This window comes from Tubulanus polymorphus, chromosome 2 (genome assembly GCF_964204645.1).
Source record: "Tubulanus polymorphus chromosome 2, tnTubPoly1.2, whole genome shotgun sequence".
NCBI lineage: Eukaryota > Metazoa > Nemertea > Palaeonemertea > Tubulaniformes > Tubulanidae > Tubulanus > Tubulanus polymorphus.
The window spans coordinates 12,052,913-12,197,091 of record NC_134026.1 but is presented as its reverse complement, the minus strand read 5'-3'; the positions used below and the strand labels follow the sequence as shown (position 1 = coordinate 12,197,091).

The window sequence follows — 144,179 nt, the reverse complement described above, 5'->3', positions numbered from 1 at the left end:
ACGAGTTTATCTTTTTGATAAACAGCGCCACCTACTGACATTTTCACGCATTCATGTCATTTTCACGAACACAGGAAGTTTGTCTTTTTGGCGGGGATGGCCGCCCATAGCCGTCCTGCAACCCAATAGATGGGTTAGTGTTGGATGATGTCAACGAATTTTCTGACGAGGAAAAATCTCGTGATCCAGAAGATCCTGATCTAACCAGGGACGGATCGTGCTCTCCGTCACCATCCACAATGGAGGGACGGGGGACATTCCATTCAAGGACTTAGTAAAAGAAGTTTTCTCCAGATATGGAGGTACCAAGGCCAAACCTAAACCCACCCAGCCTAGAGGGTCGGCCGCCAAAATATTCAGTCCATCCGACGACACCGAAGAGTTAGTTTTGGCACCACATTCTGCATATAGAGAAGAATAGCCCGAGACTTTGGACACGACACTGTGGGGTGGTAAGCGTACCGACAACACTTGGATTATCCTCCATTAGAGGCAGGCATGAAGGATTCAAAATTTTTCTCTCCCTTGTACCCGCCCATATCGGGGTACAAGACTTATTATTACGGTTCCTGAACTTCGCTGAAAAAGCTGAAACACTGAAACGCTGAAATAAAAACGCTGAAATATCAGGGAATTTCCGAAAAACGCCGAAATTTCAGGGAATTCCCGAAAAACGCTGAAATCGTGCTAGGTACCGATAATATACGTTTTGAAATATTTTCCGCGCCGGTGTCCGCTGCCGAGTCCTGAACCGTGTTTTAGTCTCTACCTTTGGTAACAGAGACATGCATGGACAGTATGTGGGGAGTATACTTCTAGAGGGCCATTTGTTGGACAAATTAATTTCCTTGAAATCCGGATGTTTAAATGTATACAGGCAGCATAATGAGGAAAACTCATTCACGAACCGTGCAAGCCAACTTAAACACTATGCTCAATATTCCAAGAATATTACTTCTGCAAGACGCAAAAATCTTATCTCACCGTTCATGTATAAAACATGATTACGTCAGAAGCAACTTTTCTTAGTCAACACGTCGGACTATGGTATCCTCTGAAGGAGGTAAATTAAATTTGATAGCTAGTTATATAAATGATGCAGCTTTTGGACAAAAGAGATCTGATTAAATTTCTTTTCAATTCACCGTGGAATGGAATGGATTGACGCCAGTGGCATGCAGTAGGCCCCTACGTATGGGTCATACTAGTTAGCATCAACCGATTAATCTAAATCGGGCAAACCATTCTAAAACTGTGAATAATTTATTTGCTGTGGTGTGATAATAATTAGTTTTTTTTGAAGAAATGACATACCTACTGTTAGAAATATGTACCGATTCTTATTTTTAGACTACTACTGTATCTATAAAAGGAAGAATCATAGACAAAGTTGATTTGCTTAGCTGGACACACTTCTTGTCAAGTACATCATCTCAAGTACTGGGTGTTTGTAAGTTTAATTTCAGTATTTATTGTGCTGTATTTTGCTGTTTTTAGTGCTGTTCCCTCGGACCTCAGTGCTTTCAAACTAGGCCCACCCACCCCATAGGCTATATAGTCCAAGGTGTATTAGCCACTATTCTTTTATTTCCTACTTAAATGCACCTTTTTCGGGGTAAGAATGTGCAAATTTTTTGAGATACTGAGAAATCAGATGGAACCAGTAAACTTCAACTGCGAAATTTGCAGCAGGATAGCTGAACGAGACAATTTCTAAAAATAAAATGGCTATTCGAATGCTATTTCAGTAATAACTTGATTCAACCAGAGAGAAATAAGTCAATTGCGGATGTACAGTACACCCACTTTACTTCCCCGTTTTCCTGGTACCAAATTTTTAGTCTTAACCTAAGCGATATTCGAAGGCATACTAGTGGATTTCATTAGAATATGAAGCAATGGAACCAGAATTCAAGCCCGAGTTAAGCGAACTATTGATTCTGATATAATGTAAGAACTAATTTCCTTTGTGTACTCTTGCACAATGTATTATTGTATTATTACAATGTGTTATGTATTATTTTAAGCTGTTAAATATAGTTTGACAAACGTCCAATTATTGGATCTTTCTAGTTGACACGTTTACTTTTGTGAGTTTAGAGTTCCAGTCAATCCACAATGTGCAGTGCCTAGCCTTCTACACTTCTACACATCATCTACACTAAAACCAAGCCTGTGTATGGGAAAATGTCGTTCGACTCTTATAAGCCAGACATATCAAAACATGCAATACATTGCAGATAGTAGTCTCCAGCAAGTTGAAAGATAAAAGTAAACCAGGATTTACCCCGTACCCTACCCGGGAACGAAAGACACTTCAAGACTCCTTCCTCCTTGTAGAAATATGGCACCCAATCGTAGCAATGCTAAGTACAGAATACTATGACGGTTGAACCTTTATTAACGAATTTCCATGACACCGAAAATAGAATCAAAATAATCATAAGTTCCATGCTAGCACTTAATTTCGGTTATCGGGTTCAGCCTAACTGTACTTTACATTCAGCAACTACTTGTATGATAAGTTGCAAGAAATCACCAAACATAAGAAAAAATATTGAGAAATAATATAACTGTAATTAAGAATTTATTCAAATGAAGTGATAACTTCATTGTTAGATCGTACCGGTATTTGCACATAAAACAAAAAACACATCTAACAATCCACGCAATCCGAGCTCACACCACTATTCCAAAATCTTCTATATCCTATAGTAAAAACAAGAAATTCGAGAGTTTAGTTCACATATAAGCGCGTAAATTCAGGGGAAATCCTGCTTATGGCTCATAGGCCAGCATCTTAAGCTACACACTGAAGTGGTTTTCGCCCCACATACCCAACCTAACTTTTGAAATAATCAAACCTTTAGAAAGGAGGGGTATCCCAGTACAGGTATGCCTGTACATCCGAGCCCAATATCTAAGGGAATCCCCCACCGTGTTTGGTACCCTTACTCCAAGCAAAAAAGTCCAGGGAATCCCTCATTTCATCATCAATCTGTCCCTCAGGTTCGATGGATTTCATACATATTAACGAAATTCGTTACCTATCCCATTTGCAGAAATTATGGCAACGGACCTCTTCTTCACTCTAGGTACTATTTTTGGGGTCTGACCCTACGCATCTTCGAGCTACTAACCTAATTGTGGTCTGATGCCATCCGCAATCGATCAAGTCGAACATGACGACTACCTTAAGGCATGTCTCGGTCACCGGAGGTAAAGACTAAAACACGGTTCAGGACTCGGCAGCGGACACCGGCCCGGAAAAATTTTCAAAACGTGTTTTGTCGGTACCTAGCACGATTTCAGCGTTTTTCGGGAATTCCCTGAAATTTAGGCATTTTTCGGAAATTGCCTGAAATTTCCGCGTTTTTATTTCAGCGTTTCAGCTTTTTCAGCGAAGTTCAGGAACCGTTATTATTACGCCACACCAGGTGCTGATGACCCCGGATTCAAACCACGCTTTGAGTTAGACTCCGATGGGTCAACTACGATAGGACTACCCAAAAAACCACCGCCCACCTACACTTTACCAAAACAAGCAATGGGAGCGTTGAACCGATTAGCTCGAAGCATTTGTCAAATCGCTTCTTTCCAAGATATTTCACTGGTTGCCATGCACGGCGAGTTAGAAAAAGTAAAATCTCAACTGGTCCAGGATAATCCGGACCCAGGGACAATGTCCGAACACGTAACGACCATAGAGAGAATTCTACAGTCTATGGCCAAGGCGTTGTGTCACCAAGTACCTTTGGGTATAAGGATCCAGGCTAACCTAGCCTTGGTCAGGAGATATAGCTTGTTAGCCGACTCCAAACTTCCAGAACCGGTGAAAGTAGCACTATACAGAGCACCGCTGGGCAATTCCTCACGGGTTTTCTCTGGATGCTGTGCATCGGCCGATGCGGAGGGCACCAAGATCAGAGAATCTCAGGCTAAGGCCGACAGGCAGTCATGGAAGACACCAAAAAGCCTAGTAATTACGCCGATAACTCTACTTACAGATACTTACCGGAAAATCAGCCTGGATACAGTCAATCGCAAGACAACAGCAAATTTAGCTACAAAAAGCGGGTTGGACAAGCTCCAAGGGAGCTCAAAGCAACAACAATAACAATTATAACAGTTTTTCTCAAAGTTCTTATAATGACAATCCCCAAAGGGGTAGGGCTAGATTACGTAGGGGCCTCAACCGGCCCTTTCGTGGCCGCACCAACACAGGTACCCGTTGAAGATGTCAGGCCAGTGGGCTCTTGCCTTCAAGACGCCTCTTCCCACTGGCTAGAAAAATTTGGCGACACTTGGGCTACAAAGATAGTTTCCAAAGGATACCGACTGAAATTCGTTCACAAACCGCATCTATCTCATCAGCCGGTGGAAATGAGGCCAAAGTGGGGGCAGGAGTCCCACGTTACGCCAGCGATCAACGAGATGATTTTTAAAAAGATCGCTGGAAGAAATCCCTCTAGGATCTTCGGGATGGTATTCAAGAATTTTCACCGTCCCAAAATCATCCGGGGGCTTAAGAATATCATAGCCCCAAAATTCAAGCTAACAACACCCAAGGAGGTGATTCAGGGGCTGAAACCAGGCCAATGGGCAGCATCCATAGATCTGAAGGATGCATACCTCCAAGTACCAATACACAAGAACTCAAGGAAGTATTTAAGACTTCGTTGGAGGGAAGAACGTACCAATTTCGGTCTCTGCCCTTCGGCCTGAGTTCAGCCCCTTGGGTCTACGGCATTCTCGTCAAAAGGGTCCAGAAACACCTTCAGTCGAAGGGAGTTCGCATATTTTGTTACCTGGACGATTGACGGGCTGGTTGTGGAAAATTCGGAAGCAGAGTGCAAGGAAGCCTTAGACAAGACCCTGGCCTTGATCCGTCAATTAGGTTTCATAGTGAATTTAGAGAAGTCCCAGTTGACCCCCTCTCAAAGGTTCACGTACCTAGGTATGCACTTCGACCTGACGTAGGCCTTAGTCAGACCAGCACCGGCCAGAGTTCAAAAGCTGAGGGAGGCAGTTCTCGGTCTCCTAACGGGGGCGCCCAGATCAGCTCGCTACTGGTCTCAGATTTTGGGCCAGAGGAGTTCAGTTGCACTCGTAGTTCCGGTCGGTCGTTTACAGAGCAGTCCTCTTCAAAGATTCTGGAAGCAAGCTTAGAGATCGGAAGGGGAAGAGTGGGATACCTTATTGCCGGTACCACCGGTGAACCTAATCCCCGACCTCGAGTGGTGGACTCTCGCACAGAACTTGACAAGAGGCACCTCCCTAGCACCATTTAAGGCCCCGATACATCTATTCACAGATGCCAGCCATCAGGGCTGGGGAGCACATGTAGAAGGTCTTCAGAAAGCTGGGAACTGGTCTCGAGCAGAAGCTCATCTCCACATAAATCACCTGGAACTGTTAGCGGTTCAAAAGGCCTTCAAACAAACACAAACAAAAGGAGGTTAGGGGGTCATCGTGTGTGGCTGTCAACGGACAACTCAACAGTGAAGGCTTATCTGCTCAACCAGGGGAAACAAGGTCCCCAGCATTATCCAACTTAGCAGCTCAGATTCTGACTTGGGTCCAGGCTCAAGGGATTATTCTTTCGATATCCCACCTGGCCGGCAGCCTGAATGTGGTGGCCAAGACAAGCCAGTAGCCACCGAGGGGACATTGGCCGTCAGGGTAGCCAATCAAGTCAGGGCCCTAATTGGAAGTCCGAACGCTGACCTGTTTGCCACTCGCTTCAACGCGAGGTGTCCGGTGTTTGTGTCCACATTTCAAGACGACTTGGCGAGAGGGCTTCCTTGGAACAGGTCTGTCGTTCAGCCTTCTGGACGTCTCCATCTACCTTCTCGTCATTTCATTTGAAGGACGTTTCTGGACAGTTAGGCTCACTATCCACGTTGGGTCCAATTGATACTGCACAACGAATAAGCGTACAAAAACCCCCAAAAAACATCAGGCCCAGTTAGACCTTTTTAAACCAGGTCCTGGGGACGAAGGGGTTTCTTCTGTATTCAGCTATAAGAAAGTTGATGTATATAAGTTGTGGGCACCTTTTACAGGGCCTAGGTTACCCTAAGACAGTTAGTGGTAAGGGATCCTTTTGTTATAGGTATTATGTTTAGACATGAATCATGATTTCATTTATATAGCCTGGGCAAGGCTGCGTATAGAGTTTAATTTTTTTTAAATCTTCTGGTTTAGGTTAATATCGAGGTAATGGCAGTGCCTTACTAAGGTATTCGGGAGTCAGTTGACACCGGGTTGTTTGATTTCCTGTTTCGACTCAAGTGTAACGGGGTCATAATAGGCATGTTATAAGTACCAGTACAGTTAGGAACTGAAAAGGGAGCGACACGGTAGCTCCCTGATTTTTGGTTTTCCACGGCTCACCTGGGGTTTGTTGCGGTTTTCTGCTGAGAGTTTTAGGGTGTGTGCAAGTGTAGAGAATTTAAATCGACTTTTGGTCGCCTCCCTCCTCCATTCTTTGAGATTCTGGCTATGGTGTATTTTCCCAGGGTATTCGAAGTAAATATTACAAGTTTGTTCAAAAATTGGTATTTACGAGGAATACTTACCTGGGAAAATACACGGGTATTCCCATACAGCCGTCCCTCAGGCGATTGAGTGATTATTGCCGCAAAAAGATGATGGCGTCTCGCCAGATGGCGCTATGTTACGGCGCCGCTATCAAAAGTCGGTTCGGGCGTTAGCTGCCTAGGGGAAGTACACAATATTCTAACATATTTTCAGGACAAGGAATTGATCTAATTGTTCCAATTTTTGTTCTAAAATTGGAATTATTTATATTTATATTAGAATCGTTACAAATCTTATAAAACTTTGATAAATTAATATTATCATCTAATTCTTCAATATATTTTGATCCCGGTAATGGACATTCTAATTCATTAAGTATTATTCTAATTTGAAAATAAGTATGAAATCTAAATAAACTTTGAATTAATTTTTTTTTGAATTATTTAAATTATCAATCCAACTTATTCCACATCCTGTTGTTGCACAATAAACTGCAAAATTTAATTGATTCTGCCAATATATCATATTAAACTTTAATAACCAATGGTTTTCATCTTTCAATTTTTTAAAATCAATTAAATATACATGAAATATATTTTCCATTTTAACATTAAAATTATTAGTTTCAGTATCATAAATATTTAAATTCATCAATTAATTAAAAACTAAATCTTTATATGAAACATTTTAATTAAAATCTATTGCCGGAATATTATATTTAATTGATTTATCATATTGAAAAGATCTTGGAAAATTATCTCCCATCTATATAATGAAAAAATTAATAATAAATGAATTCTTTTGATAATTTATCTTGTTCTTCAATTGTAATATTTCCATTTAAACTAATTATTTAATCTAATGTATTTTTAATTCATTTATTTCTTTTATATCAGATTTAATTTTTTCTAATGACTTTTTATATTTAATTTTGAACTTATTCCAGTTAGAACACTTGAACCTAAAACACCAATTGATATAGCTAAAGGTGTTAATGGGCTGAACATTGCAAAAAATGTTATTACAGAACTAATTGTAACAGAAACACTAATAATAAAATAATATTTAATTTTTACTTTTTCAATAGTTTTTCTTATTACTTAAATTATTTTAAAATTCTAATATCCGTTTTTTTAGCCCACTTGGGACTTTAGTCCCAGCTGGCTATTATGTTCACTTTTCGTCCGTCGTCCGTCCGTTCGTAGACGGAATCCAGTTATTTTGGGAAGTTTTGAAGACGCTTCAACGTAATGTCTTGATATTTGGTTTATACTTGTATTTACCCTAGACTCATCTTCAGCCCAAAAACTGGCCCTGTCAGAATCAAGATGGCCGACTGGCAGCCATTGTTGCTCGCCAAAATCAGCATTTTTTACCCATTTTTGAAGTTTTTGAGGGAAATTGAGGAAAAGACGCTTTGATCAATTACCTTGATCTTTTGTATCTATACTTGAATCTACCAAGTGCCCATCAGCATGTCAAAAATTAGGTCGATCGGACTAAAGATGGCCGTCCTAGGACCTTTATAGTGCCCAAAAATGTCAATTTTGGCCGGATTCCGGGTCCTGTAGCTGCCTACTGGTTTGCCATTTCTCATTGCAATTTGTGATGGGTATTCTATGGAAAAGGATGTTTTATGCCTGAGACAGGTATTTTTGATTGGCCAATTATGACGCAATTGGCGGCCATCTTGGTGTCAACAGTACTCATTTGTAGGTGGGAAAAATTAAATTGATACCTAAGCATATTGTGTTACTATAATCAATTGGAAAGTTGTAGCTGATAACGTGTTCTATGATCTTCGTGAGTTTCGAGGTCATTGGTTTTTGTAAATGGCCACCAGGGTTAGTATTTCTGTATTATATTAGTACCTATACATATTTTGTTACCACGATCAATTGGAAAGTTGTAGCTCATGTCAACTTCCTATGATTTTGGTGAGTTCTTATGACATTAGTTATGCTATATGGTCACCAGGGGGCGTTGAATAGTAGAATTACTAAGTATTTCCTTATTAGATTGGTACCTAGGAATATTTTGTTACCATGATCTAATGCAAGGTTGTAGTTCATGACATGTGCTATGATTGTGGTGAGGTTCAAGGTCATTGGGTTTGCATATGGTCACCAGAGGGTGTCGAATAGTAGAATAACTTAGTATTTCCATATTAAATTGGTAACGAGGCATATTTTGTTATCACAATCAATTACAAAATCGTAGCTGCTGACAAGTTCTATGATTGTGGTGGGTTTCAAGGTCATTGGTTTTTGTATATGGCCACCAGGCAGCGTTGAATAATACAATAACTTAGTATTTCTATATTATATTAGTACCTATGCATATTTTGTTACCACAATCAATTGCAAAGTTGTAGCTCATGTCATCTTCCTATGATTTTGGTGAGTTTTTAGGGCATTAGTTATTCTATATGGTCACCAGGGGGCGTTGAATAGTAGAATATCTAAGTATTTCCTTATTAGATTGGTACCTAGGAATATTTTGTTACCCCAATCAAATGCAAAGTTGTATTTCATGACATGTGCTATTATTGTGGTGAGGTTCAAGGTCATTGGGTTTGCATATGGTCACCAGGGGGTGTCGAATAGTAGAGTAACTTAGTATTTCCATATTAAATTGGTAACGAGGCATATTTTGTTATAACAATCAATTACAAAATCGTAGCTGCTGACATGTTCTATGATTGTGGTGGGTTTCAAGGTCATTGGTTTTTGTATATGGTCACCATGGGGCGTTATATATTGAAATTGTTAGATTGTTGGACATTTGAAACCACTTCCCAAGTGGGCATGGTGTCCCTGGACCCCAAGTCTTAATATGATTTCAATTTAGTCTTATTTATATGATGAGGAATATTGTTAACGCCATCCATTTTATCTTCCATTTATGTTGTGAAAAAATTACTAATTAGTAAATTTATATGCAACAAATATAACAATAATTGTTCCTCCTAAAATCCAAATTATTTCATATTTTTGTTGTTTTTTACTCGGTGGGTAATGATCTGATAATTTGGTTTATATAGATGTAATTGTTCACGATTTGTTACTGAATTATATAAACTCATAGCTTCATCAACTGATTTAAAATCTCGGTGTGAAATATTTTGATAATGTAATTCTTTATCAATATGTACCATATAATTTTGTCTTTTTTCTCTATATTCTTCTACTGCTTTAATATTTTTCTCTAATGCTTTTTATTCAAACAAATTTTTTTGTCAGAACGAAGAAGTTTTCGTTCGAACAAAAGGCGTATTGTTCGATCAAACAGAATTGTTTTTATTTGAACAAGATTTCCTGCAGAACATTACGTTTTTGTTCGAACAGATATATTGTTCGATCGAAGAGTTTTTCGTTCCAAAGAGCAAAATTTTGGTGAAATAAGATGGTCTTCGTTATGATAAGTATTCTTAATTCAAACAAAATAATCTTCTCATTCGAACACAAAAGCATAATCTGAACCTAGGTTTTCTTGTTATCCAATATCCATATCATGCCTTTCAGGTAGATTAGAAGCCCAACTTTTTGACCATGAACAGAACACAGCTTGTTAAGATCGTTTTGGAAATATACTCTGTACATTTTGAATTATTCTGTATATCATCTATTAGGATATTGAAGAGAAGTCGATTTAGGATACTACTTTGTGTGACTCCACTAGTTAGACCGATTTATTCCAAGATGAGACAGTTCCTTTGATTTCGGCCACCTGCTTTCGTTCAGAGAAATCTGCTAAGCCATTTAAACGACCCATAATTGATACCGTTTCCGAATAGCTTGTTTATTAATCGCTGATGTTGTTTATTATCAATTAAATGCTTTTTCGAAATCCATAAATACTAATAGTCCCAACAGTCGATTTTCCAGAGTCAAATAACTATCTGGTCCAGACATCCATGGTTTCAAAGTAGGCCTAATTGACTGTTTATCGACCGTCCTTTTATAAAACCGTGTTGACGGTTGAACAGGATTCTAAATTCCCTTCATTTTTATGGCATGGTTTGGCTGCATCGGGTACACGCGATCGTGGTCGACACATTATCCAGACAAGATCAAGAATACGAACAAGGATGTGCAGAAACCTGTTATTGCTGATTTGCAACTATATTTATCATGGCAGAAAAAATGGTTCGGATATGTGCTTGATGTTTATGTTGATGTTTGATGTTTGGCAGGAAGTGTGTCCATTTAGTGTGCTTGGCTGGATTTGAGAATCATCAAAATCTCTCCCAATATATCCATCTAACTTTTTTCCCAATGATTCAAAGTTAGTTCAATTTGAATGAGTAATGTGCAGTTGGGTTGCTCATTGAAATTTAACTTTATTTGACTCATGGCAATATCGTATAGAAAGTTGACCTTTTTATCTATTTGTTTGAGCAAAATTTCCGAAAAGCAAAGATATGTGACTGGTTGCACATCGCATTTTTTGCGACTAGAAAGGCTTGGTGGCGTAATACCCCCATTTTTTATGATTTGTAACGTTCAGTTTATACGTTACCATGACAACCATTTGTTGTCTTAGCCTAGTTGCCATCATGGGGTTGCCATGGTAACGAGTAGGTCAACATTAAATTCCTTGTTGATTTAATTAGGTCAAACAGCTGGTGCGTTTGCCCTAATATGCTTATTGTAAATATTACCGGTACGTAAATTGTATTCTGATAATAAACGTCAAGCCTTTCTTTCTTCTGCACCACAACAGGACAGAACGAAAAGTAGTAAAGAATTTTTTTATTCGTTTTAAATCGGTTGTAATCCTTCGGTTTCGCATGCTTCCATCATAATATTATATTTTCAACGTCCGTTGTGGAAATGTCACGTAAAGTTGTTAATGTTGGCCATAGTTATATCCGTCGTTTGGGCGAGTTTGTGTTGGAGAACACAGGTAATCTCCCCTCCCTCACGGCCGATTGGGGTATTTCCGATATAGATATTGCTGCCCCCATTTTAATCGGTATCGGTGGTGCCACAATAGATAAATTTCATGACATGGGTATTACTTCATCCATAACGATAGATATGCCGCATATTGTGATTTTACAGATTGGAGGGAATGATTTGAATGACCGAGATTTAACTCCGGCATTCATTGGTATGAAAATTTTTCAATTTACAACGCACGTCACCGACGTTACAGGTGCTATCGTGTATATTTGTGACCCCATAAGCAGGTTAAAATAGCGAAATTTCAACGAAATTGAGGGGAATAAGAGGGTTCACCAGCCAGGGAATTTCTTAAAAGCGGCTTGTCAAGAATGCAAACAATTATTTTCTTGGAGACACGGGGGTTTATGGAACTCCAGGTTTCATTTGTATTTGACTGACGGTGTCCACTTCAATAATGCCGGTAATCTTAAGTTGTTTAGAAGCATCCGTGGTTCAATTGTAAATGCAGCGAAACGTCTGTAGTTGAAAACTCCTGTTTGACCTATAAAATAATGCCGAACAGCTCATCGTTATATAGGCCTACCTTACAACACATCAATCAATCAATCATAGTAAGGTTGACCCAGAAGATGTTATGCCCGTATAGACGTTTGCTTGACCCTTACTTGAACTGATCTTTGAAGTTCACACATGTAACAAAGAGTAGTATTTTCAGTGATTTTCCTTTTCAACCGGCCGGCTTGAGCAAAAAGATCTTAGCAATTACTACATTATTTTGGTTCAGCCCGCCGTCAATTGTTGGGCCGAACATAACTTGGATGCATAAGTATAATTGATTGCCGTCGTATATCTCGGGTATTAGCTGAATATAATATAAATCATAGTTCATCGTCTCTATCCCGAGCATAACCCGTTGTCTACTTCGGGTAGGCCTACATAGAAAATAATATAATTAATTGTAGGTCGTCGTATATTTAGGGCATAATATTACCCGTCGTCTATTTCGGGTACATAGTGGATGAATAATTAATTGAAGCTCGTCGTCTATTTCGGGCATAATATTACCCGTCGTCTATTTCGGGTACATAGTAGATAAATAATTAATTGTAGCTCGTCGTCTATTTCGGGCATAATATTACCCGTCGTCTATTTCGGGTACATAGTAGATAAATAATCAATTGTAGCTCGTCGTCTATTTCGGGCATAATATAACCCGTCGTCTTTTTCGGGTACATAGTAAATACTATAATTAATTGTAGCTCGTCGTCAATTTCGGGCATTATATTACCCGTCGTCTATTTCGGGTACATAGTAAATAAAAATTAATTGTAGCTCGTCACCTAATTCGGGCATAATATTACCCGTTGTCTATTTCGGGTACATAATAAATAAATAATTAATTGAAAATAAATAACTCATTGTAGCTCGGCGTCTATTTCGAGCATAATATCTACCCGTCGTCTATTTCGGGTACATAGTAAATAAATGATTAATTATAGTTCGGCGTCTATTTCGAGCATAATATTACCCGTCGTCCATTTCGGGTAAAGTGGCATACATGGCGCAAACCCCGTTTTCTCTTCGATTATACGTAAATGAAAAGACGAACGCAGCAGATAACCTCTAAGCCAAAAAGACGCAAATCTTCAGCGAGGGGAAAAGCTCCCAGTCAGCCGCCCAGCACATCGATACCTGACGATGCATTGAGAAATTTAGCAGACAAGCAGACTAGGGTCGACAAGCTCATCGAATCACTGTTAGCGGGCTGCATCCCTCGTACCGGTCACACCGGTTAATCCAACTCAGCCATCAAGAGAAGAACGTGTGCTTCAGGAAGAAGCATCCGGCCAGTCGTCTGATAGTGGAGGAATTAATCCGGAGCGGCAAGGTTTTCACGTACAAGACGACCCCCAAGCAAATGATTTTGATCAGTTCCAATCATCAGCCATGGCCTTAGATGCCCTCGTACCACAAAGGATCAAGCAATCTGTTTGGGCAGGGAAGTTTGTTGATTTCTCTATTTTGCTACGAAAGCCTGAGTGCAGTTATGCTTTCAGTGTTGTCCCAGTTCCGGGGCAACATATCCCCTCCCTTTCAATCGCTCCCAGCAAAGCTTCGGCTATAAAGTCGATCAGCCAATGGCTACAGGCTTTCGAGATTTTCTCCACCGTTTATCTGCGCCGACATATGGACGCGGCGATCTCACTTATCAAGTATGGTCGGAGTGTCCAGAACTTGGCCCTCCAGGGTGGGGACTGGGCGTTCTACGATCAAAACTTTCGTGCTTTGCGGGCAAATAATGATAGTAGTAAATGGGATTCGATAAACTGGGAGATTTGGATGGAGGCTAAGACGCGAGGCGCTCCGATACAAAACGGGAAGAAGCTGTTTCGTACGCAACAAAACCGATGGTCCAGGTACTGCTACGCTTTCAACAGTCCTGACTCGTGCAACAGAAAAACCTGCAGCTTTGCACACAAGTGTCGCATCTGCTACGCAAATCATCCTGCCACAAAGTGCCATCGCCGCCAGTCCAACCCCCAGACCAATCTTCAAGAGACTCCAAGTAAATCATCACTCCCAACAGTTCACTTACCCACACTTGTTCGTCTGAACTACGAGCAATTATCTGAACAGGAGGAAGCTCGTCCTATATCAGTGTATTACACACTGGTTGGATCAGTAACGCCGTCAATCACTCATTTACGGGTGTGCGGGATTCGACCTAGCTGGATAGCAGCGTCGCGCGTTGCGACTAAATGCAATCCATTTAGGTAATTTTTAGATGACGTATACAACTCACGCATGCGCATTTAGCACCACAATGGCTGCACCCACGAGAGCTACTCCTCGGTGAAAAAATTTTTGATATCGGTTGAAGAATAGAGTTTTTACGATATTTTACGCATCTATGAAATTTTAGGTAAGTTCCGCGATGAATATGCCTTATAAATGACATATTTTATATGTTCCTGACGGTTCCTGTATATGAAATATCCTGTTTTTAATACTGTTAATATAAAATTTTTATATGGTTGAGGTTGCATCATTGCCCAACCATATAAATTATTGGCGTCAATATATAATAATTTATATTCATCATTTGATTTAAAATATCTATCTCCCATAACACCACTAATTCCACCTCTAATAGATTTTTCAAACAATAAAACCATATCTATATTTGTTAACAAATCCATTTTTATATCTGTAAATCTTAAACCACATTGCCAGGTTAAACCTGGACTAGAGTAGCAATAGCAGGGATCAACATTAAAATGATTCAAATTGACTTCTCTAAATTTTTCAAATATATCGGCTATTATCATAACATCTGATTTTAAATATGAATCTACTAATTGCCTATGATTTTCTTTTTTGAAATAATTCCAAATATTTAATGTTCTATTAAACACTTCATCTTTCACGTACTCATTTTTTAATTGATCATAAAATTGTTCTTTCATTAATTTTGTTTCTTTGAAATCATCATGCGTTTTATAAAATGAGTAAGGTATTGCGCCTTTATATCTCAATAATTTAAAATCTTGTTCATTTGGATAATAATATCGAGTTATTATAAAATCATTATCAACTAAACTTTTTGATAAATTATCTAATGAACTTGCTAGAAATCTATAAGAATCTAAAAATCTAATGGAACCAAATTGAAATGAAATATAATTTTCAGAGGTTTTAGCTAATATTTTAAAATCATATTTTCTTACATTTACACCATTCACAGCATTATATTCTTCTATTTCTTGATTAATTGCGCCCAATTTTCCCGATAATTGTTTTATAAATAGATGGGTATCATAACCTGATAAATTATGAAATAATATTGGTAGGAAATTAACTCTTTTAGCTTGTAAATTACAATCTTCATGAGCAGCTCCACGATATTTTGAATTTAAATGATCATGATCTCTAACTTTTTTTATCAAATGAATAAAAACGTTTTTCACAATAACAACAATGAGTTGCATAATTAAAATCAATTTCATCTTCTTTTGTCATAACTATTCTTTTATTTTTGTTTAATAATTCTGCAAAATCACTTTCTAATTCAATTATTTTGTTACAAAAATTATTAACTACATCTTCACCTCAAAAAGAAATATATTGACTTTCATATAATTCAGGATAATTTGATTTTATGTAAATTCCATAAGCAGCAGCTCTTTGATGAACTTTTTTAATTGTATTTATAATTGGTGGGTCTTGTATTGTGTCTTCATTTAATTCATTTCCTTTATCCATTGATTTTAATAATTGCTTTTTGTTATATATTTATTTTCTATCTTGATCAGCTAATTCTTTATTCAACGATTCAAAATCCCCATAAATTACAAATGGAACAATATTCTTAAATTTATGATTAGTAAATTTCAATTTATAATCTTTTTCTGTTGGCATTATTAATTTACAAAAACCTTTATTATCACATAATTCTTAATGTTTTAATAATGTATTCTCAGTCATAAATTTAGATAAACATTTTCTACATAGATACATTTTATTATGGTGATCACTTTCTGTTCTAAAGAATAAATCAATTTGTTTTAACCACATATAATGTTCATTTCCATCTTTTTTGTAATATAACAAATCTATAGCATTTTCATCATCATAATATTCTGTTAAATATAAAGCTTCCAATGTATAATCTTTAATATTTTCACCTTTTGTATTTGGTAATTGCATTAATTCAAATACATTTATTTTTGAAGTATTAATTTTTTCTATTTTGGGTATCATTTTTATAGTTACTGGATATTGATCAATTTTATATAATGTTTCATATTTCCGGTAATATGTTATTCTACAAACATTTTCCTGTGTTGGATGTAAGCAACTAATAATTGACCATAGAAAACATTTATTATCTTAATTTTGAATATTTATTACTGCTTTTGTTGTAAATGGTAATTTAATATAAGATGATGCTTTAATATCCTTTTCTGTTGTAAAGTTTGAATCATTTTTAAACATCTTAATACTTTTTGATGTTTTATTTCTTTTTGTATTATAAACATTTAAATCTAAATATACAATTTCATTCAATGTTAAGCCAGAACCCTCAAAATATCTTTCTTCAATATGACGTTTAAATTCATTAAATATTTTTTCTAACTTCTCTTTTATTTGCGTTTTTGAAATTATTTCTTCAGAGAGTGTTTGAATATTATAATTCATTTTTTCTTCTGACTTTATAAAACTTACTTTCCCAGAGATACTAATTTTTGGATATTCAACATCTGTTATCAAATCTAGTATTTTTTCTATTATTTCATTAAATTTACTATAATCTTCTATTGTTGTACATTTAAAAAATCTAAATATAATAGCTGCAGGACCAATTTTACTATGTAATGTTTCTAAAATTTCAATTGTATCTTTTATTTCAAGAGTATCGATATAATTTCTAACATTTTCCATGTAAGGTTTATTTGAAATGGATTTAGTTTTTGAAGTTGGTTTTTTTTACTTTTTGAGGTTTATCATCGAAATAATCTTTTCCTAAAACATTATTACTCAAATTTTGATGGTGTTTTTGTGATTCGAGATGTCTATTATAATTCCTTTTTACTATAAATTCATTACAAACTTCACATTTTATTTCATCCACATTCATATCATCTAATCGTTCTTTTCTTTCATTGGAATTTTCTGGAGTTTCAAAATCTATTCCATTTTTTATATGATTTGCAGATTTTTCATGTCGTGATTTTTGGGATTTATCGATGTATTTTTTACAATATTGGCAATAATATTGATTTTTATTGACATTATTGTTTTCTGGCTGTTGTTCATTCTCCATTTATAAGGGAAAAAAATTATTTGTGGTGATGAGTGGTGTCTCGACCTCTGATCTGAAAGGCTACTTTTCCAATTACTGATATCAATTAATGGAAAGGTGTTGTTAACTAAAGACTTTACTCATTCATAAGCAAGTCTGACAAATCATTTCGTTTGATTGCTGCCCGCCGAATATCACAGCAACATACACCCGGCCGCAGACCCTTCATTGGTCTATTACATTGTCCAAGATTTCTTAGGCCGACAGATAAATACTCAGCGCCCACCAGTCTAGCCAATCAGATGCCTGCTATTCATAGAGCAAACCTGCCAGTAAAATACGACGGACTATTGGCTAGATTTATAGACTGGTGGGCACTGAGCGTTAAACTGTCCGCCCAAGACATCTTGGGGTGTGTAATAAGACCAATGAAAGGTTTGCAGCAAGGGTTCGTGTTGCTTTGATATTTGGCGTGCGCCAATCAAGGTCTGACAAGCGATGATAAGTTAATTTTCGTTTGAGAGTTCTATGTTAATGATTTACTTAAATGTTTGAAACAATAAAGAGTCCCGACTTAATTTTTCATTCAACGTTTTATTTTGAAATAAAAACGATTTTTCAACTAATATTTTGATTATTTTTTCGGAAGGGCCTTGGAAAGAACATAGCTTTCTGTATGTCTCGAGTCACCCCTCACCTAGGGGTGACATGAGACAGTTGTTATTGAATAAAAAAATTGAGAAAATCATTAGACACATTTTTCCATCATGCCTAGACCTGAAGAGGGACCAATTATTTTTCAAATAATCATCATTTGGGTGGATTGTAAGTAGGTCCACGAGCTGTATTTAAATAAATCACAAAAAAGTGTCTCAAGTCACCCCGATTTACGGTATGATGACCCACCTGTTGAGCAGATTGACTTGTTGAATACAGCGGATGTCTTCGCGGATCATGTTTATACAAAATTCTAGGAATTCTAACAGCGAGAATACCATTTCGACTAGATATTTATCGGCACATATTCTATGGGAAAGGTACCGATTCAGCTGGTGGTCATAAGTTGTACTCTCAAGATGATTTTCTATTGCTGCCATTACCAAACTATTGGTATTATTGTCTTGATAAGTTTGGACAGGGGACAAAATTATGTTTTCCAATAAAGGTCCGTCCAGTTTTGACATTCAAGAGGTCGATATATTGTTACTGGTGATAACAATATCACGAAAGAGAGCAGGAAACCAACTGAGTATATTCAACTGAAAGCGGAGTCCATTGCATGTGACTTACAAACTCTGTAAAAATGTCCAATTCTAAAGATGCTATAAACACGGATGATTTAGATTTCATCTATCAAGTATCTATCAGCACCAAAAATAATTCTGACAATGAAGTTTATGGAATAGTTTTGTCGTTACAAATAGGTTTTATTTTAGAGTTGAAAAGTTACAAAAGTACTAAGAGTTTCATGACTTACATCGATATTGTAAATAAGGGATTAAGATTTGTTAAGTTGAAAAACAGTAGTCGTCTTAATAAGCGATTGCAAGAACTCTGTTCCAAAGTTTCGTCTGACTGTAAAAAAGGAAAATCGAATGGTAGAAACTTCCTTACTTTTAAGAGAAAGGAAAGGGATTTGTTTGTCAAAAAAGAAGACATTTTTGAACTTTCTTCTGAAACTTTTTTTGATCTTAGTGCTGAGAAGAAACATTTATTAACTTCAAATGTATCTCTGACAAAACAGAATGCCTCGCTTGATGCGCGCTACCAAACTCTGTATTCCCAGTTAATGGATGAGATTCAGAAGCAGGAATCTCTCTTATGTAAGTTAGACGAAAAAAATTCTAAAATCACAGCATTGACTGAAGTTAACAACGAGCTGAATTCGATAATGCAAACACCAGCAAAAGTTAATTTGGGAAAGTAATACCACGAAGTAGGTAGTCACCAAAAATCTCGTAAATTGAAAACGTTAGCCTCACAAAGTAAAAAAGCATTATGGTTTGCAGAGAATTTTTGGTCTATTACCTGAAAGCTTGCAGTTTATCTCAAGTAATGACAAAGAAAATGTTGTGATCAATGTTTCTCCTCAATCTGATTTTGCTGTTCGGAAGTATTCTTGCTATGAAAAGCTGTGTGAATCCGAAAAAGATAAAGTGAAAGATCTATTGTATATCTTAGACTCATTTTATGTTTCAGATGAAGCATATCATGAGTTGTGTGTGTACTCTGGAAATACTTTACGGCCTAAATCCCAGGTAATTGATTGTCGTCAATATTTTACCATTGATATTCAAAGGTGTGAAAATGGCAAACCTGGTGCATACATTAGTTTCAAAATGCAACTCATAGAGTTGATTAAACTTGGTGGAAAAAACCAACCATGTGTAAAAGTGAAAATTGGCGGCGATGGAGCGAAAATGTCAAAAGTGTCCCAGTGAAATGTCAAAAGTATCTGTCCATGTCCATTTTGAATACTGGCGCAAAACCTGGCATCCCATCTGTTTTTAGTATCATAAAGGGAGGCGAGTCGTATGACCTCATCAAAAGTGGATTCAGAACTTTGATTGATGAAATTAACTGTATTATAGATTCTGGGTTCATCCTTATTGGAGACCAAAAATATTATGTCCACATTGTTTTGGGTTCTGATCTTAAGTTTCTACAAATTCTGTGTGGGCTAAAGGGATCCACCGCCACACAGTGCTGTCCTTGGTGCAGTGTTAGGAATGAAAATCTAAATGATGTTTCTAAGCCCTGGGATAACTATTCTAGAACACCTATGAAAAGAACATACTCGGATATGACACCAGACGCACTGGCCCTAAATAATGGCCTTCAGGAGCTTCCAATTTTCAAAAGTGAACCTAGAAACATTCTCGTTGATGAACTTCATCTTTTGTTAAGAATAGGGGATATTTTGTTAAGGAACATTATAACTGATGTCCGGGATTCTGATGATCATGATACGTTTCATGGAATCAATAGCGAAAGTCAATCACCTATCGGTTCCAGGTTGAAAAAACTGTGCTTTTTGATCAGACAATGTGGTATATGCTTCAATATCTGGGAAAAGAGAGACCCAGTAACTAATAAAGGTCTTGGACAGGTCGAATGGTCATCCCTAACAGGAGGTGATATGAAAAAGCTGTTGACCCAGCTTCCTTTATTACTGCAGAGTGAAAGTGATGTTGTACATGAAGATACAAAATTAGCAATGTTAAAGTTATGGGGCGATTTCATGAAATTACATAATCTCATTAGCTATTTTGATTCCCGGTCTTGTAGTTGTACAGCAGCTTTTGACCGAGCTAAAACTTGGATTGAAGCATTTTTAGATTTAGGAGCCAAAAGAAAAGGTTTTAAGAAAAGCAACATTACTCCTTATATGCATATCATGCTGTATCATGTGCCGTATATGTTATCCAATTTTAGTTCTTTGTGTTCTTATAGTGGCCAGGGCATTGAAAAGGTTAATGATATTCTCAAGAGAATTCATCTCCAGAAGTGTAACAGAGCGGATGGGCCAACTGATGCCCTAATTGTTATAAAATGAGTTGAGTATTTAGCCGGTCAAGGTCATGCCCGTAATAAGAGAGCTTATGTTAAGAGAAATGAAAAGTACTGGTGCACTGAAAAAGCTGAACGGGCGAAACGAAAGAAATCAAAAATTTCGGACGAAATTGAAAGTACAGTGCTTGTCACAGAGGGTGTGACACTGTAGCTGGAATAAAATCTGAACTCGAAAATATGGGTTTCAAGACAAACCTTCGTAGCTATGACCGATTGAAAAAGCTTCTTCTAATGAGGCGAGAGTTGAATGAAAATTAGCCTAAATTTATTGACCTTGACTGCCTAAATACTCAACTACTGCGATTCTAGTTAAATCTTTTCCCAAGGCTTTGTTTAATTGTCATTGTCTCCGTCTGTATTTCACGTCAAATTGTTTAGAGAAATTATCTTTGTTATTAATTGAGTTCTTCGGTGTTTATTTTTCCAGATTTATATATTTGTAATATTTGGTGATTTTATTTTGTTTTTTATTGTTTAATAAAAATTAATATTAATGAATTAATTGTCTTCCCATTCTCTTCCTGAATGATTTAATAATATGAAGAAACTTCGAGCCGGCAATTCGGATCAGGATTTTAATGTTTTTCGGTTTCTTGGTTTTTTTTGGTCTGAATTTAATATCCATTCATTTGTTTGCATTTACAGTATCAAATGATTTAAAGTCAGAGTCAGATTTTAAATCATCTGGCATAGTTTGATTTGACTGAAATTCTAGCTGCTTGCTGACGTAGTGAGTAAGTGGAAACCACGGCTGAATTTTTAAAGCCAGAACATCAAACTGTTCGATCTATTAGCTATGGAATTTAGTTGGAACATATATAAACCTTCCCCGTGGAACTATCGGAGGTGAACAAAATATGTAACTATGCGAGATTCGAACTTCTGATCTATCAAGTGCAAGTCTTGTACCCTACTGAAACTGGGCCATTGTGACTGCATGAATAGTACTCTACTGTAACATTGTTTTGATACAGTGATAGTCTATAATTAGAATTATACATGCATTTAAAATAGCCAGTGTAACACCTATCTATAAAAGAGACGATAAAAGGAGCTTTGAAAACTATCGACCGATATCACTATTGCCAACCATCTCTAAAATTCTTGAAAAGATAATACATAAGCGATTATATGGCTATTTGATTAAGTACTCTATCTTATATAAAAGTCAATATGGTTTTAGAACTGGCCATGCTACCAGCCATGCTAGCATGGAACTAATAGGATATATAATAAAATCATTTGAATCTAACTGTTTTACACTAGCCGCATTTATTGATTTGAGTAAAGCATTCGATTGCCTAAATATTGAATATCTAATTCATAAATTATATGTATATGGTATAAGAGGAAATGTTTTGTCATGGTTTAAAAGTTACCTAGAAAAGCGCTCAATGTATGTTAACTTCTCCAGTATTCAATCTGAAATATCACACATTAACTACGGTATACCTCAAGGTTCCGTATTAGGACCATTACTGTTTTTAGTATACATTAACGATATGCACATGTGTCTGAAAAAATGTAAACCTATCTTATTCGCCGACGACACGACCGTATATATTAGCGGAAGCTCAATTGATTATCTGATACAAACCATTGAAAATGACTTGAATATACTACAAGATTGGTTTACTGCTAATAATTTAACTGTTAACATTTCTAAAACAAAAGTAATTCTTTTTAAACCAAATAGAATTAAAAATATTCAAAAATATTAAGAATCAAGATTATACGATAAAGTAGACAACAAGGAACTTAATTTAGTATCATCAACATGCTTCCTTGGATTACATTTAGACGAGTTTCTTGATTTCAATTTACACATTAGTAAAATCTGCACCAAAATAGCTAGTCAAATTTATTCAATTAACTCTGTTAAACATTTAGTACCTACATATTGTTTAAGACAACTTTATTTCAGTTATATCCATTGCCATTTTACGTACTCACTCATCTCATTGGGCCCTCTTATCTGAAAAAGAAACCTGTCCAGATTCGAAAAAAGCCGTTCGAATTATTTCTAAATCAGCATACAATAGCCCCACAGATCCAATATTTCGCAAATTAAAAATTCTAAAATTCCAAGACATGATCCAGTTAGAAATACTTAGACACGCATATCAGCTTATCAACAATGAACTACCAGCACCGATCATAGACTTATGTCAAAAGAATTCGGTATATCATCAGAGTAATTAGAATATGTGGCTTTCATACCAGAGGACGAGAGGACGAGACACCACTCATCACCACAAGTAATTTTTTTTCCTAATAAATGGGGGAGAATGAACACCAACTAGAAAACAATAATGTCAATAAAAATCAATATTATTGTCAATATTGTAAAAAATACATCGATACATCTAATAAAACACGACATGAAAAAACTGCAAATCATATAAAAAATGTAATAGATTTTGAAACTCCAGAAAATTCCAATGAAAGAAAAGAACGATTAGAAAATATGAATGTGAATGAAATAAAATGTGAAGTTTGTGATGAATTTATAACAAAAAGGAATTATAATAGACATCTCGAAACAGAAAAACACCATCAAAATTTGAGAAATAATGTTTTAGGAATAGATTATTTTGATGATAAACCTCAACAAGTAAAAGAATCAACTTCAAAAACTAAATCCATTTCAAATAAACCTTACATGGAAAATGTTAGAAATTATATTGATTCACTAGAAATAAAAGATACAATTGAAATCTTAGAAACATTACATAGTAAAATTGGTCCTGCAGCTATTATATTTAGATTTTTAAAGGTACAACAATAGAAGATTATAGTAAATTTAATGAAATAATAGAAAAAATACTAGATTTGATAACAGATGTTGAATATCCAAAAATTAGTATCTCTGGGAAAGTAAGTTTTATAAAGTCAGAAGAAAAAATGAATTATAATATTCAAACACTCTCTGAAGAAATAATTTCAAAAACACAAATAAAAGAGAAGTTAGAAAAAATATTAAATGAATTTAAACGTCATATTGAAGAAAGATATTTTGAGGGTTCTGGCTTAACATTGAATGAAATTATATATTTAGATTTAAATGTTTATAATACAAAAAGGAATAAAACATCAAAAAGTAATAAAATGTTTAAAAATGATTCAAACTTTACAACAGAAAAGGATATTAAAGCATCATCTTATATTCAATTACCATTTACAACAAAAGCAGTAATAAATATTCAAAATGAAGATAATAAATGTTTTCTATGGTCAATTATTAGTTGCTTACACCCAACAGAAGATATTACACATAGTTTTAGAATAACAAATTACCGGAAATATGAAACATTATATAAAATTGATCAATATCCAGTAACTATAAAAATGATACCCAAAATAGAAAAAATTAATAATTTAAAAATAAATGTATTCGAATTAATGCAATTACCAAAGACAAAAGGTGAAAATATTAAAGATTATACCTTGGAAGCTTTATATTTAACAGAATATTATGATGATGAAAATGCTATAGATTTGTTATATTACAAAAAAGATGAAAATGAACATTATATGTGGTTAAAACAAATTGATTTATTCTTTAGAACAGAAAGTGATCATCATCGTAAAATTTATCTATGTAGAAAATGTTTATCTAAATTTATGACTGAGAATACATTATTAAAACATAAAGAATTATGTGATAATAAAGATTTTTGTAAATTAATAATGCCAACAGAAAAAGATTATAAATTGAAATTTACTAATCATAAATTTAAAAATATTGTTCCATTTGTAATTTATGGGGATTTTGAATCGTTGAATAAAGAATTAACTGATCAAGATAGAAAAGAAATTTATAACAAAAAGCAATTATTAAAATCAATGGATAAAGGAAATGAATTAAATGAAGACACAATACAAGACCCACCAATTATAAATACAATTAAAAAAGTTCATCAAAGAGCTGCTGCTTATGGAATTTATATAAAATCAAATTATCCTGAATTATATGAAAGTCAATATATTTCTTTTAGAGGTGAAGATGTAGTTAATGATTTTTGTGAGAAAATGATTGAATTAGAAAGTGATTTTACAAAATTATTAAACAAAAATAAAAGAATAGTTATGACAAAAGAAGATGAAATTGATTTTAATTATGCAACTCATTGTTGTTATTGTGAAAAACGTTTTTATTCATTTGATAAAAGAGTTAGAGATCATGATCATTTGAATTCAAAATATCGTGGAGCTGCTCATGAAGATTGCAATTTACAAGCTAAAAAAGTAAATTTCGTACCAATATTATTTCATAATTTATCAGGATATGATACCCATCTATTTATAAAACAATTATCGGGAAAATTGGGCGCAATTAATCAAGAAATAGAAGAATATAATGCTATGAATGGTGTAAATGTAAGAAAATATGATTTTAAACTATTAGCTAAAACATCTGAAAATTATATTTCATTTCAATTTGGTTGTATTAGATTTTTAGATTCTTATAGATTTCTAGCAAGTTCATTAGATAATTTATCAAAAAGTTTAGTTGATAATGATTTTATTATAACTCGATATTATTATCCAAATGAACAAGATTTTAAATTATTGAGATATAAAGGCGCAATTCCTTATTCATTTTATAAAACACATGATGATTTTAATGTAACAGAATTATTAAAAGATCAATTTTATGATAAATTAAAAGAGGAGTATGTGAAAGACGAAGTTTTTGATAGAACATTAAATATTTGGAACCATTTTAAGATGAAAAATCATGGCGAATTAGTTGATTTATATTTAAAATCAGATGTTATGATATTGGCTGACATATTTGAAAAATTTAGAGAAGTTAATTTGAATCATTTTAATGTTGATCCTTGTTATTGCTACTCTAGTCCTGGTTTAACCTGGCAATGTGGTTTAAAATATACAAATGTAGAATTAGATTTATTAAAAGAACCAGATATGGTTTTATTATTTGAAAAATCAATTAGAGGTGGAATTAGTGGTGTTATGGGAGATAGGTATTTTAAAGCAAATGATGAATATAAATTATTATATATTGACACCAATAATTTATATGGTTGGGCAATGATGCAACCTCAACCATATAAAAATTTTATATTAACAGAAGTTGAAAATGGTGATAAAACTGATTGGGAAAGCGCAATTGCGAGTTTAAAAGATGAAGCACCAATTGGTTATTTCTTTGTAGTTGATTTAGAATATCCTGAAAATATAAAGTTTAAAACAAGAAACTTACCTTATTGCCCAGAACATTTAACTGTAGATGATAGTTATTTAAGTGAATACCAGAAGAAAGTAAAACCGAAAGATCATGTTTTTACAGAAAAATTAATACTTACTCAAAATAATAAATACAATTATATTGTTCATTATAGAATGTTAAAATTTTATCTAAAACAAGGAATGAAATTAAAGAAAGTACATAGATATATTGAATTTAATCAATCGAAGTGGTTAGAAAAATATATAGATTTCAATACTCAACAGAGAACAATATCAAAAACAGATTTTGAAAAAGATTTCTTCAAATTAATGAATAATAGTTTTTATGGTAAAACATGTGAAAATATTAGAAATAGAAATGATATTGAATTAGTGAATAATTCTGAAAGATTAAGACATTTACAATCAAGTCCTAGACATTTAGGAAATAAAAGATTTGAAGATTATTTAACAGCAGTAAAATTAAAAAGAACGTCCATGAAATTTAATAAACCAATATTTATAGGTTCAACCCTTGTTATTGTTATTCAAGTCCTGGTTTAACCTGGCAATGTGGTTAAAAATATACAAATGTAAAATTAGATTTATTAAAAGAACCAGATATGGTTTTATAATTTGAAAAATCAATTAGAGGTGGAATTAGTGGTGTTATGGGAGATAGGTATTTTAAAGCAAATGATGAATATAAATTATTATATATTGACGCCAATAATTTATATGGTTGGGCAATGATGCAACCTCAACCATATAAAAATTTTATATTAACAGAAGTTGAAAATGATGATAAAACTGATTGGGAAAGCGCAATTGCGAGTTTAAAAGATGAAGCACCAATTGGTTATTTCTTTGTAGTTGATTTAGAATATCCTAAAAATATAATGTTTAAAACAATAAACTTACCTTATTGCCCAGAACATTTAACCGTAGATGATAGTTATTTAGTGAATACCAGAAGAAAATAAAACCGAAAGATCATGTTTTTACAGAAAAATTAATACTCAAAATAATAAGTACAATTATATTGTTCATTATAGAATGTTAAAATTTTATCTAAAACAAGGAATGAAATTAAAGAAAGTACATAGATATATTGAATTTAATCAATCGAAGTGGTTAGAAAAATATATAGATTTCAATACTCAACAGAGAACCATATCAAAAACAGATTTTGAAAAAGATTTCTTCAAATTAATGTATAATAGTTTTTATGGTGAAACATGTGAAAACATTAGAAATAGAAATGATATTGAATTAGTAAATAATTCTGAAAGATTAAGACATTTACAATCAAGTCCTAGACATTTAGGAAATAAAAGATTTGAAGATTATTTAAAGTTAAATTAAAAAGAACGTCAATGAAATTTAATAAACCTATATTCATTGGTTCAACTGTTTTAGAAGTATCAAAATTATTAATGCATGATTTTTATTATAATGTTTTACAACCACTTTTTGGGGAAAAGCATATTGAAATATTATATTTTGATTCTGTTACAGCTGACACCCCAATATTATTAAAATGTAATAATAAAATATTGATAAGAAGAATTTCAGAAATAATTCCAAAACAAAATGAATGTTATATTTCATATGGTGAAAAAGAATTAATACAAATAAATGGTTTAATGGATGTTTGGACAAGAAATGGATGGAAAAAATTAAAGAATATTATTAGGCATAAAACAAATAAGAAAATCTATAGAGTTAGAACTAAATTAGGGTTTGTAGATGTTACAGAAGATCATAGTTTAATTAAACGAAATGGTGATGAAATAAAACCAACTGATATAAAAATTGGAGATGAATTATTACATAAAAGATTTTTCCAAAGAATGAATCATATGTCATTTGATGAAATAATTGATAATATTTATAATATAGAACCTGAAACCTGAATAAAAAGAATATTTTATCAAAGGATTTTTCATGGGTGATGGTTCAGCAGGCGTGTATAATTATGTTTGGGGTATTAAATATTGTTGGTATTTATGCAATCAAGACTTGAAATTATTAGAAAGAATTAAGAAATTCTGTGAAGAAGTTTATTCACATAAAACATTTAGAATCATGGATGTTATGAAATCATCAGCAGTTTATAGAATACTTGTAAATAATCCTAAAGATTTTGCTATAAAATATAATGATGAATTCTATATTCATGCAATAGTGAAAAGTAATACTTCAACTAAAGAAAAGATAGTTCCAGATTATGTATTAAATGCAAAAAATGATTTAAGAAAATGGTTCTTCATTGGATTCTACGCAGCAGATGGTGCTAAAAAATTTACAAAGGATAAAAAGATAACCTTTGCACAGAAAGGAAAAGTTGCTATATCAGGGTTAGATATATTATGTAATTCATTAGGCTTCAATATGAATATTGGATTGATTAAATCTAAACCAAATTGCTTTAATTTAAGCCACACAGAAAAAGATTTAACTGAAGAAGTTAAAGATTTATTTGAAATATATAACCCATCAGATTATGTTTATGATTTATCAACTGAAGATGGCACATTCAACTGTGGATTTCCATTAATTTGCTTCAATACGGATGCCTACATACTAAAAATCAACACAAATGACATAACAAAAGACTTAAAAACATTAAAACATCATTTTGATTTTAGCAATTATCCCAAAGATCATGAACTATTTAGCAAAGATAATAAAAAGATTCCTGGTAAATTTAAAGATGAATTAGGGGGTGATGAGATGATTGAATTTGTTGGGATAAGAAGTAAAATGTATAGTTACAGAACAAAAGATCATGAAGCTAAAAAGTTAAAAGGAATAACAAAACATGTGGTTGATAAACATATAGAATTTCAAGATTATATAAAGTGTTTATATAACTCAATTGTAATGAAACATAAAATGAATTGTTTAAGATCAGAAGATCACGAGATGTACATTAATGAAGTTGAAAAAACTAGTTTGAATCCATTTGATGATAAAAGGCATATTTTAGATGATGGTATAAAAACATTACCTTATGGCCATTAAAACAGAAAATCAATATCATCATACTCGAAATCACTATTGGCTTCTTCATTTTCATTTAATTGTTCTCGTATAATTTGTTTAGGTTCTTCCATTTCATTTTTCTCATTTAAATAAATTTCTATCTTGTACCACATTTCATATCGCTCTCTTTGTTTCTTTTTGTTTGTTAATTCGTCAAATGGAATTATAATATCGATGTTTAAATAATTTACAATCTTATTTAAAAAGAATTCATAATTAATTGAATCTGTTATTCTATTTTCCAAATGATACATTCATATTTGTTTGAATGTTCTTTTTATATTTTCCATATCTTCTTCTGTTAATTTAGGTTTTTCATAATAATCGTTAAATAATAAATATAAATACATTTTCTTTTGTTTTGTGTTAAATGTTGATGGAATAATTGTTTTTATAATATCTTTTTTAGTTATTTCACCATTTTTATTTTCTATTATTTTCATTTTTTCAAGCCATTGCTTATATTCTGGTGTATGATCTTCTATAGAAAATATTTTAAAAATTTCATCTAGATAATCTGATTTAGGTTCTATGAGAAAATCTCTAGTTTTTTCTTCACCCCATAAATTCTTTTGCCATCCACATTCATTACAAAATAACACAGTACCTTCTTGCCTTAAGGTCGCATAATTACATTGTGGGCATTTGTGTTCATAATCTATTGGTAATAGATCTTCATTAAGCTCCTGGTATTTTCTTACGTTTTCTTTATGTTTTATTGTTCTATTATGTAGATTTGAATTACTTGTTGTAATAATAAATTTACAATATTTACAATAATATGTTTTTCTTGTTAATTCATTATATTGTTTTTCTAACTTTTCAACTGTTTCTTTATTATCTGGTAACGTTTTCTCATATTTTATTTTTTCTAATAAACTATTTTTTCTTTCATTGAATTCTGCTTCAAATTTATTAGAAATTTTATCTATATGTACTTCACGAAATTGATGATTCTCCCAAGCTTCTATATTTTCAGGACTAAATTTCATTTGACAAGGCACAGAAATGATCTTTCATATTATCCTTGTCATAGAATAAGAAAGGTCTTTTCCAAATAATTTCAGGTTCAACTTCAACAGAATTACTATTACTTTCATTACTATCAACATTAGCCGTTGCGCCATTAATTTTACACTTCTCGGAATGTTTTTTAACATAATTTCTTGAGAATAATTTATTACATTTTGGACAGTTTAGTTTAGGGGGTTTATAATTTTCATTATGTTTTTTCATATGTCGAGCCATATTATTTTTTCTTAGAAGTTCACCACAAATTTCACATGGTATCTTCTCATCCATTTATTAGGGAAAAAAATTACCAGTGGTGATGAGAGGTAATTTTTTTGTGTTATAAATAATGGGTGAATTAAAAGAATACAGAATATTTGTTGATTCTAGATAACTTACAAATTATAAATCACATAATTTACTAGTTCAATTAGATAGAGAATTTAAGAATTGTGTTGATTTAAAATTAGTTAATATAAGTTTATGTAACTCTTTTTATAATATATCGGCTAAAACTTTTGAACAAAGAGACTTTTTAATTCATATTGGAAATATAAATAAATGGTTTCATCTATTTTTAAAACCAGGGTTATATAATTTAGAAACATTAGGCCAAGAAATTAATCGGAAAGCACGATTAAAACTTGAAAGTGAAGATAAATTTTCAAATAGATTTATAAAAAGTGATAGTTCTGATAAAATTAAAATAAAGTTAGCCAATGAACAAAATAAATTTATGGTAAACAAACCAATAGCTAAAATGTTAGGAATTAAATCGCGTATTGTTACTGGAAACGCAGAAGGTAGCTCAAATATAATACCTTTTACACACTTTTATATTCATTGCAATTTAATTGACCCAACAAAAACATTTGAAGCAACTAAAGATACAATTTGTAATTCTAGTATATTAAATATTTAACCATTAAAAAATATTAAACAATTTGGAACGCAAATAAATTATAATTTAGCTGAATGTGATTTTAAACCTTGTATTCCTCAATTTAATAATTTTAAATTAGAAATAAGAAATCACAATGGATATTTAATTGATTTGAATAACTTTCCTGTAATTTATGAATTAGTTAAAAGATGTAAAGAGTAATTTTTTCATTATATAAATGAATATAACTGTTGGACCGAGTATATGTTTCGGATTTGATTTGAAACGTGAGAAAGAAATGAAATTCAACATTAATGATGTAATAACTCATATCAAAAATATTACATTTTTTAATGAAACAACATTTGAGTATGAAACAACAATAGATAAAGAAACTTTAAATGTAGAAAAGTTTACTAATTTAATTAGAGAATCTTTAAGATTTTATAAATTAGATGAAGATTTTATCATCGCTGATATTAAAAAAATAATAATTGAAATATATACAAATGAAACTAGTAATGAAATAAATGTTGAAATAATCATAAATAAGTTAACTAAATATTTTGAAGATAGTAATTTTTTTGATAAATAAATGAGTGATAATAAGTGGATAATAACTGGATTATATAATGGAGCATTACTATCAGTTGGAACTGTTGGTTATTCAATGGTATTAAAAAAAGTATTTAAAATGCGAAGTGTTAATGTTGATAGATTTGATATAAATGATATCTTAAAATTAACATTTGCAGTTACTTTATCTAATTTAACTATTGATTATTTAGAAAAACAAAAATATATTCCTCCCATATAAATACGTAATTATTTTACTAAATAAATGGCTTCTGCAATTATAACTATTATAGGATCGGCAATTGTTAACGCTTTAGCATTTACTGGTGGCGGTTATTTATTTAAGCATATTGATAAAAATGGTTCATTATCAGAACAAAAAAGACATAACTTAGCATTAGAAAAAATATAATAAAGCTGCAGAAGAATATAGAGAAAAGAGACAAAACTATATGGATTATATTAACGCGGAATTATATGATCAGAAGATTTCACATAGAGATTTTCAATCAGTCGATGATGCAATGAGTTTATATAACGCGGTAACCAATAAAGAAAAATTACATCTATACAAACCTAAATTATCAGATTATTATACCCCAAGTAAAGAACAACAGAAATATGAAATAATTTGGATTTTAGGTGGAACAGTTATTGTTATATTTGTAGCATATAAATTTACTAATTAGTAATTTTTTTTCTAAATAAATGGAAGATAAAGTTGATAATATTGATATCATTCCTCATGATATAAATAAAATTAAAAACATATTTAGAGAAACAAATATTATAATTTGAAAATGATTTAAAAGTTAAAAAGAAAAAATATTTAAAATCTAAAATTATATATTATTTTATTATTAGTGGTTCGGTTACAATTAGTTCTGTTATAACATTTCTAGCAATATTCAGTCCATTAACACCTTTAGCTTTATCAATTGGCGTATTAGGATTAAGTTCAAGTGTTTTAACTGGTATAAGTTCAAAATTAAATATAAAAAGTAATGAAGAAAAAATTAAAACTAATATAAAAGAAATTAATAAATTAAAGAATACACTAGATTATATAATAAGTTTAAATGGCCATATAACAGTTGAAGAACAAGATAAATTATTAAAAGAATTAATTTTTTATTATATAAATGGTAGATAGTTTTCCAACAGCTTTCCAATACAATAAATCAATTAAATATAATATTCCAGCAATAGATTTTAATAAAGATATTACATATAGAAATGAAGTTTTAAATTCATTAATTGATTTATATATTTATGTTACTGAAAGTAATAATTTTCATGTAAAGATGGAAAATATATTTCATGTGTATACAATTAATTTTAAAAATTTAAATGAGGCAAAACAATGGTTATTAAAATCTAATATGAAGTATTGGCAGAACCAATTAAATTTTGCTGTTTATTGCGCAACAACAGGATGTGGAATAAGTTGGAATGATCATTTGAATAAACCAAGTTTACCATTGATGTTATCACTTTTTAGATTTCATACATATTTTCAAATAAAATTAATATTAGATGAATTAGAATGTCCTTTACCAGGTTCAAAATATTTTAAAGAACTAAATAATAATATTAATTTTTCTAAGTTTTATAAAATATGTAATGAATTTAATATTAATTCAAATAAAGATTTTAGAGCAAAAATTGGAACAATGGGTGGATTAGGAATATTATATACTAAAGAATTTGAAAAATAATGACAAATTCAGATATAAGAACACTAAATTGGAATGAATTACCAAAATATTATAATAATATACAACAACAAAACAATAATGGTTGGGTTAATTTCATTTTAGAAAATAGTGAAGGTTTTACTAAAGCTGGAATACAAAGAATAAATCAATCAATTAGAACTTATTTGATATGTATTTTAGGTGCGCAAGTTGAAACAAGATCACCAATAATTGGAAATGATAACACCTCATTCGATGCGCAGAAACAATTTAAAGTATTATTTGAAGATTCAATTCATAATGATAAAAATAGATCGATTCCAGAAAACATTGTAAGATATCAAAATTATTTAGATAAATCACATATTAGATTAAATTATTGTATAGGCCCTAATCTATTAATTATTTCTAATGATTTAGTATTAAAGATGGGAAACATAATTGGTTACAATAATCTAATTAAAACTGCAACAATAAATAATTCATTTGGATTGAATGATATAAATAAAAAGATTATTACTGCTCCAAAATTAATGGAAGGTGAAAAAAATAAAAAACACATTCAATCAACAGAAACTAAAACTAATAATATTAAATTAAATAATGATTCTAAAATAAAAGATTACAATACATCAGAAGATATAAAAACTGATAATATTCAACATGAAATAATTAAACTAAATGATGATAATAAATCCCATGAAAATACTAAATTAGCTTTAACTTGTATAGGAATTGTTATAGGAGGAATATTATATTTTAAATTTTAATTTTTTTATTATATAAATGGATGTAGAAGGTGGAGAAGATATTGGAATGGATAATTTTGATGAACCTGGCATAACTGATGAACAACCGCCTGATTTTAGTGAAACAAGTTTTAATGACGGTAATGAGCCAGAATATAATAATAATTTGAATATGCCTGATTATATTAAAAATGCAGAATCACAATTAAATCCTGAAAATTTAGACCCAGATTTAGTAAAACAAGATTTAGATAATTTAAACAAAATACCTAAATTAGAACGTATAATTGAAAATTCTAAACTTAACATAAATGATGAAGACGTTGGACCTTTAGCAGATCAATTAAAATTTTTAGATAATGGTAAAATAATGGTATTATCATTTGAAAGGTGATTATTATATTGATATCACTTATAAAAATAATAAAAATAAAATATTAACAAAATCAACTTTGAGTGATTTAGATCCAGATAGAATTAAAAGAATTAGCAATAGTAATGTAATAACTGCTGTTATAAAACAAGAATTAACTGGTAATGATATAGACGTATTTAAACAAAGAATTAATGAATTATTTGAAATAATCAAAAAGAAATCAGAAACAGAAACAACTTCTGAACAGAATATAACTTCCAAAACTAGTAAACTTAAATCAAATAAAGTTCCAATTGAAAAACTTTTACCGAATGGATTAATTGATGCAACAGATCAACAATTAGAAGATTTAAATATAATTTCTGATAAAGCAATTAGAGAAATTATTAGTATAAGAAATGAAGCATAAGAGATTTTAAAATTAGATTTTTAGAAAAAGAATTAACTGATAAAGATAAAGAAATAGAACAATAAAAGTCTGATTTAGATCATCAAGTAATTGATGAAATAGAATATAGGCAAAAAGAATTACGATTAGAAAAAGAAATTAATAATTTAAAAGATAATTTAGAAGTACAGAAAGAAGAAATTTAATTATTATTAAAATCATATGATTATAATATTAATAGATTATTAAGTTATTTTTAAAGATTTGTTGATTAAACCAAATTCTGAAATATCATTAAAAGATAGAATAAAGTTATTATTTAAATTAGAAGGAATAACAATTCTTTCAATTCTAACAGCTGTAACTATGTTATTTACAACAATTGGTTTAGCAATATCAAATTCTTTGAAATCTACTCCTACTCCCAATAAACCGGAAAAACCCCCGAATGATAATAATTCTATAAAATATAAAGTTAAGGATGGTTTAAAGAAATTAGCAAAATATTTATGGGAACTATCTAAAAAATCTGCTGCAGCTTTACCAGGAATTATTGCATCAATTGTTGGTTTTATATTGAAATCTGCAGGTAATATTCTTAACTTTGCTGCTGAACATATTATTTTATTTTTAATTACACTTGTAAGTGCTATTATTTTTGGGTTAGTGAATATGATATCAAAAAGATATCAAGAAAAAATAATAAAAAATAAATAATTAATTTTTTTGTTAAATAAATGAGTGGGAGTTATATAAGTCCTTCTAAGATTTCTAGAATATCTAATGCTATTAAAGCAGAAAGATCACATCATATAATTACTCATAATCCTTCAAATATTAATCCCGATGAAACTTTATATGTTAGAATTCCTAGATTAACACAAAATACTTTTTATGTTCCAAATAGTATTTATTTATCAGCCGATATAAAAGTAACTGGTAATAATAATAATTATGTTGTTGATAATGTTGGAAGATATTTGATTAAAAAATTAACTATAAAGATTGGTCCAGAAACAGTTTTCTCATTAGATGATTATAATTTATTTATGCATTATAAAGATTTATGGTTAACTAAAGAAAATAGAAATAATATGATATTTCAAGGCATTCAATCGGAAAACCAAAATAAATTAAGATCTGAAGCCAATAATGCAGTAGTAGCTAATGGCGTAGATAATTTGATTAAAAAGATTTATGGAAGCAAATATAAAATTCCATTAGACTTTGAATTGATAAATAATAATGCACCTTTATATAAATATGTAATTCAAGAAGATATTATATTTGAGATAATATTTGTAAATGAAATTGTATTATCTAGCGTTGTTAAAGATATGGGTTATAAATTATCGAATATATGTTTAGAATATAACACAGTAACTAATGAAAATATTGCTAACACAATTCAAACTCAATACAATCAAGCATTTTCATTATTATATGATTATATTGATAAATTTCAAACTATAACTATTAATGCAAATGATGAAATAATTAATGAGAATATTAACTTCCCAAGAAGATCTATTAAAAGTTTATTAATATTTTTCACCATTGCAACATATTCTAATGGCGCAATAAAGGTAGATAATTATTATAATCCTGAAATAACAAAAGTAGAAATAACTTTCGAAGGAATACCAAATGAAATATTTTGTCAAGGAATGAGAATGATTGATCAATGGCCAGAAATTAGAAAACATTTTATGAATGAAAAAGTAAAATCATCTGAAAATTGTAATATTAATCAAATTGATTATTATACCGGCAATAAATATGCATTATGATTAGATTTTAGAACAACAGAGGATAATTCATTACATGGTTCTGGGAAAAAACTACAGAACACTAAAGACGGAATACAATTATTCATGAAAAAGAAAAAAGGAAGCTTAAATTTTAAAATGCATATTTATATTATATCTGACGCGCAATTAAATATTGTAAATTCTCAATTAAATAGTATTCAATATTAGAAATATAAAGTTAAAATTAACGATATATAAATGGGTGGTAAAAAAAACTCCTAATACTAAAGAACAATATTTAAGAAATTTATATTACAACCCTGAGAGTTCGGTTGCTTATTCTTCTACCAAAAATATATGGCGTCAAGTAAAACAAGATAAATTAGATAAGATAATCCCACAAGATTTAGTTAAATATAAATATATAAATGAATTTATGTTAGAACAACCAACATACACAACACATAAAAAAATTGTTAGAAAATATAAAACTCGTAAAACTATGGTAAGTTATGTAGATCAACAGTGGCAAGGAGATTTAATTGATACGAAAAATGTTAAGAAAGATAATGATGATTATTGGTGGATATTGAATATAATTGATATTTTTAGTCGTTATGTATGGAGCTTCCCACTTTACAGAAAAGATGCTGCACAAACATCAAATGTTTTAAGAAAATTTCTTTCGGATGATAAAATAAAACCAGAAAAAATAAAATTTGATGATGGAAAAGAATTTGATAATTCACTTGTTCATGAACTCTTAGATAATCATAATATTAAATATTTTTCAACAAAATCGGATAAAAAGCAGCAGTTGTTGAACGATTTAATAGAACATTAAGAACAAGAATGTGGAAATACTTTACAGCAAATAATACTTTTAAATGGATTGATGTTTTACCAAAATTGATAGAAGGATATAATAATTCTTATCATTCTTCTATTGGAATGAAACCTATTGATGCTAGAAAACCTGAAAATGCTGAAATTGTTTGAAATAATTTAAATGGAGCATTTCTTGTAGATGATTTTGGTGAACCTAAATTTAAAGTTGGTCAAAATGTTAGAATTTCTAAGTATAAAAAGATATTTGACAAAGGATACGATCGAAATTTTACTAGGGAAATATATAAAATAAAAAAGGTAATAACAACAAAACCATATGTCTATAAATTAGAAGATTTAGGTGGTGAAGAAGTTGATGGCTACTTTTACGAAGAAGAATTAAGTTTAACTACTGACAATTTAGAACAAGAATATAAAATTGAAAAAGTATTAAAAACAAAAACTATTAAAAGAAAAAAATATTCTTTAGTAAAATGGGTTGGATGGCCAGATAAATTCAATGAATGGATATTATCAAGTAAAATTAAAAATATATAAATGAATAAGGAATTATTTATATTTGAGCCTCATAATATGTTAATTTCTGGCGTAACAAATTGTGGAAAAACTTATTTTATATTAAATTTATTAGAAACTGTTTATAAAAACTATTTTGATAATATAGTATTATTTTGTCCAACATATGAATTTAATCAAACTTATGATAGAAATATTACTAGAAATAATAAATTTATTATATTAGATCCTAAAACAGTAAAAGAAAATTTAGATAATTGTATCAAAATAGCAATAGATATTTATAAAGGATCAAATACATTATTCATTATAGATGATTGTGCAAATTTACATGATTCAAAAATTGAGTCAGTGAGAGAGAGAGTGAGTCATGTTATTTAGCTTTTTCTGGTAGACATTTCGGGATAACATTAGGGACAATATAAGATTTCTAGTTTTATTCTACAATAAAGATAGAAAATCGATGAAAAATGAACTTGGGGAAAATGATATTATTCCACATGATTTACATAATGAATATATGGATAAATTGAAAAATAATAAAAGATCAAAATTACTATTTAGATTACAACACCCATTTAATTATGAATTTATTTAAATTCAACTAACTTGTTAATCTAGTATATTTTTAGTTACATTCTAGTTGAATTCTAGTTATTGGTAGTTGGAACAAAAATCAACTAGATTTAACAAGAAATAAATAAAAACAATAATAATTCAACTAGTTTGTTAATCTAGTTGATTTTTAGTTACATTCTAGTTAAATTCTAGTTGCAACATCACAACTGATTTTTTTGTTATATAAATGGGAGGAGAAAAGAAAATAAAATCTAAAAATGGTGATGTTCCAATTGAAAAAACTTTAGATGATTTAGGAATAACAGAAACAAAATTAACTCCAAACGATGGTGCTTTAAATAATGTTACAACAAATAATAATTATGAATATTATCTTTATTGTAAACATCAATTAGAAATATTAATAGCATCTGGAAAATGTAAAAATTTTATCGGTAAAAATTTAACTTATAATGAATTAGATACAATGAAATCAGATGAAATTATTAGATTATTTAAGATTTATGAAACCGCGAGAACAGCTAGAATTAATGACGCGATATCAGAAAATGTAGTAAAAGGTTATAGTAAATTATGTAATTATATGCTGCCAATTCAAGATGAAAATAGATTATATGCTGATTTAAAAAATGATTATTCAGTTATGACCGAATTAAATAAATGGATTGGATATTTATCATTTCAATTAGGTGGATTTATGACATTATTATCAACTGGAGTTATAACATTTTCAAATATTGAAAGTAAAAATATTTCTATAATAAATGAACAAGGTGGAAGAAGTGAAGAAAAAACCGAGATCACAGAAACAAATTGAATGGTCTCGGCAATTAGGAATTAAATCACAAGAATATAAAAAAGCTGTAAAAGAAAAAATAAGTAATAAAAATGTTAATAAAAATGGTGAAAATATTGTTATTTCTACTCCTTCTAATAATAGAATATTTGATAAATGTCTATATTTCACAGTTGGATTTGTAATTGTATTCATTTTGATTGGGTGTAATTGGTATAAGAAATCAAATAAAATTCATGATATTAATAATTCTGAAACAACTGCTATCAAAAATGAAAATACTTCTGAAATTCCAAAATTGATAATAAAAAAATGGATTAATATTTTAGAAAAAAAGCAAAAAAATAATTTTTTTTTAATTAATTGAATATCTCACTACTTTTGTCTATCTATGCGGAGCAATTAAATTGTCCAGATAAGTCATTTCGGATTCTAGATATTCATTATTTTTATTAATTTATTTTTTTAAATGTAATCAATAATTTCTAAATCATGATGGCCATCTTCATTTTTTCCATGATAGATTATTTTAAATCCTTCTAAATCTTTTAATTCCTCTGTACTCAATGAAACCCATTTATCAGGTAAAAATACTTTAAATTCTCGCGATGTACTAACATTACAGTAGCTCAAATTAGCTGATACTTTCTCTCCATATTTAGTTTTAACCTTTTCTAATTTCAATATTTTATGTTCAATTTCTCTCCATATTTAGTTTTAACCTTTTCTAATTTCAATATTTTATGTTCAATTTCGTTTGTAACATCAACTAACTTTTTTATTTCAAATTGTTTTTTTTGCTGGTTTTATTCTGTTATTTATTGTTGCTAAGAATGCTTTTCTATCTCCCATTTATAAGGAAAAAAAATTACTTGTGGTGATGAGTGGGGATTACTTCCCCTTGTATATAACAAGCACGCTATTAACCGTTCTCACCCAAGCTTCACAGCATCTATTTATCCCAGCACCGCTGACACGCAGTCACTGTACTACAGTAATAGCACACGCGTTAATAACCGTTCTCAGTAGCGACTCACTGTATCGATCTATCCACGCGCAGTTGTTGTTACGAGCACTCACTGTATATGTGTATCACAGAGCAATCGTCCGATCTCACTAGAGCCTAGCTGTGATGAGTGGTGTCTCGACCTCTCGACCTCTGGTATGAAAACGCCATTTCCTAATTACTCAAGTGATGTACATCTTAATACTTTGATTTTGTGGAGAAGTAGCCGGTGTGGGACAGAATCGAATGCATCATGTAGTTCGTCTGACACCCATGTAGATGGCGTTGGTGATGACACAATAGGGGTTACATGCTGAATTCAATACTTATCTCGTGGGCTATAGGAATACTACTTAAACGTAATTTGTAATTGGTAATCTGGTGGACTATCAGGGATATACTACTTCAGGGATATATTACTTGAGCTAGCGCGATTCTCTTGTTTCAATTGATATACATGGTGTATGACGCTTACAATCTAGCAAACAAGACGGAAATCCATGCAATAGAGCTTTATTCTTAAGCAGCCGTGATCAACCCCCACGACCCCTATACAGCATTAGTTCAACTACAAGTCAAACGAGTGACTTGACTCACTCTACACATGGTGTTTAAAGTTTTAGTTGTCCCTGTTTGAATTATATGATAAAATAGTGTAGACTTGTTTACCTTGCCGGTTACTGCACTGAACTGACCGATTAAACCTACACTGACAATGTGTACAGCGCACGTTGTATTCACTGTAGCCCGCATGATGTCACAAGCATAGCAGGATCCAATTAATATGATTCAATATTAGTATTTATTTTCCAGAAAACATTTTAACACCAGGTGAGATATTAAGGCTGAGCTACTGGACCAGCAGCGGTTCAGTACGATACGAAACTATCTGATTTTCGCCGTCTCGTGTCAAAACCCGTCCAGCGCTGGACCATCGCAGATATTACCGTCGATCACATTATGATATCTTTGAAGGTCAATGATATGTTTTGTACTAAGGTAAAATTTATCAACTGTTCTTGCTAAAAATCAATTTTTGTTACAGTAACTGAGAACAAGAGTTAATTTCAAGAGTTAGGAAAAGTTAATTTATAGTAAAATATCTTGAAGATTACTGGAAGAAGCAAGTAGGGACACAAGACCATCCGTACGTCAGCTGGTCCTGTTCATCTGTTCTTTGATGAACAGCTTTGTCGACATTTGAAAGTGCATATCAAAGATATATTAGTACAAACTCAAGGGGTTTCTTATGGGTGCCATGGAGTGGAAATCCGACACCATCGACGCATCTGAACATATATGTAAGTGTACCACCTATCTTTCAAACATTAGGTAGCTCGTTGTGATAGAGGAAAGTTAGTTTTAAGGCTCCTTAAATTGATCACACATATGACGCAAATTCAAATTCTCCATATTTCTCCTTCCTGTCCGCAAGAAGTAACGCCCCCGGCCATATCATACCTATATACGATACGCACAAGATACCGATTCTCAAGAATCCTTTTAAATCAAAAACACAAATAACAAAGAGAATGCTATATCATTTTCTTCGTTGATTCTTGGCACAGATATGACGTCTAATTGAACGCCCACGTGTACAATCAATACATATATAGAGATATATAATGATATTCAGATATATGTTTATATAACATATTCTAAACCTTCTCGTGTTTACTGTGAATCTTCCATGAACCCGACTGTGTTGCCAGCCCGGCCCTACGGGCCCAATTTTCTGATAATCGAGAATCATTTTTTTTCAAGAGGAATAAATATCCTATCTACACGTATATTGTCAACCTTGGCTAACCTGTCTTAACCGTAGTGTTTACTCCGCAAATAGAATTGGTCCCATTTTTCGATAACGTTATCCCCTTTAAATTTCAATTTTAAATGTCTAAGTTGTACATATAATCCGTATTTAAAGTCGTTCCACCTATTCTGTAGCCAACCTGTTGTACCAATTGCAATGTTAAAACGCTGTGTAATCTGTATCAGCTGTTGGGAACGAATTTCTAGTGAAAACTATAATTAAATTGCCCATGGGCAAAGTGTGGTTTACCTTGAAAGCTAGAGGTTGTTTGGAGTAAGGGCATTGCTTGAAAAATCTTTTTAATTCGTGACTTCAAAGTTCTACAAGATTACATTTTATCTTATCTTTCTTAAATAATTATTTTGCAGTCACATAAGACCAAAGATATACATTTGGTTACGGTCCACGTCCAAAATTTTGTAGGGTACAGGGAGGCGCAGCAGGGAAACTATTTTATATTTTCAGAAAAATATGTTTCACAATATGAAAAAAATATTCAAATAAGGCCATCCCAAAATAATTGTCTGTTTGCCGTAACACCGACTCAACTTTTCAGGATGAGTCGGTAGGTAGGTAGAAATTTTTTTGCAAAATTTTTGGGCAAAAAATAAACAAATTTATCACCTTTTTCGCATGGAAGCAATATCGCAAAAAATCATCTACGTTGTGCACGGGCAATTTGTCTAATAGCGGAATGAATGGCAGCTTATTGGAACACTGCCAGTCTCCTGGAAAACTTAAATTAGGCCACATGTCAAGGCATGTTTTCACACGATGCACACTTGGATTCAAACATACGTCGCTCATACATCGGCAGTGATGTTCATCAAAAATAAAATTTATTTCAATGAATCCCAGAAAAAAAGATTTTTCACTCGGTACCGAGTACCTTTGATGTCGGGTCGGTCGGGTTACGGTAAACAGATCATTATTTGGGATGGCCTAAAATTTATATGATGATGTCACATATCAGAGGGTGGCTGAAAATTGGGTCTTGGAAACCTCTTCCAATGTTGGCCGCGGTAGCTAAAATACCGGTACAGAAGAAATCGGCTATTAGATCGTTTTAAATCCTGAAATTAACCACTACAATATTCAGACCTCGACAGACCTTATAGTTTGCTGCTTAGTATTTTCAGGTCACAGGAAATTACAATTTATTACAAATTCTATCGAACAGAAAACACAGCGCTCATCTTCTGCAACGATTATTCAGCCTATTATCATGTCAAACGTGCACGCGTAACGGCATCACCTTTAGTAGTGTACTGTACGAGCTTGTGTTTGTGTGTGTGTCGTGTAGCACTCCGCGCGCACGTGGAAGCCTCGTGTAAGTGAATATTCGCTTAGACTTCAATGTCAATCAAAACAATCACCGGGTATTACGGTAAAATGAAACAATACCTATGGCGGATGTGTGAAATAATTACATCCTCACCAGCAATGAGCATTTGAAATTCGCACGTATACGGCACCTAGTCCAATGAAACGTACGCCATTCTATGGCTTTCCCATAATTATTTTAGGAGCGACGGAATTCCCCGTATATCCCAAAAACAGCCAATCCCATTCGCTCGTAGAGACGACGCCCCCCAATCGAGGTCATTGCCACTTTATACGCGAGAGCTAAAAATTTTCCCGCCAAAAACAGTTTTTCGTAGGATTTTAACTCAGTTGACCATGTCATCGACGGAGGTTCGCCGTGTTTTCAATCGCATCGATTATACGTCGTTTAAGCCGAGAACCAATGAAACAAATGCACACATAAAAAAACGTACCGGGATTTTACTTGAATTGGCTCAATGCCAACATCATATGGCTGACAAAGGTAAACCACGAACTATTGAAACATCTTTATATATTGCTTCATTTTTTAGCCTGCTCAAGAAGTTTATTGAGTACGCCAAGGGGGAAAAGAGTGATCAGCAATTCCCTCATTAGGAAGAGCACAATTTATATCACACTCGTCAATCGCTCAAGATAAATTCTATGTGCTCACGTCTGGTCACATAGAAACGGCTAAGACGGCAAAGAAAGTTTTTTTCTGTAATGAAGGTAAGTAGAACAGTCTAGTAGTTTTAATATTATCCGATGGCAAACGTGAAAATGCTGCATTTTGACTTTCCCACTTGATATAGTTGATAGTTTCAAGATATTTTTCAATTTTATAACTTTTATCTAATAATAATAAGAAATTTTCTAACTCTCTGGTGACATTCTACACTTTTTTCATCAAAAACCGCTTGCAAATCGAATCATAAGTGACAACCATAATTCAATAATTAGACTTTGTAAAAAAATAGGATTTTCTTCATGTCCACTATAAACATAAGTCCAAAAAAGATTTAGGTAAAATGGAAAAAATGAATTCTAGCGTTGATATTACTCCTGGAACACTAATCAATAGAATTTGATGACAGCATATCTCATATTTTCAGTCAACCGTAGAAGATGCGAACAGACAACAGGTTAGAGAATGTGAGGTGAGGGAAATTTAACTTCACAATATTCAGTAATGGTCTCATCCACGATACTTGGACATTTCATATCATTTTCCTGAATAATTTAGGCCCTTCAAAGTTGATACGTTGTTTATCACCCAGACCTCTTTTCTAGACATGAGGAGGGCGGCAATTTTTTTAGTTATGAGCTTTTTTAAAATGAAGAAGTGGAAATGAACTTGTGATAAAAAATTAATCATTGGATTTAGTTTTAGTTTTGGTTGCAGTGTTTGAGATGATGAGTCACATGATGAGTCACACTTTTTAATTACAGTACGGGGACAAAGACTGCACAAAGCTGTCCCATGAATAATTCTTAATGGGCGTCATCTCACAAAGAGCACACACGCGAAAACTTTCGGTTTGTTAGTTTTGGATCTGGCAACAAGATAACTCGGCTGTAAATTTTAGATCCCGAAGATCGTCGTCGAGCTTGTTTTATTTTGAACTTTGAAATAAGGCGGCGAGCATTTGGTGGAGAACCCGGGCAAAAACAAATTTGGAGAAACGGAAGAAATTTTAAAACGAAAAACACAAAAAAACAAGCAAGTAAGTCAACTTAATTGGACAAAGATTAATGTACCAGTATTTTAATGGAAACGGAGAAAGGCCAGGCGAGCAAAGATCAACACCAGCAAATCGATTTTGGACCGAGACTGATGCAAATCTAGTCTCAAATTTCTGAGTTAGAGATATCGCCTGATAGATAAACATTTAGGGCCGAAACCACCTATTCAGGTGATGCAGATGGGGATATCAATAGATTTATTCGAGATTTTGAAGAGCGGGTAGAATTTGGGGGTTGGAAAAAGTCAAAAGCTCTAGCCGCTTTCCCTATGTTTTTAAAAGGGAGAGCGAATCCAAAACGTGATGCAGAAGGGAAGGAAGGATGTTGATTACACTTTTGATGTGGTTTTGGAAGAATTCTTAGTTACTTAGTTACTTTATCTAATACTAACTTATTTAACTTATTGTTTTTTTATTTAAATCGTTTTGATTTCTATTCGCGCTATTGGCAAACAAGAATTGACTAGAATTCAAATAGATTTAACAAGAAATTCAATAACTTTAACTGTTAGTATCACTCTTGTATTATTTCATTGTTTCTCTTATTGAATAAGCCAACTAACTAATATCACTCTTGTATTATCCTAGTCAAATGTAAAGAATTTACAATATCATACTTGAATGAATTAAAACATAAATTACTTCTGTTACTTCATTTTCAGAAATAAAGCATAATATGTATTTAATACCATCAATACGTATTTGATACGTATTTAATACCTGGTATTAGGGTATCTAATAGGGTATCTAATACATTGATACCTCAACCCCCCTTTTTTATTAACTTTTATTTTCATACATTTCAACTAATATATTTTATATTTTCAGCTAATTTAACAGTCGATTTCTTATTTTGATTCATATAATTTTTCATCAAGTTCATGAATATACATGTGATTTCTCAAACTCTTTTATTTTTATATCTTTTATTACATATTTCACAGCATTTAATATTATTTATTCGATCTGAAATATAATTCATATTTTCTATTAATTCAGTGTATCTAATTTTACAGCAATCATAGAATTCTAACAACTGTTTTATAGTATAAACTGAGAATGAAAATAAACCTGAAATCATAATAATTGATTTAATATTCTGTTGATTTTTATATATTAGATGTTATATTTCTAATACCTTATTTTCACTCATTTTTATAGTCAAAATATATAGAATAAATTAAATTAATACATGCTGTTTTAATCCTCCAAATCATTTAAATCATTAACTTTTGTATTGTTATCCTTTCTGTGATTGTTTCCATTTAACTTCTTTAATTTCTTGCTCAATTTTATATTTTCATTAATCAAATCCTTACTGATATTTTCATAATAAAAGAAAAGCGCAGCCAATATTAATCCGCCTGCTACTAAATAATGTTTCAAATCACTTTTCCCAGTTGGGATGAAACCATCCATTTATTTAAGAGAAAAATTAAACAGTTTATAAAATATTTGCTAGTTTTTAATTAAATATTTTATAATCATTTTAAAAATATTAAACTTTTAAATGATTAAATCAAATAACAATTAAATTTACAGCCAAACAATTTAACATTTCAACAGTCTAACAATTTAACATTTCAACAGTCAAACAATTTATCATTTCAACTGTCTAAAAATTTATCATTTCAACTGTAAAACAATTTATCATTTCAACTGTCAAACAATTTATCATTTCAACTGTCAAACAATTTATCATTTCAACTGTCAAACAATTTATCATTTCAACTGTCAAACAATTTATCATTTCAACTGTCAAACAATTTATCATTTCAACTGTCAAACAATTTATCATTTTAACTGTCAAACAATTTATCATTACAGCTGTCTTATCATTTCAACTGTCAAACAATTTATCATTTCAACTGTCAAACAATTTAGCATTTCAACTGTCAAACAATTTATCATTTCAACTGTCAAACAATTTATCATTTCAACTGTCAAACAATTTATCATTTCAACTGTCAAACAATTTATCATTTTAACTGTCAAACAATTTATCATTTTAACTGTCTTATCATTTCAACAGTCGAACAATTTATCATTTCAACTGTCAAACAATTTATCATTTCAACTGTCAAACAATTTATCATTTCAACAGTCGAACAATTTATCATTTCAACTGTCAAACAATTTATCATTTCAACTGTCAAACAATTTATCATTTTAACTCTCTTATCATTTCAACAGTCGAACAATTTATCATTTCAACTGTCAAACAATTTATCATTTCAACTGTCAAACAATTTATCATTTCAACTGTCTAACAATTTATCATTTCAACTGTCAAACAATTTATAATTTTAACTGTCAAACAATTTATCACTCTGTCAAACAATTTATCATTTCAACTGTCAAACAATTTATCATTTCAACTGTCAAACAATTTATCATTTCAACTGTCAAACAATTTATCATTTCAACTGTCAAACAATTTATCATTTCAACTGTCAAACAATTTATCATTTCAACTGCCAAACAATTTATCATTTTAACTGTCAAACAATTTATCATTTCAACTGTCAAACAATTTATCATTTTAACTGTCAAACAATTTATCATTTTAACAGTCTATTAGATATTTAAATCATTTAACTCAATTCAATAATTATAATGTAGAATTGTTACTCTTAACGCCAGTTTTTATGTTTAATTGTTTCATAATGCTTTGATTTATGTGATTTTAAATATTTACCTCCGCAATAACAATGCACTTTTTCATTAGGATTGAATTTTCTAAATTCATCATCTAAATTACATTGAACTGCAATATCTTTAAATGATTTTTCATTATCTAATTCACATTGAATTCCAATATTTGATGAATTTTCGTTATAGATAATTTGTTTATTATCAAAATTGAAATAATATAATTGTCTTTTTTCAATTCTTAAGTTGATCAAATCATTGTAATCTTTTGAAAGTATTATATCATCATTTCTTTCATTGAAAGGAGTTTTAAGAATATTAATTATGTTTTCATCTAAAGTTCCTTTAAAATTTAAAACTGTATTGAATACTTTAGGATTTTTAACACCATTATCAAAAGTATCTATCAGTTCAGTAATCAAATATGTTTCATTTGATAATATTTGATTAATTACAGTAATATTTTCAATTTTATAATACCTTGCGGTCACTAAATTTGTTGCTGAAATATAATTTTTAATGTAAAACTGTGAAGATGATTTATTGGTTTCATTGATTTCGATTTTAAAGTTGGGTTCTTCTTCTTCTTTCTTCATTTTAATAACAAAACTTTTATTAAAACTCATTCAAATATAAATATTCAATGTTTTAAATATGAATTATTTCACTCACACTTTTATATTGAATAATCTATCAATTTATATGTTATTCATATATATTTTATTCATGTATATGAATATTTTAAGAGTAATAGGGGTAATGGGCTTTCAGATTAAAGGTTGAATGGTCGAGTTCATTAAAAATGAAAAACATGAAAATAATAACAATTTCTACTTGAATTAGGAGTGAAACTCATAAAAAATGAAAAATAATTCTCGCGCGCTCGAATTCAAGTAGAAATTGTTATTATTTTCATGTTTTTCATTTTTTATGAGCTCGACCCTTCGACCTTTGGCCTGAAAGCCCATTACCCCTATTACTAATATGCCTAGGTACCAATATAATAAGGAAATACTAAGTTATTCTACTATTCAACGCCCCCTGGTGACCATATAGAATAACTAATGGCCTTAAAACTTGCCAGAATCATAGATGATGTCATGAGCTACAACTTTGCAATTGATTGTGGTTACAAAATAAGCATTGATACGAATATAATATAGAAATACTAAGATATTGCATTATTCAACGCCCCCTGGTGGCCATATACAAAAACCAATGACCTTGAAACTCACCACAATCATAGAACACGTTATGAGCTACAACTTTCTAAATGATTGTGGTAACAAAATACGCTTAGGTATCAATATTTTGTGGACAAACTTTTTCCCACTTACGAACGAGTACTGCTGACACCAAGATGGCCGCCAATTGCGTCATAATTGGCTGATGAAAAATACCTGTCTCAGGTATAAAACATCCCTTTCCAAAGAATACCCATCACAAATTGCAATGAGAAATGATAAACCAGTAGGAAGCTACAGGACTCAGAATTTGGGCCAAAATTAACATTTTTGGCACTAAAAAGGTCATAGGACGGCCATCTTGAGTCCGATCGACCCATTTTTTGTTATGCTGATGTGCCCTGGGGGAATTCACATATATCCAAAAGATCCAGGTAATTGATCAAAGCGTCTTCAAAATTCCCCTCAAAAAGTTCAAAAATGTGTAAAAAGTGCTGATTTTGGCGAACAACAATGGCTGCCAGTCGGCCATCTTGAATCTGACAGGGCCAGTTTTTGGGCTGAAGATGTGTCTAGGGTAGATACATGTGTAACATTTTTAGGGCTCACTGGGTTTTATAGGTCATTTGTAAAAGATTATGCCACGATAGCAAAACCTTTGACATCATTGTTACAAAAGGATATAAAATTCACATGGTCGGATGAGTGTCAGAAATCGTTCGAAACTCTGAAATTAGCATTACAATCGGATCCAATTCTCAAATTCCCTGATTTTGACAATTCATTCGTACTGCAGTGTGACGCTAGTAATGTAGCATGTGGTAAGGTTTTGAGTCAAATATCTGATGATGGAAAAGAGCACCCAATTGCGTATGTATCGAAACAATTAACCAAGGCAGAATTAAACTATAATACCACACGCAAAGAACTAGCAGCAATACTGTATGGTGTACGTCATTTTAAATCATTTCTTTATGGCACACCATTTATTGTTCAAACTGATCTTCTGCCCGAAAACTGGCCCGATCAAAATCAAGATGGCCGACTGGAAACCATTGTTGTTCGCCAAAATCAGCACTTTTTACACATTTCTGAAGTTTTCTTGGGAAATTTTGAAAACGCTTTGATCAATTATCTTTCAAAAGTGTTTGTATCCCCCTATGGTGCACCAGTATAAAAAAATTGGGTCGATCGGACCCAAGATGGCCGTCTTGTGACCTTTTTTGTGCCCAAAAAGGACATTTTTGTTCTGAATTCCAAGACCTGTAGCCTCTAAATGGTTTGACATTTTTCGCTGAAATTCACGATGCTTATACCTTAAGAATGGCTCTTTATACATATCAACAGATTCTTTCATCGGTCAAGCGTGACGCAATCGGCGGCCATCTTAGTGTCATCAGTCCTCACAAAAAGGCTTTTAAAGGAAATTATCGACAGGTTTTGACTTATAGTCTTGATATTTGATAAAAAGTATCACTGTCGTAGTATTCATCTCCTCACGTGGAATTGGGTTTACCCAGGGTTTTTTTCGCCACCAGGGAGAGTTGAATATTGAATTATATACAATTTGCCTAATTAAATTGGCACCTATGGATATTTTGTAACCACAATCAATTGCAAAGTTGTAGCTTATGACATGTTGTATGATTGTGTCTTGAGTTTCAAGGTCATTGGTTTTGTATATGGTCACCAGGGGGCGTTGAATAGTCGAATAACTTAGTATTTTCCTATTTATTGGTACCCAGACATATTTTGTAACCACAATCAATTGCAAAATTGTAGCTCATGACATGTTCTATAATTGTGATGAGTTTCAAGGTCATTTGTTCTTGTATATGGTCAACAGGGGGCATTGTATATCCGAATAACTAACTATTTTCATATTCTATTGGTACCCAGGCATATTTTGTAACCACAATGAATTGCAAAATTGTAGCTTGTGACATATTCTATGATTGTGGTGAGTTTCAAGGTCATTGGTTTTTGTATATGGTCACCAGGCGGTGTTGAATATTGAAATTGTCAGATTGTTGAGCATTTGAAACCACTTTCCAAGTGGGCATGGTGTCCCTGGACCCCTAGTTAATCTTAGAAATATCGAATTAATTGATTTAAATTGATAGTGTTAGTGATTGGCAAGTAACTGTTGATTATAATTGGTAAGCAGCCAGCTTATGAACACATTATTGCTATTAGGCTACTCAAACTAATTGTCTCTGCGAGTCTCTCTGTGTGTACACCGAACAAAGTTTTTCACCTTGTGTATATAAAATTTGTCCAATAGTCTAGATAACAAGATCCAGAGCATCACGATGTGTTCAAAAGAATCCATCGAATATGGTCACCAGGGGCATTGAATAGCCGAATAACTTACTATTTTCATATTTTATTGTGCCCAGGCATATATTATAACCACAATCAATTGCAAAATTGTAGCTCATGACATGTTCTATGATTGTGATGAGTTGTAAGGTCATTGCATTCTTAATATGTTCACCAGGGGGCGTTGAATATTGACATTTTCTGTTAAGCATTTCAAAGCACTTCCCAAGTGGGCGTGGTGTCCCTGGATCCCTAGTTGATATTGAAATTTTGGAATAGATTCTTAGGCACTTTTGATCCTACTGAATATCCCTTTTAAGAAATGTTGCTGCATATACAGTCGACCACGGTTATATTGTTGTAGTAAAATGTCGCAGTTTTGCTAGAATATAACCACTGTACGATATATACCGGGTTAACACTGAAGGAATAGAAATATATGGACAAAATAGAAAATACGATATAACCATTTCTACGATACAAAAGCCTACAATATAACCGTGGTCAACTGTACTGATGAAGTATTCATGTCTTTCCAGCTCTTATTCATTTTCAACTTGCTTGCTGTACATTTGCAATAACCATTCAGCAGCATTGTCAAGGAGCGAAGGAAATTGATAAACCATATAAAGAAGCAGTATATGGTATACAAATGCCAATAAAAGTGATAAATGTGTGTTGGGTACCAACAAAACCCGGATCAAAACGGTAGGTTTTTAATGAACTCGCATTGTACTATAGTTCAATGGGATCGATATTATAATGCTACCACTTAACAACTACTGGTTTATGTTTAGATGTGAGTGGATAAATGAAAACAATCAAAGATGACTAACCATATAAATCTTCCAGTTTCGGTCATATAATACCAGCTGTCTGTACTGTCCCAGGATTTCTTGGTGGCAGCAAAGAGATCTGTGGGGCAGGTGCTATAGGTTGCTGCAGCAATCCTACACAGGAGGAATGGGTCGAGTGTATGCAATGCTGGCAGTGGTACCACATCGCCTGCCTAGGAGAGTCACTCCCAAAAAGTGACTTGGAAACAGCAGATGATCACAAGTGTGGTATATGTACAACACATATTTTAGAGTAAGTTGATTAAGTTTAAATATTATGAGCACTACAAAAATCGTTAAATGAATTAATAATGCAATATCAGAAACAGGTTGATTGTTTGTTTGACTTTGACTGAGACGTGAAACCTAATGCAAAACACTAGATTTTTAGACAGTTCATAACAATGTCTGTTACATGGTTTTTAGTCATCATTTTCAAAGAACTTTCTTTATCGAGTATAAATCAAGTAAGTATGTAAATCGATTGAAATGTCACAGTCATGATTAGGTGTATTTCACAAACAGGTTTATGCATTATTGGTCTTAAATGGTCTGCCTCGGTTTATAAAATGGCCGTAAACCGATTAATGATCTGTATGGGAAATTCAGCTGTCTGGCTATATCGCCATCGACGCCAGTATATGCCAAACAGATCATTAATCAGTTTATAACCTATACTTACAGCCCGCTTAGTAAATGAATGGATGCCCTTGACCAATTTAAAATTCCTGGATATGTTTTGTTGATGCTCATCTGTGTTGTTACTTTTCATTATAGTAAATCGTGGTATAGCCAGCCAGTTACTCTAAGCAGAAAGTTGTGTAAGGTGCGTAAATTAAGTTTTGATGGTAATAATATTTAATTATAATTCAAATTTTAAATATTGAACAGAAAAAAAGAGAACTCCTTTCAATGTATTCTGAGACCTAGAAGTGGCATATTTTTCATAATCTACAAGTGCAGGATATGATGATGCTTGCATGCAATTGTGTACTTTTATAATACCTCAATACTATAGTCGCATTATGAAAAAATATGTTGAATTTTAAATCAGTTCGCACTCGTGTGTTCAGGAATACTGAGTCTCAGTCTCTTATTACATTTCAGAATGTAAGATGTGTCGTTGAGAACCACCAATTGCCGTTGTATCGACCAAAATGTGAAAGGACCATTTTCAGATTCACAGGTATGTACATGTATCTCTTATTATCTTCTTGGTTATCTCTGGAATAAGTACGGGGTCATTTAAATTCCTTTGATGCTATTGAAGTGAACAGTTATAGGTACCTTAGTAATCTAAAGATATTTTCATGTATTATTTTCTCTTGAAATGTTCAGACTTTTTAATTTCCACTTCAGATTCGAAGCTCGATGGAATTGTGCAGAAACCTGTTAAAGCCTGATACTGAGGTATTTTCTATCTTTTTTAGTATACTGAAACTATTTTCCTTGTTTTGCTTATTTGCAATATAATGTGAAATACAGTAGACTCCACCTATGTTGGATCTGTAGAAGTCTCGAATTCTTTTATCTCGGGCCGAAATTTTGGTCCCTTTGCTTCATATTCCATTCAAATTTGCCTTCCTAACGTTGTAATATTATGTAGCTCGGACAGCAAATCCTGGTTCCAAAGAGATCTGAGGTAAGCGGAGTCGACTGTGCTTGCTTTAAAAAAATTTGAGGATGCAAAGTTTTAAACGCATCGATTGAGCTATTATAACAACATATTACGCTAGATTATAAAATGCTAGAACAAAGATTAGATTCATTGGAATTTAGGCTATGTATTTACATATATCGTTCTAGGTTTTGCTAGAAGTTATAAAGAAGAAAGAGGACTGTATCTGGCTAACTGCTTGTCATTTGTTGAAGTAACGATGATACGAAATTGGTAGCGCAAAACTTAAGATTATTCTACAAAGTTGAGCAAATTACCGAATTGACCGGCATTGGTTTAGGCAGAGTCTATTGTGTTGTGTAGAGAAAGAATACTGCGCAAGCCGCATGTACATCAATGCATTTAGTACTCACCCCATTGATAGACGGACGACAGGATTGGTGCTGTGTGGATTTACCTACCCAATATGCATCTATGCAGCATATATAAAGTCCATCAAGGTCAAGGTGACTCAGCACCTCCTCCTTAAATTACATTAAATTCAAAATTGTGACTAAGTTGTATATGAAAATTGTTCTACATTCATAAATGAACTGTCTTGAGTATGAATGGCACCCAGTGTCTATCTGATCGGTTTGTCAGTTTTGTCTGTCCTTAGTCCCAGATAGACCTTCCCAAGTAGGCAGTTCCCTAGACATCTAGTTCTACTTACAGTTTCCTCTATGAAAAGTTACTGTAACTCAAAATTCACTTAATCTAGCAATATTTTTTTTAAGTGCTGTTAGATTCCAGTTATAAGCAATGACTGTCTTATATTGTTTTTCAATGTCAATGATTTATCTTTTAGTACATGTATTCGAATGGATTTCTTTGTTAATTCTCATATAATACAGTGTTTAGTCAAACCACTTTTTAATGCCAAATCTTGAGACCTACAAAAAAGTGACATACATTTCTGGTATTTCATTGACCGTCTATAATAAGAAAACACAAAGAACGAAAGATTTTTGGAAAATCCTACCTAAAAAGCATTTTCAGGCATTACTTACATTATGAAAATTTCGAATAATTCAGGTGTCCCACATTGTCAATGGGTTCATACTTTAAGGGATTTGTATTTAGATGAACTTTTGGCATTAAGTAGTGTGCTTGTCCAATATGAGACGAGAGAGTCATATTTTAACCAAGTTTGACTGTATAAACAGACAGTGAAAATGGCATGTAAAGATGAAGATATTTTTGTAACATCTGACTAAGAAATATTAAATGATTGAATGTAAAAATTGTACTATTCCCGTAGATCATTATTTTAATGAGTAACGATGCTGGACCAGTTCTCTCCTCTAATTGACCGACTCATAGGCGTATGTTTGATCCAACTTATTTAATGTTTGAATGTGCTCATCATATATCAGTTTGGGTCAAGGCGTATGTTTGGTCCTACTTTTTTGAATGATTGAATATGTGCTAATATGCAAATTGAAACAGCCTTCACTTATTTCTTGCTTGTTCAGATGGATTCTTAACTTGCTTTTGTATCTAGGATGTCAAACATTTTCTAAGTTATGAACATACATGTTTCTACATACAGCACGGTCTATATCATGTAATCGTGATTCATTGCAACCCGTTATGACGTAGCTTATATCTGATCTGTAGCCTTATAATAAAGTTTCTTAAATACAGTTATACACAACGAAGGCACCCTTGCAATAGAAGTATTCAAGGGTACAAGTATGTAGGAGATGTGGAAGGTGTAGTGGCGATGGTCTCATTGTTCCATATTGGAAGGAAGAGTCTCATTGGCCCGAATTGGAAGGAAGAGACCTTCACCCAAAAAATGAATAATTTCAAACAAATAAACAAATAGACTTCCTTAATTTTACTATGTAAACAAAAAGCACTATTCCTTGTCATAGAAGTGTATTTGAGGGGGGAGTTACTAGGAGATGTCGAAGGGGGAATACATGGCGATGGTCTAATTGTTCCAAATTGGAAGGAAGAGACCTTGCAACAAAAAATGAATTATTTCAAATAAATAGACTTTGCTGATATGTTATATGCACAGAAAGCATTATTCCTTGTCATAGAAGTGTATTTGAGGGGGGAGTTACTAGGAGATGTCAAAGGGGGAATACATGGCGATGGTCTCATTGGTCCGAATTGGAAGGAAGAGACCTTGCACCGAAAAATGAGTTATTTCAAATGAATAGACTTTGTAATATGTATAGTTAGTAATATGATAGTACTTCGTACATTTTTGTAGTTAGCCTGGGCCTACATGGAAATTAATGTTAAAGTACCTGATGATACAATAAGAGTAGGAGACGGCAAACGCCAAAAATTAAGCGTATACGTGCATACGTTCAGCAATTCAATTCCAATTCAATAAACTATATTGTACTTCATCTCGTATATAGATGGTGCAGTAGTCAATATTACAAATACGCCTGCGCAGAATTTGTAGATGAGACAGTGGTCTCTATTCCGTATTGGATGAAGTATGTACCTCGCGAGTTGCTATTGGCAACCGTTGAAAGATAATAAAAAGGTGGTAAAAGATGAAAAGGTGATAAGATACGAAAATATGATAAAATACCATCAATTGACCTTTTATCACCTTTTGACATTTTTTCATGTTTTCATCACCGTTTTATATGTTTTCACTATCTTTTTGTATTTTTTCATCATCTATTTAAACCTTTTGATTATCGAATGACATATAACCATTTTTTGGTGGCTTTCCCCTTCCATAGCGAAGCACCATCGGCACATGGCACATTTTGTCGATGTCTAAAAGCCTATGATCTAGAAGCAGGGATAAGAACAAGATGGCGTGATGATGGGACCTCCTGCCATCCTCACTTGCCAGGTTTTGGTTGCCACTATCAAAGCTCACTGCTGTCGATCCAGTTTTATGAAAACGTATCTCAAAATTTTAGGTTTCATTACTATTATAGCTTACACTTTTTCATGAAACTGGGTGTCGAGCTATAAATTGGATCCGTTTTCTCTATTTGCGCGAAGTAGGTACGCGATCGCGTAATGACTATTTGCGCGAGTTGTTACTTCGCGCAAAATAAACCTGCGCGAGCTGTGATGGCGAAGCACCATCGGCACATGGCACATTTTGTCGATGTCTAAAAAGCCTATGATCTAGAAGCAGGGAAAGAACAAGATGGCGTGATGATGGGACCTCCTGCCATCCTCACTTGCCAGGTTTTGGTTGCCACTATCAAAGCTCACAGCTGTCGATACAGTTTTATGAAAACGTATCTCAAACTTTTAGGTTTCATTACTATTATACATTACTATACATTTTCTGTTTCTTCACAGAAAACCCCATTGAGATTCGCGTGATTATTATTATTAGGGTTTTCTGTTTCTTCACAGAAAACCCTATTGAGATTCGACTGTTTCTTATTATTAGGGTTTTCTGTTACATTACAGAAAACCCTATTGAGATTCGCGTGTTTCTTATTATTAGGGTTTTCTGTTACATCACAGAAAACCCTATTGAGATTCGCGTGTTTCTTATTACTATTATTATTATTTTTTCCACACTTTTTTGTCAAAAGTACATAGGCTTTTTTACATTACCACTGTTGCCGATACAATCCGTCTGATATCATTCAGCTCACTTCGATCTACAAATACTCCGTGCGTATTTTGAAGAATCATCGCTACAAAAGCACTGTCGGGCCGTAAACATCGAAAATTGAGTCCCATTCAAAGAGCCGACATGTTTTTTTAAGTCGTCTTTACGAAATCTACCGCACGTTTCTTGTCACGTCGATTATCAATTCAAGCATAAATTAACAAATTTATTACCCAAAGATTGCACATTCTGTCGCGGTTTTTAAAAACTAATTTTAACAATAGCCCAATTTCCTCATCAAATCATATTACCGATCCACAGGAAATTTACTACTTTAGATTTTAAAAGCACTTTCGAGCCGTAAACATCGACAAATCGACGTGTGTCACAACATCGTCGTTCCGGGGATCAGCTGCGAGTATGTTGGATTACTGTGTATGTCATTTGTCAGGACATTAAACAGAAGACAACTTAGGATACTACCTTGCGTGACTCCACTAGTTTGATCGACTTATTCCAAGATGAGGCGTTCCGTTGATTTCGGCTACAAGTTTTCGTTCAGAGATAACTGCTGAGCAATTTGGGCGACCTATCATTGATACTGTTTCGTAATAGCCTGTTTAGTAATGACTGATGTTGTGCCTTATCAAATGCTTCGTCGAAATCCACCGTTGAACGGGATTCTTAGACTGTGCAGAAAACCCGTTATCGCTGCTTTGCAGCTATATTTAGGGTTTTCTGTTACATCACAGAAAACCCTATTGAGATTCGCGTGTTTCTTATTATCATTATTATTATTATTATTATTTTTTCCACACATTTTTTGTCAAAAGTACATAGGCTTTTTTACATTACCGCTGTTGCCGATACAATCCGTCTGATATCATTCAGCTCACTTCGATCTACAAATACTCCGTGCGAATTTTGAAGAATCAACGTTACAAAAGCACTGTCGGGCCGTAAACAGCGAAAATTGAGCCCCATTCAAAGAGCCGACATGTTTTTCTAAGTCGTCTTTACGAAATCTACCGCACGTTTCTTGTCACGTCGATTATCAATTCAAGCATAAATTAACAAATTTATTACCCAGTGATTGCACAGTCTGTCGCGGTTTTTAAAAACTAATTTTAACAATAGCCCATTTTCCTCATCAAATCATATTACCGATATACAGGAAATTTACTACTTTAGATTGATTTTAAAAGCATTGTCGAGCCGTAAACATCGACGAATCGACGTGTGTCACTACATCGTCGTTCCGGGGATCAGCTGCGAGTTTCTCCTCATCATGAGAATCGAATCGAGTACAAATTAATTTATTACTACCAGTGATTTGGTTGCGGACTTCAAGCAGTTAGTTTAACAATACCTATTTTTCTTTACCAAATTAACCGTGTATTTACTAAGATAATCATAAGTATACCGGGGAGTCGTAGGCCTAAACGAAACACGCCGAAGTGATACAGCGGAGAAAAGCTGTTATGTCGACGAGGTATCAAAATAAAAGAATATATTACTTTATTCGGCCGCGGGCTTCAACCTCTATATCAATACCATCAATACTCTATATTTCCTACAGTACATACCGATCATTGTCAAATGCACAAGGAATTTACTAAATACAAGTATATAACACAATCCTTTCCGTATGCTGGACTCACACTTGACATTCGGAGTAAGCATTCGCTGTGGGGGAAAGGGATCGTTCGCTGTGTCGCTTGTGTTATCGAGTTTGACGCGGCTTTAGGCCTACCGGTGCTGAGCTTTACTGTCTCAAACAAACACAGTATAATTGTTGCGTTTATTAACGGACTCATTGGATTGAACTTCAAAACAAAATTTACGATATTTAGGTGGGTTGTTATTCAATAGGCCTACGACCAATCTGTCCGGATGTTAGGCCTTCGCATATACATAGGCCTAAATAGGCTAGTAGCGTTAAGCGTTCGCTGTGGGGGAAAGGAGATCGTTCGCTGTGTTTGCTTGAAGTGTTTATCGAGTTTTACGCGACCTTAAGGCAGGTAGGATTTAAATTTTCTACGGTGTTTTTTTACAACACTTATATCATAACTATGATAAGTATAATTTTTTTTCAGGGATGAAGCAGAAGTGTCATAACAAAAGAGGTCAAATTCATTGTTGACCAATCTGCATTGCTGGAACAGTTTAAGTTTTGCATTTTGTGTCGTGGGAAAAACACTGTCCTTCGTAGAGTTATTTCTACCCAGCTCATCGTGAAGACGAAATGTCAGCAGTGTCACCATGAAACCAAATGGCAAAGTGAACCATGTGTAATAACCAGTCTGTTAGTAAGTTCACTGATAGTGCTGACTGAAAATGTCAGCTCAAAAGTTATACTACTGCTCAGGTAAGAAAAAGAAAATCAAGCATTCAGTAAAAGGTTTACATTTTGATCGCTTTATAATATGGATAATTATCATTATTGGATTATCTGCTTATAGGTTGGCAGGTATCTAAGGCATAAGTACAAGAACTGCGTTTCGACACCAAGCACAGTTTGTACAGAAGGCAGTGTACTCCGTTTGAAAATCTAGTCATCAGTCTTTACTCGACAGCCTCAAAGGATCAGCACTTCTCATTGGGGGGATGCTAGGTGTGACTGCGCAGGACACTCTGCAAAATATTGTTCATATTCGATAACGGACCTGAAAAGTAATGAGATTATTTCGTCAGAACTGATACAGGTGTGGTATATCATTTGAAATTTTAGTCCCTTATAATAATATTACTTCTTACTGATGAGAACATAATCTTATAATCCATTTAGTCAAATGAGGTAACATCATCAAATGCGATGGAAATTGAAGGTCTGATTGAAGACGTACGAAATGACAGCTTTCATAAGCGATATGCACCCTTCAGTGTATAAGTGGGCTCGAGACACCTGCAAAGTATCTCATTACTTTGATACCTGGCATTGTGTGAAGGGTAAGTCAATTATCAAATCAAAATCCTGTTATAACATCCCGCTATACTTTGAATCAATATCAATTTCACTTGGTGTTAACTCATTCTGGTATGAGAGCAATAGACATTTATTTTCTGTGTAATATTATGTTTTGCAACAGTGATTAAGAAACTCGAGGAACCAAGTAAAAAGAAAGGTCTCAAAGATATCTAAGCTTGGATTCAAAGTATCCGAGTTCACCTGTATTGGTGCGCTATGTCGTCAAAACCTGGGGACCATGAAGATATAAAACGAAAGTGGGAAACCTTTTGGAACATATTTCAAACAATCATGAAAACTGTATGCATGGAGATTATGGAAAGAAAAAACTAGAGGACCAACGGTCCTGTGCCTGTGCTCTCGAGGCAAAGTTTTTTTTATAATATCAATGAAAACATATTACATTGATCAGTCTTACTCTTTTAATAATGCAGATCTGTTGCTTCACATTTACCCTGGACACTACGGTGGAACTGGGCGCCTCAAGACAGTGGTAGGCAGGAACAAATACGGTTCGGTTATAGTACAAAAAGATCGACAGACCAATGTATATCACTTTCAAAGTCTTTTTAGTAATAATGTGACCGATAATAACTTAAATGAAAATCTATGATAAAGTTAACTTCATTCAAAAAACTTATTTCACTGTATGAAATACGCGCGTATTCACAACGCGCGCATCAATATGAGCCTATGCCACTATGTCACTGTAGTGTGTGCAGTGTGAGATACTAGTTATCTGCCAGACTAGTTATCTGCCAGCGCACGCTTGCCTTGCGTAGTATGGCTAGACGCCAACAGCTGCTATGCAATACGTCTGCAGTAAATGAATAAACACACGCCACACTGTCATACAACTCGGTGATAATTTCGGTCTGACTGTAAAAATTAGGACTTTCAAGAACATTGTCTGCCAACCTTTCGAAGTTTAAGTCTCCCACTGATTTTCCAAACAAAAAACAAGGAATTTAAGACTGCTACGGTACCGACCCTTGGTGCAAGGTGCCCGTTCACACCCGAGTGATGTAGTCATTAGTCATCCGCATATCAATTCACCTTGTAAAATAAATCTATCCGAATGAATTATTAATAAAACATTATTCAAAAATCTTTTCAATATCAACTTCTATCTCCATTCAACCCAATATAATCTGAAATAATCTTGAATACAAATTGCCGGATCTATTTTTGCAGCGGATTTAACCCCATTTATCGGATCTTTCGATAATTCAATTACAGTAAAAATGGTGTGCTTTGGTTCGCGGTAAACACACACAACACCATACCGACACGCTCGTAATAGCTCTCTCGTTCCTCGAGAGCTTAAAATGGATATTACCAGGTATCGATGATAACCTAATGTCTTCCTAAGCTAATGACTTGATACATGGGTGATTAGTTGCACTTTACATGTACATATTATATTTCGTCATTTTTCTAGATACATATGCCGCAAGTGAGCTCAAGAAAATAATGAAAAACACCAGAACAGTGAATCAAATCGGAAATATGTCATCGTATGGTCAGACGAGCTCTGTAGAAGCATTTCATAGTGTGTTAAACCACTTTGCACCTAAGATGATACACTTTTCATGTATTGGAATGCTTAGCAGGTTAGTAATAAGTAGCTGTGAATAGCTTTAACTTGTAAAAACACTCCACACTCATCTCATAAATTAGCGTCTTTACAAATTGGTTCTTATCCTGTGATATTTCTTTAATTTCCATAAACCTTAAGTGCCGTGGGACATGAACCTGAGACTTATAAATCCTTCGTGGCTTTGTTTTGGATCCAACTAGCTAGTGTTGCCATCTTCTAGTTTTTATTTTAACTTGCTACATCTGTATGATTTCAAACCAGGCGATATAGAATAAATAAAATATTCAGATAATATTGTCACATAAAATATGAAAAATGATTTAATTTTTAGGATGTGCAGAGCAATCTTGCATTACTACGAGAATAGCGGCAGACTTCAAGCTAAAACTAGAGATGGGAAGGAACCCAAAACAAAGATGGTCACACGCTTCGTAGAATATTGACCAAAGCAACATAAGGTAGGTCACAATTGGATGCATATTGGAACCCTTTGATCATTGATCTGAATTGTTTATAAACATATCATTGAAGCCTGTCTATAATTGAAAGCGGATTCATCAAATATCTTTTAGGTTATGTCGATGAATGCATTATCACAGCAATAAAGATTGCAACCAAGGAACTCAAAGTGAGTGATTGCTGTACTCCTCCACCTCATTTAAGTTCTAGAAAAGTGAAAGTTACCAAGGAAGAAGTATTTGTCTCACTTGAAGAAAGTAACAGATATCATGCTATCGAAGCCTCAATCCGCAGGACCAACACAGCCACTAAAAAACTGTAATTGAAAAAAAAAAATATAACGATAAATGAAAAACTGTAATTCCTGAAATAATTATGTTCGTTTTATTTAATAAAGATACTTATATTATTATTTACACACATAATTCACTTAGTCGTCCAGTTTTGGCAGTCTGAATCCTTTATAAATGGCGAATTCTTCATCACCGTCTTTCGGAAAGTGTGCCCGGATGCAAGAAACAACACAAGATGGCAAAATAACCCTTATCTTAGGTCCACAGAATCCCCATCACCAACGAACAAACTGGCGATACTCAATATGTCTGTATCTATCATTGTTCTGCCCTTCAAATGCTCTTCTGCCGTATTGATTTCTATAACCACTCCAGGCTGTTTGAAGAACCCAGACATGTAGACACACCCCCTTAAATCCCTCAGTGTCGGTAATGCATTTATATTCCCTGGAATCGTATCCTTCGAGTTCTCGAATTTTCCCTGCAACAATATCTATCTCACTGCAACACACACATTCCAGTTCCGTGGTAAGAATCTGACAATAGGTGCATGTACACCTGGAAAATGAACTAAAACATTCCATTAACTCTTAAAATCCCGGTCTCGCTATTTTGCGAGCACCGGAAACGTTCATTCACAACCCAGTCTCGCAATTTTGTGAGCACGCCACCCGCTACATTAGTTTCGTTTCGCCAGCTATTTCAAGTTTTCAATTTAGTAATGCCTAGTCTCCAGCGGTACAGAACACTATGACGGATCGATTTCTGATCGCGGAATAGCTTGTTACTTCAGAAAATTGTTCGGAATTTTGGTTTGAATCGACATTCAACTTTTTTCGAAAAAGGATCGTTCAGGTAGATTGAGTGAGTGTATTTTCAGTCATAAAACTTTTATTTGAACGCTATAAATGTCACGTAGACTAACTGATGATGAAATACATGAAATATTTGCTGATACAGACAGCGAAGACAGCAGCAGCGAGTCTGAAGGCTTGGCTTTACTATACCTTACACAGCCGTGTAGGTTCACCATTTGAAGTGATTCGGTTTATATCAAATACAGTTTGAAGTGAATCGGCTCATATCAATACACCGCTCGGTGCACAGACTTACTACGATATCGCCGTGATTCGTTCAGCTTTACAGGTCGAATCCCATTTATTGATATGTGTGTGTGTTGGCTTTGTTACTAATTGCATATTTAGGATTACCACTTGGTTTTATGTAAGCAAATAAGGAAATAAATCACTAGTACATATGTTTATTCTCTGTTGACTCTATTTATTGTCTCGATTTTAATTCTTCTTTTTGCATTATAGCCCCAAATTCTACTACATATTCGACGCGGTGGTGAAATAGTCTAGAGAAAAACATTTTAGTTTTAAAGAGATTAACTGCGCTCAACAATGCGTTAATATATTGAATGATTAAATCCTTTGAGCTCGGAAACAATGGGGATTAATTAGATTAAAGGTTTTGTTAAATATAACAAAATATACTGTCAGATTGAGTTAGGTGGAACTTGAATTTAGCTCACATGCTTAAGTTGTTAATCAAAATAACTGTTCGCGATCATAAATCATTTATTTTCAATTTTTTCATTAATAACATTAAATTGGAGGACTTAGAGGGAAAAGGAAGGTTTGTTTTTTGGGGGAATATGACTGGAGGGATAAATATTGAGGGATTCTTGTATTTCATGTGTATTCTAAAACCCCGACACTTGGTGGCCGTAGATCCATCATTCTCCATCCAGTGCCGGGAAATGTGACCTCCAAAAATATGAAACGAATTAACAAACGCAAGAAGTTGCAATATTTCTACGATAGCACTTTAATTTATTTCGGTCTACAATTCACCATATCTAATAAAAATCTACCTTTATATTACAATCATTCACTTCATTATAGGAATGGATAATAAAAAAACAACTTATTTACAACTCTCGATCCACAATTCATTAAATATCAATTAAATATTCATTACAATTAATCTTTTACAGATTAAAAATCCGACACTTGTCCTATGGTACATTTATCCGGTTTGATTTGTAAATTTTAGAAACGTCCTCCAAAAAACGACAAAACGGATCATCATCCCCAACACGACAACGCCACAAATAATGTCCAAGATACGAATCAAAATGACCTTTCACTGTGCCGTACTTCGGGAAATTCTTTTTAGCATGTAGCCACTGATTCTCTATGAGATTCGTGCACGCGTTTGTATCCGGATCAACAAATGTCACACTATGATTTACGGTCAAATGCTCGAAACCGCGTTGGTTTAGGCAGGAATACGCTTTCCAGCAGTCGCTCATGATTGTTGTTCCCGGCAGTATCCACTTTTCGATAATCGGTATCAGGGTATCGCTATCACGTTTATCGACACTGACCATAAACACATTCTTATTATTCCCTCTCTCAATGCCCCCGAAAACCCATTGCCCATCGACGCATCGTCCTCGGTTGAATTTCCGTTTTCCGAACTTGCTTTCATCGATTTCCACTACTTTTCCTGGTCCGCCTATGGCTTTACAATTGTCAAAAACAACCAGTTCGCAAACTTCACGGAGAAAACTAGCCCAGTCGACAATTGTTTTGCTGGATAAGCCCATTTCAGTCTGTATAACGGTCTGTTGTACTCCGCGCGATAACCAATACGTTATTTCTAATATCTCTGCGATCGTTAAGTTAGATTTAGAAAACCAACTGTCGGCTCGAACCGACTTAAACCGTTGGTGCAACACACTATCAACACGTTTTCGGCAACTCCACCGCCATCCTTCACTCGCAGATTTGTTGCTGATGTCCAATGACAATTTCATTTCATCATTACAAACCGGACACTGACGTGAAGCTGCAATCAGATTACGATCCATTAACCAGTCAATAGTTCCACGTCTTGTATTCATGATTGTTCCAATTAATTCTTTATAGGTGATGACTTTTTTCTTATCGTCTCTCTCATAACTACAAGTCCAACTATCATCATTTTTCAATTTTTTACTTTCTGGCGAAATCATGTTTATAGTTCCAAAAATGAGCCTAGAGCCAAACTCCATATTAGTCAATTTTTAATTCGACCGTTCATAACCTTTCATTTCGGCTCATTTCTATTGGCCAAACTTTGATAACAAAGTGTTATGGAACAATGAACGGTAAACAGGTTAACCGCAAACAAATGTGGAAATATGATTACCACTAGTACTTGTTCAGCTTCGTTGAACAATGCATTGATTTAGATTTCTTTATTGCTTGTATTCAATATACCACGCATTAACACATTTGTTAGTGGGCTGCAGCCGTTAGTACAGGGCCTGTAATTATCAAAACCACTAGTTTTAAAATCCTACCTAAATTACTAATTACCACTTTAATTTCGGTGTGACTATTTCCTGTCAAAGTTGCCTGTTTAGAATCTTGACCCAAGCAAATCGAATTAAGTACTAGCACTAAAACCCTAATTTGTCATTGTTTCTGCAATTGTTTACCGATACGTTGATGCACGTGCATCGATTCCAAAAAGTATTAATACTTAACTCTCGCAACGATATCTTCACACAAACTGATCATGGAGTCGAAGTATACACCCCGCGTCGACGCATGTTACCAGTTGCCGCTGCCCGATGATGTAGCCGACAATTTGACCATAGACATCTTGAGACAGTACTCAAACACTCGTGCTTTTCCGTTGGAATATATCTTAATGCCGACGATTACAGCTGCAGCGCACTTCATGCATCGTTCTCAAATACATGCCTTTAAATCGTACTGGCAACCAAACATTTTGTTTTGCATGGCTATCGGATCGTCCGGTACAAATAAAAGCGGCGCTATGGATATAGTTAGAGAAGCAGTCGTTTCAGTCGAATCCGTATCGGATATGAAACCTGATTCACATATCAATCAATGTAAGTTGAATTACGTTTTTCCTTATTGTAAAAATTATTTCAACAGGCACCTTTCAACGAACACCAGGGCGGATCCATAAAAAGGTGCATTTCAAAAGAAAAAGGGCAATTTGAAATAAAATGGGCATTCTGAAATTTTGAAAATCTACTTTTTGCTGCAATCTCCAAGCAAATAAAGTCCTGACACGATGTGCTTTCTAGCAAATTAACTGCATTGAGATGTAGTTTCCACGTAATAAAGACAAAATCTTGAAGAATTATGTGCTTTTTGTTTAAAATTATCTACCTCGTCTTGTAAAAAGTGCCCTTTTCTAATTTGGGCATTAAAAAAAAGGCACGACATTTTCGCGACGGTAGCACGTGCCTACGGTGCTACCGTCGGAATCCGCGCCTGAACACACATACTATAATCTATGACACTTTCATTGCAGCAACTACAGTAGAATCGCTACTTAAAGTGATGCAGACAACCCCAAATTTGATTCAACTATGGGACGAGATGACGACGTGGACTGGCACTCTCGGTCTTTATAAACCAAACGCAGCCGCCGACTACGATCGCAGTATCTACTGCACAGCATACAATGGACCGGCCTCAATGAAGAAACAAAATTGCTTAGGTAAAAACTGTTTACCACCATTTCCGACAATGTTAAAAATTATGTGTTCATGTGTCATAAAGCCCTTAATTGTTTTTCCTTTTGTATAGTTACTATACTAGTGGAGAATCCGACGCTCAATATTTGTGGCATGTCACATCCGGATGCCACATGCAAGTTGCTCGACCAAGAAAGAACCACAAAGGACGACGGGTTGTACAGTCGCTTTTTGATGGTTCTCCCTAAACCTGTTTTCCCTAGGGATCCGGACTCCATTGGATATATCAACGCTCAGACTCCATCTTTGCAACGGTTAGAAATAAAATAAATTCCAAAACTTCATACTTTACAATTGTACATTAATTCATTGTATTTTAACTACAGTATTGCCTTTTTCGTTTCAGCCTATTGTATACGGTACACGCTAGCCACGTAGGAGGGTTTCATGTATACGAATACGACGACGATGCTAAGGAGATTATTAAAGAAAATTGGGCAAAAACGCAGGACTTTCTTGAGGCCAATCACTACAAAAATCCATATCTTTCGGCAGTTCATAGCAAAGCCAAAGGACAGTTACAATGAATGGCTATGGTCTTGCAAGCAACGAACGACGCTGCAACATTGTTGAGTCAAGTAGAGTGCAAATCTTTGGACGATGTGTTCGTCCGAAAAATCGACGATCTACTGAAATTACAAAACAATGAAACTGTGACCGTTTTCAATACATTGTCAATCGTACGCGAATGCCCAGCGAAACTGTGCAGGCGGAATTTTCGCCATTGAAGGATATCGGATTGGGTGTTTTGGAGCACAGAAAACCGGCTCGCGGTGGTCGAGTCAGCCTTATCTTCCGAAAGGTCAATTATCGCACCCTCGACCATGAGGCGCGCGCTAACGTCGATCGAATATTACGTTCGCTGGCAATTCCTACCCAATCGTTTCTGGATAATCTCGGTGCTGCAGCACAAAAACGAAAACCCGAAGATGATGAGATCGCTGATGACTAAAACCTACGTAGCTAAACCTAACCAACGTACTCGCGTCTGAACTGATTTCTAATTTCTGTTATTGTATGCAACTCTTGTCACTATAAAATTCTATAGAACATCATTAATATCCGTCTGAACTGTTTTTAACGCATTGTATATATCGTATGTATTCATATCTTATTTCATGTTATATATCATCGATTTTCGCTTTAATCAAATACCCGAAATAAATGAAACAATACTTATCAAAACATTTCTTTAAAATCTTGTTTCGTTCAATGGTCTAACTACTGAAGGTTTATACCGAACAATTGAAGGACCTCGACGACAGCTAATCAGGCGCCACCTACTTAAAACCGAACGACGGCGATATCGGCAATGTTTAAGACACGCGGAGACAGCTCTTGCAGCGCCACCTACTTAAAACCGAACGACGGCGATATCGGCAATGTTTTAGACACGCGGAGACAGCTCTTGCAGCGCCACCTACTTAAAACCGAACGACGGCGATATCGGCAATGTTTAAGACACGCGGAGACAGCTCTTGCAGCGCCACCTACTTAAAACCGAACGACGGCGATATCGGCAATGTTTAAGACTGAACACACTGACCATAAAACAAAACTTTACGATAGCGCCACCTACTTAAAACCGAACGACGGCGATATCGGCAATGTTTAAGACACGCGGAGACAGCTCTTGCAGCGCCACCTACTTGAAACCGAACGACGGCGATATCGGCAATGTTTAAGACTGAACACACTGAACATAAAACAAAAATGAACCATCTTTCAAAAATGCGCCATCTTTCTAGTAACATGTGACGAACACTTTATTAACATACATCCAGAAAAAGTAGTTCCAACAGACATGCGAGATGTAATACAGTAGACAATTATAAATTTGGTGTGTAAGGTATAGTAAAGGTGCACCGTAGCACCTATCAATCCCCCTCCCAATCCTGTCAGGGGAGTTATTAGAAGAGGCAGGCCCAGGGGTTGTGCACAGCAGCGTCAGCGTGGACGCGATGTAGTAGCACGTGGAGTGCCGCGCGTTTGGGTGCATCGTCCAAATATACCTAGGGAAACATGGACAGAAGGAATAGACTTACAACAGCATCTGTGGCAACCTCCCTACAATTGTCCTTTACCAGGTGAACCAAAGTTCAATCCTGCTGATATGAATCCAGTCGATTTCTTTTCAAAAACCTTTCCGGACGCAGTGATTGAAAGGATTGTAACTGAAACAAACTGTTATTTCTCTCAATATCAAAATTCAAATAAGGCAAAGCAATCTGTTATTGATGAATGGAGAGATGTCACTGTGAATGAAATGAAGGCTTTCTTCAGTATCATTATACTCATGGGAGATGATAGAAGAGGACAGTATCGAGAACATTGGCCGACACACCCGTTGGAAGAAAAACCGGGATTCAGAGCCATCATGACGCGTAATCGCTTCATGATAATATTGAGGTTTCTTCATTTAGTGAATAATGAATTACAAATTGAACATGGGGAACCTGGATATGACCGAGCCTACAAAGTGACTGGTATTATAGACGAATTAGTAACAGCCTGGCAGGCCGCGTTATTCATGGAAAAAAACGTTTCAGTCGATGAGTGCATGGTAGCATTCAAAGGCCGCAGTAGCATGTTACAATATCTGAAAAGTAAACCCATAAAATGGGGCCTAAAAGGTTGGGTCATGGCAAGCTCACAATCCGGTTTTGTACACAATTGGAAACTATATAAAGGGGCGCGCGATGAAAATACCCCTAATGTTGGGTACCAAGTTGTTACCGATCTCACTGATATTGCATCTCCAGGACAGGCCGTATTTTGTGACAATTTCTTTACATCCTATAAACTTTTGGCAGATCTGAAAGCTCGTGGTATTGGTTGTTGTGGAACTGTCAAATGTAATCGGGAAGGTAACCCTGATGAATTGAAGATATTCAAAAAATATACGCGGAAAGCCGTTCTCATCGAGAAATCACCCTTATTCATGTGGAACGACACCACCAATATATTGGCGGTTGGATGGTTTGACAAGCGCCCTGTGTGGTTGCTGTCCAGCGTTGATGCATCTACAACTATTGTCAAGAGAATTCGGGCAAGAAATGGGGAAAATGTATATCGGGAGATGATCAAACCCACTGCGATCGACAACTACAACACGTATATGGGAGGCGTTGACAAGTCTGACCAGTTCAATTCATATTTCATGTTATTGCATCGATCGTGCAAATGGTGGAAGAAGGTATTCTTCCATTTACTTGTTACTGCAGTTATCAATTCTTATGTTTTACATAAGGTCTCGGAACCAGATGCAAATAAGAGACTAACCGCAAGAGAATTCCGCCTCAAACTTTGTGATGAACTTCTGGAAAACCATCAGCATTCATCATCCACCCCCGGACGCCGCGTTGCTGACCCCCCACTGAGCCTGAATGGTCTTGCCCACTTTTTGGAGAAGACTAATGGAAGACCTGAGTGTGCAGTTTGTACGATAAGAACTGGCAAAACTATGCATACCGTAAACAAACACAGAAACAATGTAAGACATGTGTGCCCCATGTTCCATTATGTGATATTCCATGCCATGAGATCTACCACACGGTTTCAGACTACAAAAGATACTACAGGGAGAATTATCACCATTAAACGTAAATAAGACTTCATTTCTTATTATAGTGTTTATTTCAGCATAAAAAACAATGAAAAATAAATTTTTCTGAGGTATTCATTGAAAATCTCGAAAATCTCTTGATTTTCATGAAAAATCGATATTTTATCTCAGAATATGATATATCAAATTAAAAAATGTTGATACCATTAGAAAGCCCTGGGTGTTTCCTACATAACTTTCAATTAGTCCAAGGCCCTAACTCCTATATTAAATGAGCTACATCAATTCAAAAATGATGTCTCAATTCCTATAATATATGCAAATGCTAATCCGGATTGTGAATGAACAAAAGCAATAGCTCATCCGGTAACCAAAAGGGTTAAGGAAGAAAGGTGGATCTAATTATTTCTGGTCTGGAATGAGATGTAAGGGTAGGCTTTCTAGCAATCTCTGTGTCATGAAATACTGGCTTTTGAATAGTGTAAACCCGGCAATCCCTCAATTGTTGGTATTGTGATTGGAGATTAATCCAGGTTGGGTCGAATACACATATACCGGTACTGCGTATATGTGTAAGCTCAGACTGGCACAATGAGGCCTGGCATGCACACGGGAGTGTGTGTTCGTATGCAAGCAGCTAGCTATGGGAACGTGTGTGTGAGAGGATCTCAGAAGTTTGAAAGATCGCCACAAAACCGATTTCGAAATCATACGGTAATATAGATTACAAAATTAGGAATATATATACCAATTATAGAGTTTAATTTCGTTTGTGTTATTTCCTGTCATGGTGGTGTTGCAGGAGACTGAGGGAGGATTGACACTCTGACTACCGTTTTAGACGTTTTAGAAATTTAAGACTATAGAAAGCCTTATGTTTTACTCTTGGTTGACGGATGAATTTAATAACCGAATCCACCGTTATCCTTAGATTGTGTCGCCCCATACTTTGTTAACAACAATAGAAATCCCTGAATATTCATTGAACCGATGAACATCTAATCTATAGATTCTATCCGGACTAATGTCTGGTCTAGCGCCATCTTCGTCATCGTCAGATGCATCGGGCTCGTACAAATACAGTGGCTCTGCAGCATTGAAAACTTCCATATCGGGCACCATTTCGCCCACCTCAATTTCAGATGATATTGCACTTTCATCTGATAATTCTCTTTCGCTTATATTTTCGCTCACTTCGCTAGATGAGGATGAATTGTCAGAAGAATAATCACTGCGTTCTCTTTTGTCGGCCATTTTCTTTCTGTTTCTTGTTCTCGGTTATACGTCATTCGATGACGTCATTGCCAACGCACGTGGTAATGTAGTCAAATGTAAACAAATCATCGGATTTTCTGCTGGATCACATCAAAAACATGGTGTAACCAGTAGTAACTATGTTTATTATTATTTAAGGGGTCACACAGGATGTCTTGGAGTAAATCTGCAACCGCAGTTTGCACTGAAGTTCCGGTGAACTATCCTTTCACCAAAAAGGAAATACTTGCAGGACTCAGTAATCCATCATTTTCCTGAAGATGACTATAAGGAGATAGTCGAAACCTTGAATAAACTACTATCTCCATTTTCATTTACATTTTCCTCATCATTGCGGGATTCTCTCTACATCGCGTCAACACGGATATAGTGTTCTATCAATCGTGATCCATCATTTTCATTTGACACTTTCCTAGAAAATTCAAAACTTTACATGGGCTGTATGGGGGTAAACTTGAGTGATCAGCAGTGAATTGGAATTATTTAATCGTTTTATTTGATTTTCGAGCTAAGTCTGTTGAGTTATTTCATGGGTATCTTTCTAAAATTATGATTATAATCTATATCATAACTTTGAGCCATTTTTCATTGCTGAGACATCTCAAGTTAGGTTTTACTTTTGATTTTGTGGTTAGTCATGTGACATCCTGCAGGGGATCCCAGTAGGAGTGCATGGATGCAACAGAACTTAGGTGGAAGAGGACTTGCTTTAGAGATTTTGAGGGAGAAGGATCTTAGCTAAAGACCTTCTGGAATCCCTTTCTATAATTTTTGTCTATGCTCCACGACTTGTGGACCGAAATGGACATTATAAATTTTCAAAATCATAGCGCATAAGTTATTCTTTTACCGACCTGGTAATAGAACCTATTAGCTGGATGAAGAATATTTCGGATTTGAGGCGGCGAGTTAAGTAATCTGATCGACTTGTTACGGTTGATCGAATCGTGGATGTATTTTTGTACCAATATCAGATTCGAGTAGAACGTTCATCGGAAGGTGATTTATATCGATAGCGAACTTTATCATTTGGAACGACATTTTCCTGGGGGTTGACTTAACACCCAGCGTATTTTAATTTAATCACTATTGGATCACTAATCCGTGGATTTTTGATAACTGTACGGTTACCCGTCAGTAGTTACCAGACCCATTTTTCCATATTAGAACGGATCAAGTGCGACTGGAGAGCGGACTATTGCTAAATCAATGTTTCTTTCAATTCTTTTTGTTGGATCGTTTTGTTCGTGAACAATTACTGTTAGCGAGATTGGACCTACAGGAGTGGTGGTAATTTTGCATACGTTCGGAGCGATATTTTTCAACGTGTGAATTTGTTTAGTGTTTTATAAAAACTGACTAACTGACTGTGTTTCTGTGTTTTGTGTCCGTGTGTGTTTTTGCGTCAATTGGAGCTAAATTTGGAGTCATTAATTTCGAACTATTTCGTCAGCGGCTAGGAAGGTAGATCAAGAGATTCATCATATGGTAGATTTTTATTTTTTTCTAATTTATGTTAAATTCTTAAATTCGAAGTATTTGATTTATTTTGGTAATTTGAAGTATATAATTGAGTAATTTGATTTTAATTTTCTCTAATTGAGAATTTGAATATTTTCTTTATTAATAATAAACTGTATATATATTGTATATTCTATTCCAGTGTTGCGTTTTGCATTTTGTTGTTGGTATCGGGGATTTGGGAATTTAGATTTGGAGGACCTTACCACAACGTGGCCAATAACATCTGGCAAGTGTGGGTAACAATGGTATAAGTACATATACATATAAGTGCCATATTCCAACGGATACGATTAGTTCATGCAACTCCCAACCGAACTATGAAAGGGCCAAACAAATAAGGCACATCTGTACTTTTTACGTGGTAGCCCTGGTGGATCCACATATCCCGGATATGTGTCGCGCTCCTTCAAAATATCATGTTATAAACTGATAAGAATTACTTTGGTGATATCGTTGTGCGTTTCAGGGAGATTCACGACAACACAGCTGTTCAAATCAACAGCGATATGAGCTTTACATTTGTAGTTGCAGCATGTGTAGTTTTGAATAGTATGCCGTTGCTGGGTGTCGTTTATAGTCTAGTGACTTGAGGTACAGGGTGACTATACAAAGCTAACAGTCATCCACATGGGCCTATTCCATTTCATAAAGGATGTGAAGTTCGTCCTTAAAAAGGAATTAACGTGTTCACCTGAAAGTTTTCAATTCTTTACGCACACAGCTGGTCTCCTTGCAAATGTAACATAAGTACCAGAAGTCATTGAATTGTGGGTTTAATATCAACGTCAAACAACTTAACAACATCATGTACAGGTAGACTTGAAAGCCTCACAGCAATGCTGAACAAAATGGCCATTGGCACACAAATGATAGAAAAGCAGAAGGACAATGATGACAAAGACCACATCTTGCTCGTGATGAGCAAGATGTCTGAATGAAACTATTTGCACCAACCAATTTTTATTTTAGATTTTGCAAGATGATAAATGGGCAATCAAATGATACTGAACGTCTAGACCTGCCAGATACACAATGCGAGATACTTTCCAAGTTTCTGTCATTATATATTGAAGAATTGGTGGCCACTGATAGCGGTTTGGGGATCTCGTCGACATGTCACAGTGGAAATCACCCCTTTCATTTAAACTTACTCACTGGGCATGTAGAAAAAATGATTGATACAATAAACTAGAGGACCAAATGTCCTGTGCTCTCGAGGCACAGTTTTTTTTATAATATCAATAAAAACATATTACATTGATCATTCTAACTCTTTTAATTATGCAGATCTGTTCGCTTCACAACTGCCCTGGACACTACGGTGGAACTGGGCGCCTCAAGACAGTGGTAGGCAGGAACAAATACGTAAGATCGATTTGTTATGGCCGGTTATAGTACAAAAAGATCGACAGACCAATGTATATCACTTTCAAAGTCTTTTTAGTAATAATGTGACCGATAATAACTTAAATGAAAATCTATGATAAAGTAAACTTCATTCAAAAAAACTTATTTCACTGTATGAATAACGCGTGCATCAATATGAGCCTATGCCACTATGTCACTGTAGTGTGTGCAGTGTGAGATACTAGTTATCTGCCAGCGCACGCTTGCCTCGCGTAGTATGGCTAGACGCCAACAGCTGCTACGCAATACGTCTGCAGTAAATGAATAAACACACGCCACACTGTCATACAACTCGGTGATAATTTCGGTCTGACTGTAAAAATTAGGACTTTCAAGGACATTGTCTGCCAACCTTTCGAAGTTTAAGACTCCCACTGATTTTCCAAGCAAAAAACAAGGAATTTAAGACGACTACGGTACCGGCCCTTGGTGCAAGGTGCCCGTTCACACCCGAGTGATGTAGTCATCCGCATTTTAATTCACCTTGTAAAATAAATCTATCCGAATGATTATTAATAAAACATTATTCAAAAATCTTTTCAATATCAACTTCTATCCCCATTCAACCCAATATAATCTGAAATAATCTTGAATACAAATTGCCGGATGTATTTTTGCAGCAGATTTAACCCCATTTATCGGATCTTTCGATAATTCAATTACTGTAAAAATGGTGTGCTTTAGTTCGCGGTAAACATACACAACACGATACCAACACGCTCGTAATAGCTCTCTCGTTCCACGAGAGCTAAAAATGGAATCCTTGGAGGGACTAGAACTTTCCGGATCGAAAAGTGAATGTGCTGAAATCTCCGCACAGCTTGAGCTTTATCAGCAGAAAACTGCTCTCAGGGAATTGCTCGCACAATCAAACTGAACAAGGCAATTTGATACTACGTTTCTACGTCCCCCGCGACCCATGAAGACCCTGATCTTTGGCATCCAAAAGTTTTCAGTGATTAAGAATTTTTAACCTTGACCTTCAACCCTAGAACTCCAAAATCAGTATGGCACATTCACAACCCGGGTAAAATCATACTTTGAAATAGTTATGTCCTGCTATCAGTGGTTCTTCTTGAATTGCATTTATGTGCAAATGACCTCTACTGACCTTGGCCTTTGGAACCAAAATCAATAGGGCACATCCTCTCCCTAGGGGTAATCAAACTATAATATGGCATTGTCCTGCTATGAATGGTTCCTCTTGAATCGCATTCACAAGGTTTCACATAAATGACCTCTAGTGATCTTGACCTAAGGACCCCAAAATCAATAGGGCACATTCTCTACCAAGGGGTAATATTACTATGTAATATAATTTTCCTGCTATCAATGGTTTGTCTTAAATCGCGTTCACAAGGTTTCTCATGAATGACCCGTAATGACCTTGACCTTTGATCCTTGGACCAAAAAATCAATAGGGCACATCCTCTCCCAAGGGGTAATATTGCTATGTAATATCATAGTCCTGCTATCAACAGTTCTTCTTGAATCACATTTACAAGCAGATGTGGACGGATGGAAGGAGGCGGATTCCAAACAGACCAAAACCACTTTTTGCAGGAATCTCAGTTGGAGGAAGAATGGAACCAGGCACCAACAACAGCACATGGCTCAGTTCAGACCATTAACAAATACCAACATATCATTACAGCCTCTCCAACCGAATAATAATAATAATAATAATAATAAGACGTGTTTTATATAGCGCTAAATCCAGCTCATGACAAAGCCGCCCAAAGCGCTTCATATAAAAGCCTCATTAAAGAGAAAATGTTTTAAGTTGCTTCCTGAAGATCTCCAAAGATGTTATAGACCGGAGGTATCCTGGAAGCTGATTCCACAGGGTCGGGCCATTGATGGAAAAGGCTCGAGAACCGAAAGAATTTCTATTGTATCTAGGGAGAAGAACGTAGAGGATGGCAAGGGACATGAATATGAATGAGGTCACAGAGATATTTAGGAGCCAAATTATGTATGCACTGGAAGATGAAAATGAGAATTTTGTACTTGATTCTTTGTTCAATGGGTAACCAATGTAATCCCATAAGGACAGGTTTGATTGATTTATATTTTCAGGTTTTACTTACTAGACGGGTGTTCTGTACTCGCTGGAGGGGTTTCATTGAGGACTTAGGTAATTCAGCGAGAACAGAGTTACAACAGAACAAAATACAAGACAGGTTGTGATGAGTGCCTGCACATAAATTCTTGTGGCATCAACAGATAGAGATTTTGACAGATTTTACCAATGATATGAATGTGAAAATTAGCAGACTTCCCACGGCTCGAAATGTGTTCTTTAAATGAGAAGTTGGAATCAAAGATAACTCCTAAATATCTCACCGATGAGGCAAAGGAAATATCAGTATCGATAATTCTAATATTAGGGAATCACGGAGTAAAAGAAAGAGATGAAAAATCGAACAGAATTCCAGAAATTTAGGAAGCTACACTAAAAATCTATTTTCAGTAGAAGCAAAGATCTGAATACAATGAGCAGGGAAATTGCACTTCTGTGGAGTACTCTCACTTCTACCCTGAAACGGGCTTATAGACCATCAGAAAAGGAAGCTGCAGATGTACTTCCTAGGGAGATGAAGATATTGAAACAGTTAGGCTGGCAGATCCTTCAACAGATAGATCACATCGATAGATCTAGTTCTTCTCCCTAGCCATGCAATGTGTTCCAGAGAATGAAACTCCGAGCCGTGAAAACGAAGATGAATCTGTGAGCGTAAACGTATCAGACGATTATAATCTAACAGTTAACAACTTTACATTGGGAATCAACCCGTAAATCACTGCCAGAATTATACTTCTATTTACAAAAGATAATGTTTGCAACAAAAGATGAGTTACCTAAGTTTGAGCTGCACATGGCTTTCACCAATGATCGTGTGTGAACTGATGGGTCAAAGTAACAAAATAGGATTTGTTCAAGACATCAATGATGACATACGACTTCTTGTAGATGCTCTGCGAGTTAAATTATTCGAAAAGGCTCTTGTTGATCAAAAAAGGCCAGATACGTTATTGATGCATATAATTCCTTTATGTAGCAAAGAAGTGCCATAGTACCTAAGAAGGTTGCGAAATGAACTGATGGAGAATGAAACATACCTCCATGAAGTTTCGCTGAAAGAAGCCATAATTTTCTTATTATTAATAGTAATAATAATAATAATAAAAATTATATATTTTTCGATTTCGGATTACAATAATTGGACAAAAGTAATGAAAATAAAAATAAAAATACAATAATTCGAGATAAAAGGACACATGAAGAAACCTTTTAAGGTTTATAAGATTTACATGCTACCCTTGATTTTCATGTTTAAAGACCATGAAGTTACTGATACAATGATCTTCAGTGAATGAAGCAAATTATTCCAAATTAAAGGACCTGACACTAACTGAAAATGTCTTTCGATTCGTTATAAATTGGTCAATCTAGTCGATGATGGTGAAATTCAGAATTCAATGAGAAATACTTTGAAAATGAGTTAGGTAGTAGTGAATTCCTAAATTTTAATATGAAAAATCACAATTGAAACTTCGTTATTGCTTGTAAGGTAAGGATACCTACCTTTGAAGATAGGGGCTGTATGATCTAGAAAAGCAGCTTTTGATATTATCCTGATCGCAAGAAGAATTATTGGCCTGATTCTCGATTCGTATTATTGCTTTTAAATTTATTTAAAATACCAATACTACGGGAGAGATTAAGAGATTAAGGAAACAAAGAGAAGTGGCACAGAATTTGACGTCAGTGATTTTCAACAGAACATCTTACATAAGGTTGCCAATGACTACAACAAAGAGGCTATTGTTAAGTGTAATGAAGGAATCAGCATTTTGCCCCTGATGACACACAATATTCTGGCGGAAGGTTCCACAGTTTCGGCTGCTATCATCGATCACTTTTTTCATTTGCTATCCGTGACTTGCCAGAAGGATAAACGGTTCAAACATAAGGCAACAACGTTCAAGGTTGCGGTGTGAGAGGCAAGAGATTTTTAGGTGAAGAAGTACCTCTCGCGACGCTTGTACTGGTAAAATTTGCGACATCAGACAATGTTCTTCTCCCGGGCCACTTTAAAAATCATTAGTTTTTAGCTGTCATCGACATACCAGTCAATAAATTCAATGTATCAGCCAGAATTATGTCACCAGTGGCATGTGTCGCAAACACAAGCTACTAGCATTTTGTTCTTTCGCTTCAGACTGGGCAAACATCAATGTTAATCGTAAGCAATCCCTGTGACGTTGCCTTGTTTATGAAATTCTAAATTATACTGTATATGACAGTTCACCTCCTATCTCCACAGATGATTACAGGTATAAATGGAGTACATGTTGGATTTCAAAAACGAAACATCATTTTGAAGTACATTTGTTGAGAAAAATTTTTTGGGGAGATATGTAAAAATCATGTTTTGATGACAGCCACAGTGCGTAAATAAATATGGTCCAAATTGCCCACCGTCCAGTATTGTTCAGTCTCAGGAGATTTTTTTGTAATTTTTGATAGCAAAGTCTGGAGTGTTTAGAAAGGTTTTCATAATCATGAAACGCATAGTCTTCCATCTACTCTTGGGCAGACATTTGGCAACATTTGGTTCTGACTCCTTCACATCCTCCCTTGCATGGGGTCCGGTATCGCTCCCCAAAACTCGCTTCCACCAGCCCCCTAGCCTCACGACGCGTAATTTCATTACCGGTGCTGTTGCACATGACGTCATATATCGTTTGCAAAATACTTCTTTGTTCGGTAAAATCACTGATTGGTTCAGTTAACAAATTTACAAGAATTCCAAAAGACGCTTAATGTCAATTGTTACAAGCGCTGTGATTGGTACAACCGGATTCTGATAGGCTAGTAACAACTCCAAAAATTCGTGAGGTCAAGGGGTTCAGGGAAGGACTATGGCTTAGTGGGTTCGACTCCCTTGATCGGTGAAGATGACTCCTTCATGAATCTGGTATGGAACAGGATTTTTAACATAGAATTAGTGCAAGTATTTTTGAATCCAAATAAATACCATCGACATCATTTCAGAAAGAAAGGACCATGTGTCTAGTATGATCAACAGAGTACATTTCAGTTTTGAGACTAAAAATCTATTTGTTCTTGGATTTGCAATGACTTATAAACAGCTGATAAAGATGAAAACATCATAGACTGTGTAGTAAGCACGTTCAACTTTGATAAAATACATGGTAATAGGGTTTTCCCTATGAGTCACAAGTACATGGTAGAACAGTTCTTGATAATGATGTCAATGGGAAAGCCCTTCTGGAGGGATTTCCAAGTGATCCGCTTCTGAAGGGCTATCCCTGTGATGTCAGGAAACAAGGTCAAGCATCCATTAGTAGAATGGGGAAAATTCAGTGTGAAGTTTTTGCACATTTTCTCCCAGCACTTCCAAACGGCTAAGAGCTGATGGACGAAACTTGCCATATCAATTCCAATACCTATCTCCCCCCTAATGACAAAATATCAGTTATGTATATCCATTGGTTACAATTTGTGCCACCAAGAGCTGACAGAAAGTAACTCTCAGAACCATTCTTTAGGGATCAACACAGTTGATCATAAAAAACAACCTGACAAATCTACAACTATTCCCTATGGAGGTAGCTGGCTTAAACACTGTGGAAATTTGAGGATTCAAGCATAATATGAACTCCTATGAGAATGAGAAGTTTCCAGTTTCTGATACCGTCACCGATCGACACGTGCAAATAAAAAAAATTGATGCCCATCGATTACCCTTTGATCAGACATTGTTTTGATGTCAGGCATAGGGCCAAGGTTAAATTAGTCAAACCATTTCCCAGTAGAGGCGGTTATTACCACCAGCCATTCAGATGGTTTATGCTTACACAATACCATAGTCAATTACATGATCCAACAGTTTGGTAATTTTAGAAACTCCTGTTTAACTATTTTTACTATGTTTTTAGGCATATAAACAAGGCAATTTACGTATCTTCGTACACCAGGATAGCCAGTAGGGAATGACTCTGAAGACTCTGATCTTCGGTATCAAAAAATTATTAGTGCACCCCAGGGGTAACCTTACTATAGATAAGGGAATGCATGGGGACTGGGTCAATAGGGAAATGGAATAATAATGCTATCAAGAATGTTGAGGAGACTAGTATAATCATTCCTTACAAAAGTTAGCACAATGTAAATAATATAGAGTTAAAGGTAAATGTACAAAAAAAAACAAAATCGTCTTAGAATGTGTAAACAACACAGCAAATACTGCAGCTCAAGTAAACATAACATTAGTCTTCCATATAGCGTGTTCATAAGGTTTCCTGCAAATCACCTGTAATGACCTTGACATTTGAGCCTTGAACCCTAAAATTATTAGGGTATATTCTCCCCATAAGGTAACCATATTATGAAAAAGCAGTCCAGTTTTCAATACTTTTCCTTGAATTATGTTTAGGTTTCGCATGAATTACCTTCAGTGACAATGACCTTTGACCCCCGAAATTAATAGGGTACATCCTCCCCCTTGAGGTAATTATATTCTTAAATATCACTGCTAAAACAATAAGTTACCACATGTATTGGTGTGCCGCTAGCGGTGGTGGGGATGGAGGTGAAGCTGTGAATGGAGGTGAAGAAACATCGATCATGAATCATGTGTGTGATATACATACGAGTAGGACCAATATCTGAGATCTGGGGTGCAATTTTTTCTTATTTCAAATTGAGATTGACGTTTTGGCCTTGAACAATTATGGAAAACGGTTGGTTTTATTCTGATTAAAATTTCAAAGACAGGGTTTGAATTTCACGACGACAATCAATGGCTTTTGCCGACGATGTAATAGTACATAGCCGTTGACGTACCTTTATACCGACGGCTTCAAAATGCCGTCTATTAATTATTATTTATTTCTTTAAAATGCCATTGACAATTTGAATCAATGACACCAGATTTTGTAATCAAAATTCTGTAAAAATTCTGAATAGTTTTGACATGAAATCGAAAGTTACAGCGGCTGATGCCTTAACTGTGTGCCGTACGGTGCTGCCACCTTCCTGTTCCGGTGCTGCAAAATTCCTGTGCTAGCACCAACAACTTTTTCAGTACAGTGCTGCCACCTAACAAAAACAACTGCTATTAACATGAATTTTGATCTGAATTTTTAAACTTCCAATACATGTAGGCCCAATATTCATTCCTTCAGTAGTATAATTTAATAGTAATGCACAGTGCAATATTCTATCTTTGAGAAATTATAGATTATTAGAATATAACTAGGTTATAAATTCTTTCAATAATTTAGTGATCAATTATTCAATTTCAATCACATATCATTATGAACTGACCCAACTCTAATGATTTCATTTTTAGTGTTTAATCTTTACAAATATTGTTGACAATATTATAATTGATTTGATATACATTTAAATGTTTAAGTCAAGTAACCAAATAACATTGACTCTGATATAGAATTATTTTTCAATGTTCATGGAATACGTAATTAACCGGGTATTGTTTTCAAGATAGGCACTTGCTGTGGTGAGAGCTAGACTTGCTGTGGATCGCTTCCGCCATCCATAGCGTTTCTGAAAGCATCTTGCTGTGGATGGCAAATTCTGAAATTCGAACCCTGAAAGAATACTTGCATGGTCCACTCGAGCCCCAATATTATTGGATTAAGAAAGGTATATCCCAAGAGAATCCATGGGGTCATATTTGTCCCAGTCAATTTTACCCCCATAAAAACCTTCTTCAATACAATGAAAATTGTCAAAGCCCATAGGAACACATATGGGCTTGGTAAGGTGACATCTGGTAGCAGATTTGATCACCTTGGATTTTTGTTTCAATTAATTCAAAATGGCACCCCCTCTATAATATTCTTATTTCTTTTACCATGTTTACAGTATGTCACCAAACAAAGTCCTCCTTCATCGCAATTTCCACATATGAAGAAGGATGTGCATTCAGATAAAAAGCCTACTAGCCAATGAAGTTACAAGAACATGAAGGCTGTGCTTTGTATAGAAGATAAAACTGACAAAACATGTGACAATAATTCAATAAAATTGGATTTGATTTTTTTATTGGTTAATGAAATAAAATTGGATGTGATTATTCTTTGCACAGTAAAATTTGATTGAATTTCCAATGCAAGCACATGGCTAATTTACAAATCATTGTGTCATCCATCCGATTTGAGAAACGGCATTTTCCTGAACCTTGCGCAGTTTTTAAGGATGAATTTTCCATATTGAATATGAAAATTGTCCCCAACCACCGAATCTACGAAAGAATTCACACAAATCGACCATGAAATTGCAAATCTTAGAAAAAAACCCGCAAGTAGAACTTTACACGATACCGCAGGTTCATGTTAACACCTGCTGATTTCTACAGCTTAGTCAGTCTCTAAAACTGATATTTTTGCGTTCAGGTTTTTATGAAAACCTCCTGTAAAATTCAATTTCAATTCGGAAACGCAGAATTTTCCAATAATGCAGAATATCTTGATTTTTACTATAAATAGTAACCCAGTCTTCCGGAAGGGATACCTGGTTTCGGACAGAAAACCAGACGCATGAATTCATTACCGGTACCCGGTAGCAGTAGCAGTGTGTGAAAATTAGTTACCACTGCCACTATTTACTGCCCATCTCTATATACTATACAATTCAACTCAATTTAATACACTGAAATGCCTTTATTCTTGATATTATCAGACAACACGAACAATTGTCTTGCTTACAACCACTCCGATATGAAATTATTAACCAAACAAATTTACATAATACCTTACATGTCACTAAATCCATAGAACTATAAGCAAACGTGAAGACCGCCTCCTCAAAAATCCGCTAGTTATATTGGGTTTTGTTCAGCACCCTCAACGGTGGTGATAAACAATTGATGTTGTAGACTGGTTGCCAGTCTTTCTTAATTTAACGTTTTTTATTGATTTATGTCTTAATACCAAATCTTGAAAAACGGTAATGCTCGATGTTCGCAGAGATTAATATAATCAAAAATATTTCCCAGAACCTATTGTTTATCTCCACTGGTGAGGACGCTGATCAATTTCGAACGTAGCAAAGGCAAATGTATAGTGATAATGAATGGTGAGTTGGCCTTCCTTTTCGCTTATATTTCTATACTAAACCTAATACTAAACTTACTGCAAGTACAAGAATGGTAAATGTTTTGGCGTTTGCCTAGCTGTCTAGAAAAGTGAATAATATGTTATTGATATTTAAGGTTATAAAATGGTTAAGTTTTTTCTAAACTCTGTTCTTTGTGATTTTCATTACATAATCAATCTAGTCTGAATACCAGATGTTTTATGTTATGGTCCCCACAAATTCCGATGCCAAACTATCAAATAGAGGTTAACTCCAGCTTTTGCAGTATACTCATAGATTCTGGTTTATCATTGAAGCTATTTTGTCAAATAAACTAAATGATAACATTATTGACTTTGAAAACATGTTTTATATTTACCTTTTGATGATTTTAGTATAAGGAGCCAGAGAATTGATTTGTTTCATTTGAATTAATTGTCACAATCAGGATTCAAAATACGGTCTTAATCGATGAAACAAAAAAATTCAATATGTCTACCCTAAATTATAGGGCCCGTGAAATAGGGCAACTGGCAGCCAGTCAACAATCATATAATGATATAAAATGATATTGCTTGTAAATGCTGGGATTCAATCCTTACTCAGCGAATCAATTGGTCAATCACGATTGGTTCCATGCCAAGTCTGATACTGGGTATCCTAGCAGAAAAATCCAGTTACTATTTATAGTAATATTTAGGAAATTCCACGTTTTTGTGAAATGACAACAAAAGCTTTTCATCTGTAAACCATGTCATCTAAATAGTAATTAGTTAGTAATACATAGTCATTTGAATAGTAATAGGCTCAGCCTTGGGCTGGCCTAAAAATGGCATGTCTTCCTTGTCCAGCTCGCTTGATGATAAAAGTATTGCTTTCCCATAATTACATCAGAAGCAATGAAATTCTCCAAATAAGCAATCAGAGCGCATATTTTCCATAATCATGTCATAAGTACATGCATAAAGATTTTTTCGAAATTTTAAGTATTTTTTCTGCAAAACAAGAGCCCCAAGGGGCACAATGGCCAGCCTGTCAGATTTGCTTTTTATAAATGATGTAATCTGTGGGTTATATTTATCAATATACACTCCCTGCTCAATATCATTTACATAGTAAAATCGAGTGTTAACACAGACAACAGGAACGAATGCAATATAGAAATACTAAGTTATTGTATTGTGCAACGCCCCCTGGTGGCCATAAAAAAAACCAATGAGCTTGAAACTCACCTCGATCATAGAACATGTCATGAGCTACAACTTTCCAATTGATTATAGTAGCAAAATATGCTTAAGTATCAATTATGATGTGGAAAAACTTTTTTTCCACCTACGAATGAGTACTGATGACCCCAAGATGGCCGCCAAGTGCGTCATAATTGCCTGGTCAAAAATACCCTCTCGGATATAAAAGATCCCTTTCCAAAGAATAACCATTACAAATTGCAATGAAACATGGCGCAATATAGCAGAATTCAGGCCATAATTGACATTTTTGGGAACAAAAAAGGTCACAGTACGGCCATCTTGAGTCCGATCGACTCAATTTTTCACATGCCGATGGGCCCTTGGGGGATACAAATATATACGAATGATCAAGGTTATTGATAAAAGTGTCTTCAAAATTTCCCTCGAAAACTTCAAAAATGTGTAAAAAGTGCTGATTTTGGCGAACAACAATGGCTGCCAGTCGGCCATCTTGAATCTGACAGGGCCAGTTTTTGGCCTGAAGATGTGTCTAGGGTAGATACACGTATACAACAAATATCAAGACATTACCTTGAAGCGTCTTCAAAACTTTGGAACTCTCACGAACTATCTAGATGGTTATCTCTCGACCTCAATAGCTTCAAGACCCATCTCAAAACAACTTTGATCCATGCAGCATACCATCAACTCTCGGAAAGCGAATTGTATTTAACATTTTTTGGCAGAATAAAATTTGATTGAATTTGCAATTCGGGCACATGGCTAATTAGCATATCAAGGTCATACACCCGATTTGGTACGAAAGTGCAATCACAGCGCCGACGGGGACAGAGCCGTGTCAGAGATCGGCGGAGTGAAAATTGAGGTGGACAACCACGAAGAAGTAGGCTATTGCGCTACTTGAATCACGAAAACTCCTGGCGCGGCCCCGACGCTTTTCGTTGATTAAGTAATACAATTATCATGCAATGGGTTTTCACAATCTACCGCTGGTATTTACCGGATTTCAATATCACTCCAAAATTCAAAGAAACCTCGAAATATCGAACCGGAACACTTCCGGTACTGTAGATATCCGCGGCTGCCCAACCGGGAAACTTATTTGTTTCAATAGATATTGATAGGATCCATCATCTTCACCCGTCAAGGGATTCGAACCCACTAAGCTAAAGCCATGCCAGAATCGGGTCGGGCCAATCACAGCGCTTGTAACAAACCACATTAGGCTTCTGTGAAATTTCCCAGTAAATGGGCCAATCAGCGAACACGTAGCGAACGCGGAAGTATTGTCGCGTGTTGATACATGACGTCATGCGCAAAAGCGCCAGTAATGAAATCGCGATAATTCACGTGAACAGCTGCTGATATTTTCAGATAAACCAATCACAGGGAAGACACAACTTCCTGATTGGCTGATAAAAATTGAAATTTTCCCGATTTAACTTTCGTGAAAAATGCAGAAAACATTTTTTATGAGACCCTATTTCAAAATTCTGCTCGCTACGATTCCGAGAATGGATTACGCTTAAATACGTGATTTGTTCGAATATGCCCTCACTTGGCAAGCAAAAGAGCCTTTTGTGTGGAAACCATGTCATTTAAATTCGCTCCATTTGTATAGTAATAGGCTCAGCCTACGACTGGCCTAATAATGCTTTTCCCGTTCAAAGATTTGTCTCAGCTCCACATGAATCTTGCTACATGACAAAAAACAATCCCGTAGGTGTAACCGCTAAATTTAACATACACCTTGGCAGACTGATAAAATACTGACAAATAAAACAAAGAAACTATGTCAATATTGCATATAGTTGTAATTATGTATTATCATTAAAGCAATTTTCCACAAAAATGATTGACAAAAGGTCTGTGTTTTTGCCATTACCATAAACTAATAAACGTCTAGATTTGCCCAAAATCTGTCCATTAACTTTTGTACCTTGAATAGTTAGAAGAGTTTAGGATGTTCCCATAATCTATCCACTCACTTCTGCACTTTGAATGGGTTGAAGAGTTTAGGATCTTTAAGATAATCCGTTTCTTTCATCAAAAATGGCATCAAACCTAAAATTACATGAAACACACATGCTTAAATCAATTATAGCTACATCTACACTAGGTGATGAAACAGGTTTAACATTGACACTTTTTCAACTAGAGCTACACTTGCAATACCCCTCGGCTCATATTCATGAAAATACATAGGGATCATTTACTTTTTATGAAATGGTGAAGGTTAATATTCTTAACAAGAGTCCCTTAGGGGCACTATGACCATCTTTTCATAAAATGGCAAATGATGAATTTGGATTATAATTGTCAAAATACACTCCCAGCTCAAGAGTAAATACCTATAATTTACAAAGCACAATCGTGTTTTAATAAACAGCATACGCAGGGAGCTGGCAGAGGCAAATACCTCAGATAATTCCAATATTGAACTTAGATGGTGAAGGGCTCTCCTTGTGATGTCAAGAAACAAGGTCAAGCATCGGTTAGTAAAATGGGGAAAAATTTATTGAAATTGTGCACATTTTCTCTCATTACTTCCAAACGGCTTTGAGCTGATAGAAAAAATATTGCCATGTTAATTTCCACCCCTATTTCCCTCCTGATGACAAAATATCATCTGCGTATATCCAGTGGTTACAATTTGTGACACCACGAGCTAACAGGAAGTTATTCTAGGAACCACTCTGTAAGGATCAACACACAATTGATCAGAACAATAATACAAAACAGCGGTTGGGCAATCCCAAAATCATTTTCATTGCAGGAATATCCACCCAAGGTGTTTGGTCAAAGAACAATAGTATCATCTTTTTACATGAAAAAAAATATCCAGGAAGAAAGACACTCTAAATATTTGGATGGATATATGAAAGCTGTGGGTACTGGAGTGTGTAATGGGTAGTGTAGTGTGGTGTGATCTGTGTGCATTTGTGGCCAGCACACAGATCACATTGTTCATTGGGGTTTGGTCCAGGACTCGCGAGATTTTCAACAACACAGAAGTAACGTGTAATAAATGATGACTTGAATTGCATGACTACCTACCACCCCTCATTATTGTTGGAAAACTAAATGTTCGGTACTGACTAAAAATTAGTAATAAAATTTTAGAAATGGCCAGAATTTTAGAATCTTAGGTTCTATCTCATTTTTATTTTACAATTGCGATTGGTATAATTCTCTTTTAAACGGCCGTTAAGGCTTCATGTTTCGTCTGCAATTCACTGCAAATAGTTACGCAACTACGCACATTTCAGTGTTTTTGGCAGCTGTACACTCAATCGGCACCGTTCGTGACTAGCTTCACTGCGGAATTATCATTAATCAACATCGCCATATCACATCATCAACTTATATTGTGCCTTAAAACCCTAACAGCCGAAATAATTGAAATGCACACACGATTTCTATCATTGAAAATTGAGAGAGTGGCCATGTTTGTGTTCTGCTGCTTCGCGTAAATCCCGCGGGGTGGCGCCACCGCGCGGAGTGGGGCCGATACGTCCAGGGAGAAACACACTAGATAATTGGAAGGGTGTAACAAAGCAGTTGGTAGCTAGGGGTCTGATTGGTAGTAGTGTGATCGATGTGCCTTATTGGCCAACACACAGATCACAACGATCATTGTCAGTCAATTCGACAGGTGATATTTTGCCTATGCGACTTAGAAAATCCAAGAAAAGTGTGACTTATGGACTGTGTCTATGATAATCTCCTGTGGAAAAGTAAATAGAGAAAACAAGAAATGAATTATATGTAAATTGACCTTTTATTAAAAGTTTGTCTTATCGATAATAGAAAACGTATACAAAAATATATAAAACATAAAACTTAAATGTTATTACATGTAGTAATGAGATAGATTTATAACATTATTCAGTAGAATGTTTGTATTGATACCTTAGAGGTATTAAAAGACACGCACATGATGAAAAAGAATGATAATACTGAATGAAAAAGAAATACACATGGCAGGAATTTTTGTCACACTGTTGTCATTTTGATTAATCATAACTATAATACTGAATGAAAAAGAATTACACATGGCAGGAATATCTGACACACTGTCATGTACATTGATATAAGTTTTGATTAATTATATATTAATACTTGATGAAAAAGAATTACACATGGCAGGATTATTTGTCACACTGTTATGTACATTGATGTCATTGTGATTAATCACAACTATAATACTGAATGAAAAAGAAATACAAATGGCAGGAATATCTGACATACTTCTATATACATTGATGTTAGTGTTGATTAATTATATATCAATACTTAATGAAAAAGAATTACACACAGCGCAATATTTATCACACTTTTATTTACATGAATGAAGGTTTACAAATATTGAAATTATCATACAAAAATAATAAAATGTTATGCATTTACTATGATTGAAATAGTCATCACAATTTGTGGAAATGGTGCATTTATGTGATAGAAAATTGGATTTAAATTATAAATAGTCGATTAAAAATAAAGTGAGCACATTCAACTTGGTTGTTGTTGATTGTTAAATTGTTATTATGTATTATTCTCATAATAATACAGTCAACCTCGGTAAATCCGTATCACAAGGGTCTGAGCTTTTTAGTACGGATTAAGTGATATACAGATAACAGATAATTCATAATTGATGTGAATTAACAATTACATATATAAACGATGATTTAAGTGGCTAATGATTTAATAGCAGCTTTAGTTATCTCTCAAACCGTGGACATACTCAGTAGAACCACATTCTAACGATCCGTCTGGGGGAATAAATATTTCCCACTGATTACACTAACCTCATTAGATTACAAATGTTTATACTTTTTTCACTTCAAGTGTATGTTCCCGACAGCTGACAGCTAATACGGATTACACATAAGGATTTACGTATGAATTGGGCAAAGGGACCATGCATTTGTCTACGGAATAAGTGAAAATACGGATTATGGAGTACGAATTAGACACAGAATTTTAAAGGGAATAACGTTACTGAAAAACAGGACCAATTTATTTATACGGAATAAGCACTTATACGGTTTAACCGGAGGCGGATTAAGCGAGGTTGACTGTATTGAAGTGCTTGTTTGTATGGACGGAAGCCCTTAGCATTGATATCGAGATTTGAAATGATTAATTCAGATAAGGAAGTGAGTCTTGAAAGGGCAACATTTGAAATAATTAATCCAGATAAGGAAGTGAGTCTTGAAAGGGCAACATAAGACATTCCAGGGACAAAAATTTTATCGCCCAAATTAATGACAGCTTTCGTTAATGTTGCTCCCTGCATTTTATGAATAGTGGAAGCAAAGCAAAGCTGCAATGGAAACTGAGAACGATAGAAACGAGTCTGGTCTTTTGCGAAAAACTGTGCTATAACAGGGTAAATAGGTACTTGCTGGTTGCTGGTATTACTTTGCATGTGATGGAACTTAATGTCAATGTTGTGTGGATGAGATTGTCCTGGAAGGAAATTGATGGAAGTAACTATTCCTCTTGCTCCATTAACTAAACCTAATGAAACATCAATGTTGCGAATTAATATGATTTCTACCCCTACTGCAATATGTAATACAGTTGGTAAGCCAGCACATTGCCTAGGGTCTTTTGAAATGAGATTTTTGGTGCATGTTGCATATATCCGTTAGAAAGTGATGTAATAGTGTCAACTGCAGTAATCACTATTATGTTAGGAAATAGTTTCAATTTATCCATATTATAGACATGGCATTGTTCAATAGTCGGAAACAAACGAATTGCATCATTGAAATTAGTTAATTTACAAGTAGGTTGGTTGTTTTCTAATTGTGAGGTAAGCATCAAGAGATCGTCATCTGTGTGACAACCTGTCCTGAAACGATTACATAGTTCAGCGTATGATTTTTGTCTGACGTTCATTGTAAGATGATGTGTTTGAAACATAACTGTCCAGAGATTAACTGGTGATGGCAGATTAGTGTGTGCAAATATAAATTGCCCCATAACAGGTTTCAGTTGAATGAAGTCTCCAAAGGTAATAATTGAAATGCCTCCAAAGTAACTTGAAAGTGTACATTGAGTATTCCTTAGTTCACACAGTCGTTTATGTATAAAGATCAAAGTTTTGTTTGAAACCATGCTAATTTCATCAGTGATCTAGTATTTGACATACTTCCATTGATCACGCATGACCATAAGGGCTTCATTACTTAGAGGCTTATATGTCAGAGAAGAGCTGTCGGGAATCGATAATAGTTCGTTGGTTTTCAATGTTAGAATTATATTCATAATGTATAGGTACAACCGTACAAACTCATGGTAGTATGAACTTACCCTCTAGCCTGTTATTCAATTGACAATAGTTTTCATATCATTGGTTATTCAAAGTTTTCAGGATTAAATTATTCGAATTCAGTAGTGTATGTCAATTTTTAACTGTACAATTCATAGCTTGGCTTATAAAAGTCTGACTATTCTGAAATAAATCAGTTCTACATATATCAACGACCAGAGTTGACTTCTGTCAGTCTGTCTTCACCGCCACCTAAGGAAGAGGGATACAGTCAGCCACCACATGAGCCATGCTCAACAGGCAATCTTAATGCCCTGTGTATTGTTGTTCCGCTGATGCTAAATGCTGGAATGCCTGTAGGGGCAGTTACTACACAGAATTGGTATTCAGTGCAGTTTTGATAAGATGTGAAGCTATGATATGAAGCAAGTGAGTCTTACCAGAGCCTACGCCCCCAGATATATGAAGATATAATGTTTCACATGTGGAAGGTTGACCTAAGTTATGCATTGCAACAGTTGATGTGTGTTGTCGGATCATGTTAAATACAAGTAGCTGATCATTATTCAATCTATTGATGATACAGTTGACGTCATGTTGTAAGTGTGGCTGTGGAAATTCATACATGTCTTTGGTAACATTATCAGATCAGTACTATCGGTATTATCTATGCAAAATAAGTTAGGATCTACAGGTATGTCACTGGAATCTATTAATGTCTCCTGAGTGTTTGGGGCAACAACAGCATTAATGGAATTTAGATCATTGCTTGTTATGGGCTCACCTGAGTAAGGAGCTTTTGTAGTTACACAAAAAAGTGATTGTGGTGGGGAATCTGCATTTTTTGTGTTTTGCTTGAAAAGTTGCTAAAGCTAAACCATGTGATGTGAGTTCATTTTCATCTCTGAAGGGCAAGTGAAGTAGCAGGATATGATAGAAATATTCATCGCCATCTGTAGGCCATTTTGGTGGCAGTTTGAGGCAGGCAGATTTGGAACGTTTGTTTATGAACCCTTGATTTTTTTGGAGTGGAATGAGATTGTTCATAGACTTAGATTTACCGTAAAAACCGGTGTATACTTGAGAGTTTCAAAATCAACTAAAGGGTTTTCCATGATCTGAGTTAAAATAGTGTTATTATCAACCAGTGTAGAATGTGAAACCTTTGGATTACTGTGGTGTCCAGACTGGACATTTGTGTCTACAGTTGGCACAAATTTTGTGGTGTTTTGGAAGGTGTTTTATCATGGTGTTGCTGATTAACTATGGCATGCTGAACATTTTGTGATTGTTTTTTTAAAATAACAATGTATTCAATCTGTGTATGATGAAGTGATTTCCATGATAAACTAATCGAATTATCATTAATTGTAATACAATTGTTATTAGGTGATTTCGTTGTGACAAAATAATGACCGCCAGTTAACGAAAAGCCAATGTGATATACAATTGTTGTTAAATTGTACAATGCGGTTAAATTTTCACAATAAATGGGGAGCTGTGCTGGTAATGTGGATATAATGGAAATAATGGTACGATTAATGTGTTGTGGAATGACTGGAAAATTGCAGTGTCAGGCAGATTCAAAAAGGAAAGTTGTTTTTCAGCATGTGTTGTAAAGCATTGCTCACAGGTATACGTAACACTTTTGTTTTGTAGTAAGGCATCAAGTAATTCATTTAATGATGATGAGCTAGGTAATTCAATTATTGGTTGCATTTCTGAAGTAACTGAAGTATGGTGACAGTTTAAGCATTTCAACTTGGATTGACATTGAAATGCAAATGCCGCAATGGCACTTTCATGGTGAAACTGAATTTCCAATGTTTCAAATGTGGTAATCAAATATTAATGCGAATCATTCTGATGTCCAGGAATAAACCTCTGGCTGAAATTTTCATGAAAGCAGAACAAGAAATTGTTTGAAAGTGTGATCAAAGTATGTGGATCATTTGTTTGGTGTAATTTTGAAAGAAGTGTCAATGGTTTGGAGATTGCCGTAGTTTTGCAACAATGGTCTAATTGTTGGCCAAGGCCACTGTGGCGAAGTACTTGAAAGCATTACATTGTGGAAACATCGGTTGTCTACATTTGGCAATCCTAGTAGGATAACATCATCATTAGAATCCTATAAAAGAAATGATAGGCAAATTCATAAGGTAGCAGTCAGTACCTTGCACAACTTAATTCGTTGGATTGATGAAATTACATATTCAAAAGTAATCAATTCAAATGAAATTACCTTACTTTAATTAATCAAAAAAGACTTTGTTAATTAGTACCCAAGAGGACTACCGATATGAAATAAGTTAAAACCCACTACTTACAAGACATTTAAAAACAGATATGAAAACCAAAAATCCAAAGACACATGTGTTGGTTTTAACATAGAAATCATTAAAATTCTAAAAACATAATTATATATACAAGGGATGACAGTTAGTTGCGTAAAATTATGAGTGAGTAGATAATTTAGAATTTGTGAGGTATGAAGTTTTGTACTAAGTGAATTTTGAGGAGAAACACCATCGTTCACATAAGTACTAATTGTAGTGACAAGTTATAAATCAAAGTAAAATTGGTGACCAATATTGCAAACACATGGCTGCCAACCAGTGAAAAGTCCTATCAGTAAAAAATTGTACTTTTTTCAGTAACATCTCATTGAAATATGAACGAAAATGTTCAATTAATCAGTAATCAACAGTAACAACCTCAGTAACATCTTTCATATTTCTGTTCAAATTAATCAGGAATGAACAGTAAGACCCTCAGTAACATCTTTCATATTTCTGTTCAAATTAATCAGTAATCAACAGTAAGACCCTCAGAGTAACATCTTTCATATTCTGTTCAAATCAATCAGTAATCAACAGTAAGACCTTCAGAGTAACATCTTTTATATTTCTGTATGCATCAAACAAATCAAATCAGTATTTCTCGTTATAAAATAGTAACAAATACTGAAAATCAGTAACGGTTGCCAGCTCTGCAAACATGATTAGCTACACCACTAGCTGGTATCCTTTTACGTTCTGAAACTTCATATTTGAAACTAGTTTCTCCAAAGGTTACTTTTTCACCATTAAAATCTTATGTTCTTCCTCACAATTCATTTATTTCTAAGTAAATAACTCCATGCTTAGCATTATCTATTGACAAATAATTTGTCATCCTATGTATATTATTGCACCTAATGAGAATCTAGATTGAAATTGAAATGTATCATCATTAAATTCTAAATTAGTAATTTATGAATTTCTTGTAAATAGTGGGTTTAATCTTATATATTTTTTCCACGACTGATTGTTGTTATATTACTATATTAATATCATAATATTTGAAGTATTGCTACTGATGTTTTGAAAAAATCATTAAAGTTCCCTTTACTTTGAGTCAAGCAAGTGTACATCTAGTGGCTTACCATACCGAATATTTACTGTTCTGTAAGGAATAACTAATTGTGTGAAAGACGTTGCGTTCAAACACCGGGTTTTGGAATTTTGAAACAAATGGAATTAATGCTAATATGAGTTAGGTTCGAAATTTTCAATGTGAAATAAGAACCACAATTTTCGTCTGTTTGTTCATTTTCAATGCACTGTCAGACATTCAAGCTTTAGGGGATTTTATAAATTCAACTCACTCTTTTCCTTTTTACGACATCATCTATGAAGTTTGTTCTTTGGATTTTTGCTTATTCTTGTATTTGTAAATAGCTTAAATATGAGGTAATTTCCAAATATGAAGTTGTGTGAAATATAACATCAGCCATGCTGCTGTTTAGTAGTGTGGTGATCAGCATTAAGAATTATCCTGTTGATCAATGGAATTCGTATTTTTTGCATGGACTTATTTGTGAAAAATAATTAATGTTTGGATATACCAACTCTTACAGTTTTCAGTTCACTCATAGATGGTGGCATTAAAAGGATTTTTTAAGGAGTGAGTAGAATTCATGAATTTGCCAGTCAAAATGAAGCTACTGACAGTTCATCGAAAATGAATTAGCACTGCTACCTTAAAGCACTAGAATACCAGTTACTCTGTAGTTGATATAAGTTCCAACCTCCTTATATAAGGAGATTGAAAGATCTTTATTTTGTGGGGATTGTAGTTTTGCTTGTTGGTCTGTTAGAGGTAATGTAACCGGCTGGTTGTTGTATCGGCAGGCTGGCTGGGGAACTAGCATTTACACCAGCGGTACAGGATTCCATCCATCAGGAACAACAAGGCAGTTAAACCGTATACCATATTTTCCGGCCAATAAGCCGATTTTCTAGCCTCAGATTTTTACCCAAAATATCGTGATCGGCTTATTGGGCGGATACGATCTGACATAAAAAATCACTTTCCGATCTATGCCACTCTAATGCTCTCAATGATCGTCAAAATCAAGAAAAGTGGTCGATATTTATTTGAGGTCATTATTTACTACCAATTATAATCTATTTTGAACTATTTTATTTTTACTTTGATTGTTCCATCACCGCACAGCGGCAATGGTATACATTTATATAACGCGCGAGTTCATGGTACTACCACGTGTCAGTTCATACATTAGTATATATGCAAATCAGCAGTGAGCCGCGTACTGCGTGTATGGCTGTGTGTATAGTAATCAGCTGAGTGAGTCTATATATACCACAGTCACTCGGCGATGATAGTATACACCGCACTCTCACACATCAGCGGGCGCTACTGTCAGCCTCTTAAATCGTCAATTAAGACGAACTAATTGACAAATCAGTGAATTAAAATCTCTGATGAAGGGCCTCGGCTTATTGGGCGAAGCTTTATGAAATCCATGTATTTTAGGCTAAAAAACTGCCCTCGGCTTATTGGCCGAGTCGGCTTATTGGCCGGAAAATACGGTATGTACAATCTTTATTGCATCCCGGAATGAGAATGATTATCATAACTTTACATAGTCTTTATATACAGAATCATGAGTATGATGTGAGAACTGTGTGTCAGACAAGTTGTAGACATCGGCACAGGGGTTTGGCGATGGGCTTGGATTTTACTTCCGGGTTGTTGATAATCTCGCGAGAATGGCGCTAAATATGAACTGCGAATAAATTCAAAATATCACGGAAATACCTTGTGTTTATGTTGTTTATTTATCCGCTATAAAGTTTCGATAAACAATTGGTCGTTAAGAATCATTATCAGACGGTCGTCTCGCTACTATATAAAATAACAAGGGATGAAACGCAGTTCAATTCGTGCCAGCCAGAAAGTTGGGACAGTCACGTGACAGTTGCGCTTCTTATTTGACTGAACGCGAACCCGAAGCATCTAAGATGGAAACTATGATACGAAAAATATTTGAGAATAACTTACATTCAAATGCATTTTTTGTCTATTATATATTTGATCATAATTTATTTTTTATAAGTTATTAATTTCATATGAATCATAATCTGACAATTGATGTCAGTCTGTGAATATGTTAACTTTTCATGTTAAAGTTTTAAATGTGATGACATCATCAGAATGTCACGTGATTGTCCCAACTTTCTGGCTGGCACAACTCTGAAGGCGTTTCATCCCTTGTTATTTTATATAGTAGCATGACGACCGTCTGATAATGATTCTTAACAACCAATCCTTTATCGGAACTATTTAGCGGATAAATAAACAATATAAACACAAGGTATTTCCGTGATATTTTGAATTTATTCGCAGTTCATATTTAGCACCATTCTCGCGAGATTATCAACAACCCGGAAGTAAAATCCAAGCCCATCGCCAAACCCCTGTGGACATCAGGACTCGCAAACTAACACCTAGTGACATGTTAGAGAGACCTTAATCAATTATTTTGAGCACTGACTAGAGCTAATTACTATGAAAACATAATGAGTAATGTCAAATGTTGATTACGATTATAGCACATATTGATACTATATTCATAAGTTATTTACATTATTAATATTAGTATTATTGTTAAGCATTTCCATGTATAAGAGATATGAGTATTATGAAATATTCCTTATGAAATGTTCCTTATGAAATTGTAGATATATATATGATTATGAAATATGTGACTTATATCAGGGTGACAGATGCCCCCTTGTCCTATTAAATTTGGTCCTCCAAATTTGCCGAAAACGAAAACGTAGATGCTGAAAGCTCATAAAAACTCCTTCCGCCACGAAAACATGAAAGTTTGAGTTTCACCGCGCGAAAATGTGCAAACGCTGGACAGTAACGGCCGGATTCTCAGTCATTCACAAAAGATCACATTTTGTCGTTATATACGTATGATGCGACGATACGTTAACCGCGATTATGAATGATCTGCAGAGGATCCCTGCATTCTGGTTGATTCTGCGACGAACAAAACTAGCGATGTGTTGTGTAGTTATAGCGTCCCGAAGTCCAGTTGGTGATAGCAAGTAGTACGCATTTCTCCGTTTCGAAGATCTCTCGATCACTGACTGGAAATAGCTTTGTGACGGAATTTTGTGATACAATGATAGTAACGTGCAACATCTGACATCAGAGCAATGTTCAGGCAATAACACAACACAAATACAGTTACCCTTGTCAACCAAAAGAAAAAAATGATCATCATCCAAAATAAGTGGTCAGGTGTTACTGAGATTATATATTTGTCCACATAAAAATTTAACCAATTCATCTTCATGTTTCAGTTATACTAACGAACAAAAATTATAAACCTATGAAAATGAAAATTGCAGATTCTTTCGTATGGTCGAAATAGTTTGTTGCGAAAAAAGTATAGATACGCACTGTATAGATACGTAAGTAGATGAATTTGACTAATTAACCTTAGACCTATTCTCTGAGAAGTTTACCGTATTCGAATACTTCTAGTACGAAATGAAACTAAAATTGATTTATGCTGATTGGAACTAGATGCCTAGAAAAATAAGAATTGTGAATCATACTATTTTAACTGGCGATAACTTTTTTGATCGTACGGTAGTATCTTATATCCAAAATTCCTATAATTTTCTATCATCTTCATCTGACCACTTATTCGAGACAAAGAAGCAACTATATTACCTTCGGCTGAAAAAAAGTTACCGTAATGCATTGTATCCACAGAAACAGCAGCAATGTTCACGTTCTGTACGGCCATCTCGTCACAGGTGTAGTTGAATACGATCTTCTTGTGAGGTCCACGTGCCAGTCACAATCAATAGTTTAACAGCTTCATCTGTACTGGTGCAGACCTGCCAACCTCACAATTTTTTTGTAGTAACACTATACAATTTTGATAGTAGTTTTCTTATTTCAGTCAGTAGCAGGGCAAAATCAAACATTCTAGTGATAGTAGCAAATCATTGATTCTCAGTAGCAGCCGAAACGACCAGATAATACCAAGAAAAACACAAAATAATGATAAAATTCTGTTTGTATTGATTAAAATTGATTGTTAAACTTTCCTTCACAAAGAAATATACACACATTAGATTTACGCATTATTGCTATCATTGCTATCAAAAAATACCTTTTTTTTTCATCACAAAGACTGTAATGCACATGGGCCATATTTGATTAATACTACATATACCACAAACTAACCAACTAATAAACTCTGATAAATGTACATACAAAAGTACAACTCCATTAACTTATCTACAAACACAACTGCAGAAAAATACACTATAGTAACTAGGGGTCCAGGGACATCATGCCCACTTGGGAAGTGGTTTGAAATGCTCAAGCAATTTCAATATTCAACGCCCCCTGGTGACCATATACAAAATCCAATGACCTTGAAACTCACCACTATCATAGAACATGTCATGAGCTTCAACTTTGTAATCGATTGTGGTCAGAAAATATGCATAGTTACCAATATAAATAGACAAATTGTATATTATTCAATATCTAACTCCCCCTGGTGGCAAGAAAAAAGAATTGGGTGATCCCAATTCCAAGTGAGGAGATGTATCCTATGACAGTGCTAATAATAATTAAGTATCAAGACTATTAGTTAAAACCTGTAGATATTTTCCTCAAAAAACCTTTTTCCACCTGCGAATGAGAACTGATGATACTAAGATGGCTGCCAATTATATATCAAGACAATCCATAAAAGCGTCTTCAAAACTTTCCAAAATAACTGGCTTCCGTCTCAGGACGGACGGACGAACGAAAAGTGAACGCAATAGCCCGCTGGGACTAAAGTCCCAAGTTGGCTAATAATAAACTCATGTAGATAACTACTTTCCTTGGTTCTTCTGAGAATTCAATGTCTAAAAACAGTTTAATTATTTACTAATTAATGTTTTTCCTGTAAGTACCGAAATGTTGCAGCCTTAGCTTTTCTTAGAAGTTCTTCTGATGGGTTAAAGTCGTAACAGTTGCCCCGCGTGCTTTCAGGATCATCATCGACTCCAAGGTTTCTGGTTTCAATGTACTCCTGAAGATCGTTTTGTTTTTTTTAACAGTGGAAAACACCCTCTCACAAGGGGCATTCGATACCGGAATAAGAAGTATACACATCATAAATTTCTCTAGCTGCTTGAACCTAAAAAGATTTGCGAAGTGGCATGAACATATGTGGAGATATATACATTTGAAGAATTAGTCAGTATCAAATTTTTCAATGAAATAAATGTGCACACATACTATAACAACAATACTAATTCTGCATTAGATAATTAACACTGACATTGTGGCAATGTCCGTTGCATTGAACTCAATTTTAAATACACATAATACTTTATACCACTCCAGGTACTCTTCCTGCAGAGTCGATGGTAGCTTATTAAATCAGCAAAGGTTTAGGAGACATTTAACATTGGATGGGACGGGCATGATTCATAATACTAATGGTTGACTATAGGGGTAAAAGAAAATGAACCAGTGCAAATAAACTTTAATGAAAATGTGAATAGGCAATAATAATACCTTGGAGCATGGTTGAAATCTGTTAATTTCCCCAACATGTTCCACTGATCTTCAATTGGACGTGGTTCGTTGATGTCTTTTGATGATGGAATGGTAAACAACTCTTGAGGTAATTCTGAATCTTGTTATGACTGGAAGTCCAGGAACTCCATATGTAACTCATCTTGGTCAATAACATCTGACAGGCAACCAAATCTCTCGAGGAAATATTTAATACTAGCAAATGACGAGTTCTGCCTTCCTGTGATATCAGCCACCTGAAGCGAAAGAAATTTCAAAGAAAATACATTTCTTTTCAAAATACATGGAGCAAATGACATTTATACCTGGGACAAAAGAAAGTATGTATATTACATTCATAGATTTAAATAATTTGCATCAAAGGCAAAGCTGACTGTCGTCATAATTAAACATTCGATAGTAACCTTTCTTGTTGTAGGGCACCCAACTTAAGCCATCCTTTGATCATCGTGGCTTATCAATTTCAGTGAAGATATTTACCTGAGCATGATACCACAATGGTTCTTTTTCAGGGTAGATCTTATCCTTTATATAAGAACATGCTGCTTGGTAAAATAAGACAACAGCTTTGTAGAATGCTGATGCCGTGTCATTATTCACCAATGCGAGGCATTCCATGGCCTTGCTTCCAATTACTATATCTCTGTTCTACAATTGAAATCATACAATGTTCAAACCAGGCCAAAACATTGTAAAATCGCTATTTACACCGCTGGTTTAGAATTAGTAAGGTTGAAAACCAGGTGGCAGCACCAGCTTGCTAGACAAAACTAAAGCTGGGACAGATTATCAGTAGTATCCAGGCAGTTGTGATTTATCTTACCCTAGGCACGATAGGGTTGAATAATACAGACTATACCAACTACACATCGGTATGAATCTTTTTAGGACGTTCGTTAGACGAACGTCCTTATGTGATCGGTTTGCCGGTTGATGACGCACTTCCGATTTGGTTGACAGACGTTTAAGGTCGTTTTAAAGCCAGTTAGTTAGACAAACGTCCTCTTTTTAAGTTTCTTTCTAGTTACAAATTTGTAAGTGCACTACACTTACCCGTCGCCGATTAGAAAGGCTATTTGAGGTAATCAATACTGACAAAATAAAGCGAGAATTGGTCTAAGCCCTTTGATTGAGGAGATTGAAAATGTAGCACTTTCTAATCAGTTTATATCTGTGCACTGGGTAAAAAACAAAGTCAACATCAATCAACCAATTTATCTTTTATTTCAAATTGTCATGTGTTGAAGATCAATGATGAACCAGTCTGAAAATACTGCTCCTCCCGCCCTCCCATGCAGGAAATGCCTAATCTTCACCAGCTATCTAACAGAGTATACAAACATCGACAAAAGACGACTCTGCCCAGATGATGATTTAGAAAAGGAACATTTAATAGGGGCCTACCACATTTAAAAGAAAATTATGGCTATGCTTTCTTGATTAGTTGGCCAAAGATGATGGCCTGGATTTGATCTGAACGATTGTAAAATACCAAGCAACTCCCATAACTAGTAGAGGGCTAGGGACTAGTATGGTAGTATTAGTCTAAAAATCCATGAATCAACAAAATTGATTCCTGGTTTCTGGAACCCCCTCTAAATGAGGAATATATTACTAACCTTTATGTTATATCTGCTGGTGAAATCAGTAGACAAAACACAGGCAGTACTTTTCAATGCAGCAGGCTTTGTGAAACAGACCAGCAACTTTTGGAATAATCTCTCCAAACTCCTCTTCACGATGTGTATGGTGCCATGATTCGTCTGCAGACTTTCGTTTGTGAACTCAAGACTCTAAAAGATAAAAGTTTATTGCAGTTTAAAAACAAGCAGAAAAACAAGGTATCATTTTTGTTTAGCCTAAAATTTCAAAACCTTAGGCCTGTTGTTGACTGATTAAATATTCTATTAATTACTGATACTGTTAACACAAATTACCTTGAGTGCTTTCACCAAGAAGGCAGCATATAATCTTGTTTTCTTACTATTGAAAAACTTTTTTAATGTTGCTTTTACTGTTTCTGGGTTGACTAAATCATCATCACCTTGCCCTTACGTCACATGGCTCGTTCACAGCACATTCTTCGTTGAAGAATATTTCTAATGCCCTCCACTGATCTAGAAGTCTGATCAAAGCAGGCCACATAGAAAGCCATCTAGTTGGTACACGTTTAATCATAGCCTGCTCAGGAATGTTATTATCTCTTTGAATTTTGGATAGTTTTGCTTTTCATTTACTTGACTTTTCCAGGTACCAATTTGTGAGTTTTAAGATGTTGTCAAAATCAATATCCCCTTGGAAGGCTGTAATTGCCTTTCTAGTAGCCAAAGCCAATAGATGACACACACAACCGGCTAAAAAGCAGTCTTTATGTTTGTCTCTAATAAATCTAATCACTCCTCGGTGTCTGCTTGTATTCTGCTTGTATTCGTATTGTCCGCAGCTTTGCCTTAGCTTCGTGACTATTGCTTTCTTCACAATGTTTCCTGACATCTGTCAACCCACCGTGTGTAACAAGAAAATCAAGGTTACAGACAGTAAGTACACAGTGCATAACTATTTGATATTTGAGATGGAACAATGCACGGATACTTGGACGTATATTCTGCTCTGAATTTTTGATTGGCGACACAGGTTTTTTTATTCTGTTGTTCGTTACTAGTCCCTTGTTTGGATTTTCTCTTCCTCGCAGTTACTTCACCTTCTTCTGATTCGCTTTCATCATCATCGGAATTCGATTCGTTTGCCGAAAAATCCAAATCAGACAATGATGCCGCCATGTTAACAGGTGAACACTAAATCCAACCTCCGACTATCACATTTCATGATCGCTTAATGATAACTGCGCATGCGCACAAACCAAAGACTACCCTTCTGTGGATAGGATTTTACAATGACAAAATTGATTTGAGCGTATTCGATTGGCATTCTAATGGAACACCGGAGTGAAATAAATTTGAGCGTATTCGATTGGCATTCTAACGGAACACCGGAGTGAAATTGATTATGGGCGTATTCGGTTGACTCTTCGGCGGAGTACCGGAATGAGACCGACGCTCGTGCGTAGTTTTTTCACCACTCCCGTGGCACCGGAGTTCTACTGGTTTTACCGTAGCAAACTCCGCTGAAATCGGAGACATTGGCAGCCCTGCTGGTGTAAGTCACGAGGACTTAAATTTGGGTTCTCCCCATCTGTAAGGGCATAGGTCCCAAAGATTTTAACCCACAGTTGTGAATCTATTGAATCATCATTGACATCCTGTAATTTTAAGGACAATGCAAAATACGGTGTTGCTCGGGCCTGCAAGCCACATTTTCTGCATGATAAAAACATTACCAAGTGATATTGATTTTGTACGACAAAATGATTTCCTGCAGCCTAAATACGTTGCACTATTAGCTGTTGTAGCTATGTTGCATTGTACAGAGTATGTAATACTCCCTGGTCCTTCTATTAAATCTTTAATAGAGTTGATTTCATTAACTGCTATTGGTTTTGTGACTGTCAAATTATTGATATCTATATTCATAGGAGCATCTCTTTTAGTATTGGAAATCTTTGGATTGAATGTTACTTTACTCGTCTTTGTAGTTTGCAAAAATAAACAACCTTTGGGATATTCAGATACTTTTCCATTTTCAACTTGTATAACATCAATATAATCAGGATCAAAGTTGATGGCCTGTTCTTGCCACAATACAGATGCTAGATCCAGATTCGTCTGTTATATATATGTTTCTTAACAACAGATTCTTGGTTTCTATGAGTAGGAAGCTAGAGGACTCGGAATTTGGGCCAAAATTGACGTTTTTGGGCACAAAAAAGGTCATAGGACAAACATCTTGAGTCCAATTGACCCAATTTTTCTTATGCTGATGGACCCTTGGGGGATACAAATGCATATGAAAGATTAAGATAATTGATCAAAGCGTCTTAAAAATTTTCCTCAAAAACTTGAAAAGTGTGTAAACAGTGCTGATTTTGGCGAACAACAATGGCTGCCAGTCGGCCATCTTGAATCTGACAGGGCCAGTTTTTGGGCTGAAGATGTGTCTAGAGTAGATACATATGTAAACCAAATATCAAGACATTACATTGAAGAGTCCTTAAAACTTCCCAAGATAACTGGACAGACGAAGGATGAAAAGTGAACGCAATAGCCCGCTGGGACTAATCAGCCGTCTAATTGGTATTAACGCAATTCCCTGTAGTCAATGTGAAAAGGTTTACATCGGAGAGACTGGTCGGTCAGTTAGTAAATGAATAAAAGAACATAGACGTGATGCTATATCAATGCCAAACCGGAAAGTTCAGTGTTTACACATACTTTTGAAGCCGGCCATATATTTAATTACAATTAAAGCGAGTTAATAGATCCATGCGATGATCTTAAAAAAAGACCTATTATGGAATCAGCTATTATCTTAGAAACTCCCAATACTGTGAATTCAAATACAGGTTTCTCCCCACACAACAAACTCTTATCTGAATATGTTTATCTGGTTTGAACATATCTGCTTACTAATTCCTGTGTTTGCGTCTATTCGTCCTATTCATATATCTTTTTATTGTTTCTTAGCTCTCGGGTTCCCTTCCTTATTAACTATTAGAGACTATTAGTATTCCACAGTAACCTCTATAATTTTGAATTACTGTAATTCATTATTGTGTTTTTGTTCTTCTGATGATGGGGCTTAGGTAAAGCTTCGAAACTGTAAAGAAAATATATTATTTTACAGACCTAACTGTGGGTTTTTATTTGTTAACTCTACACTGAGATGGATATCAGTTTATTGCAGTCAAGTACTAGATGTATATAGATACAGTGATATATAGAAGATGAGCTAGATAGCTTACAGTGAAACATATGCTCCGGAAATTTGAGCACATATTTGAAACTCTACATTTGTAAATATGGCCTTCGTGATTAATCCAGATGGTCATTGTTTTACCAACGTGGCCTTCGTGATCATCAAGTAATCCAGATGGTCATTGTTCAATTGACGTGGCCATCTGAGAGTATAAATACTCTTGTCGTGGACTGACTCTCTTGTCACTCTCTTATTCTAGACTCTTGTTCTAGCTCTCGCAACAGCTCGGTGGGCTCATCAATAAACTGAATTAACTAACAACCACATTTCTTGTCAATTCTCTGAGCTAGGAATTTCACTACGGAACCCTGTATCACAAACTTAGATTACCTTCCAAAATTTCAGCTTCTGATAAGTTGCTCATAAGAGTTCAAACGAAGGAACCAATATATATGTAAATGGTACTAAAAGACCAGATGGGATAATTGTCCGTTTCTTTAATCGCAATTCAAGAGACTCAATCATTTATGAGCGTTCATCCTTAAAAGGAACTGGAATCATAATAAGGGGAGATCTGCGACCGGAGATTTCAAAATTAGTGAGCGCGCATTAAACTCTGACCTATATTCTAAAGTTTGGACAGTTAATGGGAAAGTCTTCGGTGTAACAAAAGACAGTAACGATAAAAAGCTCATTAAACTTTATGAATCACTGCCACAGTAAACTTGTGCTTCAGCTAGAACTGAGGAACCGGGTCCAGAGGAATACTTTTGGCTGGGAATGTGCGCTTAACGAAAAAAAAAAAACTGCCTGAGATGCATCGCAAAATACAGGCATTTTCCGGATGGAACAAATTTTCACAAAACTGGAATGCTTCACACAATTCTCATTGCACTGTTCTTTCTTGGATCGATTATTTTTCAAATGTCACTAATAGCACATTGAGAGGGTACAGTACAAAAGACGAGTATCAATACATGGCATTTTGTTAGCAAGTTATTTCAGAACAGGTCTCCAAAGCCATTTAGACTTTGTCAAAATAGAACTGTCAATAACTTATTACCTGATAAGAAAATCAAGTACAGCTAGAAATCAATGCGCTTGAAAAAAGTCCTTTGTGGTGCTAAGCGCTTATACTTTTGTTAACATGATTATCACGATAATCAGGGTGGGTGGCACCATCTTTATTTATGTTTTGGGTCAACTGAAATTTCTGTTAGTGGTTTCAAAGTTGGAAGAGGGGGATTTATAAGTCAGTATACTTATCATTGAAAAAAGACTAGTTATGTTTAGCGCCAATTGTTGTGTTATTTTGATAATTTGGCTAGCTATACATTGGCAATACATGAAAACTTAGTAACTTACCAAATCTTCTGGCTCGATTAATCAGATGTGAAACACGCCTTTGCATCGGTAAACATAATCCTGTTACATGTCGACCATATATTCGGCCTGTATATGGAGATACAAATTGACTGAGAAGCTGCGTATTCTGAAAAAGGAAAAAATAAAATATTACACTCACCATCACGTCGCACATTCACTGCTGCACCATTCTCAATCCACTGGGGACTTAAGTCCCAGCGGGCTTTCATGTTGACTTTTCGTATGTCCATTCATTTGTCGATTATGCCATAACACTTGGATGACACACAAGAACATATATACATTGGCCTGGAGAATTTTCAAATTGAGGGGGTGTATCAGGGGTGTATCAAGTGTAACAGTCTTAACCCCTCATAATTGCTATGGACATCAACCTGCAATGCTATATATACGTAATATTATATATATCTACAGACAAATTTTATCAATTCATTACTGCCTGTGGAGGTGGTGACATCTAGTGTCCACTGAAGCATTAAATTCAATAATAACCAATCACAGCATCCCAAGTCGATACGAGATATAAGTCGAGGTCAAACTTTCAGTTCTAAATTTTGTACTAAGGCTATAGTCGTTGTATAATCGAGTCGCTTCCTCATGTGTTTTCATAATTCACTTTCAAAACGGTGCTGAGTAGTAGTTGAGAGTCTTAACCACTTTTTGCAATTAATCTTGGGATCTGATGTTTCTAATATTGATTTGATTTGATTTGAACACTTTATTTTTCAAATATAATTTACAGCATAGCGTACAAAGCATAATACAAAATACAGTAAATTAGACCTGGAGGGGCCTGTAGAAACTAAGGAATAGTTTGTATAAAACAAGTCCCTCAAAAGAGAAAAGAAAAAAAGAGAAATGCAATAAAGAAAAAAATATGCTCACAGTCAACCCTTAACACACAAAATGCAAACAAAGTAAACTATGATAACAGCTTGATTAAGATGTAATCATTTAATAAGCCAGTTGTTTTCTGTATTATTTCAAAAACAATAATTTTAGTTTGAATAACTATATAATATAATCAAGCACAAAGTTGCTTTCTATAATTTCTCAGGAACAGTTTAGAATTTTCCAGGTTTTTTAGATTTTCACTGATGTTATTCCAAAGTATATTGCTGACTTATCCAAATTACACTTACACAGTGCAACGTTTTTCAGTGTGTAAACTCTGTCGTACTCGGCGTTACAGGACAGTGAGGAATTGTATTTAAGCCACCTGAGCCCTTGGCTTGATTTGAGCAAAAGACCTTAAGTGACTTCACAGAATTTGATTATGAGTCTAGGATTTTCTAAATTTTTCCTGAATACATTAGTAAAAAATTAGTCAAATAGATTCTTATTTTATTGAAAGAAATTCTACTGAACACAGATTTTGAAATGAATGTGTCGATTGATCCAGACGAAATAATTACAGCTAAATCAACTGACGATCAACAAGGTGGAGTTTTCATTTATCTTCGGAAAGTTTGTCTACCCCTAATGATACAAGCATTTTGGCGAAATCTTTTGTAACCTCAACGCTTTATCTGCGCGCATCAATTAGTCAGCCACAGTCGATTTCCATGCCATCTGGAAATTCGCAACATCCTCTCTCCTCATGGACCACACAATGTCAATGTTGACTCTGCTAGAAATCGATTATAAAATTCATCATGACCAATTCTTTCAACTGAATTCAATATTTATTGTTCACTTCTGGTACAAAACCTTGTTCAGCCCCTGATAAGAGAATAAGCAATGACACTAGGTATTTCATGACATAGAACAGTAGTTTTTTTTTTATCGACAAATTGGGATGATCCTGATATCCCTGATTTGAATGATAGTGTCTTTAGAATCATAAAGACCATGTCTCGACCAGACAGATAATCCAATCACAATTCAAATTGAAGGCTCGCTAGTGCAGTTATTCACAGAATCCAGTTCTTTTAACCTCATCAGTTAAGATCGTGAGCAGTGGAGAAATAAAGCACACAACATCTTGGTAACAGTTCCACAAGTTTATATTGTATTTTATCTTTCTTAAAGAATTATTTTGTAGTCAAATAAGACCAAAGATATACATTTGGTTACGGTCCACGTCCAAAATTTTGTAGGGTAAAGGTAGGCGCGGCAGGGAAACTATTTTATATTTTCAAAAAAAATATGTTTCACAATATGAAAAAAATATTCAAATAAGGCCATCCCAAAATAATTGTCTGTTTGTCGTATCACCGACTCAACTTTTCAGGATGAGTCGGTAGGTAGGTGGAATTTTTTTGCAAAATATTTGGGCAAAAAAAAAAAAAATTTATTACCTTTTTTACATGGAAACAATATCGCAGAAATCATCTACGTCGTGCACGGGAAATTTGTCTAATAGCGTAGATTTCGAGAATTATTCTAAAATTATAACTTCGTCCAGAGCGTCATCTCTGTGTTAAAAATGAAATAGTACATTGAATATGTGCGTGCTTTTACGTTTTAATATAGTCACTATGAGAATGAATGGCAGCTTATTGGAACACCGCCAGTTTCCTGGAAAACTTAAATTAGGCCACATGTCAAGGCATGTTACACACGATGCACACTTTAATTCAAACATACGTAGCTCATACGTCGGCAGTGTGTCGGTTGGTCGGCCGTTTTTATCAAAAATTAAAATTTATTTCAATGAATCCCAGAAAAAAAGTTTTCACTCGATACCTTTGAAGTCGTATGGGTTGGGTTACGGCAAACAGACCATTAATATGGGATGGCCTAAAATTCATATGATGTCACATATCAGAGGGTGGCTGAATATTGGGTCTTGGAAACCTCTTCCAATGTTGGCCACGGAAGTTAAAATACCGGTACAGAAGAAAACGGCTATTAGATCGTTTTAAATCCTGGAATTTACGACTACAATATTCAGACCTCGACCTATACTTGTAGTTTGCTGCTTAATATTCACAAGAAATTACAATTTATTACAAATTCTATCAAACAGAAAACGGCGCTCATCTTCTGCTACGATTATTCAGCCTATTTTCATGTCAAACGTGCACGCGTTACAGCATCACCTTTATTAGTAGTGTACTGTACGAGCTTGTGTATGTGTCGTGTAGCACTCCGCGCGCACATGGAGGCCTCGTGTAAGTGAATGTCCGCTTACACTTCAATGTCAATCAAAACAATCACCGGGTATTAAAATGAAACAATACCTACGGCGGATGTATGAAATAATTACATCCTCACCAGCAATGAGCATTTGAAATTTGCACGTATACGGCACCTAGTCCAATGAAACGTACGCCATTCTATGGCTTTCCCATAATTATCTTAGTAGAGCCGGAATTCCCCGTATATCCCAAAAACAGCCAATCCCATTCGCTCGTAGAGGTCATTGCAATTTTATACGCGAGAATAAGAATTTTCCCGCCAAATAAAACCGAAAATTTGAGGTTTTAATAAATTTTTATACTTTTGATGTTTTAAAATCTCTTTCGAACTTGTGATTGTGGCACTTATATTTTTCACTCCAATTGAGCCGCCATTTTCTTAAACGAAATAGCACCTACTGATCCACCTCATTAACATATTCAACAAATATTATGACATCATGATGGAGTTCAAACCGGGTCAACACAAATTATATATAACCGAGATTTTGGAGGGTTTCGTCTTTGAAAGCCCATAACTACCGAACAAAGCGTCAAATCTTTACGAGATCAAATGTTGACAATTTTTGGTTGATTTCTTAACAAATATGAAATCCACGGCATTCAACTTTTCGAACCATGAAAAAAAAGACAAATTACGAAATATAGCTGCAAAGCAACGATAACGGGTTTTCTGCACAGTCTTAGAATCCTGTTCAACGGTGGATTTCGACAAAGCATTTGATAACGCACAACAACAGCCATTACTAAACAGGCTATTAGGAAACAGTATCATCTTGAAATAAGTCGGTCTAACTAGTGGAGTCACGCAAGGTGGTATCCTAAGTCGTCTTCTGTTTAATGTCCTGACAAATAACATACAGAGTAATCTAAAATATACCAGACCGAGTAAATTTCCAAAACGACCTTAACACGCTGTTTGACCATTAATGTTCCGAAAAGAAAATCTTGTTCGAATGAAAACAATTCTGTTTGATCGAACAATACGCTCTTTGTTTGAACCAAAACTTTTCTTCATTCTGACAAAAAAATGTGTTCGAATAAAAAGCTATTTTATTGTTGAAATGAAAAACTTTTTGTCCCGGCAAAAAAATTTGGTTGAGCGAAAACAATTTTTTTCGAACGAGTGTTTAAATGAAAACAATCATGTTCGATTGAACGAAATACTTAATACTTTTGGTTCAGAGAAAAAACTTTTTACAATATACTTGTTCGAACGAAAAACTTAATGTTCTGACAAGAAAATTCTGTTCGAATTAAAATGATTCTGTTCGATCGAACGATTGTTCGAACGAAAAACCTTTCGTTTGGACAAAAAAAGTTTCTTCAACTTTATTCGAATGATTTTTTTCAAATTGGTTCAATCGAAATGAATATTATTGGTTCAAACGAAATAAATTTTGTTCCGATGAAAAATTTTTTCAAGCGAAAGGTCTTTTGAACGAAAAAAAGATATTTCTGGGGCTCCGCAGTAACTTAGGATATAGGTCAGCCTTGAGACGCGATGCGATCCTCGCGTTGCATCGCAAGTTTTGGTGCAAGTCGGTTGCGATACGATTGTCAGGGACTGTGTGCGACTAGTTTCTGCCAGTCGCAAGAGCGCGTAGGTCGGTTGTGACGCTCGTGTAGCGTCGCAGAAAGTAGAACACGTGCCACTCCTTGTGACTGGCGTTGCTGACTGTCGCAACCCGTCGCAAGGGAGCGTAGATCGATGAGTCGTTGTGACCCAACTGTCGCTGGCGGTCGCAGTGAGTCACAAGCCGTCGCAAGGCCGACCTTCGCCCAGTCATTAGGAATTAATGAAATACCAGTTTAATTTATGATGAAAAAACACAATTGAAAAGTTATATAAAGCTGTCTGCGGACGAAATTTTCAAAAAAATCTTCATTTTGGCAATAAAATTTATAATTTTGATTGATTGATGCAAGTCAGAACCAGTTAATCACTAATTAACATGCATTTTAATATATCTGATTCTTCCTTTACAGTGAACGTAGCATTAACCTAATCGAGGCTACTAGCCAATGTAGGCCTATGTATATGCGTAGGCCTAACATCCGGATAGATTGGTTGTAGTCCTATTGAATAACAACCCTCCAAAATATCGTAAATTTCATTTTGAAGTTCAATCCAATGAGTCCGTTAATAAACGCAACAATTATACTGTGTTTGTTTGAGATAGTAAAGGTCAGTACCGGTAGGCCTAAAGCCTTAAGGTCGCGTAAAACTCGATAAACACTTCAAGCGACAGAGCGAACGATATTCTTTCCCCCACAGCGAACGCTTACTCCGAATGTCAAGTGTGAGTCCAGCATACGGATAGGAGTGTGTTATATACTTGTATTTAGTAAATATCTTGTGCATTTGACGATGATCGGTATGCACTGTAGGAAATATAGAGTATTGATGGTATTGATATGGAGGTTGAAGCCCGCAGCCGAATAAAGAAATATATTCTTTTATTTTGGTACCTCGTCGACACAACAGCTTTTCTCCGCTATATCTCTTCGGCGTGTTTAGTTTAGGCCTACGACTCCCCGGTACACAAAAGATTTATCTTAGTAAATACACGGTTAATTTGGTAAAGAAAAACAGGTATTGTTAAACTAACTCTTTGAAACCCGCAGCCAAATCACTGGTAGTAATAAATTAATTTTTACTCGATTTGATTCTTATGATGAGGAGAAACTCGCAGCTGATCCCCGGAACGACGATGTAGTGACACACGTCGATTCGTCGATGTTTACGGCTCGACAGTGCCTTTAAAATCTAATGTAGTAAATTTCCTGTGTATCGGTAATATGATTTGATGAGGAAAATGGGCTATTGTTAAAATTACTGTTTGAAGACCGCGGCTAAATGTGAAGTCTGCGGCAATAAATTAGTTAATTTATACTTGAATTGATAATCGAAGTGACAATCGGCCTGCGAGTTGATTTCGGGATGACGACTCGAAAAACATGTCGCCCTATTGAATGGGGCTAAATTTTCGATGTTTACGGCCCGACAGTGCTTTTGTAACGATGATTCGTGAAAAAACACGCGGAGTATTTGTAGATCTCAGTGAGTTGAACGATATCATATTGATTGTATCGACAACAGCGGCAAGGTAATAAAGCCTTAGTTATTTTAGTGAAAATAGTGGGACATAAAATAATAATAAGAAACACGCGAATCTCAATAGGGTTTTCTGTGATGTAACAGAAAACCCTAATTATATTTTTGCTTAATCTGTTCAATTTGCCCATTAGTAGTGAAATAACAGGCTACTGAAATTATATTTGAGTGTGCTAAAAATAGCTTTGAACGTAGTGTATTAAGCACACGAATGATTATCAATCGGCCAGACCGTTGATATAGGCTTACGCGTGCCAAAAATGTGTAAAAAGTGCTGATTTTAGCGAACAATAATGGCTGCCAGTTGACCATCTTGAATCTGAGTGGGCCAGTTTTTTGGCTGAAGATGTGGCCAGTTTTTGGGCTGAAGACTAAAATCTTCGCAAACCTTTAATCTCCAGATTAAAGGAATTGTTCTGTTTGATAGCAACGTACAATAAAAATAATCAACGATGAACCACATGAAATTGTGGAATTTATAACCACTGCGTTGGTATGGACATTTTCCCGTTAGTAATATGGGAAATATTATGACAATAAATAAGTTTTGTATAATTGTGTGTAAAAATAAATTGTCCATAGTTAGACAATTTATAAATTGCCATAAATTATATCCAGTATGAAAATAGTTTTAAACATTGGGGATTTTTACCTGGGAGATTTTTAACAAGGGGATTTGGAAACAAGGAGATTTTTACCACTAACCGTATTTTACATAAATTATGTACGGGTACATGTAGAAATCTGGATATCACTGATCCACATCAGGCAGGCTTGACTGCATCAGAAATATTCTTTAAATGATTTTACCAAATGAGGAAACTGTATTAAACTGTTATAACCAGTTTACCAGTCTGATCTGAGTAGATACTACATACCTTGTATTCTGGTTCAATATTATGTTCACATAATATACACGTTTTATGGCATTTTGCATATGGATCTAAATAATTTTCCAAGTTCTGAAACCAAGAAAATATGCATCACAATAGGTTCTGTATATTCTTCGGGTTGTCACTTAAAGGAATCAACAACCTCTGTTGAATCAGGAACATATCTGAACTAATAACTATACATATAATTGACATAAAGCTTACAGGTATAAATCCATCTACCTCCTCAGGCAATCATTTAGTATTTGTACATTCTGCACTGTAACCTGATTTGTATGAAGCTTAAGGTGAAACCTACCATTGATTTCAAACAAAATTGTCTCGCACCCAGGGAGTAGACATGGAAGAGCCACACCAGTTTTGTAAGGATGCCAAGTTTGTTGAAAGTCTGAGTGGAGGGTACAGGGCAGCATATTTCTCAAGCTCGCAGGGGATTCATCCATTTGAAAGAATTGCCTCTTTCTTTCATAAGAAAGGTTGGTTCTTATTCAAGTACAATTATTATGAGTCCTGTCCCTTTGAAAGTTCATTGTTAGTGTACTACTTAACTTGGAAATATCTTGGGCCATGTAATAGTTCACCAACGATGTTTGATCACCATGAACTATGCCTATGTAAATATGTTATATATAGACCTATAGGCCCTACGTAATTAGGGCAAATGAATAGTATCGATTTAGTCATTTTATAATCAGTAAGTTAGTTCCATAAATTTGTAAGATGTGGCTTTCTTTGCTCCCAGTGTGCCCTTTTTGGTGATCATAGAACAACATTTTTGAAAAGCTGTATATTGGCTCGATTCTAGTACTTATTCCACATCAGAATACTCAGACAAGTTGTATAATTTCTTACAGCATCTATTCCTCTTGAATGTATAATATCTTTCAATCGTTCTTTTGATATTCCTTGTTCATTATTCTCTTTCAGCTCATTGACTTCTGCCACACCTTGATCATTGTCTCTTTTAGGCAGAAACCTTTGGTATCCAAATGTTCGCCACTTGTGTCGACCTACACTCAAAAAAAATTGATAAGAAAACAAAGAAAGCCCCACAAACAATGATCAGGAATTATCAGAGCTGCCAACCTAAAAAAATCCTTTCAGGGACATTAAGATTTTTTTTCAGGGACCAGACACATTTCTCAGGGACATTCATATGAGCATAGTGCCAGGGACTTATCATATACTCTCAGGGACAAAATTTTACAAAAGATAAAAATCAGGGACAATTTGATGACAATCAGGATCTCAAAAACAATTTGACAAACAAATGCATTTCTGAACACAAGTTCTTTTATTGAAAATTATTTCAAGAATTGGCTAAAATAGAATGTTTCTGGTTGGTTTTGAAAATCTGGGGTTGATAGCACCCCCAGGGTATGAAAAAAAAATGTCTACCTTGGGCCGGGGCCAATATTTCCATCTAGCCTATTTATCTCCGTAATATCAAATGTGTACAGATAGTAGAGTACATACAGTTTACATCAGCTGACCTGTTCATTAGCAAGTTTGATTTTCAAGGGAATAGCTCAAGGTCATTGTGCATTTTGGTGCACTGTGTGCATTTTGGTGGCCAGCACACAGATCACATTGTTCATTGGGGTTTAGTCCAGGACTCACGAGATTTTCAACAACACGGAAGTAACGTGTAATAAATGATGACTTGAATTGCATGACTACCTACCACCCCTCATTATTGTTGGAAAACTAAACGTTTCGCACTGACTAAAAATTAGTAATAATAATCAATAACATTTTAGAAATGGCAAGAATTTTAACTTAGGTTCTATCTCATTTTTATTTTACAATTGCGATTTGTATAATTTTTTTTTAAACGGCCATTAAGGCTTCATGTTTCGTCTGCAATTCACTGCAAATAGTTACGCAACTACGCACATTTCAGTGTTTTTGGCAGCTGTACACACAATCGGCACCGTTCATGATTAGCTTCACTGCGGAATTATCATTAATTAACATCGCCATATCACATCATCAACTTATATTGTGCCTTAAAACCCTAACAGCCGAAATAATTGAGATACACACACGATTTCTATCATTGAAAATTGAGAGAATGGCCGTGTTTGTGTTCTGCTGCTTCGCGTAAATCCCGCGGGGTGGCGCCACCGCGCGGAGTGGGGCCGATACGTCTAGAATTCCGCGCTTAGTTACTTCTACTGACTCAAAATATCTATTATACCATTTGGTTGTCCCTTCATCTAGCCATCTCTGCAAAAAATTACTACTAACTAAACTATGTGGTGTAATTATTAGTTCAAATAAGTCTATCATTTCTAATGGAATGGCAATTTCAAATAGCTCATTCATGATCGATTTCAAATCTTCTAAAGTGGACTTGCTAAATGTTATCTTCGACTCAGGCTGACATTGAAAGATTCTAGTTCGAATATTAATCTGAGATTTAATTACTTCTAAGGATTTTGTTTTAGAATGTCCAGCCAGATAACTTTCCATCATATCAGGTCCAGTCCACAGACCCCCAAATTTGGCTCTGTCGCGATCTTCCTTTTCTAATTTCTTTTTTCGCGCCTTAAGTAGTTTATTTTGAATTTTCCTCGGAATGTTCCTCTTCGTCTAATCTATCCTGCTCGTTTATATTCTTAACTGATCATCTAGCTAGACTAATTACGCTTTCTTTATCAACATCTGACTTCGATCGCAACCATTCGCCTGTTTCATTCTTTCGAAACATAACCATAGCTTCTATATAGCCAGTTTTCGCATTTCTGGCACGCCAATTTCCTGATCTGCTGACGCAAAATTTCGTTCTCCGCTTATGTTTGTATTTGAGCAGGATGCGGCTTCTTCTAATAGCTGAGCAGATGGATTGTCAAAAATTCGACCAGGAAGTTGAGATTTCAATTGCCTGTCCATCACATTCAAACATGCTTGGCACAGGTCTTTCAGTAAACTTAAAGTGGTTCCATCTGAATGACTTGGTGCGGTTAAACTTCGAAATACAGCATCTCTCTGGATATCAACAAGATCAAAAGCACAAGGAGCATCAGGTGTCAATAGACTACTAGCATCCTTTGCGCAAGCACCATGTCTTGAATGAGCTATTTCAAAGTGCTCATTCATTTCAAGAATATTCCGCGTTTGGATAAGAGTCGCATCCAAGGTCCGGTTTAAACTTTGCCTATGATTCCCTGACTACGTAAACATGGATCCAATTCATTTAATTGTAATGCGTTTAGTAAACTTGTTTGAAGTAATAGGGGTAATAGGCTTTCATACCAAAGGTCGAAAGGTCGAGCTCATAAAAAATGAAAAATATGAAAATAATAACAATTTCTATTTGAATTAGTAGCGAAACTCATATAAAATGAAAAATAATTCTCGCACACTCGAATTTATTTTTCATTTTTACTCGCTAGAAAAAAGTGTGAGTAAAGTGTGAGTGAAATAAATTCGAGTGTGTGAGAATTATTTTTCATTTTTTATGAGTTTCACTCCTAATTCAAGTAGAAATTGTTATTATTTTCATGTTTTTCATTTTTAATGAACTCGCCCCTTCAACCTTTGATATGAAAGCCTATTATCCCTATTACTCTTAAAATATTCATATACATGAATAAAATATATATGAATAACATATAAATTGATAGATTATTCAATATAAAAGTGTGAGTGAAATAATTCATATTTAAAACATTGAATATTAATATTTGAATGAGTTTTAATAAAAATTTTGTTATAAAAATGAATAAAGAAGAAGAACCCAACTTTAAAATCGAAATCAATGAAACCAATAAATCATTTTCACAGTTTTACATTAAAAATTATATTTCAGCAACAAATTTAGTGTCCGCAAGACATTATAAAATCGATAACATAACTATGATTAATCAAATATTATCAAATGAAACTTATTTAATTACTGAACTAGTAGATACTTTTGATAATGGTGTTAAAAATCCTAAGGTATTCAATACAGTTTTAAATTTTAAAGGAACTTTAGATGAAAACATAATTTATATTCTTAAAACTCCTTTCAATGAAAGAAATAATGATATAATACTTTCAAAAGATTACAATGATTTGATTAACTTAAGAATTGAAAAAAGACAATTATATTATTTCAATTTTGATAATAAACAAATTATCTATAACGAAAATTCATCAAATATTGGAATTCAATGTGAATTAGATAATGAAAAATCATTTAAAGATATTGCAGTTCAATGTAATTTAGATGATGAATTTAGAAAATTCAATCCTAATGAAAAAATTCATTGTTATTGCGGAGGTAAATATTCAAAATCACATAAATCAAAGCATTATGACACAATTAAACATAAAAACTGGCGTAAAGAGTAACAATTCTACATTATAATTATTGAATTGAGTTAAATGATTTAAATATCTAATAGACAGTTAAAATGATAAATTGTTTGACAGTTGAAATGATAAATTGTTTGACAGTTGAAATGATAAATTGTTTGACTGTTGAAATGTTAAATTGTTTGACTGTTGAAATGATAAATTGTTTGACAGTTAAAATGATAAATTGTTTGACAGTTGAAATGATAAATTGTTTGACAGTTGAAATGATATATTGTTTGACAGTTGAAATGTTAAATTGTTTCACAGTTGAAATGATAAATTGTTTGACAGTTGAAATGATAAATTGTTTGACAGTTGAAATGATAAATTGTTTGACAGTTGAAATGATAAGACAGCTGAAATGATAAATTGTTTGACAGTTGAAATGATAAATTGTTTGACAGTTGAAATGATAAATTGTTTGACTGTTGAAATGTTAAATTGTTTGACAGTTGAAATGTTAAATTGTTTGACAGTTGAAATGATAAATTGTTTGACAGTTGAAATGATAAATTGTTTGACAGTTGAAATGATAAATTGTTTGACAGTTGAAATGATAAATTGTTTGACAGTTGAAATGATAAATTTATCAATATTAATTATGTTTTCATCTAAAGTTCCTTTAAAATTTAAAACTGTATTGAATACTTTAGGATTTTTAACACCATTATCAAAAGTATCTACTAGTTCAGTAATTAAATAATGTATTTTAAAATGTATTGCGAACACTAAATTTGTTGCTGAAATATAATTTTTAATGTAAAACTGTGAAAATGATTTATTGGTTTCATTGATTTCGATTTTAAAGTTGGGTTCTTCTTCTTTCTTCATTTTTATAACAAAATTTTTATTAAAACTCATTCAAATATAAATATTCAATGTTTTAAATATGAATTATTTCACTCACACTTTTATATTGAATAATCTATCAATTTATATGTTATTCATATATATTTTATTCATGTATATGAATATTTTAAGAGTAATAGGGATAATAGGCTTTCATATCAAAGGTTGAAGGGGCGAGTTCATTAAAAATGAAAAACATGAAAATAATAACAATTTCTACTTGAATTAGTAGTGAAACTCATAAAAAATGAAAAATAATTCTCAAACACTCGAATTTATTTCACTCACACTTTACTCACACTTTTTTCTAGCGAGTAAAAATGAAAAATAAATTCGAGTGTGCGAGAATTATTTTTCATTTTATATGAGTTTCGCTACTAATTCAAATAGAAATTGTTATTATTTTCATATTTTTCATTTTTTATGAGCTCGACCTTTCGACCTTTGGTATGAAAGCCTATTACCCCTATTACTGTTTGAACAACATTTCGAGGACTGAAAGTGTCATTGAAAAATTCGATAATTCTTGATTTATAATGGTATAATGAACCGCATGAGAGGAAAACTACATGAAACCTATTGCCGACAAAACAATTATAAAGTAGGCCTACTGATTTTCTTCTTTCTGTTTCAGGTACGATTCCTTTAGAATGAAGAAAACTTCTCAATTCAGTGCTACAGTTGTACTTTGTGTCATGAAATAATTTACTGGTTGTTCCGACTGTAGTACTGTGTTGCTCTCACCGCGATGTAGAAAGGGATAATTGACGCCAATCTTTTTGCTGGCTATGTCAACTGATGCCTCATATATCTTGATCACTTTCTCACAGTCGCCTGCCATTGCCTCTAGTGGGTGCATGGCACATATAAAGTTATTCAAGTTATGGCCTATCAAGTTTTCTAATTGTTTTTTAATCGCTGTATTCGTAGTGACACGATCAGACATGGTGTTTTTGATCTTATTCAAAGTAGAGTTGGAATCTACTGAATTCTGAGAATTCGAAGAATCGATTCTATTGCATGCTTTAACGATGGTTTTAGTATATTCATCAGCAGTTCCACCGGCTTGAATGGTTAGTCCCATTAGTAAGTCGCCTTGTTTGGTGGCTACCTCAACTTCTACAAGATGTCCTAGTTAATTTGTAGTTCCATCGTATTTGACTGTGAGATTATCTTCTTTCTCAATGGTTTCTTGAACCTGAGACCTAGAGGCAGCTTTCATTTCTTTAGTGAATTGATTCTGAGTTGTATACGAAGGGATATTTCCAGATAGTTCAGTATCGGTGAGAGCAGAATTTACTAATTTAATGACAGTTAAAACATTTTTTTGAGAAATTCCTAAGTTCTGCAGATGATAGCTAGCTTCACGAATTTTATGCAAATACGTTCTTCCGTCCATTTTAGTGCCTAATAGGCCTACCTGATTCTCCCTATTTTCTAGTCAAACATTTATCCTGTAGATGACTAACTTCTGAATTAAGAGATGAAATCCTTTTTACCTTTCCACACAGATTTTCTTGATATTCCAAAGAGATACATTTAAATTCTGGGAATGTTTTTCTTTCAAGCTAGATCTGGATAATAGTGAACGGGATTTTGTTTTTGATTTATTCCTCTGAAGTTGCCTGATAGTTTGTTTGGCTTTCTGCAGTTTGGACTGAAGCCTGGCAACATTCTGAGCCTCACTTGTTGATATTAAATCCAAATATCTTCCAAATGATTTCCATAATTTTGCTGAAGCTTCTTTCCTTTTCATGAGGAAATTAGTGCAGCTCGTATTGCAATTTCTCAGTTTTTGCTTCAATTGCAAATTCTCCATTTCAAGTGAATCATTTCTACTTTTTAGATTGCTATTCTGTTCTTCTAAGGATCTTAATCTATCTTTAGCTTCAGCTATGTCACGAGCCATAGTTATGGAGACTTCGTTCACTATATCTTGTTCAAATGAAACCCTTTGTCGCTTTGAAGCCAAAGGGTTGAATTCTGAAGATTGTTCTGGTGTAGTAATTGGATCAAGGACCAAGTGAGGTAGCCATGATTGAACTATGGAACTGCAGTAAATCTCTGTTTTATAATTCTTATTGAATAAACCCTTTTACAATGATAGTACACTATATATTCATATAATCCGCTATAACCCGAGCCGCAAATATGTACCCTAATTGCTATTGATTCTAACCCTGAAAAATGATCCAAACTTGAAATAGTTTGAATAAATCCTAACTTGAAATGGTTTGAATTTTAACAAAAGTAATTCAAACTTTGAGAATGATCCTAACTTGAAATACTCGAAACAACCGAACTTGAAATGGTTTGAATAAATCCTAACTTGAAATGATTTGAATTAAAACAAACGTAACTCAAACTTTGAGAATGATCCTAACTTGAAATATTCCAAACAACCGAACTTGAAATGGTTTGAATAAATCCTAACTTGAAATAGATTGAATTAAAACAAAATTAATTCAAACTTTGAGAATAAATTCTAACTTCAAATAGTTTGAATAAATCCTAACTTGGAATAGTCTGAATAAATCCCGACTTAGAATGATCTAAATAAATCCTAACTTTAAATATTTTAAATAAATCCTAACTTGGAATGGTCTAAATAAATCCTAATTTTAAATAATTTGAATCAAAACTAAGTTAATTCAAACTGTGATAATGATCTTTGAATTAAAACAAAATTAATTCAAACTTATTGATCCCCGCTTGAAATAGTTAAAATAAATCCTAACTTGAAATTGTCTGAACAAATTCTAACTTTAAATACACTGTAGTCTGAACAAATCCTGACTTTGAAGTTTGAATTTCAACAAAATTGATTCAAACTTTGAAAATAAATCCTAATTTGAAATAGTCTAAATAAAACTTGAAATAGTTTGAATCAAAACTTGAAAAAGTGAGCGAATAAATCCTAACTTGAAACAGTCTGAATTAAAACAAAATTAATTCAAACTTCGATAATGATCCTAACTTGAAATTGAAACAAACCGAAATGATAAGTCAAGAATCAAACTTTGACTTAAAATACACTGTAGTCTGAACAACTCCTGACTTTGGAGTTTGAATTTAAACAAAATTAATTCAAACTTTGAAAATAAATCCTAATTTGAAATAGTCTGAATAAAACTTGATATAGTTTGAATCAAAACTAAATTAATTCAAATTTGAGAATAAATCCAAACTTAAAATAGTGAGCGAATAGATCCTAACTTGAAATAGTCTGAATTAAAGCAAAATTAATTCAAACTTTGATAATGATCCTAACTTGAAATTGAAAAAAACCGAAATGATAAGTCAAGAATCAAACTTTGACTTTAAATAAGTTGAAAGTGTCTAAAAAGTAACTAATAAGACCTAACTCTGAGCGCTATATCTTAAAGAAGTGAAAACCTAACCGATAAGCGTTGAATTGTATCTGTAAGAACGCTGAGCAAAATATTTTAAGTCAGTTGACTATAGTTATTGAGCGCTCAGAGATAACTTTTGCTAATGATATTGGATGTACGTCTGAAAATACGTACTAATATTTAGAATAGTGGCACAGAGACAAGGCGGATACTCCTGTATCTATGCTACTGGAAATTGCTCCGATATCCATCAGAAAAAGTATCAAATATTGAATGGTTTACGCGAGAAACCTAAACTAGTGTTTTTTTAATGCGTTGTTTGTGTAAGTGTGTACGCGTTTCAAAGTTTGGATACCAAAACACCCAAACGAAGTCTAAAAATGTGTTTTTGTCGTTCTGAATCAAAAGAATGAATGACAGGTTAAGGTAAAACCATCCCCGTACGTCTTCAAATCTCAAAATCCAGAAGAAAATCCTTTATTTTAATATATGCCGTACTGAAAAGTACCACACTATCAAAACAGCTAAAACCCTACGCGAATATCACGATAAAACGACTGAAAAGAGGTCAAGTTATCTCTAAATCAATCGCGATTGACCGTAGCTTTGCCGACTCAGTCAACCTCCAGCGCGCTTATGAGGATTCCTGGAAAATTACCCGACCTATATTGTCTTAAAAGTTCACCCAGGGTGAATTAGTAGTTTCTATCTAAAACTTCTCATGACTGCTTTTTGAATGAAATGAGCATTAAAATATTCCAATGATCTACTTGAACCACTATGTGCCTCCCATCAATAGTTTTACTCGATAAATTTAATGCATAAGTCGGTCAAAATAAAAAGTTTGAAAAAAAACAAGCCTGCCACCCCTCCCTTAAAAACTGGGCTTTTTTTAACCCAACCGGTTCAGAGAATAGGCCTATGCCAAGTCCTATGTCACTCCGCATTAAGAATTAATGCGGAAAAAACGACCTTATTTCCAGTTAAATAAATTCAGCAATCGTATTATATTTCCACCTCAGATGCATTATGAATTAGTATTGTTGAACCAGAAACCGCTAAAAGTTGCTGCACTGCGTATTTGAATGACTCATCGATTTAAATTCAAGCGCTTTTCGCGATTCAAAACTTAAGAACCTAAAGGATATGATTCCTGGTGAGAGATCGCTTATTCCGGATGAAAAAGTATATAATTTTGCATGCAAACATGAGGTAAATTTTCAAATTGAATTTTCATCTACTATTGGCGGATTTATACAGTGAAAAACCCCGCCAGGTCATGAAGAAGATTCTGATTGGCTAATCTATAGAGGTCATTAAGTGTTCACATGATTTTAGTGGTTTTATGAATGAATTTACTACGAGTCCTCACAGGGGTTTGGCGATGGGCTTGGATTAATTTCCGAGTTATTGATAATCTCGCGAGAATGGCGCTAAATATGAACTGCGAATAAATTTAAAATATCACGGAAATACCTTGTGTTTATATTGTTTATTTATCCGCTATAAAGTTTCGATAAACAATTGGTCGTTAAGAATCATTATCAGACGGTCGTCAGACGGCTATATAAAATAACAAGGGATGAAACGCAGTTCAATGTCGTGCCAGCCAGAAAGTTGGGACAGTCACGTGACTTAACGCTTCTTATTTGACTGAACGCGAACCTGAAGCATATAAGATGGAAACTATGATACGAAAAATATTTGAGAATAACTTACATTCAAATGCATTTTTTGACTATGAATTATATATTTCATCATAATTTATTTTTTATAAGTTACTTATTTCATATGAATCATAATCTGACAATTGATATCGGTCAGTGAATATGTTAACTTTTCGTGAAGTTTTAAATGCGATGACGTCATCAGAATGTCACGTGACTGTCCCAACTTTCTGGCTGAAAATTTAAGTACTGCGGAGGCCTGGCGTTTCATCCCTTGTGATTTTATATAGTAAAGCGTGACGACCATCTGATAATGATCCTTAACGACCAATTGTTTATCGAAACTTTATAGCGCATTAATAAACAATATAAACACAAGGTATTTCCGTGATATTTTAAATTTATTCGCAGTTCATATTTAGCGCCATTCTCGCGAGATTATCATTATCAACAACCCGGAAATAAAATCCAAGCCCATCGCCAAACCCCTGTGCGAGTCCTCTCCAGCGCGTAGCGTGGCTCACGCGTCACACGCGTTAATTTTCTCTGTGTTACTAATCACTGACAATATTTTGAGTGTATTTCGTTATACACTCAAAATACACAATACATACACAATATCAAAATACACGATGTTGTTTTCGAATCGAAATGATTTGTTAGCATGAAAAATTAAATCAAGCTGTGACGAAGCGTCCGTCACTTAGATTTCATCTATTACATATTACATATTATAACAATACTTACAACTTATTAACAAAACACCCTGGGATGGTTGAAATTGTTGATTTTTCGAGTATGAACAGAGTCTGTGATAACATTTTAGCGACGAAATCGAAGATCCCTTTCTAAGCATGGGGGCCGCCATTTTGGATAGACTGGTTGCCGGTCTCTACCTTCAGTTAGAGACCGGTTGATGTTCATCTTCACCCGTCAAGGGATTCGAACCCACTACGCTAAAGCTGTTCTCCGAACCCCTTGACCTCACGAGTCGTTGGAGTCGTTACTAGCCGACCAGAATCCGGTCGTACCAATCACAGCGCTTGTAACAAACCGTCAGTAGACTTATGTTGGTTTTCCCGTTAAATGGACCAATCAGCGAACGTTTTACCGAACAAGGAATTATTTAGCAAATCGATATATGACGTCATGCGCAACAGCGCCAGTAATGGAATCACGCTTCGTGAGGCCAGGGGGCTGGTGGAAGCGAGTTCGGGAGTGATACTCGTCCCCTGGCAAGCGAGGATGGTTGATGTTACGCCCCAAGTGAGACATCCTCTACGCTGTGACGATGTGAAAGTTTAACAATATGTTTCCATGCCTACCAACTGAAGTTTGGTATGTAGGCATGGAAACGTTCGAGTCAATTTTCTCTTTTCAAACCCATTCAATGAAGACTTTTTTGATATCCTTCAGTTCAAAATGGATTAAAAATCATATGTTTTAGGACAACTGCCAGTCCTTTCTGGTCCTAATAAGACCGGTTCAAGTCCAGGTTTGCGTGGACTAGTTCACTCAAGGATATATTTTTAAAAAGGAGTAATTCGGCTGTTGTGCACTCAGCTTTCTACCAACATACCGACAAACTGGCATATGACAAAAAATCTTTCAAAGAGTTATTTGGCTACAAACTTTGCGTTTTTTACTGACCAACCGACATATTCATAGCCCCTCGATCCAGCCACAGGTAAACCAGGGCAAAAACCTCGATCCTAGCAATATTATATAAGGGTAATCCACGCGACACACAGCACCTCGATCCCAGCCACTTTATATAAGCGTAATCCCCACGCCACACAGCCCCTCGATCCCAGCCACTTTGTATAAGGGTAATCCCCACGCCACACAGCACCCCGATCCCAGCCACTTTGTATAAGGGTAATCCCCACGCCACACAGCACCCCGATCCGAGCCACTTTGTATAAGGGTGATCCACGCGTCACACAGCACCCCGATCCCAGCCACTTTGTATAAGGGTAATCCACGCGTCACACAGCACCCCGATCCCAGCCACTTTGTATAAGGGTAATTCACGCGTCACACAGCACCTCGATCCCAGCCACTTTGTATAAGGGTAATCCACGCGTCACACAGCACCCCGATCCCAGCCACTTTGTATAAGGGTAATTCACGCGTCACACAGCACCTCGATCCCAGCCACTTTGTATAAGGGTAATCCACGCGTCACACAGCACCTCGATCCCAGCCACTTTGTATAAGGGTAATCCACGCGACACACAGCACCTCGATCCCAGCCACTTTGTATAAGGGTAATCCACGCGTCACACAGCACCCCGATCCCAGCCACTTTGTATAAGGGTAATCCACGCGTCACACAGCACCCCGATCCCAGCCACTTTGTATAAGGGTAATTCACGCGTCACACAGCACCTCGATCCCAGCCACTTTGTATAAGGGTAATCCACACGACACACAGCACCCCGATCCCAGCCACTTTGTATAAAGGTAATCCACGCGACACACAGCACCTCGATCCCAGCCACTTTGTATAAGGGTAATCCACACGACACACAACACCTCTATCCCAGCCACTTTGTATAAGGGTAATTCACGCGTCACACAGCACCTCGATCCCAGCCACTTTGTATAATGGTAATCCACGCGTCACACAGCACCCCGATCCCAGCCACTTTGTATAAGGGTAATCCACGCGTCACACAGCACCTCGATCCCAGCCACTTTGTATAAGGGTAATCCACGCGACACACAGTACCTCGATCCCAGTTTCGCAATGTGATTAGCTTTGAGTAATTGGAAAAGTGGGCTTTCAGATCAGAGGTCGTGCGGTCGAGACACCACTCATCACCACAAGTAATTTTTTTTCCTAATAAATGGGGGAGAATGAACACCAGCCAGAAAACAATAATGTTAATAAAAATCAATATGATTGTCAATATTGTAAAAAATACATCGATAAATCCCAAAAATCACGACATGAAAAAACTGCAAATCATATAAAAAATGGAATAGATTTTGAAACTTCAGAAAATTCCAATGAAAGAAAAGAACGATTAGAAAATATGAATGTGGATGAAATAAAATGTGAAGTTTGTAATGAGTTTATAACAAAAAGGAATTATAATAGACATCTCGAATCACAAAAACACCACCAAAATTTGAGCAATAATGTTTTAGGAAAAGATTATTTTGACGATAAACCTCAAAAAGTAAAAAAACCAAATTCAAAAACTAAATCCATTTCAAATAAACCTTACATGGAAAATGTTAGAAATTATATTGATTCACTAGAAATAAAAGATACAATTGAAATTTTAGAAACATTACATAGTAAAATTGGTCCTGCAGCTATTATATTTAGATTTTTTAAAGGAACAAGAATAGAAGATTATAGTAAATTTAATGAAATAATAGAAAAAATACTATATTTGATAACAGATGTTGAAAATCCAAAAATTAGTATCTCTGGGAAAGTAAGTTTTATAAAGTCAGAAGAAAAAATGAATTATAATATTCAAACACTCTCTGAAGAAATAATTTCAAAAACACAAATAAAAGAGAAGTTAGAAAAAAATATTAAATGAATTTAAACGTCATATTGAAGAAAGATATTTTGAGGGTTCTGGCTTAACATTGAATGAAATTATATATTTAGATTTAAATGTTTATAATACAAAAAGAAACAAAACATCAAAAAGTAATAAAATGTTTAAAAATGATTCAAACTTTACAACAGAAAAGGATATTAAAGCATCATCTTATATTAAATTACCATTTACAACAAAAGCAGTAATAAATATTCAAAATGAAGATAATAAATGTTTTCTATGGTCAATTATTAGTTGCTTACATCCAACACAGGAAAATGTTTGTAGAATAACAGATTATCGGAAATATGAAACATTATATAAAATTGATCAATATCCAGTAACTATAAAAATGATTTCTAAAATAGAAAAAGTCAATAATTTAAAAATAAATGTATTCGAATTAATGCAATTACCAAAGACAAAAGGTGAAAATATTAAAGATTATACATTGGAAGCTTTATATTTAACAGAATATTATGATGATGAAAATGCTATAGATTTGTTATATTACAAAAAAGATGAAAATGAACATTATATGTGGTTAAAACAAATTGATTTATTCTTTAGAACAGAAAGTGATCATCATCATAAAATTTATCTATGTAGAAAATGTTTATCTAAATTTATGACTGAGAATACATTATTAAAACATAAAGAATTATGTGATAATAAAGATTTTTGTAAATTAATAATGCCAACAGAAAAAGATTATAAATTGAAATTTACTAATCATAAATTCAAGAATATTGTTCCATTTGTAATTTATGGGGATTTTGAATCGTTGAATAAAGAATTAACTGATCAAGATAGAAAAGAAATATATAACAAAAAGCAATTATTAAAATCAATGGATAAAGGAAATGAATTAAATGAAGACACAATACAAGACCCACCAATTATAAATACAATTAAAAAAGTTCATCAAAGAGCTGCTGCTTATGGAATTTATATAAAATCAAATTATCCTGAATTATATGAAAGTCAATATATTTCTTTTAGAGGTGAAAATGTAGTTAATGATTTTGAAATTGATTTTAATTATGCAACTCATTGTTGTTATTGTGAAAAACGTTTTTATTCATTTGATAAAAAAGTTAGAGATCATGATCATTTAAATTCAAAATATCGTGGAGCTGCTCATGAAGATTGCAATTTACAAGCTAAGAAAGTTAATTTCGTACCAATATTATTTCATAATTTATCAGGCTATGATACCCATCTATTTATAAAACAATTATCGGGAAAATTGGGCGCAATTAATCAAGAAATAGAAGAATATAATGCTATGAATGGTGTAAATGTAAGAAAATATGATTTTAAACTATTAGCTAAAACATCTGAAAATTATATTTCATTTCAATTTGGTTGCATTAGATTTTTAGATTCTTATAGATTTCTAGCAAGTTCATTAGATAATTTATCAAAAAGTTTAGTTGATAATGATTTTGTTATAACTCGATATTATTATCCAAATGAACAAGATTTTAAATTATTGAGATATAAAGGCGCAATTCCTTATTCATTTTATAAAACACACAATGATTTTAATGTAACAGAATTATTAAAAGATCAATTTTATGATCAATTAAAAGAGGAGTATGTGAAAGACGAAGTGTTTAATAGAACATTAAATATTTGGAACCATTTTAAGATGAAAAATCATGGTGAATTAGTTGATTTATATTTATAATCAGATGTTATGAAATTGGCTGACATATTTGAAAAATTTAGAGAAGTTAATTTGAATCATTTTAATGTTGATCCTTGTTATTGCTACTCTAGTCCTGGTTTAACCTGGCAATGTGGTTTAAAATATACAAATGTAGAATAAGATTTATTAAAAGAACCAGATATGATTTTATTATTTGAAAAATCAATTAGAGGTGGAATTAGTGGTGTTATGGGAGATAGATATTTTAAAGCAAATGATGAATATAAATTATTATATATTGACGCCAATAATTTATATGGTTGGGCAATGATGCAACCTCAACCATACAAAAATTTTATATGAACAGAAGTTGAAAATGATGATAAAACTGATTGGGAAAGCGCAATTGCGAGTTTAAAAGATGAAGCGCCAATTGGTTATTTCTTTGTAGTTGATTTAGAATATCCTGAAAATATAAAGTTTAAAACAAGAAACTTACCTTATTGCCCAGAACATTTAACCGTAGATGATAGTTATTTAAGTGAATACCAGAAGAAAATAAAACCGAAAGATCATGTTTTTACAGAAAAATTAATACTTACTCAAAATAATAAATACAATTATATTGTTCATTATAGAATGTTAAAATTTTATCTAAAACAAGGAATGAAATTAAAGAAAGTACATAGATATATTGAATTTAATCAATCGAAGTGGTTAGAAAAATATATAGATTTCAATACTCAACGGAGAACAATATCAAAAACAGATTTTGAAAAAGATTTCTTCAAATTAATGAATAATAGTTTTTATGGTAAAACATGTGAAAATATTAGAAATAGAAATGATATTGAATTAGTAAATAATTCTGAAAGATTAAGACATTTACAATCAAGTCCTAGACATTTAGGAAATAAAAGATTTGAAGATTATTGAACAGCAGTTAAATTAAAAAGAACGTCAATGAAATTTAATAAACCTATATTCATTGGTTCAACTGTTTTAGAAGTATCAAAATTATTAATGTATGATTTTTATTATAATGTTTTACAACCACTTTTTGGGGAAAAGCATATTGAAATATTATATTTTGATTCTGTAACAGCTGACACCCCAATATTATTAAAATGTAATTATGAAATATTGATAAGAAGAATTTCAGAAATAATTCCAAAACAAAATGAATGTTATATTTCATATGGTGAAAAAGAATTAATACAAATAAATGGTTTAATGGATGTTTGGACAAGAAATGGATGGAAAAAATTAAAGAATATTATTAGGCATAAAACAAATAAGAAAATCTATAGAGTTAGAACTAAATTAGGGTTTGTAGATGTTACAGAAGATCATAGTTTAATTAAACGAAATGGCGATGAAATAAAACCAACTGATATAAAAATTGGAGATGAATTATTACATAAAAGATTTTTCCAAAGAATGAATCATATGTCATTTGATGAAATAATTGATAATATTTATAACATAGAACCCGAAACATTAGAAGAAAAAGAATATTTTATCAAAGGATTTTTCATGGGTGATGGTTCAGCAGGTGTGTATAATTATGTTTGGGGTAATAAATATTGTTGGTATTTATGCAATCAAGACTTAAAATTATTAGAAAGAATTAAGAAATTCTGTGAAGAAGTTTATCCAAATAAAACATTTAAAATCATGGATGTTATGAAATCATCAGCAGTTTATAGAATACTTGTAAATAATCCTAAAGATTTTGCTATAAAATATAATGATGAATTCTATATTCATGCAATAGTGAAAAGTAATACTTCAACAAAAGAAAAGATAGTTCCAGATTATGTATCAAATGCAAAAAATATTTTAAGAAAATGGTTCTTCATTGGATTCTATGCAGCAGATGGTGCTAAAAAATTTACAAAGGATAAAAAGATAACCTTTGCACAGAAAGGAAAAGTTGCTATATCAGGGTTAAATATATTATGTAATTCAATAGGCTTCAATATGAATATTGGATTGATTAAATCTAAACCAAATTGCTTTAATCTAAGCCACACAGAAAAAGATTTAACTGAAGAAGTTAAAGATTTATTTGAAATATATAACCCATCAGATTATGTTTATGATTTATCAACTGAAGATGATACATTTAACTGTGGATTTCCATTAATTTGCTTCAATACTGACAGTTACATACTAAAAATCAAGACAAATGACATAACAAAAGACTTAAAAACATTAAAACATCATTTTGATTTTAGCAATTATCCCAAAGATCATGAACTATTTAGCAATGATAATAAAAAGATTCCTGGTAAGTTTAAAGATGAATTAGGGGGTGATGAAATGATTGAATTTGTTGGGATAAGAAGTAAAATGTATAGTTATAGAACAAAAGATCATGAAGCTAAAAAGTTAAAAGGAATAACAAAACATGTGGTTGATAAACATATAGAATTTCAAGATTATATAAAGTGTTTATATAACTCAATTGTAATGAAACACAAAATGAATTGTATAAGATCAGAAGATCATGAGATGTACATTAATGAAGTTGAAAAAACTAGTTTAAATCCATTTGATGATAAAAGACATATTTCAGGTGATGGTATAAAAACATTACCTTATGGTTATTAAAACATAAAATCAATATCATCATACTCGAAATCACTATTGGCTTCTTCATTTTCATTTAATTGTTTAGGTTCTTCTTCCATTTCATTTTTCTTATTTAAATAAAGTTCTATCTTGTTCCACATTTCATCTCGCTCTCTTTGTTTCTTTTTGTTTGTTAATTCATCAAATGGAATTATAATATCTATGTATAAATAATCTACAATCTTATTTAAAAAGAATTCATAATTTATTGAATCTGTTATTCTATTTTCCAAATGATACATTAATATTTGTTTGAATATTTTTTTTATATTTTTCATATCTTCTTTTGTTAATTTAGGTTTTTCATAATAATCGTTAAATAATAAATATAAATACATTTTCTTTGGTTTTGTGTTAAATGTTGACGGAATAATTGTTTTTATAATATCTTTTTTAGTTATTTCACCATTTTTATTTTCTATTATTTTCATTTTTTCAAGCCATTGCATATATTCTGGTGTATGATCTTCTATAGAAAATATTTTAAAAATTTCATCTAGATAATTTAATTTTGGATCTATGAGAAAATTTCTAGTTTTTTCTTCACTCCATAAATTCTTTTGCCATCCACATTCATTACAAAATAACACAGTACCTTCTTGTCTTAAGGTTGCATAACTACATTGTGGGCATTTTTGTTTATAATGTATTGGTAATAGATCTTCATTAAGCTCTTGGTATTTTCTTACGTTTTCTTTATGTTTTATTGTTCTATTATGTAGATTTGAATTACTTGTTGTAATAATCAATTGACAATATTTACAATAATATGTTTTTCTTGTTAATTCATTATATTGTTTTTCTAACTTTTCAACTGTTTCTTTATTATCTGGTAACGTTTTCTCATATTTTATTTTTTCTAATAAATTATTTTTTCTTTCATTGAATTCAGTTTCAAATTTATTAGAAATTTTATCTATATGTGCTTTACGAAATTGATGATTCTCCCAATCTTCTTTATTTTCAGGGCTATATTTTACTTGACAAGGCTCACAGATATGATCTTTTATATTATCCTTGTCATAGAATAAGAAAGGTCTTTTCCAAATAATTTCAGGTTCAACTTCAGCAGAATTACTATTACTTTCATTACTATCAACATTAGCCGTTGCGCCATTAATTTTACACTTCTCTGAATGTTTTTTAACATAATTTCTTGAGAATAATTTATTACATTTTGGACAGTTTAGTTTAGGGGGTTTATAATTTTCATCATGTTTTTTCATATGTCGAGCCATATTACTTTTTCTTAGAAGTTCACCACAAATTTCGCATGCTATCTTCTCATCCATTTATTTAGGAAAAATTTTATTAAAATTAATTTTTAGTGATGAGCGGTAATTTGTTTATGTTATAAATAATGGTAGAATTAAAAGAATACAGAATATTTGTTGATTCTAGAAAACTTACAAATTATAAATCACATAATTTACTAGTTCAATTAAATAGAGAATTTAAGAATTGTGTAGATTTAAAATTAGTTAATATAAGTTTATGTAATTCTTTTTATAATATAAAGGATAAAAGTCTAGAACATTTAATTTTTTCAATCTTTTACAAAAAAAGGAATAAATGGTTTTTTATATATATATTTAAAACCAGGATTATATAGTTTAGATACATTAGCACAAAAAATTAATAGAAAAGCTCGAGCTAAATTAGGAAGTGATTCCGGATTTAGTATTAGAATTTTAAAAAGTGATAGTTCTAATAAAATAAAGATTAGGTTAGCTAATGACGAACAATTTAAATTTAAAGTAAGAAAACCTTTAGGTAAACTGTTAGGAATTAACCCAGATATTGTTACAGCATACGCAGAAGGTAGATCAAACTTAATACCTTTTACACATTTTTATATTTATTGCAATTTGATTGACCCAACAAAAACATTTGAAGCAACTAAAGATACAATTTGTAATTCTGGTTTATTAAATATTTTACCATTAAAAAATGTCAAACAATTTGGAACTCAAATAAATTATAATTTAACTGAATATGATTTCAAACCTTGTATTCCACATTTCAATAATTTTAAATTAGAAATAAGAAATCATAATGGTTATTTAATTGATTTGAATAACTTTCCCGTAATTTATGAATTAGTTATAAGATGTAAAGAGTAATTTTTTCACTATATAAATGAATATAACTGTTGGACCGAGTATATGTTTTGGATTTGATTTTAAACGTGAGAAAGAAATGAAATTTAACATTAATGATGTAATTACACATATCAAAAATATTGCATTTTCAAATGAAACAACATTTGAGTATGAAAAAACAATAGATAAAGAAACTTTAAATGTAGAAAAGATTACTAATTTAATTAGAGAATCTTTAAGATTTTATGAATTAGCTGAAGATTTTATCATCGATGATATTAAAAAAATAATAATTGAAATATATACAAATGAAACTAGTAATGAAATAAATGTTGAATTAATCGTAAATAAGTTAACTAAATATTTTGATGATAGTATTTTTTTTTGATAAATAAATGAGTGATAATAAGTGGATAATAACTGGATTATATAATGGCGCATTACTATCAGTTGGAACTGTTGGTTATTCAATGGTATTAAAAAAAGTATTTAAAATGGGAAGTGTTAATGTTGATAGATTTGATATAAATGATATTTTAAAATTAACATTAGCAATTACTTTATCTAATTTAACTATTGATTATTTGGAAAAACAAAAATATATTCCTCCCATATAAATGCGTAATTATTTTACTAAATAAATGGCTTCTGCAATTATAACTATTATAGGATCGGCAATTGTTAACGCTTTAGCATTTACTGGTGGTGGATATTTATTTAAACATATTGATAAAAATAGTTCATTAGGAGAACAAAGAAGACATAACTTAGCATTAGAGAAATACAATAAAGCAGCAGAAGAATATAGAGAAAGGAGGCAAAACTATATGGATTACATCAATAAAGAATTATATGATCAGAAGATTTCACATAGAGATTTTCAATCAGTTGATGATGCAATGAGTTTATATAACGCCGTAACAAATAAAGAAAAATTACATCAATACAAACCTAAATTATCAGATTATTACACCCCAAGTAAAGAACAACAGAAATATGAAATAATTTGGATTTTAGGTGGAACAGTTATTGTTATATTTGTAGCATATAAATTTACTAATTAGTAATTTTTTTTCTAAATAAATGGAAGATAAAGTTGATAGTATTGATATTATTCCTCATGATATAAATAAAACTAAATTAAAAACATATTTAGAAAAACAAATATTAGAATTTGAAAGTGACTTAAAGATAAAAAAGAAAAAATATTTAAAAAGTAAAATTATATATTATTTGATTATAAGTGGTTCGGTTACAATTAGTTCTGTAATAACATTTTTAGCAATATTCAGCCCATTAACACCTTTAGCTATTTCAATTGGTGTATTAGGATTAAGTTCAAGTGTATTAACTGGTATAAGTTCAAAATTAAATATAAAAAGTAATAAAGAAAAAATTAAAACTAATATAAAAGGAATTAATAAATTAAAGAATACACTAGATTATATAATAAGTTTAAATGGTCATATAACAGTTGAAGAACAAGATAAATTATTAAAAGAATTAATGAATTATTAATTTTTTAATTATATAAATGGTAGATAGTTTTCCAAAAGCTTTCCAATATAATAAATCAATTAAATATAATATTCCAGCAATAGATTTTAATAAAGATATTACATATAGAAATGAAGTTTTAGATTCATTACTAACTAATTTAGAAATTTATGTTACTGAAACTAATAATTTTAATGCAAAGATGGAAAATATATTTCATGTATATTTAATTAATATTAAAAAATTGAAAGATGAAAAACAATGGTTATTAAAATCTAATATGAAGTATTGGCAAAACCAATTAAATTTTGCTGTTTATTGTGCAACAACAGGTTGTGGAATTAGTTGGAATGATCATTTGAATAATTCTAAATATAAATTAATTCAAAGTTTATTTAGATTTCATACATACTTTCAAATCAGAATAATATTAAATGAATTAGAGTGCGCTTTACCAGGATCTAGGTATTTTAAAGAATAAGATAATAATATTAATTTATCAAAGTTTTATAAAATTTGTAATGAATTTAATATAGATATAAATAATTCTGATTTTAGAACAAAAATTGGAACAATAAGATCACTTCCTTGCCCTAAAAAGATTGCAGAATATTGTGCACTTCCATACCATTTAATAGTTTTTATAACATCTATAGTAATAAATGAGGTTATGGTAAAATAGAAACAAATGATTTAGAAACATTAAATTTCAATAAATTACCGACATTTTATGATAATTTAAAACAAGAAAACAATAATGGTTGGGTTTATTTCATTTTAGAAAATAATGAAGGTTTTACACAATCAGGTATACAAAGAATAAATCAATCTATTAGAACTTATTTGATATGTATTTTAGGTGCGCAAGTTGAAACAAGATCCCCAATAATTGGAAATTTAAATACATCATTTGATACGCAGAAACAATTTAAAGTATTATTTGAAGATTCCATTTATAATGATAAAAATAGATCGATTCCAGAAAACATTGTAAGATATCAAAATTATTTAGATAAATCACATATTAGATTAAATTATTGTATAGGCCCTAATCTATTAATTATTTCTAATGATTTAGTATTAAAGATGGGAAATATAATTGGTTATAATAATCTAATTAAAACTGCAACAATAAATAATTCATTTGGATTGAATGATATAAATAAAAAGATAATTACTGCTCCAAAATTAATGGAAAGTGAAAAAAATAAAAAACATATTCAATCAACAGAAACTAAAACTAAGAATATTAAATTGGATAATGATTCCAAAATAAAAGATTACAATAGTACAGAAAATATTAAAACTGATAATATTCAACATGATATAATTAAAACTGATAATGATAATAAATTACATGAAAATACTAAATTAGCTTAAACTTGTATAGGAATTGTTATAGGAGGAATATTATATCTTAAATTTTAATTTTTTTATTATATAAATGGATGTAGAAGGTGGAGAAGATATTGGAATGGATCCTTTTGATGAACCTGGTATAACTGATGAACAACAACCTGATTTTAGTGAAACAAGTTTTAATGATGGCAATGAGCCAGAATATAATAATAATTTAAATATGCCTGATTATATTAAAAATTCAGAATCACAATTAAATCCTGAAAATTTAGACCCAGATTTAGTAAAACAAGAATTAGATAATTTAAACAAAATACCTAAATTAGAAGATTTAATTGAAAAATCTAAACTTAACATAAATGATGAAGACGTTGGACTTTTAGCAGATCAATTAAAATTTTTAGATAATGGTAAATGTTATTATCGTTTGAAAGATGATTATTATATTGATATCACTTATTAAAAAAAAATAATAACAAAATTAACTTTGAGAAAATTAGATCCAGATAGAATTAAAAGAATAAGTAATAGTAATGTAATAACTGATGTTATAAAACAAGAATTAACTGATAATGATATAGACGTATTTAAACAAAGAATTAATGAATTATTTGAAATAATCAAAAAGAAATCAAAAACAGAAACAACTTCTGAACAGAATAAAACTTCTAAAACTAGTAAACTTAAATCAAATAAAGTTCTAATTGAAAAACTTTTACCGAATGGATTACTTGATGCAACAGATCAACAATTAGAAGATTTAAATATATTTTCTGATGAAGCAATTAGAGAAATTATTAGTATAAGAAATGAAGCTGATAAAATTGCACATAATAAAAGTATAAGAGATCAAAAAATTTATGTATTTGGAAAAAGAATTAACTAATGCAAATAAAGAAATAGAACAACTAAAGTCTGATTTAGATCATCAAGTAATTGATGAAATAGAATATAGGCAAAAAGAATTACGTTTAGAAAAAGAAATTAATAATTTAAAAGATAATTTAGAAGTACAGAAAGAAGAAATTAAATTATTATTAGAATCATATGATTATAATATTAATAGATTAAAAGTTATTTTTAAAGATTTGTTGATTAAACCAAATTCTGAAATATCATTAAAAGATAGAATAAAGTTATTATTTAAATTAGAAGGAATAACAATTCTTTCAATTCTAACAGCTGTAACTATGTTATTTACAACAATTGGTTTAGCAATATCAAATTCTTTGAAATCTACTCCTACTCCAAATAAACCAGATAAACCCCCAGGTAATAATTCTATACAAGATAAAGTTAAAGATGGTTTAAAGAAATTAGCAAATTATTTATGGGAACTATTTAAAAAATCTGCTTCAGCTTTACCAGGAATTATTGCATCAATTGTTGGTTTTATATTGAAATCTGCTGGGAATATTCTTAACTTTGCTGCTGAACATATTATTTTATTTTTAATTACAGTTGCAACTGCTATTATTTTTGGGTTAGTGAATATGATATCAAAAAATATCAAGTAAACATGATTAAAAATAAATAATTAATTTTTTTGTTAAATAAATGAGTGGGAGTTTTATAAGTCCTTCTAAGATTTCTAGAATATCTAATGCTATTAAAGCAGAAAGATCACATCATATAATTACACATAAGCCTTCAAATATTAATCCCGATGAAACTTTATATGTTACAATTCCTAGATTAACACAAAATACTTTTTATGTTCCAAATAGTATTTATTTATCAGCCGATATAAAAGTAACTGGTTATGATAATAATTATGTTGTCGATAATGTTGGGAGATATTTGATTAAAAAATTAACAATAAAGATTGGTCCAGAAACAGTTTTCTCATTAGATGATTATAATTTATTTATGCATTATAAAGATTTATGGTTAACTAATGAAAATAGAAATAATATGGTATTTCAGGGTATTCAATCGGAAAACCATAATAAATTAAGATCAGGAGCTAATGACGCAATAGTAACTCGTGCCACAGATAATTTGATTAAAAAGATTTATGGAAGCAAATATAAAATTCCATTAGACTTTGAATTGATAAATAATAATGCACCTTTATATAAATACGCAATTCAAGAAGATATTATATTTGAGATAACATTTGCTCCTGTAAATGAAATTGTATTATCTAGCGTTGTTAAAGATATGGGTTATAAATTATCGAATATATGTTTAGAATATAACACAGTAACTAATGAAAATATTGCTAGCACAATTCAAACTCAATACAATCAAGGATTTTCATTATTATATGATTATATTGATAAATTTAAAACTGTAACTATTAATGCAAATGATGAAATAATTAATGAGAATATTAACTTCCCAAGAAGATCTATTAAAGGTATATTAATATTTTTTACCATTGCAACATATACTAATGGCGCAATAAAGGTAGATAATTATTATAATCCTGAAATAACAAAAGTAGAAATAACTATCGAAGGAATAGCAAATAAAATATTTTGTCAAGGAATGAGAATGATTAATCAATGGCCAGAAATTAGAAAACATTTTATGAATGAAAAAGTAAAATCATTTGAAAATTGTAATATTAATCAAATTGATTATTATACCGGCAATAAATATGCATTATGGTTAGATTTTAGAACAACAGAGGATAATTCATTACATGGTTCTGGAAAAAAACTACAGAACACTAAAGATGGAATACAATTATTCATGAAAAAGAAAAGAGGAGACAAAAATTTTAAAATGCACATTTATATTATATCTGATGCACAATTAAATATTGTAAATTCCCAATTAGATAGTATTCAATATTAGAAATATAAAGTTAAAATTAACGATATATAAATGGGAGGTAAAAAAACTCCTAATACTAAAGAACAATATTTAAGAAATTTATATTACAACCCTGAGAGTTCGGTTGCTTATTCTTCTACCAAAAATATATGGCGTAAAGTAAAACAAGATAAATTAGATAAGATAATCCCACACAATTTAATTAAATATAAAGATATAAATGAATTTATGTTAGAACAACCAACATACACAACACATAAAAAAATTGTTAGAAAATATAAAACTCGTAAAACTATGGTAAGTTATGTAGATCAACAGTGGCAAGGAGATTTAATTGATACGAAAAATGTTAAGGAAGATAATGATGATTATTGGTGGTTATTGATTATAATTGATATTTTTAGTCGTTATGTATGGAGTTTCCCACTTTATAGAAAAGATGCTGTACAAACATCAAATGTTTTAAGAAAATTTCTTTCGGATGATAAACTAAAACCAGAAAAAATACAATTTGATGATGGAAAAGAGTTTGATAATTCACTTGTTCATGAACTCTTAGACAATCATAATATTAAATATTTTTCAACAAAATCGGATAAAAAAGCAGCAGTTGTTGAACGATTTAATAGAACATTAAGAACAAGAATGTGGAAATATTTTACAGCAAATAATACTTTTAAATGGATTGATGTTTTACCAAAATTGATAGAAGGATATAATAATTCTTATCATTCTTCTATTGGAATGAAACCTATTGATGCTAGAAAACCTGAAAATGCTGAAATTGTTTGGAATAATTTATATGGAGCATTTCTTGTAGATGATTTTGGTGAACCTAAATTTAAAGTTGGCCAAAATGTTAGAATATCTAAGTATAAAAAGATATTTGACAAAGGATACGATCGAAATTTTACTAGGGAAATATATAAAATAAAAAAGGTAATAACAACAAAACCATATGTCTATAAATTAGAAGATTTAGATGGTGAAGAAGTTGATGGCTACTTTTACGAAGAAGAATTAAGTTTAACTACTGAAAATCTAGAACAAGAATATAAAATTGAAAAAGTATTAAAAACAAAAACTATTAAAAGAAAAAAATATTCTTTAGTAAAATGGGTTGGATGGCCAGATAAAATTAATGAATGGATATTATCAAGTAAAATTAAAAATATATAAATGAATAAGGAATTATTTATATTTGAGCCTCATAATATGTTAATATCTGGCGTAACAAATTGTGGAAAAACTTATTTTATATTAAATTTATTAGATACTGTTTATGAAAACTATTTTGATAACATAGTATTATTTTGCCCAACATATGAATTTAATCAAACTTATGATAGAAATATTACTAGAAAAATAAATTTATTATATTAGATCCTAAAACAGTAAAAGAAAATTTAGATAATTGTATAAAAATAGCAATTGATATTTATAAAGGATCAAATACATTATTTATCATAGATGATTGCGCAAATTTACATGATTCAAAAGTCAGAGAAAGTGAGTTATGTTATCTAGCTTTCTCTGGGAGACATTTTGGGATAACAACATGGGTTTTAAATCAAAAATATAATTCAATTGTTAAAGACTTTAGAGAAAACATTAGATTTCTAGTTTTATTCTACAATAAAGATAGAAAATCGATGAAAAATGCACTTGAGGAAAATGATATTATTCCACATGATTTACATAATGAATATATGGATAAGTTGAAAAATATTAAAAGATCAAAGTTACTATTTAGATTACAACACCCATTTAAATATGAATTTATTTAAATTCAACTAGTTTGTTAATCTAGTTGAATTCTAGTTGAATTCTAGTTATTGGTAGTTGTAACAAAAATCAACTAGATTTAACAATATTTTAACTAGCTTGTTAATCTAGTTTAATTCTAGTTACATTCTAGTTGAATTCTAGTTGTTAGTAGTTGAAACAAAAATCAACTAGATTTAACAAGAAATAAACAAACACAACAATATTTCAACTAGCTTGTTAATCTAGTTGAATTCTAGTTGCAACATCACAACTAATTTTTTTGTTATATAAATGGTAGGTGAAAAGAAAATAAAATCTAAAAATGGTGATGTTCCAATTGAAAAAACTTTAGATGATTTAGGAATAACAGAAAACAAATTAATTCCAGATGATGGTGCTTTAAATAATGTTACAACAAATAATAATTATGAATATTATCTTTACTGTAAACATCAATTAGAAATATTAATAGCATCTGGAAAATGTAGAAATTTTGTCGGTAAAAATTTAACTTATGATGAATTCGATACAATGAAATCAGATGAAATTATTAGATTATTTAAGATTTATGAAGCCGCGAGAACAGCTAGAATTAATGACGCGATATCAGAAAATGTAGTAAAAGGTTATAGTAAATTATGTAATTATATACTACCAATTGAAGATGAAAATAGATTATATTCCGATTTAAAAAATGACTATTTAGTTATGACTGAATTAAATAAATGGATTGGATATTTATCATTTCAATTAGGTGGATTTATGACATTATTATCAACTGGGGTTATAACATTTTCAAATATTGAAAGTAAAAATATTTCTATAATAAATGAGCGAGGTGGAAGAAGTGAAGGAATTAACTGTGAAGACAAAACCGAGATCACAGAAACAAATTGAATGGTCACGGCAATTAGGAATTAAATCACAAGAATATAAAAAAGCTGTAAAAGAAAAAATAAGTAATAAAAATGTTAATAAAAATGGTGAAAATATTCTTATTTCTACTCCTTCTAATAATAGAATATTTGATAAATATCTATATTTTACAGTTGGATTTGTAATTGTATTCATTTTGATTGGGTGTAATTGGTATAAGAAATCAAATAAAATTCATGATATAAATAATTCTGAAACAAATGCTATCAAAAATGAAAATACTTCTGAAATTCCAAAATTGATAATAAAAAAATGGATTAATATTTTAGAAAAAAAGCAAAAAAAATAATTGAATATCTCACTACTTTTGTCTATCTATGCGGAGCAATTAAATTGTCCAGATAAGTCATTTCGGATTCTAGATATTCATTATTTTTATTAATTTATTTTGTTTTTACTTGAATATTGTATTACAGTCGTTTCTTATTATTAGTTTTTTCTTAAATTGAAAGATGGCAGCACTGGGTGGGGTGTGATGCTAAAATGAATTATTTGAATTTGAATTTGAATTTGTTAATCAATTAACATGGTAATCGATTACTAATATGATTAAAAATTATATCATAATTAAGTTAAAAATCCATAATTCATTTATCAGTTTTCATTCTTATATTCTTTTCATTCGGAATAATTTATAATTTCAAATTTCATATATTTTTTTAGCATATTTTTTTGGCTTGCAGGGGCATTTCGAAAATGTCCACCCTCCGTGGTTCTCCTTCAGTTTCGACTTTCGATCCTCCTTTCGAGGGTAAGGGGTTAATAGGAAATGCATTAGGCGCCTTTAATATAATGTGTTTCCTGTCAACCATTGAAGGAGAATTGGTGAGGTGTGGGTCACAGGGGTGTAAGTAGAAATGCTTGGGGATAGGTATCTCGTGGCGCCTCTCAATAACGGGATGCTTATCCCCTAAAAACTCTGTGAGTCAAGTCGGGTGGTTTTGCTAAAACTTACCGTAAAAACATTGAAATATTCCTTTTAATCACGAGAGAGAATGACTATCCTCCTGTCCTGTGTGTGTGTGTTGTATGTACTGCGTGCTTATTATATAACTGCTAGCTATCCAATATAACAACAACGTTGTGCAACACCTGTTTGATTGATCAATATTCAAATGAAGCACTCTCTTATAATAACATGTAACAGATGTTTGACTGTATGATTGTAGTTGTTCAATAAAACGACTAAGGTCATTTTGGATTCTAGATATTCATTATTTTTATTTCTTATTTAATCAACAATTTCTAAATCATGATGACCGTCTTCATTTTTCCCATGATAGATTATTTTAAATCCTTCTAAATCTTTTAATTCCTCTGTACTCAATGAAACCCATTTATCAGGTAAAAACACTTTAAATTCTCGCGATGTACTAACATTGCAGTAGCTTAAATTCGCCGATACTTTCTCTCCATATTTAGTTTTTATCTTTTCTAATTTCAATATTTTATGTTCAATTTCTTTTGTAACATCAACTAACTTTTTTATTTCAAATTGTTTTTTGCTGGTTTAATTCTGTTATTTATTGTTGCTAAGAATCCTTTTCTATCTCCCATTTATTAGGAAAAAAAATTACTTGTGGTGATGAGTGGTGTCTCGACCGCACGACCTCTGATCTGAAAGCCCACTTTCCAATTACTGCTTTGCTCAGGCATTTCTCCCCTTTCGACAGTTCTGCAATCTCATTGGACAAGTACTGATATTACACACCTTGACGATTGTAGGATAGTACATTGTATGATGCTGCCACCTGGCGCAGGCTA

At 33.4% G+C, this 144,179-nt stretch overlaps 1 protein-coding gene and 1 long non-coding RNA gene across 2 annotated transcripts; one reads left to right on the top strand and one right to left on the bottom strand.

Annotated features, from left to right (window-relative positions):
• Window positions 1-52,910: 52,910 nt before the first annotated feature.
• LOC141898482 (uncharacterized) lies at window positions 52,911-54,017 on the top strand. The gene is made up of 4 exons (XR_012618563.1): window positions 52,911-52,951; window positions 53,233-53,311; window positions 53,485-53,535; window positions 53,932-54,017. It is a non-coding gene; the product is annotated as an uncharacterized LOC141898482 (long non-coding RNA).
• A 33,124-nt stretch (window positions 54,018-87,141) lies between these two features.
• On the bottom strand, window positions 87,142-125,099 carry LOC141900327 (small ribosomal subunit protein bS18m-like). The gene is made up of 5 exons (XM_074787161.1): window positions 124,861-125,099; window positions 114,750-114,907; window positions 113,883-113,966; window positions 106,723-106,849; window positions 87,142-87,410 (listed from the first exon to the last, which is right to left on the bottom strand). The coding sequence occupies exons 1-5, from the start codon at window positions 124,979-124,981 to the stop codon at window positions 87,331-87,333; spliced, it is 570 nt and encodes a 189-aa protein (XP_074643262.1). The 5' UTR covers window positions 124,982-125,099; the 3' UTR covers window positions 87,142-87,330.
• Window positions 125,100-144,179: the final 19,080 nt, after the last annotated feature.

Excerpts from the sequence above, each read along its gene's own strand:
- LOC141900327 (XM_074787161.1), bottom strand. The coding sequence starts at position 124,981 with ATGGCGGCCCCCATGCTTAGAAAGGGATCTTCGATTTCGTCGCTAAAA. Across the intron at positions 106,850-113,882 it reads ATATTGAACCAGAATACAAG|AATACGCAGCTTCTCAGTCA; the intron begins GTATGTAGTATC and ends TTCCTTTTTCAG. Across the intron at positions 87,411-106,722 it reads TAATCGAGCCAGAAGATTTG|GTTTGATGCCATTTTTGATG; the intron begins GTAAGTTACTAA and ends ATGTAATTTTAG.